This window comes from Sprattus sprattus (assembly GCF_963457725.1).
Source record: "Sprattus sprattus genome assembly, chromosome: 3".
NCBI lineage: Eukaryota > Metazoa > Chordata > Actinopteri > Clupeiformes > Clupeidae > Sprattus > Sprattus sprattus.
The window spans coordinates 10150860-10291797 of NC_137922.1; the positions used below are offsets into that span (position 1 = coordinate 10150860).

The 140938-nt window shown below is 42.5% G+C and overlaps 8 protein-coding genes across 9 annotated transcripts in view; 6 read left to right on the forward strand and 2 right to left on the reverse strand.

Annotated features, from left to right (window-relative positions):
* The window catches only part of usp40 (ubiquitin specific peptidase 40), a 17639-nt gene extending 16402 nt beyond the window's left edge, over positions 1-1237 (forward strand). The window contains exon 31 of the mRNA XM_080834026.1: positions 1-1237. This exon is cut by the window's left edge and continues 1085 nt beyond it. The gene's annotated coding sequence lies outside the window, so the exon portion shown is untranslated.
* A 6692-nt stretch (positions 1238-7929) lies between these two features.
* Positions 7930-11084, forward strand: meig1 (meiosis/spermiogenesis associated 1; the record flags this gene model as incomplete). The annotated part of the gene is made up of 2 exons (XM_080835949.1): positions 7930-8082; positions 10956-11084. The coding sequence occupies 2 exons, from the start codon at positions 7930-7932 to the stop codon at positions 11082-11084; spliced, it is 282 nt and encodes a 93-aa protein (XP_080692075.1).
* Positions 11085-59527: 48443 nt separating this feature from the next.
* retreg2 (reticulophagy regulator family member 2) lies at positions 59528-67183 on the forward strand. Its single transcript, XM_080834969.1, has 9 exons — positions 59528-59840; positions 60456-60559; positions 60875-60905; positions 61131-61260; positions 61606-61690; positions 62395-62532; positions 63357-63445; positions 63745-63880; positions 64309-67183. The coding sequence occupies exons 1-9, from the start codon at positions 59590-59592 to the stop codon at positions 65127-65129; spliced, it is 1785 nt and encodes a 594-aa protein (XP_080691095.1). The 5' UTR covers positions 59528-59589; the 3' UTR covers positions 65130-67183.
* A 149-nt stretch (positions 67184-67332) lies between these two features.
* Positions 67333-73307, reverse strand: LOC308362439 (tubulin beta-4 chain; the record flags this gene model as incomplete). Its single annotated transcript, XM_080835073.1, has 4 exons — positions 67333-68390; positions 70613-70723; positions 70840-70948; positions 73251-73307. The coding sequence occupies 4 exons, from the start codon at positions 73305-73307 to the stop codon at positions 67333-67335; spliced, it is 1335 nt and encodes a 444-aa protein (XP_080691199.1).
* A 9098-nt stretch (positions 73308-82405) lies between these two features.
* Positions 82406-85532, reverse strand: mdh1b (malate dehydrogenase 1B, NAD (soluble); the record flags this gene model as incomplete). The annotated part of the gene is made up of 9 exons (XM_080835351.1): positions 82406-82426; positions 82978-83117; positions 83370-83545; positions 83733-83874; positions 83974-84494; positions 84732-84874; positions 84997-85131; positions 85269-85381; positions 85511-85532. 9 exons carry the CDS (start codon positions 85530-85532, stop codon positions 82406-82408), a joined length of 1413 nt encoding a protein of 470 aa, XP_080691477.1.
* Positions 85533-85790: 258 nt separating this feature from the next.
* On the forward strand, positions 85791-93236 carry fastkd2 (FAST kinase domains 2). Its single transcript, XM_080834837.1, has 11 exons — positions 85791-87099; positions 87406-87509; positions 87671-87779; positions 88370-88493; positions 88936-89075; positions 89305-89477; positions 89707-89876; positions 91319-91546; positions 91849-91921; positions 92499-92613; positions 92728-93236. Exons 1-11 carry the CDS (start codon positions 86473-86475, stop codon positions 92854-92856), a joined length of 1992 nt encoding a protein of 663 aa, XP_080690963.1. The 5' UTR covers positions 85791-86472; the 3' UTR covers positions 92857-93236.
* Positions 93237-98387: 5151 nt separating this feature from the next.
* Positions 98388-111126, forward strand: gtf3c3 (general transcription factor IIIC, polypeptide 3). The gene is made up of 18 exons (XM_080834705.1): positions 98388-98548; positions 98784-98889; positions 99073-99323; positions 99636-99759; positions 99988-100179; positions 100304-100469; positions 101000-101147; positions 102202-102352; positions 102599-102699; positions 102878-103049; positions 103521-103723; positions 104072-104173; positions 104468-104591; positions 106406-106631; positions 108109-108299; positions 108890-109014; positions 110372-110524; positions 110870-111126. The coding sequence occupies exons 1-18, from the start codon at positions 98435-98437 to the stop codon at positions 110990-110992; spliced, it is 2772 nt and encodes a 923-aa protein (XP_080690831.1). The 5' UTR covers positions 98388-98434; the 3' UTR covers positions 110993-111126.
* A 20443-nt stretch (positions 111127-131569) lies between these two features.
* Positions 131570-140938, forward strand: part of hecw2b (HECT, C2 and WW domain containing E3 ubiquitin protein ligase 2b) — a gene marked incomplete at its 5' end in the record, with an annotated part of 39544 nt that continues 30175 nt past the window's right edge. For both annotated transcript variants that reach the window (XM_080835984.1, XM_080835985.1), the window contains one exon: positions 131570-131939. In XM_080835984.1, coding sequence (XP_080692110.1) covers positions 131570-131939 — 370 coding nt within the window. The remainder of the gene's footprint in view (positions 131940-140938) is intronic.

Genomic DNA, 140938 nt, shown 5'->3' on the forward strand with positions numbered 1-140938 from the left:
TGGTCGCGCTACATGACCCAGACCACACACACGCTAACGCTTGGGACCATTCAGGAACACATTAAAAAGAAGAATTAAAAACAGTTCCAGAACACAAAGGCCCAGTAGTTCCAGGGTACAGGTACCCATAAATGGCTTGTATTGAGTTGAGCGATCCAAATGAAAACACCGTAATAGAGCGTCTGTGGCATGCGACCAGTGTCTCCTTCTCTTCTGTGTTTGGCGTATGGGGCGTTAATCTGTGTTCCTGAGCTCTGTTGTATCCTGGGGTTCATCCACACCTCTGTGCCAGGTGCGTGTGAGCTGGCTGATGTGCGAAAGGCTGATATGAATGGAGCCTCGTGACACCTGGCTGATGTTGATGATGTTGAGGCTGATGCACCGGTTTACATTCACTGAAGCATCCCAGTCCTTTCAATCCCCTCAAGTAGTACCTCTAGTTTTGGCCAACAGAAAATAACCTCCTGTCATTCATGAAGATGGTGTTTTTGCCAGAGTAAACTTGGGTGCAATCAGCATTACTATAATTTTGCATCCATTGATATTGTGTGTCTGGTAAATGAAAACATTTTGAAACAAATTTGACCAGGTGAGAGATGCCTACACTGCCTTTGTGAGCTCCGTCTCACTGATCAACCCTCCTACCTCACCCCTCATGCCCCTTACCCAACCAGACGCACACGCGCTCACATACTCGCGCACACACACATGTATATCTGCCTCAATGGAGAACTATGCCATGAAACCACAGAAAGTTGCTTTCCCCCCTCCTTTTTTTGACTTTTTCTTTTTTGATGACCCTTAAATAAAGCCATTTTGAGGTTTGTCGATATTGTTTGTTAAGAACAAAAAGAAAGACATATTTTATCATGTTATCCAATTTCAGGAGTTTTCATTTGGTGTTTATGATTGAATCAGCATGTGATAGAGGATTTGACTCGGTCTGCATGTCTACATTCTCCCTTTCATCATGCAGGGAGCCTTAAATAATGGGACTTCAAGAGATGGACTGTTACACTCAGAGAAAATGAACAAGTCCCTTTTTATTGAGGAGAAACTGGCAGAAGTAAGAAAGGAAGAGATAAGAGAAGTGTTCCACTTTCACAGGCCTGTGTAATTACTGAAGATACACAAGTGATTTTGTTTTCTGTATTGAAGTATTTTACTCTGATAAAAGATGGTTATTTCCTTTGACTGCTATATCTTCCCTCTCCCTTGGGCTTTATATATAATATGGGCTATATACTGTATTTTTGGTTATGATTCAAATCATCAAGCAGATGATTTTCATGGTTTCACACATGGGTTTACAGGATTTTGCTTGAATTATTTTACTTTTGGTGTTTCATGGTCCTCCTACTTATGCTCTGTCGATTAAAAGTGTAAAAAAAAATAATGTATTCACTGCCATTGTCTCTCTGTAGTGTTCTGTGCCATTGTGTTGTGTAGGTTTAAGTACTCCTCATCTTTTAAGATACACTTTTTACCATAACAACTTAAATGGTGGAAATATTACATTTATTTTATTACATAACAGCACAAATCTCTCTAAAGTTTAGTGAGGTCATCACACATGCATCTCGCCTAAAGCGTCTTGCCCAATGTTTGGCAGGCTCCAAAGTTAAACGTTTTCAACCTGGGTCCAGATAAATAATCAAACCCTCTACCATGTGGACACCCCACTGTTGATGATGAATACGAAAAAAGCATAGTTTTGAGGTTAGGATAATGGTCAGAGTCAGTCTGGCTTAGATGATTATTTAAATTGAAAAGGAACTATTAAACTATGAAAAACACACTGACTGCCAGTATTTCACTATTTGATGTATGCTCTTTCTCTTAATGATGGTCAATACGTAGTAACTAAAGAAGCACTATTTCGATAGTTTATAGAGCTTCTCAGTATTTTCAAAGTGCACGAGCTGTGCAAGAAAGGTGCGCGTTTATCATAGACCCATGCACATGAATGACTGGCGATTTAACTAGCGAGATTCAAAGTAATGTAGAGGCAAATCTTTTTCACACACTTCACGTAGAGCATAAACCCTTGAATACTCCATGAAATTGGTTGCGAAATGTAAAAGGTTATCGTGATTTGTATCCAGATAAACCGCAGCTCCTGGCAACTTGCGGTTGTTTGACACGTTTGACAGACCTCTGGCGTCAGAGAGCTCCTGTAACAATATGGCGGCGACGCGTTTCGCCGAGGCAACGGGCTGAAGCAGTGGAGGCGGCGTCTACCTATACATGTCTATGGTTGTTACCCCTCATCTTTTTCTCGTGCGTGCGTGCGTGCGCAGGAGACAGTGCTCCAGTAAGTCCTCCTTTGCCTCCTGTTCACTTCCACTTCCATTTCAACTGTGAACACAGAGACCAGACAACTGGAGCCTTCCCTAAACCTGAAATGTCTTATCTATCAACATACAGTATATGTGCAAACACATACAATAGGTGTGTCTTTGTTACAGGACGGAGATGAAGATTAGGTGGTACACCCTAACCCCCCCCTGGCTTGGGCTTAGGCTTTTGGCCCAAATTCATAGGGGCAAGTGGTGGACCTTTTTGGCCACAGATGACATTGGGTCCCTCAGAGTGTGATCTACCTGCCTAGAGATGAAGGTGGTCAAAGAATCTGGTCATTTTTGTCATCATTTTTCTGATGGACCATAAGTCGATCTAAGTGGACGGTCACCTTTTTACCACAGCTTGTTCAAAGCCTGGGGACTCTTTACACATTGTTGGTCGGAGCCAGCAAACTCTCTCTGCTGGGTACTGGAGGAGCCCACCATCTTTCTGGCTCGCTTTGATGTGTGTGGGGAGGATATCCCAGTACTGGCAAATCTACTTTTAAGTGGTATTCGCCTACATCTACAGCAGATGGTTGAAAGGACAGGAGGTGATTTACAAAATACTGAGGCACTTTCCTCTTTCTTGGAAATAAGATCCTTGAGGGTTAGCAGTAGGCTCCTCGTCAAAATAAGTTGGCCCTTTACTGCCGAAGAGTAAAGTACAGGTATCATGCTTTTACCCGTTCCCAGACATTGACATTATGGATGGTTTCCAAGATGCCTCTTACACAAGTCCTCTGTTAATTTTGGGGATGCATGAACAATTAAATTTGTATTCAGATAATGGAAAGGCACTGTACAGTTATATTAAAGCTAATAAACAAATAAAAAGACAGAACTCACACAGTTTGGAGAAAAAAGGTTCTGTTACATATTTTTGTAATATTCCAAAAAAAAATCTCTCTCCACAATCTCTCTCGTCCTTTCTTCTTTCACCTGCCTCTCTTTCTCCTTTTCAAATGCTATGAGAAACTCTTTCAGTCTGTTTCTCAGTCTGTTTTCCTCTCTCTTTCTCTCTCTCTCGACCAATTTTTGTTTCTTTACTTCTTCCAACAGTCTGTCTTTCTTTTTCTCCAGCACCTCTTTCCTTTCCCTTAGCCGTGTTTCGGCTTCCTCCAGCTTTTCTGTCCTTTTCTTTTCTTCCATCAGTTTCTCTCTCTCTTCAGTCAGTCTATCCTCCTCTTTCTTTTTTCTCTTCTTTTCGTCTTCAATGAGTTTCTCTGTCTCTTGCCTTAGTGTTGTGGCCAATTCTCTTAGTGTGTCTTCTTCTCTCCGTCTCTCACTCAGCAGCGTTTCCATTCTCCATTGTTCTTCAAGCAGTATCTGTGTCTCTTTCTCAAGAACTTTGGCCAATTCATTCAGGCTGTTTCCCTCTCTCTTTCTCTCTATCTCCATGCTTTCTCTTTTCATTTCTTCTTCCACCTGTCTGTCCTTCTCTTCCTCAACCCCTTTGGGCAACCCTTCCAGGCTGTTTTCCTCTCTCTTTTTCTTTCTCTCTATCTCTATCCTTTCTCTCTTCATTTCTTCTTCAATTTCCACCAGTCTATCTTTCTCTTTTGCAATCTGTGCGCTGACCTCTCTCAGTGTGTCTTCCTTTCTGCTGACCTCTTCCTGCATCTCTCTTAGTCTCATTTGCTCTCTTAGTCTTTCTGTGTCTGTCATCGTTTTCGCCTTTTTCCAAAGCTCTTCCGCTTGTCTCTGATGGTCCATTTTCTCCCTTTCCAACTTTTCTCTCAGTGGCCTTTTCTCGTTCTCTGTCTGTCTCTCCTCCTCTTCTCTTTCTTCCTCCTTCTTCACAGAGAACTGAACATTATTACATAAACTAATTATCATTGAGCTTTGCATTTCTTGGCCATGGTTGTAACTATTTAGTTAGCGATGCCCAAACTAAATGAATGCTATTATTATATAATTATTTCTCATTCTCAGTATTGTTATTATTATCGTTATAATAATTATTGTTAGTAGAAGTAGTAATAGTAATACTAGTAGTACAACAAATAAACAATCAAATAAATGATTTTTGGGGGGGAATATGGTAGAACCTTAGAATTTAGCTGCAGACCCTCAGCCATAACCTTCCCGATAGGTTTTGCCACGGTACTCAGCTTGAGGAAAGCGTTATCAATTTTGGCATGGAACTCCAACTCCATGCATCGAAGCTTTGTGTCCAGCCTCTGTCTAAGGTCCGTCTTGCTGTCTGTTAAGAGGACCTCTGCTCCCTGTAAACTGGAGCCCAGGCTTCTCTCCTGGCCATCTTCGCTAAGACGCAAAGGCATCTGGGGAAAGAAAGAGTCGTTATTAAGCTAACATATATGTTCATTTGTGTCTGTTCATGAGTTATTCTGGAGTGACAAGATCTATCTCACTTGTGAGAATGGGTTAATAGCATGTGACAAAGGTGTGTACAGTATGTGTGTGTATATATATATTTTTTCCAATTATCTTTTAGATTGTTTTAATCATATTCATTTTTGTGCTATAGAATTTTGTCAATTCAATGATGTTTGGCTTAGTAGCAATATAGGTCTTTTTAAAATATAACTATGTGGATTTATTACATACGAAATTTTAATCTGAGATCATGATATAGAAATTTAACTTAAGTAAGGTATTACATTTGAATTAAAGACATTAATTAAATTAACAATTAATAAAGATAGCTTACCATAAGTTTGCATCCAGCATGTCTGGATGGTTGGCTGAAGTGTTTTAGAATGTTGAGTTTCTAAGTTGCCCAGCTACTGTGAAATCAGCAGGCTTGGAACACTGACATCAAATCATGACATCATAATACACACTTTTTTATACATTATCAGTACATACAATAGTAATAATAATAATAATAATTAATTTTATTTTGAACGCACTTTTTATTCAAAAGAATCTCAGAGTGCCTACATATTAGAAACTAACTATAATAATACAATAAAATAAAAAATTAGTTAACATATGCATAATAGGAAACGTAGTGGTGCTAGATTTAACACAAGGCCAGAAATGCCTTCCTGAATACAAATGTTTTAAGTCCAGCTTTAAAGGAGTCCAGCGTCTGCGTTGCCCTTAGGTGGTCAGGGAGGCTGTTCCATAAGTGTGGCGCTGCCGAGCAAAAGGCCCGGTCGCCCATGGTGCGGAGCTTGGTTTTGGGGATGTGGAGGAGCAAGCTGTTTGAAGACCTGAGGGTGCAGGTGGAGGTTTGGGGAGTAATTCATTATTGTAGGTAGGGAGGTGCATGCCCATTTATGCATGTATGGGTGAGTATAAGGACTTTGTAGTCAATCCGGAAAGAGACAGGGAGTAGTACCTACTCTTTCAATACAATACAATTAGTTTATTTGATCAAGAGGGACAGTGTACATTCATGAACATTAAGATGTAAATGCACCCAATTATATCCAAGAGGCTAGTTTCCATTGGCAGTCCCCCTGTCAGAGTGGAAAAGGCTGTACAACCTAAAGAAAAGGCATTAACGTAAATAGTATAGTTAGTTATAATAACGTATATAGAATGCATTGCTTCATGTGTTTTATAATAAATATTATAATAATACATTTATAAATAATGTCATATATGATAACTTCACCGAACCAAGTCATATTATTTGTAATTTATCTCTTATCAGACTCAGGCCAAATATTAAATATGCTATTGTGCACAGGCTTGTGCTCTATACCTTAGCTAGCCCCTATGTGAAAGAGGTTACAAACGGGCTTCTGTAAGGTCATTGTTAGGTGAAAATTCACACTCAAGTTATCTCAGGACTCCGGAGAGGTAGATCAGTATATTTATTCAATAACATTTGCAATCAGGCTCACTCACAGGACAAGGATGAAAGTGAAGCAATTTAACTCACATTGCACAAGGTTTATATACTTAAGATGTATCCTATTCTGAGGCTACGTATAATGTTTAACAGTCACGATAGCCACTCTTGACTAAAAGTCCACGACTGAGCTTCCTGTCTTCCAAGGATGTCAGTTTTACACAGTTGTTAGATTTAAGTAGATTCTGTCGTTTCCTGCATTGCTAGTTTACTGATACAAAGCTTGCACCAGGGTCTTTCATTTCGGCAAAACAATCACTTGTGGTCATAAATAGAAGGGAAATCTTTCTTGGCTGTGAGGCAGCTCTTGTGTCAGTTTCATACAGCATATGTCACAAAAAGGTTTTTAACTGGATTACAATTTCATGTATTAAGGAGGGAGTTGTAACAATTATTTGCAACTGCAAATGGATGAATGTCACAAAATGTTGAGAAGAGACATTGCTGAGGTATAAGCCTTATAAAAAAACAATAGCTTGTCTTTGTTGTATGCACAGTATGTGTGTGTGTGTGTGTCTGTGTGTGTGTGTGTGTGTTTGCTATTATGAAGCCTGTTAAAATGTGAATTATTCTAAGTTACCCAAAAGGGTCACTCGTCATGAAAATGTAGACAGATGGATATCTTTAACATTGTTCCTGTATATTGAAATCTGTTAAAAAAAAAATATTCTTCACATCTAATCAGTTAACTTTAAATTCAGAACGTATGCCCTGTTATCGTTTTTGAAGAAATAAAAACAATTGTGATTTGAGAAACTAAAGCCTTTATTTAACACTGTCTTTAGTGGGCGTCGTCAACCACATCTTCGACCAGGTCTATCGGTGTCTTACATTCTTGGGTGTGCAGCTCTGGCAACCCGCTATCGTTAACTCTGGCAAACAAAACATTAGAATTTACCACAATAACAACAGCTGCTACACGGTTCGCCACCCTGTGGTTCATGGAGTGGGACGGACTACAGATGGTTGAACTGAAGTAACCCTTTAAGCACAAGACGGACGCATTCACGCAAGGAATCCTGGGTAAGAAACACGGCATGGCGTTACATGTTGCTAGGAAACCGCAGTAAGTCTCCACCAAGCCCAAGTGGTTGTGACAGCTGTAAGTTTGGAAATTATTTTAAAACTGTTTTCTTAGCTTTGCAATCAAATACTCTCCGGCAACCTGATAGTCAGTAGTCAGTATACACTGTAAAAATGAATTGTTTGTCCGAAATCCTAGAAACACCTATCTAACTCCAGATAACCAGCTAACTCTTCATAGATGTTAACGTTATGCTACCTGTAAACCTAGCTAGTGGATAGTTGGTTAAGTTAGATGGTATATGATCGATATTGCTAGATGCCTTCGTAAATTGGCAAATTATCTTTGGTTTACTTTGTAATAAGCGAACTAGGATGGAATTGGCTATAGGCTTGTCGTAGGCAAAATCAACTGACGTTAACATATTGCTATACTAGTGTTATGCTGTATGCTGTATTATTCAATGTTTTATTCACTGTTGTAAGGCGACCTTGAGTTTCTTGAAAGGCGCCCTATAAATACAATGTATTATTATTATTATTAGTGCACTGGGAAGATTACTCTTATGTAAGAACTCTGAGGTTCACACCGATCACTTTTAAGGACAAGATAATTGCTTACCTCTTCAAGCAATCATTCCCTGCTGGATAACAGCCTGAATTAACCAAATCGAACGCTTAATGTTACCATTATGTGTTAGCATACGGCAGGAACGAAGCCCTCCTTCTCAAAAAATGTCCTGCGCAATGCTGCTTGATGGCAACTGCAAGCCCAAATCAATGAGCCGGGCGAGCTTCTGGACCGACGAGATCGAGAACCTGTACAGATTCCAGCAGGCAGGCTACCGAGATGAGAAGGAGTACCGGCAAGTTAAGCAGGTGGAACTGGTAAATACAACTTATGTTTTCTTATATTCTCCTACTGGTACTTAACATATGGTTGTGACAGTGGTGTAGTGGTCCCTGGAGAAGTGGGTATACTCTTAATTTTTTTTAAGCAGGATACAGCACAGGATAAACGCCCTGTTTTGAGAAGTGGGTAGCCTATACGCAATGCTGACTGAAAAATAAGCAGGTTTACTACGTATACCCTGGACTACACCACTGGGTTGTGAACTGGCTCAGAACATGTAGACTGACGCTGACATCTTGGGTTTCAAAATAGCTCCGTGTTCATAACCAGGTTTGCAGCTCTGAGACGTTCAAACACCTCCTTCAAATGCAGCAGATGATCAGAGAAGGTACACTAAGCATGGTCAAGGTACACTAAGCATGTTTTCCAAGACAGTCCCTGTAGTTCAAGCTACGTAAGATGTCGAAATGTTGGGGGTGAATTGACTTATCCCATTGGCATGACTTGATAGAGAGAGCAGCCAGGAGTAAACGCTGTTTTTTCTTGGTCTGGTTCGTCGAGTGGGACCTGCCATTAGCCTGATGACAAGTCCATGGTGCTGAACACAGCAGAGCCACCCAGTGCATCTAGTGTGTCATCGGTTCTGGGCAAAGGGTGCGCGTCTTTGACAGTAATTGAATGTAGTGCCCTGTAGTCAATACAGAAACGCCAATTTCCATCTTTTTTCCGCACCATAACAACTGCCGCAGCCTATGGGCTATGACTTACTTCAATTATGTCTTGTGTCAGCATGTCCTCCACAGACCGCATGTGTGGAGAGGTGCGGCAGGCACGCTTTCTTATTGGTGAATCTGAAGTTTTATTGATTTTGTGTTTGACTAAATTAGTTCTTCCAAAGTCATTTTGATTCTTGCTGAACAAATCAGTGTATGACAGTAACAGAGATTTAAGTTCAGAAAACTGAGAATCTGTAAGACTGCCACACCATGTCAAACGGCAAAGACTGCGGAGACAGTGGTAGGGGGGCTGATACCTGACAAACTGCGGAAGCAGCTGTACTCTGATTTTGTTGTCCGTAACAGGGGTGAACTGTCCCAGCTGCATACCTGGTTGTAGTACAATTGGGGTGTTTGTAGGATTCATGACACACACAACCTTTAAAACCTTTGTCGGCTCTGGCAAGTGTACGTGCCACTGCAACCCCGTCCATCTCTGTGTGGTACGGCTCCAAGAGACCATTGTATCCCGTCAGTGTACAGAGATGAGCAGCAACAGGCATCAGCTTCACTGCACAATGCATTTCACAGTGAGGAGGTATGGCGGTGCATTCAGTAATATGGGCAGAGCAGCTGTCTGGTGTCATTTCTGTGGTGCTCAGCAAAGGCAGATCTTGATTGTAAAGGTGACACAAACCTCTGCCTAAATCTAGCACAGCAAAATGTTGTTGCAAAAAGTCCCAGCCAGGTATAATAGTCTGACTAATATTCCTCATAACTTGGACTTCATGCATCAAATTTAGTGAGCCTAATCGTAGTGCAATGTTCACAGTGCCAAGTGTGTCCAAATGTTGCCCTGTCACCGATTTGGACGAGACAAAGTCCTTTTTGAGAGGCCCTTTGTTCAATGACGGCAGTGACGTTCTTTTATTCTCACTAATAAATGAAATGCTTGAACCAATGTCCAACATAATATGTATGTCAGAACCTTCTACTATTCCCCTGACGTAGGCAGTGAAAGTGTTGCAGTTGTCGTTGTCTGTAACAGCAGAATTATTATGCAGTGTATTTTGTTGGCCACAAGGTGGCACCATTGCACAATTAGAGGAAGGGGCTAGGTGAAGGCTAGATGATAGATGCCCCACTGCATCAGCTAGCGGAAGTTTCCCTGCCGACAGTCATCCTGATACCCATAGTCATGGTAGTCATGGTAGTTGATCACCACCCCTTTCATCTTGATAAGAGACACGCTTGTGTACTGGACTTGCGCTGTAGCGGCGGTTTCTGATGTTTCCATTGGTCTGCCATTATGAGGTCGTGGTATGTCCCCATTGGAGTAGTTTGGGTGACAGTTTTTGTAGTGGTGGTAATCTTTAGACACCTCATCAAAGAGGGCTTTCTTGTGATTTTTTTTGTCCAAAAAGCCAACTTATATTGACCATGACTGATTTATAAAAGCAATTAAAGGGTAAAACATCCAAGGGGGTGAATACTTGCAAGGCACTGTATTATGCACAGTATTTGGCTTTGTTATGTTACCAACTATATTTTATTAAATTACACATAGTCAAATTTCAAATGTTTAGAAAACCATGTAAATAGGCTGAAAGTGCAAGTAGTTTTTATTTTATATATTTTTGTTATTCTTTTTGTTATGTTAGCGTTCATCTTCGATGTCACAACAAATAAAACTATGCATATATGTCAGTTTCGTCAGTCAGTAATGTTTCTTTGGCTTCTGGCGGTTCTGTATCCTTCAGCTTGTCAACAAATACATGTGTACCTCTCCAGTAGGGGGTCTCACAGTGTGATTTGTACTTACGTCAGTGTTGTAAAAGTGAACTACGCTCTGCAACTTTATGGGGAACTCAGGAGCAAAAAATACCTATTTTCAATCATGGGGCTTCAATGGGGCTTCGATGTTTCACTATCGAAAAGAAAAAACATTGGTTAAAGTAGCCTATAGGCTCAGAAATGAAGTGTCTTCTAGCACTCGGAATGGCATTACAGTGACATTTTGTCTCAATTACTGAACCAGAGGTGTTCAGTAATCTAAGAAAGTACTTAACGCAGGTGGTATAGGCTTAAGGGTTGGGTCACCTAAGTAGGCTTAAGAGGAGACCTGCATGCCTGCTGTCTCAGGCTGTATACCTGATGACTATATTTTCTCACTGGCTGTGTGCTGTTGACAGGTGGACCGGTGGCCAGACACCGGCTTTGTGAAGAAGCTGCAGAGGCGAGATAACACCTTCTACTATTACAACAAGAAACGAGAGTGTGAAGACAAAGAAGTGCGCAAAGTAAAGGTTTATGCATACTGAACTGCACACAGCGACTTTCAGCACTTCTGGGTTTATTATTAGTTTGTTTGTTTTTTGTTCCTCATTTCTTTTTTTGTGTTCTTTGTAATTCTTTTTAAATGCAGATACCAACAAAGGAGCAGCAGCACTTACTGCATTTTAGTTCTGGATATTTCTTTTGTTCTCCAAATAAATGTGTTGCATTTCCTTAAACGTCAATAATTTATCATAAGTTGTGTTTGTCTGACCAGAAAAAGCCGCCATGCTCGTAGTTTTACAACTGCTTCCACCTGCCAAGATGTGGGAGAATAAGTAAATTCCGATAACAAGCATTGTTAAATGTACTGTGAAATTGGACATTTGTGTGTTTTGAAGTATGTGGGCAAATGGTAGATGCCATGATTTATAAATGCCAGTGTGATTTACAAAGGAACATGCCTCTAAGAAATTCAGCCAAATTCCTTCTTTTCCAGCTGAAGATTGCATACTGAATATTTTCTGTGCATGGTAATTTGTAAGCCTAATTATGGTGGTCACATACTGTCCTGGAAGCTTTAATTGGGTATTATATTGGGGTGCTCCAAAGGTCATGTATTTATCTCCACTGTCTTATGATGGAGTAGCCAAATATATATATATTGTGGTGTTTATTACCAAACTGATATTTTATAGCTGGAGTCAATAGCTGTCGAGGGTCTCACCAAAACAGAAGACCTCAGTCATCATCTCAGTGTGGAGTTTTATTCCGTAAAACAATGTGGCCTCACCCGTATGAGGTCATACTCTTAGGCGGCACCCGTATGAGGTCATACTCTTAGGCGCCACCTGTATGAGGTCATACTCTTAGGCGGCACCTGTATGAGGTCATACTCTTAGGCGGCACCTGTATGAGGTCATACTCTTAGGCGGCACTTGTATGAGGTCATACTCTTAGGCGGCACCTGTATGAGGTCATACTCTTAGGCGGCACTTGTATGAGGTCATACTCTTAGGCCTCACCTGTATGAGGTCATACTCTTAAGCATATGCACATTTCTTGTCAAAAATAAAGATCTGAGGTTTGTGTACACCAGTTGTTTGTCTCGTCAATTATTATTGATTCCTTTGATCTAATATTGACAAAACCATGGACAATGAATTGCAGCTATAAAACCTTTACCGCAACTCTTTCTACTTTAAGAAATTCCTGTGTGCTCCTAGAATGTTCAGGCAATTTACACATCTTCCTATTTGCTGGTTCTCTGACCGTAAAGTGAGTGCAATGAACAAAATACAATTTTACAATGTTAAATCCAATCCAAGGCAATGAAAGCAGATGCCACTGAAATGAGCAGTCACTGGCTGTGGCTGAAAAGAATAGATACGGTATGGGCTGTCAGTCAAGTCCTAGACCTAGAGACTAATCATGAGACATGCACCCAGGTCTGATCAGCCTGTGGTGGGCCTGCTGTGGCTGAGAGTGACTTGTGAAGAAAGGTCTTAACACTAATAGAATAATAATAGCACGCTAAAGTTAAAGAATAGACCAGAGGCAGAGTCAGTTTCAGTTGGCTTGTATTGCAGCATGGAGACCCCTCTCGCTGTTGGTTCAAGAACGGTCTAACCTGATGCAGTATGCTATCAGGTTTTATACAAAGAGAAGGGGGGGTGGGATACATTTGAGAGGGTCACCTATGGGGGGATGGGGATGCCAGGACACAAGGCCTCTAGCAGGAAGAGGGGGGGGGGGAGGGTCACATGTCATTTGCATTGGATCTCAGTGAGAGACAGACGTAGTATACGTTCAGAGTGAGTTGTAGATACAGAGAAGTACATCTTTACCTATAATAATAACAATAATTCCAGTTCCATCAGTCCCCCAATTGAGCATATATATGCTCACACAATAATAACCAGGCAACAGCCAATCAGGGCAGGACACATCGAAATATGTTACAGATGGGGATGATACAATTTAACAGTGGAATATCTATTTTGCAGTTCCATCAGTAGTTATCTTGTGAGCACACAGAGCCCACATGCAGAGTCCTTCTGCCATGTTTTCTGGGTGGGTAGTCTATCTCTATCATGGCAAGACGTGCTGAATCAGGTGCTGAAACACCAAGCACGTGGATGGCCAGTTGATGAGTTCAGGTTTCCTTTGTGGTCACAGGGTTGTCAAGAGTCCTTTTGTTTAGGCTGAGTGTGTATCTCTGAGGAGAGCTGAACAGTCCATGGCCATCTCAGGGTCCTGAGATTCTTGGCTGCGGGTACTTATGTCTCACATGAGAAGCCAACAAAAGCATGAGGTGTTTGGAGAACATTAAAGCATTTGCATTTGACTGTGATATGGGGGAGGGGTAGGGGTGTTTGGTAACAGGAAATGAAATGACTACTTCATGAGTGAAGGCACAGGCATGGTAAAATAAAATGGAAGGTTGGACCAAACAAAGACAAATAGCACAAGACATTGACAAAATAAAATAAAAAGGAATACAGGAAACAAAATAGCACAGTAGGGAGATCTCACATCAAACAAAAGACAACATAAAATAGTGCAGATAAGTCACAACAAGCCTTGTTTAGGCTGAGTGAGTATCTCTGAGGAGAGCTGGACAGTCCATGACCTCAGCCGGAGCCAAAAACACCCGGGACACAGGGAGGTGTTAGATAGGGTGTGTTGATGGCTGCAGATGGGCAGGGGAGGGGTAGTCTTCTCCTAAAGTGTTGTGTGTGATCTCAGGGTCCGCATGAGAAACCACAACAGTATGAGGGGTTTTAGAGCCATTCAAACATTTGCATTTGACTGTGATATGGGGGAGGGGGAGGGGTGCTTGGTAAAAGGATTCTGCAAGATTACTTAAGGGGTCAAGGCACATGGCTTGGAGTAAATAAAAATAAAGGTTGAAACAAACAAAGACAAATAGCACATGACTTTGACCAAATAAAAATAAAAAGGAATACAGTTGTGACAAACAAAAGACAACATAAAATAGTGCAGATAAGTCACAACAAGCCTTCAAATCCCCTATATGATAGCTTGGAAGCTATCACCTTTGAAAAGTAAATACAAGTTAAAGCAAGGCATTGTCAGACTTAAATCATACCAGACAATAAACAAAAACAGTCAAAAGTCATATACCAGACAATAAACAAAGCAGTCAAAAGTGGTCAAAAGTATGTCAGTCTATATTCTCACTCAGTCAGTGAGTGGCATTGAAGTCATTCATTGGCTAGGAGTCGTGTAAGTACATTCATTCATCGGCTGGCCAGCCCACACACACACACACACACACACACACACACACGCGCGCGCGCGCTTGCGCAGTTGTTCGCTCAGAACACGCGTTGTCTGACTCGCGGGGAAACACAGACAAGAGAGCGCTTGCGCAGTTGTTCGCTCAGAACACGCGTTGTCTGACTCGTGGGGAAACAAAGACAAGAGAAGTTAATAATCTGGTTACAACATGTAGGCAACACAGAACACAGAGAGTTAGCAGAAGTCTGCCTCCTCAACATTCACTGGCTTTGTGTGACTACCAGACAGATCACTTGAACAGCGAGCTCATTTGATTTTACTTAAAAGGGGCATTCCAACATATTGTGGGCCCCGCTAATGTGTCTATACATTTACGTATGTTTTTCCGTAAAGGCATCTTATTTCCATGTATCTTAAACATATACACCCAGGATGAAGGCTTTGTTAAAAGTCTTCACTCCTCTCCTTCTAACTGGCTAAGTTAGATCAATTTAGACAATGGGATAGATGGTGCTGTTTGAATCACTGATAGTCAAGCCTGGCCACTTTAAGAACAAAGACAACACAGATGGACGCACACAGGCTTACACAACGAACATGAAACACGGAACAGACAAACATATCACGCTGAAACAAACCAACCGAAACCGACCCGTCCTGGTCCTTATAATGAATAGTAAAAGTCAATTATAGCGAACGGGACTTTTTCTTTTATGTGCAAAGGTTTCTTTTGTTTGATGTGAGATCTCCCTACTTCTTCCGATTAAGGTTCTTCAGGGTTAGCACCCGGTTGGAGAGGCTTTACGATAGAGGACGTCTCTGTATGTACAGCGTTACACACAGAGTCCACCGGTACTCTCGGACTCACTGTTGTCCAGACACGTGGCCACAAGTACTACAAATCCGACGCCCGCGTCTGAGACTTTGTTTGAATATATATTGGGATTTAAACCTGAATACGATGCCTTTCACTGTGCTGCAGTGTCGGGTAAATATATATAAACTACTTTACTCAATGTGTGGAAAAGCAAGCGCTTTCCACAACTTTATCTCACTCACTCCAAACAAAAAAAACAATTTTGCACATAGAATGAAGCGTAAGTCGCTTACCGTTCCCGTTCAAAGTTTTTGAAGCGTTGGCTTGTATTCTTTTGCTGTTTCAGATAGATGTATATCTACCGGCATCGAAGGACCATCTAATAGAATATTAATAAAGCACGCTAAAGTTAAAGAATGGACAGGAGGCAGAGTCAGTTTCAGTTGGCTTGTATTGCAGCATGGAGACCCCTCTCGCTGTTGGTTCAAGAACGGTCTAACCTGATGCAGTATGCTATCAGGTTTTATACAAAGAGAAGGGGGGGTGGGATACATTTGAGAGGGTCACCTATGGGGGGATGGGGATGCCAGGACACAAGGCCTCTAGCAGGAAGAGGGGGGGGGGGAGGGTCACATGTCATTTGCATTGGATCTCAGTGAGAGACAGACGTAGTATACGTTCAGAGTGAGTTGTAGATACAGAGAAGTACATCTTTACCTATAATAATAACAATAATTCCAGTTCCATCAACACCCAGTGACGCCCAGGTATACAACTTAAGAAACAAGAACAACCCCACTCAAGTCAATCACAGTGCAGAAACCTCCACAGTTGTAACACCCATTCCTAGTAATCCTTGACAGACAATGAGACATTGCCAATTACATTGTGGCTCAATAGAAGAAAAAACATTTTTGTGTCCAAAAATTGTGTCCGTGTTGCTCAGAGAATGGCCATGGTGCTGCAATGTTTTGTTGACAAATGTAGAGGAAGGTGCCATGCTCTGAACATTCTGAACCGACAGGACAATGGTCAAATCAAGGAGTTGCTAGAGGAGATGGAGAATATGGTGGCAGGGAGCACTTGTGCTTGCTTTGAATTTGACAGAGGGATTTTGCATGAACTGGAGGAGCAGAAAAAGAAACATAAGAGAAGAGGAAGGATGAGGGTACAAGCTCGGAGAGAGAGCCTGAGAGCATCAGCATGTAAGATATCTTCTCAACTTGAAAACACTCTTGGACACACAGACCCAAACACCAGTTCTCTTTTACACCTTAATTAATTAACATCCGAAGGGAGTACTCCACATGGACAATCTTTAGGGTCTTGGGTAGGTAAGTAATGGGATAAGACCTTGACTTGGCAACAGGATAGCAGAGAGTATTCCGTGGGTATGGTGAGTGTTTCTGCCTATGCTTATCTGTGAGAGCGTAAGTACATAAATTAGTAACACTTTATTCATAAAGCATATAGTGAGAAAGCAATTTATATAGCATCTAGTGAGATCGCACTCATTAAATTGGTTCATTTGTTACCCTATTTTGTGAAGTGTAAAGATGTCCTTAATAAGTCTTGTCTTGTATAACAGGTCTTGATATAATTGATATAATTCATTCCGAAACACTGCCTTAAGAATGTATTAGTCAAGTATCTTGTATAAGCAGGGACATGGCTTTTCTGTGTTTCTGTGTGTGTGTGTGATTTGGATTTGGTGTTGACGCCACTTGGTCTGCGTATGTGTAAGAGCTTTATATGCGTAAGAGAAGGAACCTTTTGTTAATGTTTTGCTCCTTTCGACCTTGTGTAAAACTGACATCCTTGCATGACAGAAACAATAGTGGGATGACCTGGGACGTCAGAGACTCACCATTTGGTTATCCCTGCTGACAAAGTGTCTTGGCGTCAGAAAACGCTAACTTCTTTCTTAATAAACCTTGTGTGATGTGTTTAATTTCGCTTCTCCCTCGTCTGCATCAGTCTGAGAGTGAGCCCGGGCTTTATCTCCCTCTGAGAGTGGGCCCATGCCTCTCTCTGGCCTGCCAGGACGTGGGTGAGCCCAACAAGTATTCCTAGTCAATACTATTAGCCTCTCATTTAGAGAGGGACATAGCACAGCGGTCCAGGAACACTCTAGGCCTCTTGGAGAGGGCCTCTGCGGTCACAACCTGGTGTTGTTCACCAGAGGGGAGTGGCTGGGCGACACAACCATCGAACAGCACATTGAGAGCGGGAAGAGGCGTTGAAGTGGGTTGCGGAGAAATGTGAGAACAGGTGTCATATCCTCAACAATCTGAACCAGAGCCAGAGCTACTGGCGGGAAGGAGTTGGAAAAGGTGGCAGGAAACAATGACCTCCATTTCAGGTCTGAAGGTATGGGTTTCATATTACCTGGCAGCAAGTAATACACCAGATAGTAAGTAATAGAGCTTACTGCTTTTGGTCCTCTTATCAACCTCATCTATGCTTTAAGATATCCAATACACTGTAATCATTCTAAGGTGAACAATCATCAGGTGAATCATTCAAATCTAAAAAAACAAAACATGTCATGACTCATGACCCACATGTCCAATTTTCTCCTCCATCTCATTAATTTATCCTGACACAGTGTGAGAACAAAGACAGATTCAATTCAATTTTTATTTGTATAGCGCCATAACAATACAATTGCCTCTAGGCGCTTAACAGAGCCCAGAGCCTTAACCCCCTTAGTGCATGCACAATGGCAACAGGGGCAAGGAAAAACTCCCTGTTCAGGCAGGAAGAAACCTTAGGCAGAACCACGGCACATAAGGGGGGACCCATCTGCTTGAGGTCGGCCGGGTGGAGACAGGAAGGTGGGAAGGGGGGAAGGGGGAGGGTTGTGTGGCAGAAGGGGAAAGGAAGCAACAGGGGTTATACACAGCCAGCATTTGGTCACTGGACCTAGTATGTATACAGACATCCGGTGGTAAATACATGATACAGGCAAGACCAGATTACTGTACCAATAGGGAGAAACATTTCAGTGGTGGCAATAATGTATATTGTATATAAATGCTAGCATAGGATATTGGGTAGAGTAGGTGTACGGCAATACAGTGGCGGTGGTGCGATTGGCCAAGGGTTTCTCCAGGCAGACCAGGTGGAGAGACTACAGCAGCGTCCCATAGCGGAGATAGTCTTGTTTAGTAGGGAAAGAAAAGGAAAAAAGTAAGTGGGTAGAGTTCAGCTGTCCATGTGCGTAGATGCGGAGTGGTGGGGGTGAGGAGCAATAGTTCCACTTCCATCAGCGATTGGAACATGCTATAAGGGAGAGAGAACATTTATGTTAGTAGACATCAAGTTCAGAAACAGATAGGGAGATACATTTGGGTGGTAGATTTAACAGTAGGCAATATGGCTATTTTATCAGTGTTATTATAGGCATAAGCAATATGATATGGAAGGAGAGAGAGAAAGAGAAAGGGAGAAGATATGTTTAGTAATGCTGGCATTTGTTATTTAGTTTGGTAGTGTACTTATGGAGGTATCAGTCGTAAGTTTTCTTTTTTAGTTCTGGTGAGTGAGGACAGCTGCATGTCACACCCGAGATCTGTTATAGCACTCTTTCACAGTGCAACATACACTGCCTGGAACTTGCAACCTGCACACACACAAATGAGTAATGCTGGCATTTGTTATTTAGTTTGGTAGTGTACTTATGGAGATATCAGTCGTAAGTTTTTCTTTTTTAGTTCTGGTGAGTGAGGACAGCTGCATGTCACACCCAAGATCTGTTATAGCACTCTTTCACAGTGCAACATACACTGCCTGCAACTTGCAACCTGCACACACACAGATGAATTATTATTATTTTTTTTTTTATCAGAACTTTATTTGTGTTCGGATATGTCTGGGTGGCTAGCGCAGCAGGTGATGGGTTTGTCGACGCAATTACTTTTGGCTATAGGATGCACTAAAGAGGAATGTCTTTAGCTTTGATTTGAATATAGGTACGGTGTCTGCATCTCGGATGGAGGCAGGGAGATTATTCCAGAGGAGGGGGGCTCGGTAGCTAAAGGCTCTGCCTCCTATTGTGGTTTTTAATATTCTTGGAATTACCAGGAGGCTTGCACTCTGGGAACGGAGCAGCCTTGGAGGCAATAGGGGACGACTAATTCCTTGAGGTAGTTTGGAGCCAGGTCGTTTAGGGCTTTATATGTTAGCAGGAGTACTTTGAAATCGATTCTACTTTTGACGGGGAGCCAATGCAAAGAGGCGAGTACCGGTGAGATGTGTTCATAGTTTTTAGTTCTGGTGAGTGTACGAGCAGCAGCGTTCTGTATAAGTTGGAGGCTCTTTATTGTGTTGATGCTGCATCCGGACAGGAGAGCATTACAGTAATCGAGGCGGGAAGTAATAAATGCGTGGATTAGTTTTTTTCTGCATCTTGGAGGGATAGGACCTTTCTAATTTTGGCAATATTGCGTGAATGAAAAAATTATATCTTTGAGATCTGTTTTATGTGTGAGTCAAGTAGGAGGTCTTGGTTGACAGTTACACCAAGGTTTTTGATGTTAGTGTTGGGTGTTAGGAAGCCATTGAGTGTGGGTAGATAGTGTAGTTCTCAGTTGATCGGGGCCTACAAGCATAACCTCAGTTTTATCAGAGTTGAGGAGCAGGTTGTTAGCCATCCAAGATTTTACATCATGGAGGCAAGCTTCTATCTTGGGTAGATGTACAATTTCATCAGGTTTCATGGATAGGTAGAGTTGGGTGTCATCAGCATAGCAATGGAAGTTAATGCCATGTTTCCTTATGACAGCACCTAAGGGTAGCATATAAAGGGAAAAAAGCAGTGGTTCAAGGCCTTGTGGAACACCGTAGCTTACTCTGGTGTGATTTGACGACTTCTCATGGACATGAAGAAATTGATGGCGATCAGAAAGGTAAGATCTAAACCAAGATAGGGCACATCCTTTGATGCCAACGTGATGTTCAAGTCTCTGTAACAGGATATGATGATCTATAGCAGGGCTGCCCAATTTGGGGCCCGCGGGCCAAATGTGGCCCGCGCTGGATTTATTTTGGCCCGCGCTCCGGTCAGAATTATAGTTAGAACGTCATTTGTTAGACAGCATTTTAACCCATTTTTAACAGGGTCTCTGTTTCAACGTCATATTTAACTAGGACTGGTTGCAGTTCACTGCTTGGCCACAGTTTTAACATGGTTTCAGATGGGTCAAGGGGGGCGCTATTGACCTTTTGTCAATACAGATCCATATCTATGGTTATCTTGTTGCTATGCTAGCTAACTAGCTAGCTTTTACCTTAACCTTAAACGATTTAAATGGAAGAGCTCCGTTTGCATGAAATGATAGCTAGTTATCTAGCTGATGTTATAGTCTTCTCAACTTACATGTATAATGGGAAAAGGTAGAACAAGTTCATATTCATGTGTTCAAATTCACACATGTCAACACGAGTTTAGCAACTGCCAACTGTAAGTACCTTACTTATGTTTGTGTAAAGAATGTTGAAATGAAATATGAAATCAACCAGTAGTCAATGTGCAAGCTCTCTCTCTCTCTATCTGAGTTGGGGCAGTCTGTCCTTCAGTTGAGGTCAAGGCATGATGCTCTCTTGCTACAAGTTTCACCTGTTCGTGTTGGCTTAACAAATGTTTGTGGAGGTAGCCTTTGGAGTCAAGTGCTGTCACGGCGCTTGTTTCCACGGCACAGCTTACACGTAACTGTTATAACTTTCTCTTTTGACGGATACAAATAGAAAATAATGGGAGTATTTCCATCGAAACATCAGTAGTCACTCTTGTTGCCTGCAATCATGTTTATTAGCCTTTAACTTGCTGTTAGTTGATAGGCCATTATATAAGTATCCTACCTATCTTCCCTGTGTATACTAATAGATTACATTAAATTAGTATGATATGTTAATAAATGTTTCTTTTTTTAACCTGAAGCAAATGTTATCTTTCCCCATTATTTTCGTCTTGGAGTATACCAGAATGCTTAATTTACATGTTAAAATAACAAAAAAATCTGGGGGGGATACCCCCGGACCCACCTACAGGGGCTTGGTTTGTCACCTTTTTTAGCCCTTCTTAGTTTGCAGGTAAGAATATTAATGGTAATGTTAATTGGGTACACATATGCACTACATTTCAATATAATGGGACCTGCCATAACATGAAACTCTGGTTTTGGCCCGCGGCCCTCCACTCCGATTAATATTTGGCCCCTGACAAGAAAGAATTTGGGCACCCCTGATCTATAGTGTCGAAAGCAGCACTAAGGTCTAGAACTAGTATTGAGGTGCTGTTTCCCAGTGTGAGTGACGTCCAGCATGTACGTATATGTGAGCCATCATCAGCTTTACTTGCCACTGCCAACATAATTCCGTCATTAACTTATCTGGATCAACTCAAAGCTCAGGGGTATAGAGCCAGAACCTGAAGAGGACCACAGAAGACACAAGAATGATTAAATGGACAAAGGTGAGCATATAGTCATGTTGGTACTACTTAAACCATTAGATATTTGTTGTAACTTTAAGTGTTTTAGTTTAGATTTGATAGATTTTGGTTAATTATTTGAATACTGATTTAATTAAAGTTAAGTTAAGCTTAAAGGAATTTGTATTGGGATGTATTTTAATATGCATAATTGCCTTATCAATGTGATTGATTGATTGTTTTATAAATACTGTTGTTTTGATAATGCAGTAAGTTTGTATGTTACTACATTTCCCAAAGTGCACAGCGAGTTTCACGTCTGGTTAACGTTTTCAACGGTTCTAGCGTGTACTGTGTGTGATAGAGTGATAGTTTTCTGCTAGTAAAAGTTCTGTTTTTTACCCAGTTGTGGACCTTATTGGTGGTTTATTTCCTGCTGCCTAGTGAGATTAAATACAACATTGTTTGAGTCTTCATTATATTGTATTGACTCTAATGTCCATGTTAACACTAGCCTGGATACCAGCCTGAACTCCGCCCACAAAATTTTTGGTCTGGGAGATTCAGTCTGGAATCGAGTTAGTTGGGAGAGATTTAACGTTTCAAAAAGGTTGAAACGCAATCTAAACCAATCAAATTGTAAGGGCGGGCTTTATACGTTGATGGACAGATATAGATAGAATATACCGGAATATACATCGAACAAAGATGGCGCCGTCTCGGGAGCTTAGTGGGACATATTTTATATGATTTAAGCTATCTACACGACTTTTTTATGTCTACATTGACTCGGTTAGTTGTGTATACGCAAAACGAGTGTTGCCGAGGATTTTAGGTCCTAACTAAAGCACTCTAGACCATTATTGATCGGTTATGCTAACGCGTTGGCCAAAAAAATCATTGAAACTAATGGTAGCTTCTAGCCTTGAGTGCTAATTAAGTAACGTGAGCAGGCATATCTCAGCAGATATTGACAGCGCATTCATTTTGAAAGAGGAACAGAGAAACGCGATCAAGGCATTTGTCGATTGAAAAGATGTTTTTGCCGTCCTTCCTACGGGAGCAGGTCAAAGTTTAATCTGTCAGATGGTAGGCTAATACTACGTTGCGCTGATTGGTTCTAGGTATCCAATTCAGCGAAGAGGAATTTTCTTTCCTGGTTCGTTGAAACACGCCCCATAATCACAGCCCAATTGTCCGGTCTCAGACTCATATTCTGACTAGAATTATGAGTATGACATCGTCAGGCTATGTTAACACACCACTTATGTTCAAATTGTATTCAGCATCAAGCATTATCATTGATTAGATTGTTTACATCAATGATTTCTTGGATTATGGTCCATTTGGTTATTTTATTTCAAACCTCCATAACTAAATTGGTTTTGTGGATGCAAGCAAAATATCTGTATGCACTGAAAGCTACGTAGGACCAGTTTATATGATACTATATCAGGGTATTCCTCCTGCAATAAAGATAATGCAGGTTAGAGATGGATCCATGATTGGAAGATGCTTTATACTTACCTAACTACATATGATTTTGAAAATGTTATTTGCAGGTGCTTATCACACCCTTACATTGTACGGATGATGGCTGTTACTGGATAGAGAACTAGATCCAGAGTACATCCATGGAGCCAATCTACACCAGGTGTTATATTGAAAGACTACTATGAATGTACATGATCAACCTTAATAGTTATGATACCTCAATATTAATATCCAATGTAACAGGAAAGCAGGAGATGATGAATAGTAAGATTTCTTTTCTCAATTGGACACAGAGGACAAGCTGTTTGTGGCAATACGTAGATATACATTAATGAAAAAAACTACATTGACCATGACCTTATCCCTTATACAGATTGTATAGAGATTAAGGGGAAATATATGTGATTTAATCTAGGATACACAGAGAAGAAAATACTCATGTCCATGAATACTGTTATTAATGCAGAGCTCTTATTGTAGAGCTCTTTATGTGCAAAAGAAGCTGTAGATACCTGTCTATGCAATTATTTAGTCTTTTGTCACAACAATCCATCTTCCCTCCAAGGCATGTGAATGGAAAGAAAGCAATCTTTGACTTTATTTGGGAATGTGATAACACTTAAAACACTCAGCTATTTGTGAGAGCTTACACAGAAGCATGTTGAGAAATATTATACATATCTATGGAAAGTTATGAATCTTCCAATCACTAGAATGGATGAACATTTGGCCAGATTTTACATTAAACACATTTGAGAAGAGGTTCAGTGTTACCATTTATTAGGCCTAAACAAAACCCCAAAATATATTGTCTGATTTGTCACTGACATTGTGTTATTTGGAACAGATTCATTTTATTACAAAAACTATTTGGACTATTTATTTCCAGTCAAATAAAAAATGTGACCAGGTACATAAATCCATAAGCAAGTTATGTTGCAGTTCTCAGAGGCTAGCTTATATTGTCATGTTCTATTGGCTTACCAAATCAAGTCCAGCAGTTCTGCATTGTGATGTCAAGACCCGGTGTGACATCACAATAACAAACCTGCTGAGGTCATAGCAGCCAGGCAGCTAATTACCCCAGCATTCCATAACATTTCATTCAATCTGATAAAGGAACTGAATATAACAGAAGCAAGCCAATGGTAAGCCACATACAATTATATTTATTTTAACAGTTTATTTAGAGTTTTCAATGTAATTACTTAACATAAACTTTTACTTGATATAAAGTTGTATTCTTAATCCTACTAGTGCAGTGCCCGTAGGAATTATGCATTCTGTAGTGTTAGCAGACATAGGTGAAGCTGTTGGGTAGTGTAATAGCAAGACATATTTGCACTCCACATAGGTACAGGTTACACTGAAGTATTATTGTGATGCATGTTTCCTTTTCATTTAGAAATGTTTTAATGTTGTATAGCCTTTTTGGAGATACACCAACAAATAAAGTTTGAGATTATGTAGTGGGTGCAGCTGAATATAGATGTCAAAGTTGCCGTCTAAACTATAAACTAAATGTCATAAAGAAAGAAATAATTTAAAATGAAATTATGGTTGAAATAGGATCACTTCTTTATTGTAAGGGTAAGTTTACGGTAAGAATGGTCATGCAGTTGGACTCAGATGTAGGTTAATTTTAATGAATGTATGTACTGTACTGTATGTATGATGAACTTTTCAACAGTGGAAAATACATAGCTGCAAGCTAATGTAGCTAAATGATGAGTTAGTTTAGCCTGGTGGTCAACCTGTTGACATCGTATCTTGGTCGCATCGGGTTTAATACAGTTTGACACGTCTCTTACCTTGAACGTCTACTCCTCATGTCACGAAGTTGCTACACTAACTGTCCGTAACACTATGCACAATTTCAAAATATACACAAAACAATAAAGCACATCGATATACAACCTAGAAATGCTAAGCCCCCTGAACTATATGCTTTGTTATGTTATTGTAATCAGTTTGCGTGGGAAAATATGTCTGCAAAGAAAAGAGCAACCTTAAAGAAGCTTAAAAATAAACGAATAGATAAAATCAATCACTGTCTTTAAGATTACCTGAGCAAAAGTCTGTATTTGTTCACCAAGAAGAATTTCAATGTGGACCTCCTTATCGTATCCAACGCTATTCTGAACTTTGAGTGAAGGCAGGATAGTTTTAATACCGCTAATATTGTTTGTGACGTAATTTATGACGTCATTTCAGTGCTACGGGAAACGATAACCCATTAGTGCCTACGGGAAACGGTAAAATACAAATATCTCGCGAACTATGATTTCAGAAATCTTCAAAATCAAGGATGCACAGGTTCATGACATGCGTAAGCTACATGCGAAATCTCATAACTAACGTAACTACCATCAGGGAGATACGCCCTAGACTGACAGACACACAGAGATTTCTGGATTTATAGATAGATTAGTGAATTTATTGATAAAGATTTTATTCTTATAATAATCTCAACAATGTAATTTCTCAAGAGACAGTTACTGTAACATGTCTACTTGTATGGAAATGGCATGGGTGATGCCACTGTTACTGAACAGAATATTAACAAGGTCAATACAGTTGGTCAGTCCCTTTTTGAGTCAACATCTAAGCTTAAGTCAAATAATGTTGTCTTTGCCAATTTGATAACAGTAGTATTCGTTTATTAATTTTGGACCTTCAGCACAGGAAATTACTTTGCTTATTTCCATCAATTTCACAACATTAAATGTCATTTGAATGTATTAAGTCTTAGGTTTTTTGCCCCACATTCTACATGTAACATACAACCGTAGCATAGGCTGCATTATGAATAGTAACAGGCTACTTAAATTGAGTCTCAAAATCTATTTCATTACACAGGTATTGGACTTTTTCAAAGTCCTTTCATGTTTTTATGAAAAGGTTGTCGTGGTAACAGAATACTTAAGTAATTACTTCATTCATTCCGACTTCCTTCCCTTTGATTTGATGGGATTTATCTTGTGCCATATGACACACCTGCCATTGCTTTGATAATAGATGTTTGGCTGTACGCTGTTACTTTAGTTGAACATAGTACAGGTTGGGCAAGAAAGTTGCTACAAAAAGACATAGTTAGCTACAGTACTTAAGGCATGAATTTCCCTGCTCCCTTTTTGTGAAAGAATACTTAAAAAGGTGCGGTTTAAACCCTATAACGGTAAACAGTTTACTAGGCCTATGCTTATCCCTTATTCCATTCCAAATCCAAAAGTGTAAATAAACAGCCCAGTAGCATGTGGGGGCCCCCTGGGTTGCTACATGGCCCTAGGCCATCGCATAGTGCGCCTGTTTGCCTGGAAAGCAGATAACTGGGTGTTCTGCCTGGGAGTTGAGTAACAGGCCATAATGGCTGCACAGATGGTTTCTACCAGTAGCACATGTTATTTTGGATAAAATAAAGTAATAAGTAAAAAACAGATAGCCTAATGTTTGCTCTATTATATAATTAGGCCGCTAAAACAACCTACTCATCGATCTAAAAATGAACCTTAAGTCAGGACTTCTGGGGGAAGGGGGCCCACATGCACAACACGGGAGGCAGGAGTAAAGCAAAAGCGTGATTTACTTACTTAAGTAAGACTAACAGAAACGAAACAGGCAGGTAGAACACAGCACAGACCAAAACAAAAACCAGAACATGGGCAGGGAACAAAAAAAAACATAAAGAAAGTTTTTGTCTGTAGAACATATAGTAATACTAGAGACCAGAAACTAGAAACCTTAAGAAACAACAACACCTAAATGCAACATCTACATTTTCCCCCATAGTCCACTTTCTTAAATTCCAAGATGAGTGTGCAAGGTAGGAAAGAAGTGTGGGAGAAGTACATGGACTTCAGGTTGCAGAGAGAACTGAAGGATTTAGAAAACCACCGAAAGAATACCCGGCAGGAATTTGCTTCCAGGATTAAAAGGATGGAACTGGAATGTCATGACAACTTACAGACCATGTTCCACAATCTGTCCTTGATGAGAAGGCCTATCAGGAGGACTGCGTGGGAGAAGCAGCAGGTCAGACACCATGTCCTATCATATTGCAATGGTCACTGTGCCTAGAATTGAACTATTCTTTCCCTGAATTCAATGTCCTTCTCAGTATAAATCTGATTATCTGGTCTGAGGTAAAAATAACAGGCCTGGTGTTAATGTGACATATACATGTATGTATTTACTCAGTTCCCTGTGGAGACTGTTGAGCCACAAGGGGAAATTGTGATGATAGTGCCCGAAGATACCCTAATTCTCTGTGAGGATCAATTCCCAAAGAGAGGTGCCAAGCAAAGGGTGATGTCTTCCACAGAAATCACCATTACTACAGATGAGGAGGTGTGTGTGTGTGTGTGTGCGTGTGTGTGTGTGTGTGTGCGTGTGTGTGTGTGTGTGTGTGTGTGTGTGTGTGTGTGTGTGTGTGTGTGTGTGTGTGTGTGTGTGAGTGTGAGTGAGTGAGTGAGTGAGTGAGTGAGTGAGTGAGTGAGTGAGTGAGTGAGTGAGTGAGTGAGTGAGTGAGTGAGTGAGTGAGTGAGTGAGTGAGTGAGTGAGTGAGTGAGTGAGTGAGTGAGTGAGTGAGTGAGTGAGTGAGTGAGTGAGATGTGACGTCATGTGATAACCTTGACTCCTCTTTTGGATTATTCTACAGTATTCAGAGACTAAGGTATTCAGATAAATACAGGTTTTCATTGCCAATAGTAGTTTCACCATGGGCACACACCTTAATTTCCTGCGATAGAACATCATATCTGTTATTGTGGGAAACAAGGTATTTTCATGCTTCAGCGTTGCAGAGTGTGATTCAAATTTATCAGTGTTATTCATGCAATCTATTAGGTGAGCAAGGAAGACATGAGTAGACAGAGGAGGCAGGAGAGGATGAAAAAGAGGGAAAGGAACGAGAGGCTGCAAAGGGAGGCCAGGCAGAGACGGAAGCTGAATGTAAAGACTGAGCTGAAACACACCGGGCAAAAAGAGGAAGCTTGGTCACGAGAAGGAGAGAAAGTCAAAGCAGCTAATGTGAAGAGAGAATGTGAAACTCATAAAAAGGTAGAAAGAATAGTCCCTAACCTCGAGAGAGAGAGTCAGGGAGAAATAGAAGCAAGGATTGTAGAGTTAGAAAGATTGGAAAGAAGGGTTGATAGTGAACACATTAGGGAGCAAGACAGGGGAGGAAAACAACAAAGAGAGAACAGAATGTGTGGAGAGATGAATGACACGATGAGGCAATTGACACAAGAAGAGGAAGAAATGCTTAAGGAGGAGAACCAATGGGAGGGAAATATGAACAGGCAGGCTGAGAAAACTAGACACCAGTGGAAAGAAATAGTGAACGAGAAAAAGAAATTGACAGAAGATGTGATTAAAATGAGAGAAACTGATGAAAAAAGGAAACAAGAGGAAGATAGACTGATAGACCTCAAGAAAGAGAGAGAGAAAGAGAGAGGCCGGTTGAACAAGGATAAAAAGAAGAAATTAGAGACTGAGATAGAGGAGGGCCATCTGAGAGAGTCGATCAAAATACTTGAAAAAGAGAAAGAGAGATTGACGGAGGAAGAAGAGAGAAAAATACAAACGCAAAAGGAGAGAAAGACAGATGAGGGCCGATTGGGTGAGTTGGAGAGAGCAGAAGAGAAATGCAAAATGAAGGAAGACAAAAGGAGTACGAAATACATGGGGAGCGACAGAAGGCATGAAGATGAGAGACAGAATATTCTGGAAGTTGAAAAGATAGAAGAAAACAAGAGACTGGAAGATGAAAAAACAAGGGGACATGAAATGGAGAGAAAACAAGTAGAAGAGACAATACAGGATTTAGAGCTTAAAAAGCAAGATCCTGAGAAAACACTAGAAAAACAAGCGGAAGAGAGGAAAATAGAAAGCAAGAGAGAGGAAGAGAGGCTGAGAGAAGAGACAAAGACAATACAAATTGAAATCCTAAGAAATAAAGAAGAAATTAAGAGACTGGAAGAAGAAGAAAAAAGAAAGAAAAAAGAACTTGAGGTTTCAAGAAAAAGAGAAGAAAAAATACTGAAAGAACTGGCAAAAGAAAACAAGAAAGAGAAAATTAGACTTAAGGAAGAAGAAAAGAAGAGAGAGCTCCAGAAAGAAAGAGAGGAAGAGAGAGGCCGGTTGAACAAGGATAAAAAGAAGAAAATAGAGACTGAGACTGAGATAGAGGAGGGCCATCTGAGAGAGTTGTTCAAAATACTTGAAAAAGAGAAAGAGAAGTTGACGGAGGAAGAAAAGAAAAAAATACAAATACAAAAGGAGAGAAAGACAGAGGAGGGCAGATTGGGTGAGTTGGAGAGAGCAGAAGAGAAATGCAGAATGAAGGAAGACAAAAGGAGTACAAAATACATGGGGAGCGACAGAAGGCATGAAGATGAGAGACAGACTATTCTGGAAGTTGAAAAGATAGAAGAAAACAAGAGACTGGAAACTGAAAAAAGAGGTGAAACTCATAAAAAGGCAGAAAGAGTAGTCTCTAACCTCAAGAGAGAATGTCAGGGAGCAATAGAAGCAAGGATTGTAGAGTTAGAAAGATTGGAAAGAAGGGTTGATAGTGAACACATTAGGGAGCAAGACAGGGGAGGAAAACAACAAAGAGAAAACAGAATGTGTGGAGAGATGAATGACACGATGAGGCAATCGACACAAGAAGAGGAAGAAATGCTTAAGGAGGAGAACCAATGGGAGAGAAATATGAACAGGCAGGCTGAGAAAACTAGACACCAGTGGAAAGAAATAGTGAACGAGAAAAAGAAATTGACAGAAGATGTGATTAAAATGAGAGAAACTGATGGAAAAAGGAAACAAGAGGGCCATCTGAGAGAGTCTATCAATATACTTGAAAAAGAGAAAGAGAAATTGAATGAGGAAGAAACGAGAAAAATACAAATGCAAAGGGAGAGAAAAACAGAGGAGGGCCGATTGGGTGAGTTGGAGAGAGCAGAAGAGAAATGCAGAATGAAGGAAGACAAAAGGAGTACAAAATACATGGGGCGCGACAGAAGGCATGAAGATAAGAGACAGAGTATTCTGGAAGTTGAAAAGATAGAAGAAAACAAGAGACTGGAAGATGAGAAAAGAAGGGGACATGAAATGGAGAGAAAACAAGTAGAAGAGACGATACAGGATTTAGAGCTTAAAAAGCAAGATCCTGGGAAAACACTAAAAAATCGAGAAGAAGAGAGGAAAATAGAAAGCAAGAGAGAGGAAGAGAGGCTGGGAGAAGAGACCAAGACAATACAGATGAAAATCCTAAGAAGTAAAGAAGAAATGGAGAGACTGGAAGAAGAAGAAAAAAGAAAGAAAAAAGAACTTGAGGTTTCAAGAAAAAGAGAACAAAAAATACTGAAAGAACTGGCTATACGAAACAAGAAAGAGAAAATTAGACTTAAGGAAGAAGAAAAGAAGAGAGAGCTCCAGAAAGAAAGAGAGGAAGAGAGGGGCCGGTTGAACAAGGATAAAAAGAAGAAAATAGAGACTGAGACTGAGATAGAGGAGGGCCATCTGAGAGAGTCGATCAAAATACTTAAAAAAGAGAACGAGAAATTGACGAAGGAAGAAAAGAAAAAAATACAAATACAAAAGGAGAGAAAAACAGAGGAGGGCCGATTGGGAGAGTTGGAGAGAGCAGAAGAGAAATGCAGAATGAAGGAAGACAAAAGGAGTACGAAATACATGGGGAGCGACAGAAGGCATGAAGATGAGAGACAGAGTATTCTGGAAGTTGAAAAGATAGAAGAAAACAAGAGACTGGAAGATGAGAAAAGAAGGGGACATGAAATGGAGAGAAAACAAGTAGAAGAGACAATACAGGACTTAGAGCTTAAAAAGCAAGATCCTGAGAAAACACTAGAAAAACAAGCGGAAGAAAGGAAAATAGAAAGCAAGAGAGAGGAAGAGAGGCTGGGAAAAGAGAAAAAGACAATACAAATTGAAATCCTAAGAAATAAAGAAGAAATGAAGAGAATGGAAGAAAAAGAAAAAAGAAAGAAAAAAGAACTGGAGGTGTCAAGGAAAAGAGAAGAAGACAGACTGAAAGAACTGGCTATACAAAATAGGAAAGAGAAAGCTAGACTCAAGGAAGAAGAAATTAAGAGACTGGAAGATGAAGCAAAAAGTAAGAAAAAAGAGCTTGAGGTTACAAGAAAAAGAGAAGAAAAAAGACTGAAAGAACTGGCAAAAGAAAACAAGAAAGAGACAGTTAGACTTAAGGAAGAAGAAAAGAAGAGAGAGCTCCAGAAAGAAAGAGAGGAAGAGAGAGGCCGGTTGAACAAGGATAAAAAAAAAAAAAATGAAACTGAGACTGAGATAGAGGGCCATCTGAGAGAGTCGATCAAAATACTTGAAAAAGAGAAAGAGAAATTGACGAAGGAAGAAAAGAAAAAAATACAAATGCAAAAGGAGAGAAAGACAGAGGAGGGCAGATTGGGTGATTTGGAGAGAGCAGAAGAGAAATGCAGAATGAAGGAAGACAAAAGGAGTACAAAATACATGGGGCGCGACAGAAGGCATGAAGATGAGAGACAGAATATTCTGGAAGTTGAAAAGATAGAAGAAATGAAGAGACTGGAAGATGAAAAAAGAGGTGAAACTCATAAAAAGGTAGAAAGAATAGTCCCTCACCTCGAGAGAGAGAGTCAGGGAGAAATAGAAGCAAGGATTGTAGAGTTAGAAAGATTGGAAAGAAGGGTTGATAGTGAACACATTAGGGAGCAAGACAGGGGAGGAAAACAACAAAGAGAAAACAGAATGTGTGGAGAGATGAATGACACGATGAGGCAATCGACACAAGAAGAGGAAGAAATGCTTAAGGAGGAGAACCAATGGGAGAGAAATATGAACAGGCAGGCTGAGAAAACTAGACACCAGTGGAAAGAAATAGTGAACGAGAAAAAGAAATTGACAGAAGATGTGATTAAAATGAGAGAAACTGATGGAAAAAGGAAACAAGAGGAAGATAGACTGATAGAGCTCCAAAAAGAGAGAGAGAAAGAGAGAGGCCGGTTGAACAAGGATAAAAAGAAGAAACTAGAGACTGAGATAGAGGAGGGCCATCTGAGAGAGTCGATCAAAATACTTGAAAAAGAGAAAGAGAGATTGATGGAGGAAGAAAAGAAAAAAGAGCTGGAGGTGTCAAGAAATAGAGAAGAAAAAAGACTGAAAAAACTGGCAAAAGTAAAAAAGAATGAAGAAAATAAGAGACTGGAAGATGAAGCAAAAAGAAAGAAAAAAGAGCTTGAGGTGACAAGAAAAAGAGAGGAAGACAGAATAGAAAAACTGGCAAAAGAAGAAAAGAAGAGACTGGAAGATGAAGCAAAAAGAAAGAAAAAAGAGCTTGAGGTGACAAGAAAAAGAGAAGAAGACAGAATAGAAAAACTGGCAAAAGAAGAAAAGAAGAGACTGGAAGTTGAAGCAAAAAGAAAGAAAAAAGAGCATGAGGTGACAAGAAAAAGAGAGGAAGACAGAATAGAAAAACTGGCAAAAGAAGAAAAGAAGACACTGGAAGATGAAGCAAAAAGAATGAAAAAAGAGCTTGGGGTTACAAGAAAAAGAGAAGAAAAAATACTGAAAGAAAATAAGAAAGAGAAAATTAGACTTAAGGAAGAAGAAAAGAAGAGAGAAAAGGTGGAGAGGGAACAAAAGAAAAGGGAAGAAAGACTGAGAGAGATAGCCGCTGCCACTGAAAAAGTGAAGGAAATAGAAAGGAAGAGAAAGGAGACGGAGGAAGTAAGGGATAAAGAAAATTTGGAGATAAAAAGGCAAGAGATTAAGAAAGCACAGCACCAACTAGAGAAGGAATTGTTGGAAATGATGAAGAAGACTGACAAAGAGACACTGGAAAGAGGGAATATGAATAGGAAACATGAGGTAACAAAGACAGAGAAAGAAGAGGGTAGGCAATTCTCAACAAACGAAGAAAAGGTCCAACCTCTGAAGAATCCAAAAGGACTGACCAAAGAACAGCTGAAGAAGGCCAAAGAAGACGCTTATAAAAGGGCAAACGCATGCAAAGGTAAGCCAAATGCTCATAATAATCTTAATATATATATATATATATATATATATATATATATATATATATATATATATATATATATATATTATAATATTATATACTTATCATACCTCACTTCTACCTCAATTGCTGCTAGTCTCAATTCTATTTATATAACAATTCTGTGTCATATTCTAACTCTTACATACATATCATATTTATTCACTTATTCCACTTTACATTTGCACATACTCTGCACTTTTATTGCTATTTTTGCACTTCTGGTTGGATGCTAAACTGCATTTCGTTGCCTCAGTACTTCTACTCTGTGCAATGACAATAAAGTTGATTCTAATCTAATATTCTAATCTAAAAGGTTGTTGAGAGTTGTGGCTGTGTCTCATTGGAATTGATCTTATTCTAATGTTAGTGTGTTTTCTTCTGTTTTCTTTTAGACTATTACATCTTCTGTCGGGAGCAAAGATATCTGGATCGTCTAAAAAAACCTGAAATAAAATTATGAATTGCTCCAACTGCTCAATATAATGCCCTCCCTAAGAGTTCGCAAATGTCTGCTCCACCCAAAAAACCTGCAATAAAATAATTAATAAAATACCTTCAGGTTTTGTGCGATCTTCTCAGCTTAGATACTGACTGAAAAGGTGACTGTGTAATGCTAGTCAGTGGCTACAGTGCTGTGCAGTAAGTAAACTTCACTTCCCGTCGATTTAAGAGAGGTGCTAACAACATATACTACCTCCCATGGGTTTTAGCCCCCTTGCCACCACACCCGCCTCCCATGTCCAAGGCTCGGAGTTCGAGTCCCATTCGGCCCAGATAGGAGTGAGATTCAGTGGGGTGAGTGTAACTGTAGCCAGTGGGTACAGCGCTGTGGAGTGAATAAACCTCACTTCCTGACACCTTAAGAGACGTGCTAGCGACAGATGCTAGCACCCATGGGTTTTACCATGCTTCCTTGTTTGTCCGCCTCCCATGTCCAGGGTTATGCAGTTACACCTGGAAGTATTTTCTGTTATCCAAATACTGCACGTAATTCCACTTTTACCACGGTTACCACACTGTGTTATGTTATTTTGGAGATATAATTCCCACTTTGTGATTGCTTAGATAGGGTGACCATATCCATAATGTCCCTGCTAACGGTCCTCTGCCTTTAACTCTGGTGACCCGGAGGCTATGGGGAAGACCAGATGTGACTTACGGACGGCCATCAGAGATGGAAAGAGAGACTACAGGGACAAACTGGAGTCCACCTACCTCAGCTCTGACCCCCGACGCCTGTGGGGTGGCCTGCGACACATCAATGGCTATAAAGGGAGAAATAGCAGTGATGATCAGCCTGCTGCCTCTCTACCTGATGCCCTCAAAACTTTTTACGGAAGGTTTGAGGCAACCAACCCCCTTCCTTCCGTAAGACTGGCCGAGGACCAGGACGACTGCACTCTGTCCCTGACCGTGGCTGCCGTAAGGCGAGAGCTCCAAAGGGTGAACCCTCAGAAGTCATCCGGGCCCAATGGAGTTCCAGGCCGCGTCCACAGGGGGTGCACTGACCAGCTTGCGGAGGTATTCACCTCCAAATGCAACCTCTCACTACATCTGTCTGAAGTCCACACCTGCTTCAAGCAGACCACCATCATCCCCATACATAAGAAAACATCCATCACCTGCTTAAATGACTACTGCCCTGTAGCACTGACCTCCACTATTATGAAGTGCTTCAAGCGGCTGGTCAGAACCCACATCTGTACTACCCTTCCGAACACCATGGACCCCTTTCAGTTTGCATACCGCCCAAACAGATCAACAGATGATGCCATTGCCCTAACAACACACACCACCCTCTCACACCTCAGCACTGTGGATTACAGCTCAGCATTCAACACTATTGTGCCTGCCAAGCTTGTCCCGAAGTTTAGGAGCCTTAAAACACCCCTGTGCAACTGGATCCTGGACTTCCTGACGAGCAGACCCCAGGTGGTGAGAATGGGCAACCACACCTCCTTCTCACTGACCCTGAGTACCGGGGCCCCCCAGGGCTGTGTACTCTGTCCCCTCCTGTACTCCCTGTACACGCAGGACTGTGTGGCAACATAATCCTGAAGTTTGCAGACGACACTACCATCCTGGGTCTCATCTCTAACAACAATGAGACCGCCTATAGAGATGAGTTGAGGGGCTTAGCATGGTGCCAACACAACAACCTGTCTCTCAACGTCTGCAAAACCAAGGAGATGATCGTGGATTTCAGGAAGCTGCAGAAGGGGGGTCACAACCCCATACACATCGAGGGAGCTGCAGTGGAGAGAGTCTCCAACTTCAAATTCCTCGGTGTGTACATCAAGGATGACCTTACCATCCTCTCCGGCTGCATCACTGCCTGGTATGGTAGCTGCTACCCTGCCGACCGCAAGGCCCTGCAGAGGGTTGTGAAGACAGCGGAGCGTATCACCAGCAGCCATCTCCCCTCCGTGCAAGGCATCTAAACTCCTCAAAAAAAGTTCGGAAACATTTCTTCAGTCGATTATCCCTCCCCTTTAATAATACCAATTGGTATTGTATTGTATATCGTTGGAAAGCCTGACTAGTCACCTTTACAACGAGCTACAATTTGTAAGGATCGTGCATTCGTGGAATGAGCAACACAGCTAACCGTGTGGGTAGCGGCCAACATTTTTTTGCCCAAATCCTAAAAAAAAGTTTGGAAACGTTTCTTCAGTCGATTTTCCCTCCCCTTTAATAATACCAATTGATATTGTATTGTGTATCGTTGGAAAGCCTGATTAGTCACCTTTTACAACGAGGTACAACCTGTAAGGATCTTGCAATCGTGGAATGAGCAACACAGCTAACCGTGTGGGTAGTGGCCCAAAATGTTTTGCCAAAACCCCCTGCAATATTCTTCTGTTGGTATTCACTCTTGTTTTGAGTTGTGTAGGCCTGAAATTATCAAGTTTAAGTGAACCCAAGCAGCTCCTCTTTCTTTATTAATAAGTGTGGCTCTTGGGTGCTCCAGTGTACCTTAAATGGTAAAGCAGAGGTCAGAGTTCACTGTATTTTAGGCCTAACGGCTAGAGAGAGAGTTTTTTACTTACTGTAACTTAAGTGTAAATTTAGCAGAATGGCAGCTGTAGCCTACCTAGGCAGACACTCAGACTCTGGCTAAAAGGGGTTGTTTCCCTACTTGGGTAGTGTTAGAGACAATTCATATGTGAGGGTACAATTACATACTATTCTAGGATGCCTGGAGGGTATAAGAACAACTCGTAGTCTGTATTTGTTAGAACGATGACCGGTATCCTTCTCTTGTTGCCTTGGCAATAATAAAACCAGCTTTCCAGTGTTCTTCAAGCCTTGACTCTTGATTCCTGATTCGAAGATTAAGTAACAAGTATAGTTTAATTCTCTCCAATATATTTGGCGACCACGAAGGGACTGAAAGGACTTTGAGAAAGCCTCAGGAGGGCTGGTCATCACCTTGCTCTTGGTTAAGCCGCTAGAAAAACGCGTTAAAATTGGGTAAGGATGCATTTCTTTTGCTAAAATTATTGCGGATAACGAGAGCCAGGTTGAAGGACATGTCTTTCTGAGGTTAAAGTCCTCAGTCAAGAATTCTAAATTTAAGAGACTTAAGGTTGAAGAGCATTGGAATAGCTTGGGAATATATGTTTTTTGTTTAGCGTCTATGTTTTCGGTGTTTACGGAATTAATGGAACTCTCTGTTTTTAGGTATAGCCTAATGAATAGATTTAGAGGATTAACCGTGTGTAATGTATAGATATATGGAACTCTCCGTATATTAAGATATGTACGGATTTGGAGGAATGTATCGCGTCTAGTGAAGGTTACGGATGAGAAAATTGCGGTGAGCGGCCATCACATTTTTTGTAAAGGTTACGGATGAAAGATTTCATTCCGGGTGGCGGCAAGAGGATCTTGCATTTGTTTTTAAAACGGATGAGATGATTTCATGCCGTGTCACCGCAAGAGGATCTTGCATTTTTTAATTACGGATGAGATGATTTCATGCCGTGTGACTGCAAGAGGATCTTGCATTTTTTAATTACGGATGAGATGATTTCAGGCCGTGTGTTTATTGAGAGGATCTCAACAGTGATAAGGCTTGGGTGTGCAGAGTGAAGGTAACAGGACTTCTCTGCAAGTGAGAAAGTGTGCAAATTAGGAGAGGAACTCCTTGCAAACGTATGACTGTGTGTGGGCCTGGGAGAGTGAATGTACAGCCAGTGGAAATATATGCAGATTATATAAAGTGTAGCGCTATGAGTAATGCTCTCTTCGGTAAAGAGTGTGGTATTTATGTTATGTGTAGTTTCAAAGAATGACGATTCTGTGAAATATTGTAAGTTGAAGTATTAAGCATTTAAACTGAAAATAAGTTAAATACATCCAACACATAAGGTACAAAACACAAGGGTGCTGGGAGAACAAGATTGACACATTTCCTTAAGCAACAGACATACCGGTATAAACACCACACGCAGTTGTTCAGTTATGAATTGTCAATGAATCATAAATGAGAAATTGTCCTTGAAATGAGAAATTGTCATTGAATATTCCTTTAAAGGTAATTTCGTGACTAGTGGAGAAAGCAGATAAGAGACTGCATTGTGAGTATAGTGAATTAGTGAATAGTGAAGGTGTTTTTAAGTTTTTGGAAGAAACATAAAGATAAAAGAATACAGTAGGAAATTTAATTTAGGGTTTAATTGGGAAGACTTGTATGATGATAAGTAGTAGGCTACATTATAGGTTATTGTGAGTATTTTTAAATTGGCAAAAAGATTAGGTGATCGTAAGAAATTTAAATGTGGGGCAGCGAGATAACTAAATTGTTTGTTGAGAAAATTATATGTGGAAAAGACATTGTAATTAATGTTATTTGACAGAATTGTGAGTAGGGGAAAAAGGTTAGGGCCATATCATCCTGCCATACGGTTTATTTTCTGTCATAAAGGGAGAGAGACAGGGGGACAGCGCGTAGGAGAAGCAGAGAAAGGAGGGGTTAGCCCCTCCCGTACTGCTCCTTGTCACACAGAGGAAGAGGAAAATCCTTGAGTAAGCTTTAAGCAAAGAATTATTTTTCAAAGTACAGTAATATAGTTTAAAGTATACGGCTGTGGTCAGAAAAGAGAGAGAGGAATAATTATAATACATATATCTGTGGTAAAAATTTGAATTCAAAGGATGGCGTTGGAAGAAATAAGTAAATTGAATTTGTTGGAAGCAATTATAAATGAGAAACTAGGCATTAGCGCTGCATTTTGGTCTATGGCTGATGACACAATAATAGCGGGGGAAGATTATAGTCATACTACAAAGGAAGATTTGACAAAATTGAGACAAAAGATCAGCGCACCACCAGATAAGATTAGAGATAAATTTGGAAAATGGACAGAATCTGGGTGTATCTGTAAGGTAGTTTATGTGCTACGCCTCTAGGTAGGCTGGCAGCTGTGTTTATATTTTGTTCGCGCTGGGGTGTTTGTACCCCGGGGTGATTCGTACAGTTTGAGGAGCTCTGATGTCAGAGATGCGTTGAATGAATCGGTGAGTGTGTGTGTTAGATGAAGGAGATAGATGCTGTGTGGAATACAATAAATCTTGCCACCATTACGAAACCTCCTTTTCATCTCCTGTGTTAAATACTTTGAACGACGCCCAACCACCCGTTAACATAGATTACTAGAAAACAACGTAGAGTTTCAGTGGGCCGTTGACTAACTGGAGAGAGAGGGTTACATATAAGAATATGGCGTCATTAACAAATACTATGAGAAGTTTTGGGGTAAGATAGATGAAATAATTGTTGTCATTAATGGATTTGTGACGGAAACAATAAAGCAGGATTGCTCAAAGGCAGACATGGAGCACTTGATAAAGAAAATTGTGAAAGAAGAGACATTGATTTTTAATGCTTTAAGTCCAGGAAAATAGGATTAGGACAAAAGTTATTTGATATAATGATAAGGCAATTAAGAAGTTTGTGGAGAATGCAGGCTGAGGTGTGGGAATGTCTGAGTGTTGGAGACAGTCCAGAAAAGGGAACAAGATAAAAAGCATTATAACTTAAAGTAAACCGTAATTGATGGGGATCTGTAAATATAACTTTTGGATAACTTTAGTAGTGAGGTGGAAAAGGACAAATTTCCACAGCCAGATTTGTTAACACTAGTGCTCCCATTAAGGTCTTAAACAGGAGTAAAAGAGACAGCACATAGTCCATTAGGGAAAGTGTTGAGATAATTCAAGAATAGAGAAAACAGAGAAGGCAGTAATTAAGAATCAGAAATAGCAGGAAAATGCTTTATAACAGAGCTGAGTAGAAATACATTCTGAGGGGAGTGTAGATAGAAAGGAAAAAAAAAAAGAAAGGCCAACACATATAACCTATTGACTGTGGGGACATCAGGTTGTGGCTGGGCTGACCTCTACTACCCATATGTGCAAGAAAGTGCTCCAATACAACTCGTCTGGAAAGAGAGATGGAAAGAAAACATCTTGCTTGGATCTATGCCTAAGATCTGAATGCAAAACTAACTGGACTAGAAGGACAAAGATAGCTCAGGCCCTTGCATCTGGCCTGAGACTTCAACTCATGTCTGCTTGGCGTCTCACAGCAATCCCCTCCCAAAGAGTTTCATGGCACATCACGCTCAGCCAATGAACAATCCAACTGGACACAGCCATCTTGACAGTGGCAGCAGCCCTCAGAGGAAAGAGGGAGAAGGGGGTGAAGGGAGGTGGCAGGTGAATAGGCCTCCGACATGACCACCCACACAGCAAGGACTTCTCTCAAGTATATGCGCTATATGGTGGGACGAGGGTATGCTCAGCCATGAATTGGTGAACTCAGGGGGTCTAGTTTCCCTGTACTGGGGTGTGTAGTATTAATAAAAGGCCTAGAGAATTCTACAATTCCAGTATCAATTAATATGAGTGGGAAGGAAGTAAGGATGCCCATTTTAATTTAAAATCATACTCATATTAATTTATTAGAGAAATATGAGTTTTGCCATATGAGAATTTAAATTGAGTGTACCTAGGCTGGACTTTCTTTGACTAATCAGACACCATGCCTCACAATGGTTCTCCAAGCACTTCTTACGCCGCAAATGTAATCAAACCGAGCTGATAGAGAACTTCACTGCAGGTAACATGATGGTCCTTCAGACTTTTGTTACACCTACAAAAACACAGGTTTAGAGTAAATGATACTTATTGATAGTGAGTATAGCCATTATATGTCATATAAAGATAGGGTTAATAAGGGGTTTAAAAGATGAGATGATGCTCAACACTTAAAATAGATTTAACTAGATATGCATTGAATTTGAAAATTAGACATGGTAAACAGGAGAAAAATACGGAGAAAATAGAGACATGGAGAAAAAAGGAGTAGAGTATTTAAAGTTTCTCTTATCAGTATTCTTATTTATACAATGTGCGGGCGTCAGTGAAACTTAGAACTAGGCCATTAGGGGTATGGTGTTTTTTGGCTTATGTAAATGACAAAGAGGTTTGAAGGAGTTTTGGAATGGTTGGCTTGAGATTAAGGGGGTGTCAGGTGAGAACACATATTCCAATAAGGAATCACAGTTTAGGGTGTATATGGGGAGTTTCGGTAATATGAGTGGGACTGTATGGATGTGTGTAATTCAAAGATTTGTGGGTATGTTTGTGCGTGTTTGTAAGAAAGGCTTGTGTGTTTGTGTGATGAAGATAGGTATGTGTGGTTTTTGTTCAGATGTCGCACACTGGATAAGACATGCAGCAGTAGTCAAGTTGCTGTTCTTCTGAGTGACAGGAAGGGGCGTGTCTGTGAGTCCGTGAGGAAAAATGAGAATCTTCCAAACAGTGAAGGTGTGAGTGAGGAATTGTGTTGGTTTTATGTTAACACATAAAGGTATATTTGAATATATGTGGTTTTAAGTGTCTCTTACAGGCTTGGGTGTAATATTACACTAAGTGGTTTTTGTTGAAAAACAGAAATGGCATCAAGGGAAGGTATGCCACGGGTAATTGTACTTTCAGTGGGTGAGGGGCATGAGGAAGGAATGCCATGCCTGTGAAGTATTAGTTTACTAGTGATATATCTTGGTATTGAGTAGGGTTGATGTAGTATGCAGATTGTGAACATTAATGTAAGCCGTTTGGTTATTATTATATTACCAAGGGGGGTTAGCCATTATATATTTGATAAGCCATGTGGGCTTTGGTTGTTTGCCACACAGGATTCAATAATTACTTTGCAGTAAACTTAGTACTAAGAGAACATACTGAGAAATATGTGATGAAGCTTGATGGAATAAGACCATTGGATAAAAAAGGGGATTAACTGCGGGCATGATAAAATATGAATGTACTATGATGGCCACATGGTAACTTCATACATGTTATTAGCCCTGTTGTTTTGTACGCACTTTGATTTTAAGTGCATAAGGGGGGGTATATGAGAATAATTTTGAATTTGGGGTTATGGTCACCCTATTCATGGGAGGTTTGGGATTACAATTTGTATAATGCTATGTTTGTAGCATCTTTTATCAGAGAAAAGGAGTGCGGATAAAACTTTGGGGTAATACTTTACACTAAAAGGTGTAATGGTATAGGTAGTTACGTATTACATAGATATGAAAAGGTATTGGAGATATGGAGTGATTTATATGATTGATTGAGGAATGTCTAAGGACAGGACCAAAAGTAAGAGAGGGTAAGTATACTTCTTAAATATGTGATATTATTTAGTTTTTAGCATTACAGCAATGCTTTTAGTATAACAATAAGAATGTATAGGAAGCATGGACTACAAGTACTGCAAATCATCAATCATATTACACTTTTAGAGCATGTCTAGAGGGCATGTGGAAATTATGTGTACCTGTCATTTCTAATTTTTGGAGATTATATATACACAGGTGGATGCGGATGGACTGATCCAGTCAGGAGACTGGGTATAGGTGAAGCTTTTAAACAAAAAGAGCTTCCAGCCTATGGTGATATCAAGGTCCTAGTGTCTAATATTGTACTAACTTTTTGTACAATTTCAGGACCACAAGGTGATGGGACTACTACAATTTATTGTATCAGGGTTAGAATGGGAAGCATTCTGTTGCAGCAGCTCGACCTGGACGAGAGGCTGTGAAGGTCATGGAAATGCTGCAGTGAATGAATGTTTCTTGTCATTGCAGGAAAGAACTGTTGTATGATATACATGGGAAATCATTCACATATAAATAGGACATTTCATGTTGAAAAGGGTGTTGCATACACATTACGAGACCATTGTAAATTAGATGTACACAATTGGCCAGAAACTGATTTAGCGGAAATCCGTGAGTACACTGTAGAAGAATATTTCAATTACAAATGTTTTGACATGACTAATAAAGAGCATGTGGGTATTTTTGAAGGAAATTGTAATAGAACTTGGACACTGGTTACCAGTGGTCCTTTTAACACTTCAAATAAGAAATCCAAGTTATACAGGCAAGCATGGGAATTGCGAGGACTTGTTCCTATCAGATGTAAACCAGGCATGACTAACTGTACTAAAATGGATAGATTCCTAGACGGTCGAAGAACATTTATGTATGCATATCATTTCCCCCATTTTCCGCAGGATGCTCCATTAGCTGATATATGGTGGGCGTGTGGAAAAGAATTTGGATTAAGAAACACTCTACCTCATGATTGGACAGGGAAATGTGCTAGAGTAGCCATAATGCAACAAACAAAAGTTATTAACGTGGACACAGCACCTGGGGGGAATTTCACAATAGCAATGAATAAACTGTTTAATTTACGGACAGAGCTGAAGCAGAATGCAGGCCCCCTGAGATGGGTTCTGTATTAGCAGACTGGTTCAAGAGCATCTTCGGGGGAGGGGGGACCTGGTTTGCTTCAGTACTTGGTATCATTGCACTAATCGTATTGGTGTTCAGTCTAATTGTATGTTGTGTTATTCCTTGTTGCAGGTCACTTGCAGTCAGAGCAATAGCTTCTCAATTTACCCAGATGACAGTGTTGGTTGATAAAAGTGAAAGCCGAGTGGGGTTAACGATGTCTTATGGTAACGATGAAGCGCTTGAAATGTTACAGGTTATGAGCAACTAAGACATTATGGGTCAGGGAGGCAGTCCTGACTACAACGGTGGCATATGGGAACTAGGTGACTAGACCATATTAGCCCTGGAAAAAAAGAAACAAACAAAGTAGCAGGCCAAAATCAAGTGCTAGTCTGCCCTCGCCAGGCAGAGCGATAAGTGGTTTACCACTATCGCAACCTCTGATTCTACGGCAGACTCAAAGGAAGTTGAAGAATCACAACACCAGCAGTCATGTGTTATGTATTAAAAGTATAATGCAGTAGTTGATTTACTTATGAGTATAATGTAATAACTCAGGGAAAATGTAATAATATATGATGTAAACAAAGGGGCGTATTATTATTTGTTAGAGGATTTTCCCTCATATACAGAAAGCCTCTCAAGGAACTATACTTCCTAGAGAAGAATGTAAGCGTAATGTTAAAGTATAATGGGTAAAAAGAAATTGGATATCCATATTGACTTAACTTCTATATTAAAAATGTTTGCGTATCAGTTTATATAAACAGAGAGTGCCTTAGTAAAATGGACAAATGTGCTTGTAGCTTTTTAGACGAAGCTATATTTCCATACTTGTGTATTTTTTATTTTTCATATGACAGGCCATATGGGAATGTTCCATGGTCTGTGTGTGTGTAAAACTCTCCTAGGCGTACCCTAGGGAGGCATTATTGTTCTGTGATGTAAACTACTGGAAGTTGGTGACATAGCTGTATTGGATGTTTGGAGTAAGGTGATGTTTAGCATAAGGTTAGTTGTAGGCTTTACTGTATAAGTAAAACTGTGCTTGTTTGCTGTATAGTATAGTGATAAATGTTTGGGTTATAACATGTGCTAGGATAAGGTGTGGATTAATCCACAAAGGGGCGAATGTAGGCCTGAAATTATCAAGTTTAAGTGAACCCAAGCAGCTCCTCTTTCTTTATTAATAAGTGTGGCTCTTGGGTGCTCCAGTGTACCTTAAATGGTAAAGCAGAGGTCAGAGTTCACTGTATTTTAGGCCTAACGGCTAGAGAGAGAGTTTTTTACTTACTGTAACTTAAGTGTAAATTTAGCAGAATGGCAGCTGTAGCCTACCTAGGCAGACACTCAGACTCTGGCTAAAAGGGGTTGTTTCCCTACTTGGGTAGTGTTAGAGACAATTCATATGTGAGGGTACAATTACATACTATTCTAGGATGCCTGGAGGGTATAAGAACAACTCGTAGTCTGTATTTGTTAGAACGATGACCGGTATCCTTCTCTTGTTGCCTTGGCAATAATAAAACCAGCTTTCCAGTGTTCTTCAAGCCTTGACTCTTGATTCCTGATTCGAAGATTAAGTAACAAGTATAGTTTAATTCTCTCCAATAGTTGCTTGGTGGATTTGATGATTCTCCCACAGTATTAAGAAAAAAAAAAACATATTGACCATTTTTACACTTTATTCATTTTACACTGTCAGGGACCTCAGTGGCATGTGGATCGTGCATTCATGGAATGAGCAACACAGCTAACAGTGTGGGTAGCATCCCAAAAATGTTTGCCAAAACCCCCTGCAATATTCTTCTGTTGGAATTTAGTGAGATATCGGAATGAGATTCTGGAGCCAATGGCGACCCCATATCTCCAGAATCTGGGACCTAACTCCATCCTCCAGGATGACAACGCTCGCCCCCACAGAGGCAGGATCATCACAGAGTACCTCAAGAACTTGGGAGTGGAGAGGATGGAAAGGCCTGCCGTGAGTCCAGACCTAAACCAAATTGAATACTTGTGGGATCTGCTTGGGTGTGCAGAACGTGCCAGAGTGACCAACACAACCATGTTGGCTGACTTGCTACAAATTCTGGTTCAGGAATGGGATGCCATCCCACAGGAGGTGCCAAGCTGTTGTGGCTGCGTATGGATCTTCCACATGCTACTGAGGTCCCTGACAGTGTAAAATGAATAAAGTGTAAAAATGGTCAATATGTGTTGTTTTTTCCTTAATACTGTGGGAGAATCATCCAATCCACCAAACAACACAAAACAAGAGTGAATACCAACAGAAGAATATTGCAGGGGATTTTGGCAAAAAAATGTGGGCCGCTACCCACACGATTAGCTGTGTTGCTCATTCCACGAATGCACGATCCTTACAAGTTGTACCTCGTTGTAAAGGTGACTAATCAGGCTTTCCAACGATATACAATACAATACCAATTGGAATTATCAAAAGGGGAGGGATAATCGACTGAAGAAAAGTTTCCGAACTTTTTTTGAGGAGTTTATAACACTAGATGCCAGAGAAAAGCACAGAAGATTGTAAAGGACCACAGCCACCCAGGCTATGGAATATTCACATTGCTGCCGTCTGGTAGACGCTACCAGAGCATCTAAACACGGATGACCAGACTTACAAAGAGCTTTTTCCCCCTGGCTGTAAGGCTTCTGAATCAGCAACATTGATCCACTGAGCAGTCGCCATCACCATTTACTCTCTGCTCCCCCACTCATACAATACACTTCCTACATATATTTGCACAATTTTGAATTTTGTAATTAATTTAATATTCCTCACTTCTTCACACTTTAAACTGCTGCTAGCCCTTCTTGTACTTTAAACTGTTGTTACTTGTTAATGTTATATGTTATATTTTATACTGTATGTAGTGTTATATGTTATTTTTGGTATATGTTAATTTGTTATCTGTATGACGTCTACAGCGTAGATATTGCTAGCCAAGTCTTAAGAATTTCGCTGTGCCGAAGCAATTTGGTGCATGCGACAATGAACACTTTGACCTTGACTTTGACATATTTGAGTTTGAGGAAAAGAGGACACTTCGTCGCAGGGGAGGGGGCTTGGTAGTGTTGCATACAGATGACCCCGCCCCCTCCACCCAACGAGGTTTTGCCATCTATTCCACATGCAGATGTCATGTGCTGTTGTAAACAATGCAACTAGTGACTAAGAAAAGATACTAGTTACTAGTGGAAGCGGCAAGGTGCTCAGTGTTTCCAGATAGGAAATGGTAGAGTATCGTACCAAATGCACAAAATGATCGTTTTCCTAAAATAAAATAAAAACTAGTTTGTGAAAGACCCAGAGAAACACAAATATCCGACATATCTGACAAATATCCTTACCTGTTTGTAGAACTACTTAACCTATTGAGTAACTGCCATTACCAGTTGCTATGCCAATTGACCCTTCCGCGACCACTCCCCAAAACGGTAACTGATCAATCATAGCATAGCAACGGTTACTCAGCTCGGGACCTCAGTCAAGCGAGCCATTTTGATGAATGGAAGTCAATGAGAGAGACGTCTGCTCGAGAAAAGAAAATGAAACGTTGCGCTTATGGAGTGTGTAATTCTGACAGCCGATATCAAAAAAGGCTGGAGGGAGGGGTAACATTTGAGCCCTTCCCGAAACCCAAGACCCAGAGAGAGAAATGCCTGCTGTGGATCAAACAATGTGGACGACCCCCCCATCAGCTGAATGTCAGCAACGTAAACAGAAGCACCTACTTCCAAGAAGCTATGTCGCTAAAATCTGCCCACTGCATCGAAAACGTGAGAAAACCCTTGCTTAAAATACGATTCAGTTTTACCACCTTACATGTTTGCGTAGCGGCGACTGTGTAGATAATAGAACACATAAACATAGCTGGAATGAACCTGTTAGCCTTAGCATTTGTCTGTCTACAAACACGGCATGTAATGTCGTGTTTGTAGCCTATATAAGCATATTGCAGACCCTTTTGCCTGCTTCGATCTGAGATCTTGCCGTTTTTCCAAAAAATGCTTGTGATTTCTTTTGGTAGAGCTGAAATTGACACGGTTGAAAACATGTTGCCACGCCATTCATACCAATGCAGAGAACCTGGGAAACATGAATGCTTGACTGATATAGCAACCGTTGCTAAGGGGGGCGGAGTTTGCGGAAGGGTCCATTGATGAATGCACAGTCAAGTGAAACCCTTACAGATAGCCAATAACCTACAGACTCCCTTATGGGTCTGCACCCCTTTACTTGAACTCAATCATACAGGCTATCCTCTTATCCTCCCCCATGCTCAGGGGTGGACTGGCCATCGGGGATACCGGGGGAATCCCCGGTGGGCCGACGGCCCAAAACACCAGCCCATCATCACTAACCGGCCCACTCTTAGCTACTATCGGTGCAATTGATTTAAAACCGTATTTGACAGCTCAAGCATAGATTTCTCTATGGACTATAACATTTATAAGGCACTGACTGAGTTTTATATCTGTCTTCACACTTATGGTGCTTATTTTTCAATTTTTTTTTGAAGTGTCTTCTTAAATGTGTTTTACGGACTTCGGAAAAGATCTCCACCTTATTAATGAACACCTGAAAATTGGTTCTTACACAGCCGAAGTGTTCTCAGCTGTGCGGATTTAGGTAGAGGATTCTTAAAATTGGATTTGCATACATACACGCAACACGCCCCACCAGGGCACGCAACCGAGCACATCTCGTCGCTGCCTCTGTCAATCTCTTCCTGAGAGCCAAGATAAGAGCCAGGGTACAACGTACACCGTAAGTTACACTTTAATATACTTAGTACAAAAAAGTGTATTTCAATTGAGCACATGTATTAAAAAAAGTGCTGTCAGATAAACGCGTTATTAACGACGCTATTTCAAACCCATTTTAGCGACGTCAATGTTTTTCTCGCGAGATTAACGTTCTTTTTGGCCTCGCAAACTGTGTAGTTTTTTTTACATGCTGTTTCAAGTTGCAACCACTATTAACCTTAGAAGAACTACAGCACCACGCTGGATACAGCTAGACCAGAAGCAAAACAATAGGCGCGCCGTTTTGGCTTGTTTGTGTTGCGCAAATGAAGCGAGCTTCACTGCTGTCTGAAAATGTCAACAGGCTTGTCTGTAGCTGGCTGAAAGCAAAGAAGTAGTAGGCTTACCTTCTATTGGTAACCTAACTGTTACGGTTTATTGTTTCTTAAATAAGAGACCTGACTGCTATGCTCACAGCAAACTTGAAAAAAATCAAATTATTAAGCCATGTTTTGGCTGCACTATAGGCTGAGTCCTTGTTTACCTGAAATGTGCACTTTAGAATTGTATTTTATACCGCCCTGTTTGGCAATGTTGTTTTTCAATAAAATAAAACATTTGCATAAAGCAAGCCAATCCACTTTTCCATGTGGATAAGAGCATTCCAGTGGAAAAAAAATATGGATACAAAATAAATGAAGGGACATTTATAATAGATACAAATTTGCTATTAATTGTGTTTAAATATTGTAATAGTTTGACAGCACTAATTTCAGGTATATTTATCTAATACACTTTGAGTGTACTAACCAATAGGCTTTGTAGTTATACGTATAACCATCTGATACTAGCCCAGAGTTAAGCATATTCATCTAGCAAACTATACCTACCTTGTATTGTGCTTAGGGCCGGGACTCGATAAAAAAAAAAAAATCTAATTAATTAGAGGCTTTGTAATTAATTAATCGAAATTAATCGCATTTTAATCGCATATAAATATTTGATCTGAGAACAGTGAGAAGTAATTTTTTTCATATGGATTTTTAGTATACCATTGAATAATGACTGAATACATAGCTTAAGCAACAAAAATATTGTTTATTTTTGTTCAAGTCCAACCAGTGCAAGACCAGTGCAATTTTTGCCATTAAGTGTAGCAATACCATATTTAGAAATGTAGTACATTTCAGAAATGCAGGTAGCCTATAGATAGGTAGACCTTCTGTAAACTATAATACTTTGGGGTTTTTAGGTAAAACACAATACTTTCAAGTACATTCAGAACATTGGAAACCCTGACTGTTAGAAAACATCTCTGGTGGAGTGTGGGTTGTGTGTGGGTTGTACCCGGAGTAACTAAAGGCGGCTGCTTGCTTCAGCGTTGGGGTTAATTGTTGCACAAAATTTACTCAGTGCAGTTCATGCTCCCAAAGGTTGCGCGTGTTGTCAAGAGCCTGCCATTTGCTTGGCAGATAGAAAGCTGTTTCCCTAACAGAAAGTCTGAAGCTTGAAGTTCTTTTCAAACCTTTGCTTGGGTAGCACTGTTAAACTGAGCAGACGTGCAGACTACATTTTAGTAATCTCATCACGTAACATTCGTTTTCTAAAAACAATCACATAGTATTGCATGTTTTACTGTGGTAGAAAATACGTTAGCTTAATGCTAACGTATATGGGGAATCCTATAGAGACCGCGCTAGGTATTAGCATCAATTAATTCACGTTAATGTTTTTGTATGAGCCTGACATTTGCTCTGCAGATAGATAACAGGTTCCCTAACAGAAAGTCTGAAACTTGAAGTTCTTTACTTGGGAAGCACTGGACAACTTAGTAGACATGCATAATATTTTAGTAACCTCATCTCGTAACATTCGTTGATAGAATGCAGGCTGCGAGGTTCGCGTTAGACCTTACGTAAAAATTGACGCTAGTCTAGAAAAAGGGGCCGACGCACGCAAGACGTGAAAAGTCGCGCAAGGGTCACGCAAGGGGCTTGCGCGGCCTCTTGCGCTTGCGCTTACGCTTACGTCCCCGAGCATAAATCAGTACAGTGCCTTAACTGCTCCGTAGATGTAAGGGCCATGCCAATATTACCTGTACAGTGGTTTAACTGGTCCGTAGATGTAAGGGCCATGCCAATATTACCTGTACAATGCCTAAACTGGTCCGTTCATGTAAGGGCCATGCCAATATTACCTGTACGGTGCCTAAACTGCTCCGTACATGTAAAGGCCATGCCAATATTACCTGTATGGTGCTTTAACTGGTCCGTAGATGTAAGGGCCATGCCAATATTTTCTGTATAATGCCTAAACTGGTCCGTGTATGTAAGGGCCATGCCAATATTACCTATACAGTGCCTTAACTAATAATAATAAATAATAATTAATTGTATGGGACGGACAAATACCTAATACATAAATCTCTCACTATCAGCCGACAGTGGTGTAGGAGGTAGAGAAGCAGTTTAGGAAGGAGAAACAGTGTAGTGATGAGAAGATTGCAGGTTCGTCTCCCTGCTGAAGCGTCTGGCAAGACGTCTGACACTTCCCATCTCCCTGCTGATACGTCTCCTTAAAGAATAAATGTGAAAAACAATATATTTATTTCTTATTTTATCGACTGAAACCTAACCTCTAATTGTGTACCATTTTATCGAGTGAAACCTACTAATTTTGTTTCTTGACATGCAAGCGCTGAAAATGCGCATATTTTTTGGACCCGGAAGTCGAAATCGCAGATTGACCAATAGCAGCGTGGCCCTTGAGCGTGGCCAATGCCAATACCTGTACCTGTACAGTGCCTTAACGGCTCCGTAGATGTAAGGGCCATGCCAATATTACCTGTAAAGTGCCTTAACTGGTCGGTAGATATAAGGCCATGCCAATATTACCTGTAGAGTGCCTTAACTGGTCTGTAGATGTAAGGGCCATACCAATATGACCTGTTCGGTGCTTTAACTGCTCCGTAGATGTAAGGGCCATGCCAATATTACCTGTACAGTCAGTGCCTTAACTGGTCGGTAGATGTAAGGGCCATGCCAATATTACCTGAACCGTGCTTTCACTGGTCCGTAGATGTAAGGGCCATGCCAAGGGCTATGCCAATATTACCTGTACAGTCAGTGCCTTAACTGGTCGGTAGATGTAAGGGCCATGCCAATATTACCTGAACGGTGCTTTAACTGGTCCGTAGATGTAAGGGCCATGCCAATATTTCCTCTACAATGCCTAAACTGGTCCGTGTATGTAAGGGCCATGCCAATATTACCTGTCGAGTGCCTTAACTGGTCTGTAGATGTAAGGGCCATGCCAATATTACCTGTTCGGTGCTTTAACTGCTCCGTACATGTAAGGGCCATGCCAATATTACCTGTACAGTCAGTGCCTTAACTGGTCGGTAGATGTAAGGGCCATGCCAATATTACCTGAACCGTGCTTTCACTGGTCCGTAGATGTAAGGGCCATGCCAATATTTCCTCTACAATGCCTAAACTGGTCCGTGTATGTAAGGGCCATGCCAATATTACCTGTAGAGTGCCTTAACTAATACTAATAAATAATAATTAATTGTACGGGCCGCACAAATACCTAATAAATAAACCTTAGTAAGGAGAAGCAGTATAGTGATGAGAGGATTGTAGGTTCGTCCCCCTGCTGAAGCGTCTGGTAAGACGACTGACACTTCCCTGCGAAATGAATACACATGAAAAAAATAAACGTGAAAAAATATATTTATTTCTTATTTTATCGACTGCTACCTAACCTCTAATTGTGTAACCTCTAACTGTGTACCATTTTATCGAGTGAAACCTACTAATTTTTACGGAGCCCCTAAAGGGACATGAGAGAGAGAGAAAAAAAAAAAAGGTTCGGGTGCGCACCTGAAAGTTTCGCGTTCGCACCTGAAACTTTCAGGTGAGCACGCAAAACTTTTAGGTGCGCACCTGAAAATTTCAGGTGCGCACCAGAACGTTTTCTTGTGTGCATTCCCATATGAAAATGTCAGTACAGGAGTTAACTCGTTTGTATTTTGACCTGGGATTGCATTATAAAGACATAGCTACTTTGCTTGCAACTCGTCATGGTTATGTTGTGTCTGAAAGACACTTAAAAATAATTTTGAGGTCATGTAGTCTGTTTCGGCGCAGGGGATACACTGCTTTGGGTCGTGTTGTCAGTTTCATTGAAGAATGGCTGCAAACATCTGGCCAGCTCTGTGGGTATAGGTGGATGTACACAAAATGCAAGGAGAGTGGATTACGCGTCAAGAAAGAAGAGGTTCGTTTTATTCTAAAAGAACTTGACCCAAGGGGTGTGGAACTTAGAAGAAGAAGACGGCTCCATCGCCGTGACTATTTTGCAAAAGGGCCCAATTATATTTGGCACTTCGACTCCTATGAAAAACTGAAACCATTCGGTATCTGTATTAACGGCTGTATTGATGGCTTTTCTCGAAAGATTATCTGGATGAATGCATTCTCTACTAGTAGTGACCCAAAAATCATTGGAGGCTACTACATGGCGGCAGTACAGAAATTCGGTGGCTGTCCAAGGATTGTAAGAGGTGACCGTGGAACAGAGAATGTTAAAGTCAGAGACTTTCAACGTTTTCTCCGACGCAACATTCACGACACCTCTGGCATTGACAGCTACATCGAAGGGGCAAGCACAGCTAATCAGCGCATAGAGAGTTGGTGGGGCTTCCTCAGAAGGGAACCAATGGAATTCTTCATCGCTCTCTTTACTGACCTGAAGGACCGTGGTTTGTTCGGTGGTACATATTTGGACAGAAGTCTTATTCAGTTCAGCTTCATGGGTATCATTCAGGTAAGAAACAACAAAAAGCACGCACATCCCAAATTCGCAATGTCTCCAGACTAAAGAGTGAAAACATGAGAAAAAGGAAAAGTCTGCACACCAGCCACAGCTCCAGAGCAATAATGTTTTATATCAGCGAATAACGTTTCAGGTCGAAGACCCTTCTTTAGACTTGAGATAGGGGAAAGTACAACCTCTAATTATACCCACATGATGGGTCACCTGATTTACCATGTGACATGAAAAAGTGTAGGTAAATAAATAGTATTAAAGAAATAATAATAAATATCTAGATCATTATACACGTTACAATGCACACTATATAAAAAAGAGGAGAACAATATGCACAAGAATGTTAACACAATCACATGAAAACACATCAGGCATAAACAACCATCATACAGTCATGTAACCCTATGTATCAGGTAAGATCATAATGTTGGTAAACCTTAATCTTCAATGGTGGCCCACATTCTTTTTAAACATTCTCCAAGTAGCAGACACTGAATTGGTGTGAATACTGTTAAGGACTCATGTCTCTTTGTGTCCACTAGTCTTAATTACTGTCATCCATGTGGTGTCCTACAATAATCATTCATAATAGAAGCGAAAATGGCTTTAACTTTTTGTTCATGGAAGCGCACCGGTCTGCTGGTCCTTTTCACCAGACGTCAGGTCCAGAGCTGTCCACGGTGCTGACATGGCAAAATCTCTGCTCTTCGACATTTTGTTTATTTATTATACATTTTTTGTAACTTCATAAAAACACTTTTTTATTTCAAGTCATCTGTCCGACACGAGAACAACAAACTGCGTGTTATTTTCTACTTTCTAATATATCTACAATTTTTTCCAGGACGAATTAGATGAGACCATCCATGTGTGGGATTCACATGTCATCAGACCTTCAAAGAATGACAGGGTACCCAGTGGTCGACCCCGAATTATGTATATGTTTCCAGAACTCTACTCAGGTGATGACTGCATTTCCCCAGTGGACAGAGCTGATGTACAGTTGTGTCACAGTAACTGCACATTTCGACCAGCTGTGCCATGTGACACAGATATCTATGACCTCTGCAACATTCTGATGGTGGAGTCACAGCTTCATCTTCCAACTGATGCATATCAAGCAGTGGATTTGTACCTGCATTTGAGGAATGAGATAAGATCTGCTCTCTAATGTGAAATGAAACACATTTGTAGCCATGTAACTAAAGTGATCTGATGCTTTATTCACTGACCATTACAATGATCTAACAAAGCACAGACATGAAAGAGAAACATACTCTTTTTTGAACATTATTCTGTTAACAGTGACTGTCTGTATGAGGCACCAGCCATAAGTAGCCATTTAAAATGTTACTGTGTCATCCTTTTTGAAATAAACAATTGCATAAGATAAACAAATGCACAAAACATGAACATGTTAACAATATCAACATTGTATATGCCTGAAAAGTTAAGATTTGAATGAACAATAAAATGTTTTAACTGTAGATCTGTATAAACAGCTTGCTTCAGACAAATGGTACAACAACCTCAGGCCTTTCTGACTCATCAAAATTATTGAATTTAAACTGTCGTTTGGACTTAAGCTTCATTTTCAAAGTCTTAACAGTAAAGCAACAAAACCAAAAATGTCAAAACTGTTTGTCTCTGTTATGTGTTAATGAAGCACAATGTTTTTTGGGTTAAGATATGAATGAACAATACAATGTTTTAAATGTAGATCAACCTCAGAAGAAGAGGGACATGTGTAAGTCCCTTACATTCACTATACAATATCCATTGTAAAGCAGTCACCAGACAGGACATTGTCAAACTCCTTACGAAACTCAGGGTATGAGCTGTAGGTGCACGGTAACTCAAGAACTGCTCCACATGTGTGTGCTACAGGTCTGCGACTTAATCCACACAATCTATTAAAAGTTACTTCAATTGTGTCTTTGCAAAGCACAGTGGATCCTGTGCAGAAGCGCAAGAAGATCTCCAGCTTTCTTTGGTCAATGTTTCTCACGTACCGCAGCAGGTGGTTAAGAGCTGTCTGCTCTTGTGGATTTAGGCTTTCAGGTGATGGCTGTATCATCTGGACCACTTTTTTGTTAGTTGGCCTCTTCGATTCATAAAGCCCCATTATGCTGCCTTTGGTTATGAGTGTTGGCACATAACTGTGAATAATGTTGTGGAAACAGTCAATTATGAACTTCGGCTCTTGAAGAAGAGCTTTGTGGGCCATTGTCAAAATGGCTGCCCGTAAGCTGTCTTTAGAGGGCATGCAGTGTGAGCCCATTCTTGAGAAAACGTCAAGTAAGTCCTCCTCAACAGTTTCATCAATGTTGCCCTGCAGTGCTTTTTCAAGTGATGCACGCTCGTTCTCTGAAAGAAATCTGCCAAATGACAAAATCAACAGCTCGTCATCCACTGAAGTAAGTCCTTGACAACAGGCAAGAACAAAAGCGGGTGACAGTCTGACTGGTATGATTTTGTGGTCCAGGTATCCTTTCAACCACACTCTTCCAAGAGCTTCCCATTTCTTCTCAGAATAGTTTGGTTGTAGTCTGGGTACTCGTTCATCTTCCCCCTCACACTGTTCCAAGAAATTTTCCCAGAATGCGGAATATGCCTCTCTTGATACCCCATCACTGTCCACAGCTTTCTCATTTGTGAATTCCATTTTTAAATGAGCAGTGAGTACCTTTGGATCCATAAAGACATCGAGGACATCATCAACTATGTTTACCCGTCTCAATTTCACAAGTAGTTCTTTTTCAGATGGGTATTGTGATGCTGGAAGACTGCTTGATGATACAGGCCCATCATTCAATGTAGAGTGCTGCAATATAAGAAGAAAGAAAGAAAGAAAGAAATCAGGTGTGATTATAGATTGATTAATCCATTTGTGAGCAGAACATGACTCAACACCTTTGACAATCAATATATGAATTAGCATGCAAAATGCTGATTATGTTGTGGTTCTAGATTTGTTGCTTTTCTGTTTTATATGACATGGCATGGACTATCCGTGTTTTTTAATGTTTGGATGAAAACTTTCTCAAAGAGTTTTGGATGATAAAATATGTTTTTGTACGTTTGTAGACAGAATAACTGAGGAAAAAAAAGAATCAGTAATTGCAGAAATGTTTTGCTGCACTATAACTTAGACCTTTAATATACCTGCTGAGGGTCCAAGTCATCTGGATTCCAGGGAAGGGTGGAGTCTTGATCAGCATAATCATCACCAAAATTGGGTCCAAAATGTACTTCAGTGTCCTCAAGAGACGCTTCGATGGCAAAGGCAAGAGGGGAATCCAACTCATCACTTAACATCTGGTCTGTGTCTTGATTTGAAATAGGGATCAAATACTCAGCTTCAGATCCATGTCTGCTTGTTGATTGCTGAGTATGACTGTCAGGATCATCAGAAGATAGTTGATACAGCAACTCTGTGTCACTCATCTCAGGAGTTGCAGGTCTTGGTCTTGATTCAATGACTGGTTTGGTTCGCTGTAGATATGAAAAACAAACAAACAATCATATAATTATGACCTTATTTTTGCAGCTTTTTGGTATATGAGGAAATTAGGAGAGTACTACTGCTCCACAAAATGACCAGAGAGCATTTTAGACATGTCCATGTTCTGTTATGATCTTTTGGTTTTGATACCTCATGATATTTTAATAAATGAATGGTTTCATTTTGAAACAGTGGGCTTGATGCTTCCCATTGAATACGTTGTGCTATATCAACTGCCCCTTCAGTAACTTCATCCTATTTATTCTGTTTGCAGTCCACAGCTGGAGCAGCTGCAGCATCACAGGGCAGCTGATACATGCCTCCAAACTGAGAAACATGCTGATGTGTGCCTTAATGCATTCACGGTGCTGACTGACATAGCTTCATTAACAAGATCGGCCAGGATTTGATGATATTAATTATTTATTTATTAATATTCAGTTCTCCCTACATCTATACAGGTCAGTTGGTGCAGTTTCCAGATTTACAGTTAAATTATTTCAAGACAGACTTTATGGATCAATTTAGACCTGCATGCTAGTCCACAATCTCCAAATGATAGGCCTATCACAAATGTGTCAAAACAAAAATTGAAAGACAAATAAAAAATGACCTTGTTTGGCCTCTCAGTGGGCTCGGAGTCCGATGACTCGTCCGAGATGAGTGTTACATCTTTCGCCTTGGAGCTTGCGTAAACCCGTAACATTCTTAATTTAGTCTGGTCGTATAGCTCGCCCACTGTTACTTCAGGGGATACTATGACGTGACTATAATCACGAATGTCAAAGTCAAAGTCTTCCACCGGTCCTTTGGACGAATGACCATTTGGGAAAAAAAGGTCTTTGCCTGTCTGCAGCAGGTCACCCATAGTTATGGACTTTTGGACAGATAGATGCCGTGTTCCACCTCCATTTCTGGTCCGGATTTGGTGGTAAGTGCCACTCTCAAAGTTGAGCCATCCAATCTCAACCCGCCGGGTGACTTTGACGGCAAATGTATTGCCAGCACCGCGTTCGGTGCTGATTTTGCCAGCAGAGTTTTTCCGTCCTTCCTCTAACCTGTGTCTCAGGTTTCGCACGAGAGCAGACCTCACTGTCTCTGTTCCTGCTCGGTTTTGATTTGTTACAGCTTTCTGACTGCAAAATGCTTTTATTGCAAGTCGGTCCCCATATCTTGTAAAATATTGTCCCAATTCATCGTCTGTCATAACACCGATGACGTTGATATCGATCTGTAAAAAGACAGGCAAGCATTAAAAACGTTTGAAATAGCAAACAAGGTAGAGAGAACTAGGAATGCTGTAGCCTACAATACATGTATTTATATTGTTCTGGTGAACATTAACTAGTAAACTTGAGTTCAATATAAAGGGATGTGGCCGTCTAGGGGCATTGGTCAGAATGCTCACACCAAAGATGTTTTTTTTAGGAGATTTATTCCAAGCAGATGGGTAACATCAATAAAGAGTATATTCCCTGTGTGAGAGTGTGATAATGTGTGTGTGTGTGTGTGTGTGTGTGTGTGTGTGTGTGTGTGTGTGTGTGTGTGTGTGTGTGTGTGTGTGTGTGTGTGTGTGTGTGTGTGTGTGTGTGTGTGTGTGGATTTGTGTCAGAGGATATATATGTGTGGTAGGTGTGTGTGTGTGATTCTGCAGGAGAGAATGAAAAGATAGGCAAACATTATCCATGTGCTAAATACAGGAGCATCTTAATAAATTAGAATATCATCAAAAAGTTGATTTATTTCAGTAATTCGATTCAAAAAGTGAAACTCATATATCATATATTCATTACACACAGACTGAAATTTTTCAAGTGTTTATTTATTTTAATTCTGAGGATTATAACTGACAGCTAATGAAAACCTCAAATTCAGTATCTCAAAAAATTTGAATATTACCGAAGACCAATCAAAAACAGATATGTTGGACTATTGAAAAGTATGAACATGTACAGCACTCAATACTTGGTTGGGGCTGTTTTTTTTTTTTACTGAACAGGCGCCAGTACCTGGTTTTAGGACCATGGTATCCCTGTGCTTGATTGACGCCTGTCCTCAAGAAGAGGAAGATGCGAGACACCAGACTCAACAATGCAAACAATCTGAAGGCAATTATCAGTGCAACTTGGGCTTCCATAACACCTCAGCAGTGCCAGAGACTGATCGCCTCCAAGCCAAGCTGCATTGCTGCACAAATTCATGTAAAAGGAGCCCTGACCAAGTAGGCCTATGCTGTACATGTTCATACTTTTCAGTAGTCCAACATTTCTGTGTTTCGATTGGTCTTAGGTAATATTCAAATTTTCTGAGATACTGAATTTGGGGTTTTCATTAGCTGTCAGTTATAATCATCAAAATTAAAAGAAAGAAACACTTGAAATATATCAGTCTGTGTGAAATGAATCTACATAATATATGAGTTTTACTTTTTGAATAGAATTACTGAAATAAAACAACTTTTTGATGATATTCTAATTTATTGAGATGCACCTGTACAATTAGCAGGAGCTACCACATGGACATGAGCACAAGCCTACACATGTCTGCAGCATGTTACAATAGGAACTTAGCTTAGCTGAACATAGCATATCAATGCAATGCACATTAATATTAGCACTACTGTTGCATATTTGACAAGTGAGTACAGCATAATTCGGTACACCTTTCACGTAGGTATATACAGTGATAATAAAGGCACTACTTCACATTCACATTCAGAAGGAAATGTACCCTAACATCTCTAAGTGGCCAGGTCAACAATTAACCCATGATCATTTCAATCGCGGTAAAAAAGCCCCCGCGAATCGCGTGCCTCACGCTTACAAAGTTTCTGAATTATTTCAAAACACTACACAAACATAACACAGTTACTCACTTGTTACTGAACGCACACAAGGTTGGAAATACACACCAAACACGCTTGGACTCTAACAAACAATTAAACACAGTCACTTAACGGCAGCTCTCTCCAGAAAATGTCCACAGTACGCGGCAGTTCTGCGTGCTGGTTTGGAGGCAAGCAATATGACTAAACTAAAGTCGCCCTTTGTTACATCTATATTCATATCTAAAATGCACATTTATATTTACCTTATCGTCTTTTAATTGGTTGATTACATTATTTGGTATATTCCGGCCTTTTAGGAAAGTGGACAAGTCATCTTCCTCTGCCATATTGCCCGAGGCAGTCGCACGCAGATTCAGCTCCCGTGTCTATGGAAGTTTCAGGTGCGCACCTGAAAGTTTCGCGTGCTCACCTGAAAAGTTTCAGGTGCGCACCAGAAAAGTTTTGTGTCCTCACCTGAAAATTTTTTTTTTTTCATGTCCCTTTAGGGGCTCCGTAGGCAGCCTCTTTGTCCAGAAGAGGTCACTAAAATGCCTATGAGAACAGTACTTGCAGCTGTAAACAAGAGACACGTGACCTGGTGAGCCTGTAATATCGCTTCTCGCATTTTTTTCTAATCCATGACGGCCTTTGACGGATCCACCTTACCATACCCCGTGATCTACACAACAACATAACAAAGTGGGGAAAAGATGGCGAGCGTGGACGAGGCCAGACGCCCCTCTGTTTCCTCGTCTTCGATCGGTCTAGAGGCCTTGTTCCCAGCCGGGGGATCTGAACAACCTTGCGGAGATGGGAACCCGGAGCTAGTGCGACTTCGTGAACGGCTCCAGGACTGGCTGTCGCAGTACGAGCACTTGGTGCTGGGCGTGCAGAGGCTACTCGTATGGGAGAGGCCCCTGTACAGCATCATTGCCGCTCTCACGCTTAATACCTTGTTCTGGTAAGAACTGAACGGCAGATAAAGATAACAGATTTATTAATAGCCGTATTATTATTTAAAGGAAGAAACTGGGCCCAGCATGTGCCCATTAATCTGTGACAGTGGGCGAGAGATAATCCCTATAATATACCGAGAAGCTAATTATTGTTAGCTTGCCAACTAGCTAGCTACCTCCCAGTGTGAGCTCATCTGTTTCGTGAGCTACCGATAGCAGACTTTCAAGCGAGGGTTTTGACAAGCCAGTTCGAAGTTCTATCTCAACGCTAGTTTTTAGATGACAAAAAAGACTGCGTCTGTTTATTTGCTAGGCCTATTGCCAGAACTCTGGTCAAAACAGCCTTGCCAACATGTTGTCTGGCTTCGGTGTTTAAGTTCCGTGGCATTGATAATGAGAGGAAATGTCAGTGTGACAACTGTCAATCATAGACCATATGACTGCTTGTTTTGCTCCTTTTCAGTATTTAATATGTGACCAAACTTGTGCAAGTCGTTATCTGGGTTATTGAAAGCCTCGCGCCTGTCTGCCTTGCCAGACAATTTAGAATATTGGAACGTAATTGAAGTTCACATGATTGGGAATTGATTTTGGTTGTTTGTATCCGTATATCTTTGTAGGTTCTTATCGTCAACCTATTTGCGACCTCTATTTCTTTTGAGTGTCTCTCTCCTTGGTCTCATATTGCTGGAAAGATGGAAAGAAAAGCTTCCAAAAATAACCGGTATGTTTCCCCCTCCTCTCCTAATGTACACTGAAACTTACAATACACGTGATATGCCTCTTGATAGTAGTGTATTGTGAATGCAGTCTATGATCTAGTATATATGTGTAATAATACTGCATTTGCGCTAATCACACGTCACGTAGCCCTTGTAATGTCTTGAAATATTTAGCACTGCTCTTATGGCATGTCGTTTGATGTAATGTTATTTAATGTCAAAGTACAGTATTTATACACATCTACATCTATAAATGTTTGTTTGCCTATGCTTTGAATAATTCCCCTGTGCTTCTGTGTCCTTTTTTCCCCATATAGTCTGGAATCCTGAGGCTGCCACTGTTGATAGGTAATTATCTAAAGTAAACAGTCGGTGGCCATGCCAGTAGACTGGGTAATAAACCCTGGCACATACAATTCAGGACAACACTGCAGTGCAAAACGTTTTTGTGATCAATTGAAAATTATGTTGTTGCTGTGCTTGATTGAGTCCTGATGATTTTACATGTGTTATGAGATTATATGTGTTGAGGAGGTAATATGACTGGAGAAGTGGTTGTGTTGTGGTAACTAGGGAGACCATGACTGTGCAGCCTCGTCTCCTGAGTGTGGCTGAACTTAGCCATCACCTGGCAGACAGCTACCTGACATGGAGCCTATACATACAGGAGATGCTCCAGTTCAAACGGCAAAACCACGGCAAGGTAGAGTTCATGTACAAATACCACATGCCTGAATACACTTGTTTGACCCACAATAAACACTTTCAAACAAGTACTTGCAAATATATGCTCAAGTGGACACCTGTGCAAGCATGCAGATATTCACACACATTTATGCAGATGGTGGTTTATGAAAGCTAATGCTTACAGGCACTTTTATGACCAGCCTTGTGTACTGACTGACTATGTTGTCCGGCATGTTTAACTGAAAAGGTATAGTTTTAGTAACAGCAATAGTGTATAGTCATAGGTTTGTGAATTCACATAAAAGACCTACCCGGTGTTTGGTATATTGCAAATATTTTTTTTGCCGTTTTTGCCACTTAGTTCTGTGCCATGATGTGCGGCGGGTGTTTTGTGTTGGCTGCTGTTGGTCACTATGTGCCAGGAATTATGATTTCCTACATTATCGGTAAGTTTATCCTCCTTTTCCGATCAATCGTTTCAGACACAAAAAAGAAAGCACACAATTAAAACACTGAACAGAACAAGCATACCTTCACTCTTTTCTTGATAACTTAGTCTTAAAACATGATATAAGTCCTTATGTTGGAGTCACACATATGTTTGAACTTTGTAGTTGTGCCTCGGTTTCCTGATTCATTTCTTAGTTTGAACTGGAACTAGCCAGTCTTATCAGCTGACAGTGACCTTGCTTTGTCATTCTGGTTACAGCTGAAACGCACCTGACTTGAGTTTTACCCCACTGATCTGGGGCATTCCTCTATTGATTATGTTTATCAGTTGCATTGCGGCTTGGTTTACATGGAAACCTGTTTCCACGGTAACCGTGTAATGATAAGACTGCGAGGCGGACACACTTGTACAGCTGTGTGGGTCACTGTACCCTTGTTGACTCACTTCAAAGGGTACTCCTCTGACCATGATTGACCGTTAATGAATAACTGTGCCTCTTGCTGAATGAATTCAAATTGGTAATAGTAATGGCCATTACGCGTGCTCAGTATGCAAGAAGAACATACACCAATAAATGATAACTTTAGTGTACATTAAATTGCTTTTATTCAAAGTGCTGAATTCAAAGATATTTGTTAAAAGTTGGTTGTGTGTTTGTGTCTGTGTGTGTGTGTATCTGTGTGTGATGGTTGTGCCCAGTGTTGAGCGTGTTGCTTTGGCCACTGGTTGTGTATCACGAGCTGATCCAGAAGATGTACACTGGCCTGGAGCCCATCCTGATGAAGCTGGACTACAGCATGAAGGGGAACACCCAGCACCGCAAACACGACAAGCGGAGTGAGTCTCTTAAGCACAGCTGACACTTTCATTTCCTCCCATCCCGTTTTATTTTGTGCTCCGTAGCACCTCATACAGTCATACATCATAAACAGTCACAGGTCATCTGGCACATAAACAATGTATCTATATCCTGAAGTGCTAGATTTAATTATTTTATCAGCTCTGGGTCACTTAAGATATAATTCACAGGCTACGCACATTATGTTGTTCGGCAGGAGCCCTTGCGTAATACAATATTTTTGAATACAGTTTTGGCACTGGTGGCAGCACAGATACTGGCTCGTTTTTTATTGCTGTCTTGGTTAATATTTTGTATTAGCATTCAGTTTTGCTCTGGTTAGTGAGATTGCCATTTGTTAGTGAGATTGCCATTGGATGCCTCGTGTGGCATAGGCCCTCTGCCTCACCACAGCAGATCTTGACTGCCTCTCCTGATCTTGACTGTTGCTTAAATATTGTTGCTACGGAAACCAGCTCTCCACGCATTTCATGGCGTTAAGTTGACACGGCTGAGGCCAGTGAATTGGATTGAAATGGATTTAAATTGTTAAAGTTGTGCTACAGGTGTGTGTGTGTGTGTGTGTGTGTGTGTGTGTGTGTGTGTGTGTGTGTGTGTGTGTGTGTGTGTGTGACAGTGGTAAATGCTGATGGATGGATGGATGGATGTGTGCATTTTTAATGGCCATCCATGGATGGGTGTTCCTGTGCAGCTTGCATATGTTTGTGTTTATGTGTGAAACAGAGCCACGAATGTCTATGTAGTGTTCATGTACTGAAGTTCATATTTGTGTGTGTGTGTGTGTGTGTGTGTCTTTTCGCAGAGGTGAAGAAGGAGTCTGAGGAGGGCGATGAGCCGAGAGCGGAGACAGAGAGTGATAGCGAGGAGGAGCTCTCCTGCTTCGCTCCGACGGTGAGCGCTGCCTTTTCCCACACTGGGCCAGGGAGATGACATGAGATGTGATGAGATTAGCCAGGGGTCCGCATGACTGGAATGGTTGAAAGAGTCAGAGACTGAGTTAAATGCCCTCTTCGACTCCGCCTGCGTTATTGCCAAAGTATATGCACTTTTGCTCAAGCTGACTGGTTGGTATATAACAGAGTCTGCTAAACAGATTGGAGTGTTGTGGCCTTAAACTAACCTGTCTGCAGGAACTTGAGCTCAATGAAGTTGTATTCTTCTCTGATTGGATGCTGTCTCCTTTGATGTAGGTGGATGTAAAGACCACAGCGTTGGCCATGGCCATCACAGACTCGGAGCTCTCTGACGAGGAGGCGAGCATCCTGGAGAGCGGAGGGTTCTCCGTGTCCAGAGCCACCACCCCACAACTGCTGGATGTCTCTGAAGGTCTGAGATGCCTGCGAAACCATATCATGTCAGTAGTATAGATTCTAACTGTATAGTAGCTTTACAGCAGCTCCAACTAAGTACTGATGAATAAACATTCTCATCTGTTCATTGTGGGCACATGGGTTTGATGTGGTGACAACACATTGAGGTGACAGGAAACCACTGCAGTGTAGCTCATTGTGCTGTGCAGATTGAAATCCTTCAGACAAAAGCGTCATATTAGAAACATATTTAACTACTTTAAATAAAACATGCAGGTGTATTATACATGCGTATTAACTGCTTCATTGTGATATTGTGCCTTGGATCTAATTTGGACTAACAGTTGATAATCTCATTGAAATCATATAGAGTACTTAATGCTTTTGATGAGCATAGTAAGATTTAAGTGCGATGTGAAACATTTTTAATTCCCCCCCCCACAGACCTGGATCAGCAGAGCATGATCAGTGAACCGGAGGAAACATTCTCCAGAGATCTTCCCGAGTTCCCCTCCGTGGACGACTTCCCTTCCATGGAGCACGGTTTGTTCCACTTCCCCCTAGGTGCCTCAGCACCAGCACAGGGTTCCACAGGGGAACATCCAGAATCGAACTCCCAAAGCACAGCCAGCCTGCTCCTCCAGCACTTAGCGTCCCCTCTCCATTTCGTCAACACTCACTTCAACGGGCATAGCAGGCTCGCCAGTGCTAGTCAGGCAGCTGCAGTTGGAACGGGGAAAGAAGAAAAAGAAGAAGAAGAGACCCCAGGCGAGGTGACCCCAGAGGCGCTGGGCCCCAGCCGCTCCCTCGAGGAACTGAGCGAGGAGATCGTGAGCACAGCCATCTCAACCGTGGTCCAGAACACGCTGTCGGCCCTACTGCGCACCACTGAGGCCATGGAGGCGCCGTGCATGGAGGAATTCATGCCTACCGAAACGCCCCCGTGCCCCATGGAATCAACCTTGGAAGCCCCTGCCAGCACCACCACCACCACCACCTCTGCCCTCCACCACGCAGCCGGTCTCGGTGTGGACGAGGAGGAGGAGGAGGATGAGGATGTGACCAGGGAAGCCAGCATGGAAGAACTGCCGGACGTCACGCTCATGCCGGCCGAGGAAGAGGACTTTGAGCTTCTGGACCAAAGCGAACTGGAGATGATGGACGAAGGGTTGGGTTTGGGCCTTGACGGACAGGGGGTGGATACAACAGGCTCCACGACACCAGACACACCGGCCAGTGGCGATCAGCAACGTAACACGTCCTAGCTTCCCATCCCATCTTCCCTCTTTCACCCTTGCCTGTACTGAAATGCTCCTTTTATTTATAGTTTCATGTAGATATACCATATACCAACTTATACACTTACAGAGGGCGTATACACAGGCGCAGTCAGTTAGTCCTTTTTTTCTGTGTGTGTGTGTGTGTGTGCGTGCGTGCGTGCAAGTGTGTGTTTCTTTTGAAAGGGGGAAATCACTGTGACTGATCTGGGCCTGTTATCATGAAGACGTAAATAAATGTGGCCCATTTTACGTTTCGCGTCCTCCCAAGCTACCGCAGAGTCATTCAAGAAAATCAAAACAAGTTTTAGCTCTTTGGAGGTAGCATCGTGTTCATTTTTGTGTAGGGATGGAACCAGTAATTGGTGGTTGTCAAATGCAGCGTTCCAAAGCCTAATCAGAATTGACACCCATCATCTTTGCAGCCTTGTGTGACAGATTTTTAAAAACCCTGTGGCCTGATTCTCTCAGGTTGGAAGTTTGTGGCATTGAACCAGTCTTTTCTTGATATACCCTGACGGTTGTCCTTGGGCTTTTTTTTTTCTGGATATGATCCTAAACCGAATAAAGCGTTAATGAAGTCTAAACCAGGGAACAAAACAAGCAAGCTGAAGTGATCATGTGTAAGTGGTGAGGAGTGATCGTTACCCAAGGAGATAGGATTGGATCCCTGATGTTAATATGTTAACATTTTTGCTGTTATCTTTTTTTTTTAATAGAGTTGAAATAATATAAATATACCCAGAGAAATATATGAATATAAATATATACATATTTTATCCCTATGTTCAGTAAATTGGAATGGTTTTATTTAAAAGGTGTGGTCAGTGTACTTTACAAAAAGGAAGACGCCCCTCCCAAGCTTTGGCTGTTATTATTCAAAGTAGACATGCAGTTTGTACATACTCTTGTTTATTTTGCATGGAGGATAGTGGTGTGAAGTGACCGATCTGACAATCCCTCTAATGCCATCAACTGCCAAATGAAAGCAGATTGGGGGGACACACACACACACACAGAGACATACAGTTTATGTATTGTGTGCATCTCCTACAGCACTCTTAAACGAAGCAAGATAACTGTGTAGTGTTGCAGTATAATCTATTTTACTAACAAAAATACGGCCACAGTATGTTCAGTGTGTACCATTGACCCCTAACATCATAATTGTGTTCTCTGACACAAGCTTCTTGCTAATGGCAACAGTTGGAAAGAACATTTGATACAATCAGGAGGTCTCAGTCATAATCACATCAAATAAGAGGCAAATTTGCCAACCTTTGGCCCACCTCTGCAGAGGTGGAATATTACAATATGGACTGAAGCATAATAATCACTTCTACTGGTGTTTGGTTTTAACTATTCATCATGAACTAACAAAGTGCTTCGTAATTTTATGTCCTGTATCCTGCATCCTCCCGTGCAGGTCCATGGTGCATGAACTTGTAAAAAGCATTTACGCACACCACTGTGGTTTGTGTTCAGCTGTTTTGAGGAAGGCCTTTTGAGTCAAGCATAGTATGGTTAGGCCTAATAGTAGATATTTTCACTGAATATACCTGTTCATTCCTAAATCATTTGATCTGAAAGGCATTTTCTACAACCCACGTGTTGGAAATCAGCTTCGGTTTGCCTTCAACAAATGATGTATCATTTTAATATATATCTTGCAAGCTATGAATTATTTTAACAGTGGTTGAATGACGACCTCTCAAATGGTCCTATATTGGAGTCACTGACTGCGAATAACACCGGACTTTTATAATGTTCATACATTCAACATGCCATCCTTCACTGAAAAGGTGTCACATGTTCCTGAGGTGAGCTTTGAGACTGCAAGTTGGACATTCTACATGGGTGATGCTTTGGTTTATATTCGTATTCAAGAGAATGTTGTAACTACTTAATGTAAATGAGTATGTAAAGTCAACTGAGACAACTACAGTATGTTTTTCAAAAGAAGTTTTCAACCGTCATGTTCTGTACTATAGAAATGTATGTATTTGCTCATGCTTTTACTGCTTCTTGACCTATAAAGGCACTTAAACTTCCGATGAATGGAAAATCTCTTCTTTGAATTTGAACTCTGAGACAAGAAACGATTAATTACATTTATTTTTAATATAAAGTCACCACCTCACATACACAAAAAAGAAAACAGTCAGAGGAATGACGATATCTTTTTCGGTCTTCAACCCATTTCCTCCTCACCCTCTTCGAACTCGCCCTCTTCTTCTGCGGTGGCATCCTGGTACTGCTGGTATTCAGATACCAAGTCGTTCATGTTGCTCTCCGCCTCGGTGAACTCCATCTCATCCATGCCCTCTCCAGTGTACCAGTGCAAGAAGGCCTTGCGGCGGAACATGGCAGTGAACTGCTCCGAGATGCGCTTGAACAGCTCCTGAATGGCGGTGCTGTTACCGATGAAGGTGCCCGACATCTTGAGGCCCCGAGGCGGAATATCACAGACAGCCGTCTTCACGTTATTTGGGATCCACTCCACAAAGTAGCTGCTGTTCTTGTTCTGAACGTTCAGCATCTGCTCATCCACCTCCTTCATTGACATGCGGCCACGGAAGATGGCAGCAACTGTTAGGTAGCGTCCGTGGCGAGGGTCGCAAGCAGCCATCATGTTCTTGGCATCAAACATCTGCTGGGTGAGTTCAGGCACAGTGAGGGCACGGTACTGCTGGCTACCCCTGCTGGTGAGGGGGGCAAAACCGGGCATGAAGAAGTGCAGACGGGGGAAGGGTACCATGTTTACTGCCAGCTTGCGGAGGTCGGCATTCAGCTGGCCTGGGAAACGAAGGCAGGTGGTGACTCCACTCATAGTGGCAGACACCAAATGGTTGAGGTCACCATACGTAGGAGTGGTTAGCTTCAGTGTGCGGAAACAAATGTCATAGAGGGCTTCATTGTCAATACAGTAGGTCTCATCTGTGTTCTCAACCAACTGATGGACCGACAAGGTTGCATTGTAAGGCTCCACTACTGTATCTGACACTTTAGGAGAAGGGACTACACTAAAGGTGTTCATGATGCGGTCTGGGTACTCTTCACGAATCTTGCTAATCAACAAAGTTCCCATGCCAGATCCTGTGCCTCCACCCAAAGAATGAGTAAGCTGGAATCCCTGTAGACAGTCACAGCTCTCTGCTTCCTTCCTGACAACATCTAACACAGAATCCACTAGCTCCGCTCCCTCCGTGTAATGACCTTTTGCCCAGTTATTTCCAGCACCGCTCTGACCTGGAAAAATAAAGTGGCATAATAGACATTCATTGAAAACACTGAAGGATAAGAATTACAATATTGATTTTACACATACAGCCGCGGAAAAAATTAAGAGACCACTTCAAAATTATCAGTTTCTCTGGTTTTACTATTTATTGGTAGCCTGGCCATTACCAGCCTGTGACTCCATTTCATTCCGTCTTTCAGTCTGGGCCAACCCAATGCATTTTGGTTTCCGAGATCGGCGGGTGCTTATCTTGAGGTTTAAAATCATTGGAGTTCCCTTAACCAATCAGCAACGTTTAGTAAGCATTCGGTAGATTAAACTCTTCCCAAAGCCAGTTGGGAGAAGAGCTACGACGTCCTTTCCAATCATAAAACTTACAAGAAAATACTCTTGTTCTCCTTTTAATTTTCTGATGTTCTCGAGAGTTGAGACAACTTTTCCGATAGCTTTTCGTGTCTTTTCCTCCAAGGCGAGTTTTGCGTCACAGCTCTGAACTGTTCGCTGATTGGTCCTGCAAAATTTTGAGTTCTGGAGACGAATGTCAATGGGGTTGGGCCAGACTGAGTATGAGCTTGAAATCAATTCAGGCGGAAATACGTAGGCTGGTGTCACCAGGCTAATTTATTGGTATGTGTTAAAGTAAAATGTACATTTTTGTTTTATTCTATAACCTACTGGCAACATTCCTACCAAATTTCAAATAAAAATATTGTCATTTAGATCATTTATTTGCAGAAAAATGACAATTGGTCAAAATAGCAAAAAAGATGCAGTGTCTTCAGATCTCGAATAATGCAAAGAAAACAAGCTCATATTCATTTTTAAACTACACAATACTAATGCTTTAACTTAGGAAGAGTTCAGAAATCAATATTTGGTGGAATAACCTTGATTTAAAATCACAACTTTCATGTGTCTTGGCATGCTCTCCACCAGTCTTTCACATTGCCGTTGGGTGACTTTATGCTACTCCTGGCGCAAGAATTCAAGCAGCTCGGCTTCTTTTCATGGCTTGTGACCATCCATCTTCCTCTTGATCACATTTCAGAGGTTTTGTATGGGATTCAGGTCTCGAAATTGGGCTGGCCATGACAGGGTCCTGATCTGGTGGTACTCCATCCATACCTTTACTGGCCTGGCTGGGTGGCATGGAGCATTGCCCTGCTGGAAAAAACACTTCTCAGAGTTGGGGAACATTGTCAGAGCAAAAGGAAGCAAGTTTTTCTTCCGGGACAACGTTGTATTTTGCCTGGCTGAGGTTTGTAAAAGACCATAAGGATTGAACCAAAGCGGACTGGAGGGTCGTCTTGTTCGTCTTCTCTGATGAGTCCAATTTCACAGTAGGTGCAAGACTCTGTGGCTTGTAGGCCTCTCCAGGTCTCCGTCTAACCATCAGACGACCATGTGTTGGGCAAAGCTGAAAATTGGACTCATCAGAGAAGACGAACTAGAAGACCCTTCAGTCCGCTTTGGTTCAATCCTTATGGTCTTTTACAAACCTCAGCCAGGCAAAGTACAACGTTGTCCCGGAAGAAAAACTTGCTTCCTTTTGCTCTGACAATGTTCCCCAACTCTGAGAAGTGTTTTTTCCAGCAGGGCAATGCTCCATGCCACCCAGCCAGGCCAGTATAGGTGTGGATGGAGTACCACCAGATCAGGACCCTGTCATGGCCAGCCCAATTTCGAGACCTGAATCCCATACAAAACCTCTGAAATGTGATCAAGAGGAAGATGGATGGTCACAAGCCATGAAAAGAAGCCGAGCTGCTTGAATTCTTGCGCCAGGAGTAGCATAAAGTCACCCAACGGCAATGTGAAAGACTGGTGGAGAGCATGCCAAGACACATGAAAGTTGTGATTTTAAATCAAGGTTATTCCACCAAATATTGATTTCTGAACTCTTCCTAAGTTAAAGCAATAGTATTGTGTAGTTTAAAAATGAATATGAGCTTGTTTTCTTTGCATTATTCGAGATCTGAAGACACTGCATCTTTTTTGCTATTTTGACCAATTGTCATTTTTCTGCAAATAAATGATCTAAATGACAATATTTTTATTTGAAATTTGGTAGGAATGTTGCCAGTAGGTTATAGAATAATACAAAAATGTACATTTTACTTTAACACATACCAATAAATAGTAAAACCAGAGAAACTGATAATTTTGAAGTGGTCTCTTAATTTTTTCCGCGGCTGTATTGTTGACAGGTGTGAGCAGTGATCTGACATACCAAACACAAAGTTGTCGGGTCTGAAGATTTGACCAAATGGCCCTGACCGGACAGAATCCATTGTTCCGGGTTCCAAATCCACAAGAATTGCCCTAGGGACATACTTTCCACCTAGGAAAACAAAATGCAATGGCTACATTATATTCAGTCATCCATGTTTATAGATTATATAATATGTCATTCTGATCACAAATTTGAATGCTTCCATAACTTCTGTTCTGTCTTACCTGTTGCCTCATTGTAGTAGACATTTATTCTTTCCAATTGTAGGTCACTGTCTCCATGGTAGGTACCAGTAGGGTCAATACCATGTTCATCACTTATCACCTCCCAAAACTGAAATGAAACAATGAGTTGGCACTCAGTACTCAGAGGGACACATGGCCCAGAATGCTACATTAGTTATAATACTCACTTAATTTGGCTGCTGGCATTGTACGTAGGCCTACCAGAAGATAGGCAGAGCAAGATACTTCATGGCAGTGAATGTCTATAGTGCAAAAGGGGGACGGTTCTGGTTTGCATAAAGGGCGTGTCGCGAGAATTCTATGCCTGAGCCCATAGTTGGTAAAGGTCAAATGATTTGGAATATAAAAATTAAACTCACCCAAAGCTTCTCTACGGATCAATAGATTATCGGACAAATATTAAACATGTACACATTTTTTGCCAATTCGTTATGCTAGCAAGATCACGTTTGCTCTATTAGTTATGGAGGTCACAATTGTAGCAACATAGTGCTTGGCTATCTTAAGAGTTTCACTAAATTAATGTTGCAATCATTTTTAAGTGTAATTTCACCCCCAGCTCTGAGCCTAACTCCATTCACGGCATAATTTGGTTAAATAGTTCAAAGTGGGCAAGGGGCGGAGTGGGGCTAAGTAGGTAGGGCGTAAACTGCTGTAAATAATGAGTGTAGATAAAAAAATTAAATAAAATGAGACTCTAAATCTCATCGACTCTACATCAGCATCCGCCTTGCAAGGTTCAGGATGATTATAAACAGTAGATGGTGTGTTGAGCCATTTTCAACCCATAAAATGCAAATATCTATATTTAGTTTCATCACAGTACAGCCACATTATTTAGTTTACAGCTCGAAAAATAAATGTAAGTGTGCAGTAGCTCTGTCATATTTCATACACAGCAAGTCTTTCTGAGCTTCGGATGCTAGCTTCTTGTTCTGATAGACTGGTTATTTGTCTAGCAAGCGGGTATGTAGCAACCAGCCAGCAGACTTTAGAAAGCTAGGTGGACACCTGAAAAAACTTTAATTCCGTTTAATATTTATCCCTGCACTTCTTTGCATTATGTGTTGTGTTGTGCTTACAATTCACAGCTCCTCCTGTATATAGCCATTCCTCCTTGTAAATACTTTCTTAGACCGTTGCACTGTTGTGTCGAAATGTATATTTTGTGTAAGTACACTGAGAGCCTTGTTTGTGGAATTTCACTTGGCAAATAAACGTGATTCTGATTCTTCAAAGTAGAAATTCCATAAATGTCGAAATTTGTCTCAATAGGTCAGACGGGATTTGGTGATCATGACAACGAGGGCTAAGAGGTTATCACATTTGATTAAATTGGAATATTATTGGGAATATTGGAACATTATTGGAACCGTGGATTCCTCTGATCTGCATAAAAGGGATAAACGGGGATTTGTAGTCGCCCATCTGGCTTCCAGGAAATTGATTGGCATGAATGATCTTGCTCCGCCTTAAATCTCTGATTATATTGCCTCGTGTGTAAAGGTCACCAAGTGCAAGTTAGCTGGCTAACCACCCTAGCTAACTGTAAGATAAACGCGATCTCATGTAATGCAACAGAAAATGGCACTCATCCATCATACCGTCACTTTCCCTTGTTCACAAAGTTAACTTTAACCTCAATGGCCAGAAAAGCAAATATAAAGAGCACTAACGTTCAGTGGCTAATGTTCACATTTTGAAAAATGACTACAGCAATCTATCGTAGCCCGACCTATTACCCCGCACGACCTATTATCCCGCAAGCGCTGGTACACGTTACTTAATATTGATTTCGGTGTCATCCAGGATCGCAGATTTCGGAAAACTTAAGTCCCTGCCCAAAAAGGGTATTTCAATTAGCTTTGTAGCAAAAATGCCACATATACAGCGTATTGAAGTGAATAAGAAAGTGTTGTAATACTGCGTGTACAAACCAGCCTGATACAAATAGTAGAATTTTGATTTCGCGACGTTCGGTGTAAATTCTTTTTCTTGTTGAGCTTGATTCCCAACGGCATTTTACATCAATGCGGGATAATAGGTCGTCGCCAACTTTGTTGCCATTTCGCGACTGTACAAAACAAATCGGAAAATACGTTAAGAAATGTTCCTGCTGAGAGTCAAACAAGACTTCGTGCATGTTCTACACACCTGTCACTTCTGAAATATGTAAGGTTGATTCATTAAACCATATTTATATTGATAAAAACATATTTGTTAAGCGGAGTTTTTGGTGGCCCGCGGGATAATAGGTAGCGTTACTATATCATAGCTAGCTAGCATGCTAACAAGGACACTAACATTAGATTAAGATAATGTTAACCACACCATCAATTTAAGTCACATTCATGATAGCTGATGCAATTATACAGAAATCATATACAGACCTTCGCGCCAATTTGATTTCCACATTGCCCAGCTTGCAAATGAACAATCTCCCTCATTGTGGATAGTGTAAAATTGGTGTTATAAGGGGAGCGCTTAATTCAACTGCCAAACGTCCGTTGAAAAGTTTGAAAAGAACATCGAACGCTGTGTGCATCGGGCGCGTTGATTTCAGTGACCAGGTCAGTTACGTCACAAAAGCAATAGGCTACTTACTACACAAATGGAATGGACCGAACATTTTTGAAGACTGCCTATTTTTATATAACAGAAAATAGCCTAACATATTGCGAAACTCATACATCTACAGTCATGATCATCAGAGTCATCATCACACTATGCTTTGCCTGGTAATTCTAACCGATTCGAATAATTCTATTAGCAGTAGCACCGCTGCAATCAGGGCCAGTCCTTCCTACAGGCGACATAGGCGGTTGCATTTTTTTTTCTGGGCAGAGTTTCTAAATCTCCAACCAATATTTAGACATTACAAAAAGAAATATAACACCAGGGGAAAATAAGCCAAGAATCGAAAAAGAAAGATGCACGGACCTCCTTGGTGTTGTCAGAACGTGCATTGGGGGGTATGGTTTGAGTGTGTGTCGACGAAAGAAACTATGCAGAGGCAAAAGCCACAATTCAAAAAGAAAAGAAAGAAGAAGAGAAATTGCAAGGGATTAAATCCTTAAATCCTGTTCTTAGCCAAGAATGAATCCTAGATAAGAAAACTTTAGTGGAGTTATATATATATATATATATATTTTCTTCTCAGCTGCTCATGTAGACAAACTGATTTGGCGAGACACTGGCTATTATAAAATATGTTGTTCCCTTCCAACTGTAATGGTAGGCCCTTACATTACTGTGAACCACTCAAATGCTGCACCACAACACACTCCTTTATGTAGCCCACTCAGTTACACACTGAGTAGCCAATGTCACGATCAGTGGGGTTTTGATGTATCAATGTGTGTATAAATATTAAGTGATGTAATTGTTAAGTGTGTAATGTATTTGTGGTTTGGGTTCATGTCGGCATAATGGACAATTGCCTTGTGCTGGATGATTCCCAGAGATGAAGGGAATACTGATTGGGTGATGGACTGATTGGACTAATTGGACTGTGATTCATGGGGAGTTGTGATTGGGGACATTGGGAGGAAAAACCCTTTTTATAGAGAACGTAAAGTTCGCTGGAGAGAGAGAACCCCGGGTCGGCCTGATGACGTGATCTCGGAGAAACAGCTGATGGAAGGCAGACGGCACACCACTAGCGGCTGGAGGATTGAGAGAACGCAACAAACCAACTCAGTGAAGGAAAGTATCCACTGTTTAGCTCAACTTACTGTGTGTGTGCGGGCCAGCGAGTGTCCGTTTCATTCTGAGTAGCCTATGCTTTCTCTCCGAGGGGTGCCGTCTATGAAGAGCTGGGCCGCAGGACCGAGGAGAGAGAGGACGGCTGATATGCGCGATTACACGTCTGCTAAAGGAAAGTAATTGTACTGTGCTATTGCTATTGGCATGGATGGGCCATCGCTAGGGTTTTGCTTGTCACTAAAGCTGTCTATTTCTCTCCTGAGGGCGATCACGGTGCAGGGATATGTCTAGAGTCACGGCTGCAAACACGGAAGCTCGAGCTGCAAAGACTGAGTGTGAATCAACGCCATTGGCCACAGCCAGACCGGACCAGTGACGGGTTTACGTGGTGCATTGTGGGACTTGTTGTTTCTTGGTCGGCGAGGAGGGAGCCGCCGACCAACGTATTCTTTTCTGAAACCCAGCAGCGCGCGGCAGTGGAGGGGGCGTGGACTCTGTCGGGGTGAGCCTCCTCTCCTTATGAACGTCAGGCCCATGGACATGGCGATGCACGATTGCCTACTGGAGTCAGTGAGGAACTGAAGTGATTGTGTGAAGTATCCTGGTGTGCGGTGAATCATTCTGCATTTGTAGTGGTTTTATTATCTGTGTGCATTATTGTATTGCTGTGTGGGGTAATTGAAATGGGGATTTAATCAGGACAGTTCTGTGCTGCTCCAATCTTGGCTCTTAGTGGCTTATGTGGGAACTGTGTGGGGGGTTAGCCTGAACCTTAATTGAGAGTGTCTTTGCCTGACATTGTGACCATAGAAAGCTGCTACCTTCCTGTATGTGCTTGCTGGTGTTTCCTTGTTAATAAACCTGTTAAAATACATTCAGTTTGGTGTTTGTCTCAGAGAGGTTCAGACCTGCATTACTGTGGCACGACAAATTGGCGTAAGTCGGCAGGACCTCTCTTAAGACACAGCACCATGGGTGATGATGAGCAGGCCGATGGAGCAGCAGCACCTATAATACATAACGTGATGATGGTACCATGGTTTTTAGGGGGTCCTTGGGTGCCCAAGTACGGGGAAAAGAATGGGCCCCAGTTAGCAGAATGGCGTAGCCAAATGGAGATTTACTTGAGAGCCCAGACATTATCACCAGCACAGGAAGTTGATTTTGTTCTGAGTGCCCTTCAGGGCGATGCTAAAAGGGAGGTGTTATTGTTGGCTGCCACTGAAAGAAATACAGCTGCCAGTATCTTTGATGCCTTAGTTGGGATATATGGGGGTAATGTGACAGTCAGCCAGTTGAGGGCGCTGTTCTTTAAATGCCAACAACAAATAGGGGAAGGGGTGGGGCCTTTCATACTGCGTCTCCGCGAGTCTCATTCCAGGTGGCGTAAGAGGGAGCCGGCGGTGGAGTCTGACGACGAGATGCTTCGAAGCCAGTTGGTGCTTGGACTACAGCCTGGCTCGGTACAAATGGAACTGCAGAGACGAGCACGCAGGGAACCCACATTAACCTTTGAAGAGGTATGTAAAGAAGCGAAGGCCATGGAGAAGGAAACTGAACAGGCTCACCCACCGGTGGATGTAGAGACCCGCCGCACATATAGCAGTCAACCTAAAACCCAGCCCAGCGACACCCCAAGGTCCTCAAAGGACCCATTGCAAGACTGGAGTAGCCTCAAGGAGGCGTTACGCACGGAACTGGTGGACGAGTTACGTGCGCAAGTGAATGATGTGAAGGCCTCTCTCTTAGCTGAACTGCGCAGCCAACGAACAGCCCCTGCACTGACACCGCGCCAACCTGACTCCGCTAACTCTAGCTACCCACAAGGGACCCGCCCCCGCCGGCAAGAAAGAACACCTCAATGGGATGACCAAGGACGGCCCATATGCCTTCGGTGTGGCCAAGCTGGCCACATGCAGCGGAATTGTGCCCCTCGGGGTCCAGCCGATCATCGCAGACTTGCGTCCTCTGCAGATGGCAGCAGCACTGCAGAGGTTCCAATGAAGACTGCACTGGTAGGGCAGTGCCCAGAGGTCGAGGTCTTGGTGCAAGGTAAGCGTTTTCCATGCATCCTTGACACCGGGTCCCAAGTGACCTTATTCAGTAGGGGTCTACTCAAACAGTATCTGGGGGATATTGAAATGAAGGATGCTAAAGATGTACCATGGTTAACCCTTAAAGCAGCTAATGGGCTAGCCCTCCCTTATGTGGGCTATGCATTGTTAGACTTCGAGGTGGGTGGCATTTCAGTTCCGGGGAAGGGGGTGATAGTGGTAGAAGATCATTATTTACCGCCCACGTACGGGGTGCTGGGCATGAACGTCATTCAGTACTGCTGGGAGGGCCTTCAACGTCAAGGGGGGCATCAATTAACTTTGTTTAAGTCAACTCTCCCTAGGGCAGCAACGGTAGCATGGGACCGGGCATTCGCAGCTTGTCGCCGGGTACAGGCAGAAGAACGCCGAGGTCCAAGCCTAGGTGTAGCCCGCCTCCGCACCGCAGAACCAGTTCGACTGGCCCCGCAGACGGAGACCGCAGTGTGGGCCCATGTCCCGGAGGTGCCGAGAAGCAACCAGGATTGTGTGCTCATCGAAGACTGCTACCATGGGGCACAGGAATGGTGCGTAGCCCGTGCTGTGGCGAACATTCAGGATGGGCGTGTCCTCCTGCGAGTGTGCAACCCCCACCTATACCCGGTCGAACTGCCTCCTCGACGTCCTCTGGCACGGGTCCTGAGGTTGGCTCCGGGTGACATCCAGGTGCCCAACCAGCGGGTGCTCCGGAGGGAGGGTGAGACGGTGGTGGAAGTAGATGTTCGTCCTGTGAGCAGTGCCCTCCCCGACCACTTAGCCTCGCTGGTCCATCAGGTGGAAGGTTTAACTCCTCTGCAGCTGCAACGCCTTGAGGGTCTACTGGGACAATGGCAAAGCGTATTTGCCCAGAGTGAGGAGGACCATGGCTGTACTGACGCAGTGTACCACACCATCCCGACGGGAGATGCTGCCCCCATACGTCAGCGCTACCGGCCCGTGCCACCAAACCTCTATGCTGAGTTGAGGACTCTACTACAGGGGATGCTAGAAGGGGGTGTCATTCGGGAAAGCTCCTCCCCCTGGGCATCGCCAGTAGTACTCGTTAGGAAGAAGGACCAGTCCTGGCGGTTTTGCGTCGATTATCGCAAGTTGAACGAAGTTACACACAAGGATGCTTTTCCTCTTCCCCGAGTAGAGGAGACGTTGACAAGCCTGAAGCAAGCCGAGTGGTATTCCACCCTAGACCTGGCCAGTGGCTACTGGCAGGTCGAAGTTCACCCAGCAGACAAAGAGAAGACTGCATTTGCCACGCCTGTGGGCCTGTATGAATTTGAGAGAATGCCGTTTGGGCTATGCAATGCCCCTGCTACGTTTCAGCGGTTAATGCAGCGGTGTTTAGGAGGTCAGGTTCATGACTTTTTGCTCATCTATTTAGATGATGTCATTATATACTCACCTGATTTTGATTCCCATTTAGACCACCTGGGACAAGTTTTCATGAAGCTGCAAGACCATGGGCTGAAGCTGCAGCCTTCCAAATGTCGTCTCCTCCAGAAGTCAGTGCAGTATTTGGGCCATGTGGTTGGTGGGGGTGGTGTGGCGACGGATCCCAGCAAGACCCAAGCTGTGCAGCAATGGCCGGTTCCAACAACTGTGCGTGAGGTCCGTTCATTTCTGGGGTTCGTTGGATATTATCGCCGGTTTATCCCTGCCTTTGCTCGGAAGGCTGCTCCACTGCACTCCTTGCTGCGGGGTACCGGGGGACATAAGACTCGTTCTATCCAGTGGGCTGCTGATTGCGAGCAGGCCTTTAACCAGCTGAAGCAGGCACTCGTGGAAGCTCCTGTGTTGGCGTACGCAGACTTCACTCTGCCCTTCCGACTTTATACTGACGCTAGTCTACGCGGGTTGGGGGCAGTACTAGCGCAGGTCCAAGGGGGAAGGGAGCGTGTTATAGCATACGCGAGTCGTAGCTTGCACGATACTGAGAAGCACGACCAGAATTACAGCGCATTTAAATTGGAACTCCTCGCTCTTAAGTGGGCAGTGACCGACAAATTTAAAGACTACCTGTGGGGGGCAACATTCCAAGTGTTTACCGACCATCGACCTCTGCTCCACTTGCGTACTGCGAAGTTGGGGGCCGTGGAGCAGAGGTGGGTGGCCCAACTGGATAACTTTGATTTTTCTATGCGTCATAAACCAGGGTCAGAACACCTGAATGCAGACGCACTATCCAGGCTCCCGGAGGCCATGCTTGCAGGACATGTCGCAGCCTCGTCACATGGGGACCCGCAGGAGGAGGCATGGGCGGAGCGGCAGTCCAGGGATCCGGAGCTGGTGCGTATACGTCAGTGGCAGCAACAGGGGCACGAACCATCTGCAGAGGAGCGCCAGGCCCTCCAGAATACTGGTCGACAGCTGTTGGGAGAGTGGGCAAACCTAACAGTGAAGGAAGGGGTTTTGCTTTGTAAAAGACCAGCTTCTGGTTCGCCAGGAGGGGTGACTGTGGTGGTGGTTCCTGTGGCGGACAGAAGGCAGGTTTGGACTCGCTACCACGAGGCCCTGGGACATGCTAAGGGGTACAGACTACTGCTGGCACTGCGGGAGAGGGTGTTTTGGAATGGCATGAACAGGGACAACCGCAAGTGGGCAAAGGAATGTACCCAGTGCTGCCTCAATACCAGCATGGCGGGGCCAAGGGCACCTCTTTGCTCGATTGAAAGCAGCTACCCATGGGAAACGCTAGCCCTGGACTACCTGTCACTGAACCGAGCCGGTGACCGGTACCCATACATATTGGTCATTGTAGATCTTTTCTCTAGATATGCCTTCGCAGTGCCTACAAGGGACCAGACAGCATCGACTACAGCTAGAGTCTTGTGGACTACGGTTTTCCAACCCTTCGGGTGTCCAGAGAGAATCCTGAGTGACCAGGGACCTGCGTTTGAGGCGGAGTTGACCCAACAGTTGTGCGCACTCTACCGCTGTCACAAGGTGAGGACCACGCCATATCACCCACAGGGCAATGGAGCCTGTGAGCGTATGAATCAAACCCTCCTGGGGCTGCTCAACACCCTCAGCCCAGGTGAACAAGGCCGCTGGCCAGAGCATATAGGTGAGCTGACACACGCTTACAATAACACACCCCACAGTGCTACTGGGTTGGCCCCCTTCTTTGTTGTTTTTGGTAGGCATGCACGGCTGCCGGTCGACCAGCTGATGGGAATACAGCAAGCAGGGTGGAGAGGCAACACCCTTGAGTGGGTCCGAGAGCATCAGGCCCGCCTAACCTCGGCATATCAGTTAGTGCGGCAGGGAACTCAACAGCGGCAGCAGCAGGACCAGAAGCGCCACAATCAGGGGCAGAAGGCCCTGCCAATTCTTCCGGGAGAGCGGGTTCTGGTCCGGGATTTCCGCCGCCGCGGCCGGGGAAAATTAGGGTACCACTGGGATCCTCGACCCTATGTAGTGCTGTATCAGCCCTCTACTGACCGTCCTGTCTACACCCTGCGCCCAGAAGGCCGGGAGGGGCCCACCCGTACAATTCACCGGAACCACCTGCGCATCCCGCCTGCTAACTGGGAGGACCAGAGGGGGACTCGTGGAGATGTAGGTGAGGAGGCAGGGGAGGGTAGTATCGAGCGACCAGGGCTGGGGTGGTGGCCAGTAGGCTTACCTGTCCAGGGAGGGCATCCAGGTCCAGGGGGAGCCGTAGTAGTAGCCGATGGAACGGGCCCTGGGCAGGAAGGTGAAGCGCAGCCGAATGAGGAGGTAGCCCCTGTCCCTGTAGCCCGGCGGTCGCAGCGACCCAACCTGGGAGTTCGGCCAGCTAGGTACCAATAGCCGGGACGACTATTGATTTAGTGGGGGGGAATGTCACGATCAGTGGGGTTTTGATGTATCAATGTGTGTATAAATATTAAGTGATGTAATTGTTAAGTGTGTAATGTATTTGTGGTTTGGGTTCATGTCGGCATAATGGACAATTGCCTTGTGCTGGATGATTCCCAGAGATGAAGGGAATACTGATTGGGTGATGGACTGATTGGACTAATTGGACTGTGATTCATGGGGAGTTGTGATTGGGGACATTGGGAGGAAAAACCCTTTTTATAGAGAACGTAAAGTTCGCTGGAGAGAGAGAACCCCGGGTCGGCCTGATGACGTGATCTCGGAGAAACAGCTGATGGAAGGCAGACGGCACACCACTAGCGGCTGGAGGATTGAGAGAACGCAACAAACCAACTCAGTGAAGGAAAGTATCCACTGTTTAGCTCAACTTACTGTGTGTGTGCGGGCCAGCGAGTGTCCGTTTCATTCTGAGTAGCCTATGCTTTCTCTCCGAGGGGTGCCGTCTATGAAGAGCTGGGCCGCAGGACCGAGGAGAGAGAGGACGGCTGATATGCGCGATTACACGTCTGCTAAAGGAAAGTAATTGTACTGTGCTATTGCTATTGGCATGGATGGGCCATCGCTAGGGTTTTGCTTGTCACTAAAGCTGTCTATTTCTCTCCTGAGGGCGATCACGGTGCAGGGATATGTCTAGAGTCACGGCTGCAAACACGGAAGCTCGAGCTGCAAAGACTGAGTGTGAATCAACGCCATTGGCCACAGCCAGACCGGACCAGTGACGGGTTTACGTGGTGCATTGTGGGACTTGTTGTTTCTTGGTCGGCGAGGAGGGAGCCGCCGACCAACGTATTCTTTTCTGAAACCCAGCAGCGCGTGGCAGTGGAGGGGGCGTGGACTCTGTCGGGGTGAGCCTCCTCTCCTTATGAACGTCAGGCCCATGGACATGGCGATGCACGATTGCCTACTGGAGTCAGTGAGGAACTGAAGTGATTGTGTGAAGTATCCTGGTGTGCGGTGAATCATTCTGCATTTGTAGTGGTTTTATTATCTGTGTGCATTATTGTATTGCTGTGTGGGGTAATTGAAATGGGGATTTAATCAGGACAGTTCTGTGCTGCTCCAATCTTGGCTCTTAGTGGCTTATGTGGGAACTGTGTGGGGGGTTAGCCTGAACCTTAATTGAGAGTGTCTTTGCCTGACATTGTGACCATAGAAAGCTGCTACCTTCCTGTATGTGCTTGCTGGTGTTTCCTTGTTAATAAACCTGTTAAAATACATTCAGTTTGGTGTTTGTGTCTCAGAGAGGTTCAGACCTGCATTACTGTGGCACGACATAGCCTAATAGAGGCAAAGGTCCAGTATTGAGCAGACGTTTTTACCAACTTGCATTGGCATCTTCCGGTTGCTGGGAATCAAGCTTGGGCCGGCCAATCACCACTTTGGGACCAAGTTAACCACTTTACCACTCAAACCCCCATGTAATAGCCCATACAGAGTTAAAGCCAAAATGAACCATCTGAAATATTCCACAAATATTTAATCCCAGAGGACTGAGCGTATAACCTCTGCTGTATGCAAATGGAATGTCAGCAAAGAACTAAAGTTATGTGAAGGGCAATCAGCAGCTCAATATCTGCAGTTTGTTGTACAACACACGTGTAGCTGTTTTTGTTTGACAGGCTTTAGGTATGACCTGTTTGAGCACAGCAAAGGTGATTGTGTAACCAGTAACATTAAAAAAAAAAGTTAGGTTATCTTGTTTACATCGTAGCCTTTTGCTAAATTTCTTGTTTACTGGTTGACTGCAGTGCCAGGCATGTGGCAGGAAAATGTGATGCCATATGGACACATGATTCAGTTCAACTTTAATCTGATAAGTTTGTTTAATAAAAACATTAAACAGCTAGGTCAGGTTTTCAAGGCCTCTTCAACCAGATGTCCCAAGACAGTGCCTATACAGCGATTTCTTTCTCCTGAAAAATGAAAACACAAATTATACGTTAAAGCAGCAATACGGAGTTCTGTTCCAAAACTAGTAAGTAAACTACCTAAAAGGCAGGCAAAAACCTTGCAAACACCAGCTGACAGTGATAGAAGCTTACCAACACACTAACTGGTGTTTTTTTGGCAGTTTAACTGGCAATGTCATGCTGTTAAAGCTTTTATTCCATTTTTGCAGGGTGTACCAGCCCGTTACACAGAACTACATAGGGCATAACCTGGTTGGCTAGTGGGGAAGACACAGGTGTTTATCTGTCCTTCATATGACCATATGCAATCAAAATGAATTTGAGGATGGTACCTAAACTTGTTGCCTATAAAACCATATCTCAAAAAGTGTCAAATTGTTGCATAGTGTTACTTAAATATACACAGTGTTAAAAGTGAAAGAATGATGCAAGAACAACTTAAACATTGAAATAATAACTTCATCATTTAAAAGCACAGAAGAACAAGTAAGCCATTTTAGTCACCAAGATGAAAGAACAACTTAATGATTTCTTCATCAATCGATCCTACTTACTGTTTTGAGCTGGCTGATTGAGTCCTTAATTCTGATCCTCAATTCATCATTAATAGCCAAATTAGGTAGTACAGACCACTCTCCGCAATTGAAAATGACAGGCATTGAGACCACAAGGCCTTTGGGAATATTGTACTCTCCTTAAAAAAAAAAACACACACACACAACAGGGATACTGTGAACTTGTGCCCTTTGTTTTTACATTGATAGACTCACTCATGTAAGTAATACAGAGCATATATGCCTAAGCAAATTGAATGTACTTGCATATTTAATGCATACTGCAGAGTAAGAAAAGCCTTCCTAAATTATGCATTACATGGTATGAATACACTGCATTGCAGCTCATGTATTCCACTAATGACAGCTAGCATGAGGTGATTGGCCTTTACCTCTGCTGATTACTCCCAATGAGAAAACCTCTTCAGGAGAGGAATTACTGTTCCAAGCCTTTAGAATGGTGGATATTCCATTTGTTGCTGACATGGCTGCAGCTCTTTTGGTCTTTGAGGTTACTGTGGAACGTTGCGAACTCACCACGCTCATAATGTCAGTCTCAAAACATTCTCTTCAGTGTCAAATAAACATAAAAAACCTTGGTGTGATTTATGCAAAGAAACATACTAGTGAACACATTGGTGCTTTACTGTGAAAATGTAATGTTATTCACCTTTATCTTTATCATGAATGTTATTTTTCAGTCATTTATTTTTCTGCAACTCTACACACCCCAAAACCCCCTGTACAATGGTTACCTGTTAAATGCCATCTCCAGAAGTGGCTGAGAAAAATTGGAAGGTCCACAAATGGCACCTTCATATCGGAATACCCTTGCTCGCTGAAGATCCACGTGGAAACTGCCACTTATATTTCCCCAAATGATGACATCAGTCACATCTAGCAGGAATAAAATCGTAACTTTATACCTGAATTGACCTGCAGTATTACTTACTGTGGAGAATATCATGGTAAGCATTAAGCAAAAAGATATGATACCTGCTGACGTGACACTAAGCTTCTTCGCAATCTGTGCCCTTGCTTCATACTGTAGCTGAGTTCCCATGGCAACGAAGTGGCCAGAGTCCACAGAAGGGGCATTCTCCAGCAGTAAAGAACACTTCAGGTTGATGAAAGAGTCCCCAGCAACTATCACTCGCACATTCTTGTGCGCCCTTGAGTCAATGAGTTTACCAAAGTGCTGGTAATTTTTGGCCACTTTTCTCTTCACTGCTTCATAATCATCTTCTGTTTGCCCCTCTTTTTCCTGCCCGTGTTGCCAATCATCAAGGAGGATGATGAAATGAGCCTGGTGAAAGATATTGTCGTCCAGGAGATTGTGGACAGTGACTTCGTGTAACAGTGGAGAGGCCAAGTCCTCGGCCTCCATCCTGATTCCATGCAGGCCCTCCTTGCTTCCCCCAACATCTAGGAGGTGTAGGCTAATGAGAGGGGCACTGGGAAATACTTCAGAGTCAAATAGCAGAGGGATCAACCTGTAGCATGTTTGGTGCAGGGCACTGCAGGTGAAAGGTAAATTGTGAAAGATTATGTCCATGTGTTATGTTCATTAGGGTATTTATTAAGTGTATCTAAGTTATCTCTCTCTCTCTCTCTCTCTCTCTCTCTCTCTCTCTCTCTCTCTCTTCAAGTCTCTAATGCACACTGTGTGTGTCTTCCTGATTGACTAGGACACGTACACAGATAATTATGCAAAGAAACTTTACCTGGAATGCCCTGCTTGTTGTGGTGCTCACCTGCTTATCCAAATGTGTAGAGGCTGAATCAGGCTGCGCCGGTTTGCTTCCTCCTTCACACATAGCTCCTTTGTCTGAAGGTTTTCTTTTGCAATCTTCAGCACCAAGTCTGACGTCATGTCTGATGTAATTCCATAATAACCCTGGGAATTTAGCAAAACAAAAGTGTTGGGAAAAAATGCAGTTGACAAAATGTGCTAATGGTATTGTGAAATTGACAATTAAACATAAACTAATAGGCTACTCCTGGAATAAGGGTCTGTACCTGTATATGCTCCATGAAGTCACTGAAACCACCCACTAGCATTCCTTTACCCCCTCGGTCAATAAGTTCTCTCCACACCAGAGGAGAGTGCTCATGTTTCCAGCCATTACTTAGGCAAGTGTTTTCAAGCCATTGCTGTGAACAGAGGAATAAAGGGAATACTTTCAGTGGGCAGTGGTGCAGCCTTGCTCTAAAACGTAGTCACCATGCTACCTCACTGTAATATAAGTGTGTGAAATTAAATAAAGATATGCATATATATCTCAATTTACCTTCCATTCATTTGGGTGTATACAAATATTGTGGATACGAAAGTCGGGTAATTTTCTCTGAAGTAAGCCTGCAAGAAGCTCTGCTTTGGCATAATGAGGGCAATCTGCCTTGCCTTAGAAAAGGAAGGGGGCAAAGAATATTGCTAGATACAATGGCAGATAAAAAAAACTAGAAGTATTAGTTTAATTGTACACTCCGTCGGCTGCGGATGTGCTAAAATATATTATCTTGAAAATATTACCTGCAAGAACAAACGATGCCATGCTTCCTGTAGTGGTGTCAGTTCCTAGGTAACCAAAGGGCCTTCTTGTGTTGGAATTGTAAATTAATGATTTAATTTCTTTAGCAATGTATGTTGAAGTTAACATAAATATTTCAAGTTGTTTATATAGCTGTATAATATACACACATTTTCACACAATAGAATTGTTTTTATGGAGTTTTGGAAATCATCTTTTAATTTATTTTGGTCTTTGCGGACCTTCTGACGTAACTCGTCTGTCATGGCGGCGCACTGATGACATGTGAATTCAAATGTGTCGAAGAACTGTCAAGGGTAAATGTTTACCGAACGCACCTTGTTGATAATTTTGAACGCTACTCATATAACAAATGTTGAGTTTGGAAAAGACTAGAGCAGTCATTGTGTTAGTATATCATAAATAACAGCGTCAAATGGACGTTCTGTAGTTGTAGCTAGTGGTAGCTAGTAAGCTAACTATAGCCATCCTAACTTCAGTTTGGCCGGGTCAACATCTTCTTCCAAGCTATTTTGATTGTAGGGCTTTTATTGATTGAACCGTCTGTCAGTAATACATTTAACATTAACATTATTATTCTCGATTGGTTAGTTTGCTTGTTAAATAACGTTGATTCCGTTATACATTCTAGCGTTGGAATGAACAACAGGGACTATCGCACTAGATTAGGTAGCTAACAATAAGTTGTGTCTATCCTTGTTTACCATGCTTCTAACGTTTGAGATGTTGATTCCCACACTTCAGGTAGCACAACTTACGTGAAAAACATATGTAGGCTGTCCTTTTCACACCAGTGAACTTGTGGCTGAATCGTCCAAATGATAATGTAGCCTAGATAGTACATCGGTTTGGTATGACTTGGTTAGATCACAGTTTCAGTCATTTATGCTCTGTGAGAATCTAGTTCCACATTTCCCTACTTGGCCAGATCGCTGTAGACATAATGAATATGTATAAGACAGGTGAGGAGGTGTTAAAGAAAGCCTTGCTTTTTAGCAGGCGCAGGCGTCCCTTGGCGCAACTGGGGTATGTACTCCAGAGGGAGCAGACCCATATTAAAACGCCAGAGTTCAGACCAGCGTCTTCCTGGAGCTGGATTCCTGTAGTAGGACATGCTGTTAGCGCAGTGAGGTACTACTCTCAGGATGGCCACTTCAGTACACCTGTAGGGCAATCTTTGGACTTGCGAAATCCCTCAGACCCTCAATCACTGACAGAGCAACCAAACCCCAACCCGTCGAAGAAGAACCTATTTTTCCGGCAGCTGGACGGATGCTCCTCTCCTAGTGACGTGCTGGACTTCGTCACTAACAAAACACAGACGCAGCGGCGTGTCAGCAATAGCCTAACACGCATTTGGACCACCACCAAGAAAATGTCTGATGACCAGCGGCGCTACGAGCTGAAGCTGATGTTTGAACACCAGGGCTTTGAGAAACTCTGTCAGGGGGTGATCAAGGAGGCTGCAAAGATGAAGCCTGAGGATACGGCTCACAGCCTGCTGGCTCTGGTCAGGCTGGGTGTGCCTCAACGCAGCAGAGTGGTACAGACCCTCCTAAGAGTCATTCAGGTAACTAGTTAGCTTTGGTTTCACCACCTTTGAAGCCACAGTACTTATGAATAAACATGCCCAGTTAGCATGTGTTTGCTACAGTGTGCTTACTCAGTCCTATGCTTCGGTTGCCCATGATCTTGGAATGACCTGCCATAGACAGGTGTGACTGTGCTGTCATCATTTGTTTGTTCAACTGTCATGTAAGGATTTAATGTCGAAGAATGCTGTGTGTAAAATGTAAGAAAATGTGTCTGCTTAAAGTGCACTAACATCTGTATTTCTTGTTTAGATCGTCTAACTTTTGTCTGTTTCCCTACACAGGAAAACTTGAACCATTTTGATGAGCGGTCTCTTTCGGTTCTTGCTGGAGCTTTAGAAGGAATGGACTCACTGCAGAATGTTGAGGCACTTAAGCAAGGAATCAGGTAATGTGGTTGCTCCTCAGAATGTATATCCCTAAGTCTGTTGTTTTATAGATAATAAATTGGAATGAATTGTGTTTCTTATTTAATATCTTTCTCTTTTCTTACTCACTAATATTAGTGTTGTGTGTTATTAATGGTCAGTTGTTGTGTTTTTCCTCCAGGTTGAGGCTGGAGAATGATATCTCCCTGATCCAGAACATACTTCCACTTCAGTCAATTATGCGAGCAGTAGGGAAAGACAGCTCAGATAAACTGAAAAAGAAATTAGAGGCAAGATTTAAGAATTGACATTCTTTTCTCATAACTAATACTTGGAAATGTTTAGGGTCATTTCACATGAAATCACCTAGAGCCTTAGAGTTCATGTCATGAATTTGAATGAAAAATTCAGTTGAATGTGTCAAAATTTAACGGAGCTTTGCAAAATCTTAAAAGTATTTACCCAATCGTTTTTGTGTTAAAAATATTTAAAGATGTTGCCCCAAGCCTGAATCCTCATATGTTTAACCTCACCAATGACTCAAATCGGATTTAGCTGGTATTTATACTGGATATGCCAAACATCCTCCAGATAATGGTCACTGAATTTCAACTTGATCTGTGTTCCAGAATTTATATAGCTATGAAATAAAGTAGAACAGGACATTTTAATGAACATTATATATACTTATTATACTGTATACTATAATATATAACTTTATATATACTCATAACTTATATTTTCTCTATTTACTTTTTCACAAGCAAGAACCAGTAACCAATGTAGATTCCAGACTTTTCACGCCACCCGCCGTAGGGACCTGTGTCATTATATACAACCCTTTGACACTGTGTTTCTATTGTTTGTTTATTTTTTACAGAAAAAGGCCCTGGACATGTCAAATGATTTCACACTTCCCAATGCAGAGTACATGCTTGCCTCAATGGCCACCATGGGACTTCACTCAAGGCCGCTGTTGGAAATTTGCTGTCAAAAGATAGAGGGTAAGAAAAACCTTTGAAGAAAACAAACCATGCTGAATAGAATTAAAACAATGCATCATGTCCGTTTGTGGCTCTCTCCTATCACTAGTTTGATTGTAAGGTAACTGCAAATGGCAAGTAAGAAACTATCAGGGGATATGATGTAATGATACGATTTTTATGCTGGTTGCCTGGGAACTCGCATTACAACATACACCAAACAACCCCATCTAATGACATTATGTCTTGGGATGTGTTGCCTTAAAAATATAGATTTTTTTTTTATGGTCATTGTTTGCTAGGTGCATTGTCTAGGTGCATTGCTGCTGTTTTTAAACTGTTGTTGTTTTGAACTTTTCTGTTGTTATTCTGCACATACCCTTGGTCTTCAGTAAAAGAGATTGGTTTCTAATTATTTTTACATCATGAAACTTTACAACATTTGAAACAACTTGCGTCCTAGAAAATCTTCAAGGGATTCCATTCTCCAAACTCATGATGACACTGAAGGCATGTCACGATCTGCGCTACAGAAACGATGCACTGCTATTATCCATGGCTGAGTTTATCACCACAAGCTGTGCCATGTGGTCCAGTAAACAGGTAACGTGTTCTGAAAAAAAAGAGTTAAGTACTTCATTAACTGATTGGATTGTATTGCATCAAAGTCATAATTATTAGCGTTTGTTGTCAGCCAACAGTATTATGTATTGCCTTATGTATGGTCTCCGTACCGGTTTTACATATAAAAAGGGGATGTGTTCTTGTTTCATAATTGCTCGGTGAACTTCATCATTTGGTGATAACTTCCGATGTTCTGTTTTGATTTCAGGTTATTCTGCTCCTTTTGGAATTTGAGAAGATGCATTTTCACCCCGTCAACTTAATGGATCTGTTTGCTGAGCGTGTCATTCAGAATCCCAACGCCCTCACGCTTCCAGATGTCCTCAGTATCTTGAAAGTCTACTCTGTCCTGAACCACGACCTGGGGGAGCAGAGACAACAGTGAGTTGTGCCTTTCCCCTCCCATCCCCCTTTAAGTAACCCCCCTCTTCAGGGGTTGGTTCACTCCAAGATGAAAATTCTATTACTCACCCTATACTATCCATTATCTACTATCTATTATCTGGTTGTCTTTTCTTCACTGTCACTGTCCAGAAAAAAATGGCTGTTGTTAATTTCCTTTGGGTTTTTGCATACAAAATGTTAACATGGCTATATGGTAACCCCACAGGTTCCTGGATGGCATCACACATGCTGTGGAGGCCTATCTAGACAGGCTTCACCCAGGCAATCTTCTGAGGGCTGTACACTGCTTGTGCATGATTGAGCACTTCCCTGTTCTCCCAATGGAGAGACTCCTGCAGAAGGTCACACTGGATCAGCTCTTCAGTCAGAGCACTGGTATGGAAAGACTTCTGGAAGGGAAATATTTCACATTTTAAAGTTGTTCAGAATTCAACTTTATCGTCAATTCTTCCATATGTAAAGGACATATAGAAGATCAGACCCTGCTGTTCGCATATACTAAAAAAACAAACGAAAAAGGCTGTAATAATAATAAATATAAATACATCAATTATAACAACAATAATAAATATAGTGCATAAATGTGTGAAGGTAATGCGTAATTAGCAGCAGTTTGAAGGTTTCTGTACAAAGTGGCTAATGTTGAGTGTAGGTGTGTGTGTGTGTGTGTGTGTGTGTGTGTGTGTGTGTGTGTGTGTGTGTGTGTGTGTGTGTGTGTGTGTGTGTGTGTGTGTAAGCAAAAAGTGCTTATGGCTTGCATCTGCAGGGGGATGAATTACAGTCCAGATTTTTTGGAGGCAGTGGGCAGGGTGTTCAGCAAGAGACCCTATAAGGGAGGAGACAAATCACTGACCGGGAGATTAATGGAGAATCGGGGGAAAGCCAGGTTTGTAACTGGAAGTTCTGCCCTGTATTATAAAAAGCATTGTTGGAAACGACATAACCTGAAAGTTCTTTTTTAGTTCTACCGTAACCATAGTAATACTCACAACATTCGGTTCATGCACAGGAAGTCAACACGAAGAATAAAGTATTTGGGAGATGCTGGGGAAAATCTGTTCACACCTTTTCTGTCGGATTTACACGCAGATTCACGTGATGTACTTTAAATGTCTTGTTTGCCTGAAATAGCTGCCCAGAGGCCTTGCCAAGATGGCTGCTCAGTGGTGAGACTGGCCTATAAGGATATTAATACAGCATCCTGAAAGCCTAATAGGGTAAAGCTGCTTCCCAGTCTGGTGGTGTAGGCTTTAGAGGCACCGGATTCTTCTCCCAGATGGGAGGAGACTGCAGAGGCTGGGGTGGGTAGGGTCACTCTCCATGCAGTGTTGTAAATGTCCAGGAGGGAGGGGAGGGAGGTACCAGTGAAATGATTTTTCTTCTTCTCCCAGCCACGTTCAGTAGGTGTTGCAGGGTCTTGTGGTAAGAGGCAGCGCAGCTACCAATACCACACAGTTATGCAGCTGGTCAGGATGCAGTCGATGATGCCGTGGTGAAAGGAGCTCATGATGGGTGCCGGGGGGGTCTGGCTCTCTTTAGCTTCCAGAGGAAGTAGAGATTCTGCTGCGCATTCTTGGCTAGTGATGCGCTGTTATCGGTACAGGAAGAGGTCCCTGGTGATGCACACACCCAGAAATGTGATACTGTTCACTTGCCCTACGGTAGTAGCGACGATGGTCAGTAGGGGGAGCTGGGTGTGGGATGTCCCCGAAGTCAATAATAATAGCAATCGGTATTCCTCGTCCTTCATCTGTTATTTCAAATTAGGCTTGGTAGATTTTGACCTTTGATGGAGCCTGCCTTGTCTCTGTTTATAGACAAACAGCCAATCAGAGGTCTGGAACAGCTGCTCCATACTGTGGACGTCTGCCTACGACTGGACCAAACTGCTCTTCCTCGTCCCCTGTCTGTCCCTCCCATCCTGGGTGACCTGCCCCCCCCACAACACCAGCCCACGCCCCTGGGGCTGCTCAGCATGTTGAAAAGCATAGTGGGAGTGGAAACCATAGAAGAGGACATGGTGGTAGAGAAGATCTATCATATAGGTAAGCTTTTGTCCTGTGATTGTGCTGTGTTTGTCCTCTGTCAGCACTTGAACCGGCTGGAAAAAAACCTTGGCCCCCGAAAGCCAAATTATGCAAACAATGTCCTACCTGGGGAAATAATGTTGAGATTGACATTATGCATTATATATAACATTGTGATTGAAGTCAAGATTCATAAAGAAGTATGAACTTTATAATTATGTCATTTAATTGTGTAAACTACCATTCTCAGAGAATGGATTGTCATGAGAAAATACAATTTTGAAGGTCTCTTTCTCTCCCTCTGCTGCTCATATTTACAGATTTTGTGATCACTTTCTCACCTGAATCTTCTGAAGGAGATAAACCTCTTCAGGACAAGACCCCTCCCCAAAGGTAAGGCCAATGAAAATGCATCCTTTTTTCCATTCGGACTCACAATTGTATTCACAAATACATTTCACAAATAAATGTCACACGATTCACAAATGTATTTCCTGACTTTCATATAAATGTCACACGATTCACAAATGTAAACCCTGTTACATTTATTTACAGACTAACACACATGCATTCACAAACCCCTTGCCATCTGTGAAGCTCTGTATTTATTTGTGGATTTCTGACACTTTCCTGAAACTGATTTGATTCACCAATGCATTTAAAAAAAAAAGGATGTTCTCTGTAACCTGTCAGATGTCTGTTACAGGTTTCAGCCAATCACATGCATGTAAATTGGAGGGCATGCTTGAATGTAAACACACTGTGTTGCATCTACGCAGTGTCCAGTTATGTGGACCACTTAACATAACAGACATCTGCATACAACTGATTACACTGAAATACATTATTGTATTTCTATAAAAAAAGACTGTTCTATCACATATCATAATACCTCAATATCAGCTATTCAAAAATATCCTTGTTGCCTTCACAAATCATTTTGGACGATCTCATTCCCTCTCTGTACCAGGATGGCAGTGATCTGTGCCCCTTCCTCTGCTTTCTGTTTTGGAAGCACCCATCCGCGTGGCAGACTGGCCATGCAGTTACGCCACCTGAGAATCCTGGGCTACTCCCCTGTGCTGGTAAACATGCACACATCTCTCTCTCTCTCTCTCTGTTTTTTTTGTTCCGTCCCACCCCCCACCATCCATCTGTTACTTTTTTCCCCTCACTGTGTTTTTTTTTCTTTCTCCAAGGTGCCTGTGCAAGAGTTGGTCTCGCTACCAGAGGAGGAGAGGGCTGAGATGCTGAAGAGGCTGCTGTGGCCGGAGCGTGACGGGGCGGGAGTGGAGAACACTGCCGCTGCACGTACAGGGGAGGAGTGAGGTGACCAGGGGGGTTTAATGAGAGCAAGACTTGGTTCTGTGAGACTCGGCTAGGACGCGTTATACAGGGACCTGGCTCATCTTCTCCTGCACACGCGGCGCTTTCTGATGAAGCCGCATCATCTTGGAGATCTTAAAGATGACGACACATACTTGTATCTCAAAATATCTGTGTTGCCTTAAGAAACAGCCATTAGCAGCGAACACATCTCTCTATGTTCTGGAAGAGAACTCTCTTAAGATCTACAGATGAATTGCTCTTTTAAAACCTAAATAGTGTATGGTGAAGTGTTGCTTGGAATTGTGATGGCAAGTTATTATACACTTTGTTATTGAGACATACACTTGCACACTATTGGGTATACAACACAAATGATTGCACACTGAAAACAAACCAGATTTTCTGGATTAAAGGGTGATTAAACCATTTCATAAGATGTGTTTTTGTGTGTTCTGTTGTGATAACAATGCAGACATATCCAGCCTTACAAAATGGATTGCCAGTTAGGAAACTTGAGTTAAACAACTTAATATGCTTGTAAGCCTTTAGCTCTACACCCCTGGTTCCTGCAGAAGGCGCACATTAGACGAAGCGTAAGCCAGTTCCTCTGCTCATACATGGTAGTGTCCCATCAGGTATCACAAGGAAACACTGCACCACCATGGGGTCAGATGGATACGACCTTTGGTTATAGAGTGGCATTGTACAAAGTCAAGTGTGTGAGGAGCTAGAGAGATGGGTGAAGTATAGATGGCTTATGTAATGCCTTAAGACAATAACTACTTTTGCAGAGGTTGTCCTGTCACTGTAATAATCAATAATTATATATTATGGTTATGAATAGGATTACTGAAGCCTGTTGGATCGTTTTTATACAATTGTAGCTGTAGCAATATACAGTTGCTTTAGCAAACTGACCATATTCTGAAGTGGGGGGGGGATCTCATATGTTCCTTCAGCCCAGTTCTCTTGACCCACCTCCTATGTTCCCTCAGTGATATGCTCATTCAGTAAGATATGTATGGAACTTAGAGTTGGACCACAGTGGTTACAGATCAGTAGAAGCAATACCTCCCAACCTGAAACCTAAGGTTGTTTTCTAAAGGTCAGGATCACATCACACAAGTGGTGAATAATTCCTTATAACTATAGATCCAACTTCCAACTTATATTCATTGATTAGATATACATTTAGAGACTTTCTATGGGTTACCCACTTTTTAATATGTCCTAACCCTCTGGAGTCTGAAGCATTTGAGGTAGTTTGAAATGCCTTGACATTTACAATTTTTTGATGTAGCACTTATACATATGCTATTATTTTATACAAACACAGCAACAGGAATCTAAGAGCATTCAACCATTTTGGGTTAAATAAACAGTAAAAACAACGTTGTCAAAACTTTCAGAGGTGAGATATTGAAATAGAAAGTAGGAAATCTTTTTATAACCAAGGTACATCCAATCCAAATTTCCCCCTCCGGTAGCAACCCCATTTCTAACATCAGTGCACTAGGTGGCGGTATGAACTGCGTATGTTATTGTCTGGCATTTTGATTGCTCAATCCCAGAATAAGAAAGGAGTGAGACACGGTGGCTTGTGGCGCTAGCGGCAATATGGCAGCAAAAAAGCGTCAAAATAAAAGTACGCTTAGAATGTTTCAACGTTTTACACGGCATAATGCCTGTTGTGCTGCTAATTATTATAGATACATAGCAGACTCATCTTGCAAATAACATGTAATGGGATGGGAGCCTTTTAGGTATAGGCTACAAAACATTTATATTTTGGTTGTTAAGTATCATTCCTTTCTCCATTAAATCTATTATAAATAACCACATTCAAAAAGCTGCATTTCACACCAAGGGCCACATAGCTGTTAAAAACATTCTTTTTTTTCAGGATACAGCTCCACAATTGGTAGTAAAGAGAAGCAAACACTCTTCTGCGTTTCTGTCACTGTACATGCCCTCGTAACAACAAAAGCGATACCGAATCTGAATCATTATTGCCTGTTAGGTTTCCACAAGTAATTTATCTTGTATGTGCTGCACAAATAGGTTAAGAATTCACATTGTTTTCCCACAAAAGAAACATAAATATAGACAATAACAATCTGAATTCAAATTGACATAGCCTAAGCTAAATACGTATCAATATGAATTTGAAAGGAGAATCTTGGAAAGGTTGCATCAATATGACGCACTTAACCCTCTGTACCCCGTAACGGCCGTGAACGGCCGCTCTCTATTCTCCTGTAGCGGCCGTGGCCGGCCAGCATGTTATAATGACCAAACACAAGCGAACAAGTTATTTCTGAATGTTACCTTCAAGCCTAATACACACTTTTGACTCTTGACAACATATATTCATGATTTTAACCATATGTTTGTATTGAGCGATTTTGGGATAATTTCGTTTTCTTATGAGTTATGTCAGTGTCCACCACGGAGGGAGCCGGAGTTCGCCTGAAGTCACTGGCTATCTTATATCTACCTACCCAATGAAAGTCATTTGTTCCAGCTAATTCTTTGAAACACAAGCTATATTATTTGTTACATATGACTCACTTTCCCGCTGCAAAGAATGTAACTTTGTAGCCTCTGATATCATTACCTCAGCTCAAGACTTCATCACATAATAAGTCATTTCGTCAATATGTCAGCACCAAAAAGATCGCGAATTTTCAGCCTTGAAGAAACCATAATGATGTGTACCACCAACGATAACTCACATGAGTTAGGACATGGATTGGATGACATAGATGTATGTGCCTGGTAAACTAATCATTTTCAATAAATACACACTGAACAAATACATCGCTGTTCTCAGAGGCTGTCACCAACGAAAGTTGATAGGTTTAGCTATTTGTGCTAACTATCGAGCACAGCTTATAATTGTCAAGCAGTAGGCTACGATGGGGTGGGCTATAGCTAGCGGTGTATCGTACCTGTTCGCAATTGATGACTCAAAGATAACTTGTTAACTGTATTTATACTGTAATCACATCCTCTGTTATCCATATACGATATTGGAATGAGTGTAGGGGCATTTGTCCAGGTGTATAGCCAACTTGTAGCACTGGGTCAGTTGTAGCACTGGGTTATCCAGTTGGGGCGACTAGCTCATAAAAAAATGCGACGGTCTCACGATAACTCGGATTTGTTTAAACTTTTATTGGTCAACCGATGGGTACAGAAATATAAACTTTACATTTTTGGTCAACAACCTGACAGTCATACAGGCCTTGGCTATATTATCAACGGGTTACCTGATATCCTCCATCCGTCTGCCTGAATCACTGCGAGTCAACTAATGAGGCATGTTGTAGTGAACTCGGTGGCTACGGCCGAACACCACCCTTACCTATTTATTATCCCTTACCTACCCCACTCGTGCTATATTGCTTAAATATAATGTATAAATAAATGATTGTTATTATTATTTCAATTACAGTTATAGTTGTTGTTACTTTTTAGTTGTTGCACAGTATTTATTTTATACTCTGATTCAGTGTGAATGTGATATAATTGACTAACAATTAAAATCTCATATTATTCTACAATAAGACAAATAAATATTATTATTGTTCTCCTATCTCAGTGTTGTATTTAATGACATGGTAATTCACACTGACTGATGGCGCAAGTGAAAGTGTCAAACCTTTGTGCCATATGCCATGCTTTGCCGTGCTATGCGAACTGAACACAATTAGAAGTTAAAACAAACACCTCAATCACCTGAGATGTTGATATGTTATCCAAAACAATACCTCTATATGCCTAAAGTACATTTTGTATTTTAACTTACTACTTTAACTATTTTTATCAGGTTAAAAAGCAGAGTGAATACTTGTTTTGTCACAAAATATTCTTTTTGATACAATTCAATGGTCATCTATGGAAAACATGATGGTAGAATTCTTAATGGATCACATATCATTTGAAAGAGTTATTTCCAATCTTTAAATAGAAAGAAACTTACAATGGACACTTTTCATTAGTTTTTAAGTTATTCTTGGTTATTTGAAATGTTTCTCAAATTGCCTTTTTCTTTCGGAATTCCCAGGAATCAGGAGCATTGTTGTAAAATTCTATTGGGGTATAGAGGGTTAATAGATGTCCTTTGGCTGAAACAGAAGATAATGGGTATGTTGATAAGACTGACCGCTGTTGGAAAGAAACTGTTATTATGGTATGAGGTTTTGGTCCTGATGGACCGCAGTTTCTTACCAGAGATGAGTTTTTTTCAAATAATCTGACCAGAGTGGGAGGGGTCAACCATAATCTTCCCTGCTCATTTCAGGGGCCTGGAGTCGCTCAGGTCCTGGAGTGATGGCAAATTGCAGCCAATCACCCTCTCAGTAGAACCAATGATATGCAGCCGTCTGCTCTTGTCTTTGGCAGTGGAGGCAGAGTACCAGATGGTGATGGAGCAGGTTAGGATGGACTCAATGATGGCAGTGGAAAAGTGTACCATCATGGCCTTTGGTTGAACATCGTCAGCAGCCTCAGGAGGTTCATACTCTGCTGAGCCATCTTTCTCAGGCTTAATTCAGGCCTCAATGTCTTTATATTCTCTTAAGATAAAAATACATTTCTATAGACCTACTGTATGTGACTCGGCTGGGGTTTTCACACCCTGGTACCAACAAATGCGATTCAGATATCAATATTAATGCACAGTATTTCTATTTTCTAAAAACACCTGTTGACATCTTTACACAACTAACTGCAAAGAGTTAGATAGAGCTATTATTGTGTTCCCTATTGTAAATATACTGTATACGTATAAACAATACATACACAAACATATACATACAGCACAAAAGATATTTATATACACTCTTGTATGCACTTTTGCACATATCACTTAGCCAGTCAGGAAAGGCAGCAGTATATGAATGTAATGACATTCACATGTAAAAAAAACACAATGAAATGCTCAAAGATAAAGAGAAATCAAAATCCAACAGATAACTTTGTTCCCTACCAAGGCAATTCATGCGTTGTATTTCCTTAAAGTGCTTGTCATTTTAGGATTTAATTTCACCCCCTTATCAAGGATGGAAAATGGGATGTTTTCTCAGCCACACAATTTTATCAGTAGGCAATTATTGTGGGCCAATTCCATGCATCTTACCACATTAACACCATCTCAGTCTCAGGCAGGTGGAATGACTCATGTAGATGTTCAAACACCTTTCATCTTGTAGATACACTTTTGGAATTTGTCATTTCCCTGAATTTGTTTTAGAAAGTTTTTTCTGCTGAAAAACACTAGACTTTTTGTAGTGTTTATTTATTTCTATGCTTTTTTCCATGTTGGTTTGTATTTTCCCACCTTTACGTTTATTGTACCTTTGGTAGAACATACACTCTATCAAATGAGCGTTTTTTTCGTCATTCTTCGTCCTTATAATTTAAAACTAATAAATACGTTTCGACTTGTATTTTGAAACAAATACGAATGGCGGCCATATTGACATTTTTGTTATTGTCGCTGGCTACACGCTGCTAGAAACTTGAATTCACACACACACAATTTGAATATAAGAATGATACCATTCTGCCTATATGATGTCGGAATTTAGCCCTGAACTAATCGATTATTTAGACGGAAGGATCTCATTCGAGGAATTTGAGAAAAGAAGAGCTGAGCGAAAAGGGAAGGAGAAGGAAAGCAAAAAGGTAGGGATTTGATGCTCTCACGTTACAAGTCAGCTGTCAACATAACTGACTGTTTTCAGCTAGCTAAGAATCTCCAAAAATGTTCCTCGAACAGAAAGTGCCTTTGAATAGCATAACTAGTGTATTAGTTCACCAATAGACAGTGATTGCTGTCTGTCGTTATCTTACAGCTTGCATTTTGAAGTATGGGTCTCAAAGTTTGGGGCAGTCATTGTGCTGATGATTGGGGTTACAGGGGAGTCAGGAGTTCGGTTCCGGTGAAGATGCAACAGGCGAGGATGGAGAGGATGCTTCACCGAGCACATCGTGTACTGCTCGAAAAACACGGAGACAACGAACCGGTAAGTCACGGCTAATAATATTTTCTTCTGGATTTGAAATGCTATTTTACAGTTTGTAGAGATTACATTACATGTAACGTTAGTGAATGTCATGATAGTTATTGTTGTGCAACCGATAGCATGCATTCTACTCCTAGAACGGCTTTCACAGTGCTGTGTAATCTAGCCTACTTTCCCCAACAGGTGAGACCGAGGAGGGAATAAGTCCCTCTGTACACCAGGCCTTTGCCTCCATGCTTGGTGAAGGGGGTGACGATGAGGAAGAGGACGATGACGAGGAAAACGATGATGATGATGACGATGAAGACGATGACTTTAACAAAGACAAGGACGATAACGAAGGGGAGGAGGATGCTGAGAATGAGGGCATCACGGCAGGGGACGTGTTTGCTCTGGAGATGGAACTCAATCGTGAGAATAAGAAAATGATGAGGGTATGAGTTCTATTTTCACCATTCACTTCTAAAGGCTTTCTCCCTCTTGCCTTGCCAGATTTTAAGCCTAACTCAATTTGAGGAAACTTTCATCTATGAGTTTGCATCACCTTAACATATTATGACTTCTGTTTAATGGCTGTGATATGTCACTGATTTGTCCTTATCATTTTACACCATTGATATCAACCAATTAGAACCATGTTGTGAAGCTTTATTCATGAAGTAAATGTTTGTTAAAGGCACACGAATATCGTTATGTACATATAAAAGACGCAAAGTTTTATATTTGGTTGCACATGTGTTCTAAAGGAGAAGCGCACTCGGAGCAAACTGCCGCGGGCTCTTAGAGGACTCATGGGCGAGGCCAACATCCGCTATGCCCGCGGGGACAAGGAAGATGCCATCCTTATGTGCATGGAGATTATTCGGCAAGGTGGGCACAAGAAGCTTGAGCGTTAAATCAGGGGCTTCTTTTTCTCTCTGTATTTCCTCTCCTCTAATCTGGTCATTTTCTCCAAAGAAAAAAGAAAACAATCATTACTGACTGTAAGTTTGCAGTTTGCAATTGTCTGTTTGTGCTGCATCTCCTTGAGAATGAGTAGGTGTTATCATTACAGCTTAGAGCTCACAGACCTCCCACTGCATGTGTTTCTAACTGTAGCTCCCCTTGCCTACGAGCCCTTCTCCACCATGGCTATGATCTATGAGGACCAGGGGGACATGGAGAAGGCCCTTCAGTTTGGCCTGATCGCCGCACACCTCAACCCCAGCGATTGTGAGGAGTGGGTCAAGTTAGCTGACATGTCCTTGGAGCAGGACAACATCAAGCAAGCCATCATCTGCTACTCTAAAGGTCAGTGGTCAGAGCCTATGACACCTCCGTGCGACACGCGGTTCTGGTGAAGGGAGTGTGTGTGTGCCTGTCGCAGTCTAGGTAAACTGTAATACTGTAATGATGGCCGATTTTGACCTTGCAGCCATCAAGTACGACCCGACGAACGTTCGTTTCCTGTGGGAGCGTTCCAGCCTGTATGAGCAGGTGGGCGAGCACAAGCAGGCCATGGATGGCTACCGCCGCATCCTCAACCTGCTGCCTCCCCACGACGGAGAGCACTTCATGCAGCTGTCACGGGACATGGCCAAGTGAGGGATTATGCACAGCACTCTGCTATCTAACACACAGGGAATTCCATAGCTGTCAGTGCATAGTTACATATCATAAGTTGTCAGGGTCTGGGATTTTTTCGGTAAATGCCGTAGAGCAGGGGTCTCAAACTCAGGCCCGTGGGCCAATTCCGCCCCCCAAGTGATTTTATCCGGGCCGCAAAGTTCCTTTACTTAAAAAGTTCCATTGATTTAAACAGGACACCCCAACGTTTACTGTAAAAATCTGGCCCCCCAATGACCAGACTGGACGCTCATCGCCCCCGAGTAATTTGAGTTTGAGACCCCTGGCGTAGAGACACGTGTCTGTAGTTTCATTAAGATATAATTCATTCAAGGTATACACAGATATCACTTGCAATTAGGTAGAACATTTGTTTTATTGTACTGCAAATTTAGTTTCTGTCAGTCCTAGTTCACTCACAAATAATACTTTTGTTTGTGTGTATGTTATCGTGAATGTACCATGAGCCAGTTTAGCTGACTGTGTGTTTGTGACTGTCCTCCAGGAGCTATTATGAGAGCAGTGAGCTGATGTCTGCCATTGGCGTGATGGAGGAGGCGCTGAAGCGCCACCCGGAGCTGGTCACTCCCGAGTGCATCAACATGGCTGCCGAGCTCTACATCGCCAACCACCAGCACAACAAAGCCCTGCAGGTCAGGAAAGGGGATCAAAGAGATGGATGGAGGGAGAGAGAGAGAGAGAGGGAGGTCTAAGATAAGGAGAAGGAGGGACAGACTGAGTAATGGAGTGAAGAAGAACAGTAATTGTTGGTTTACCTCATTGTAACGTGAGAGAGTGTTATGGAAATATGCGTCAGTGTTTCACATTGCTGGGACGTGAGCATTTCTTTCTTTGGCATTAGTCATGCTAGTTTGGGGAAGGAACTGAAAATTGGGGCAGAGAGAGTGAGATGACATGGGAGGCGGGGCAGTATGTTGTTTGTTTGGGTGCATGGGCAGGTTATAATTAGTGTTGCACCGATACCGATACCAGTATCGGATAGGGCCCCGATACAGCACTAAAATGGTGGTATCGGTATCGGCGAGTACCAACAAATAGTGCAGATACTTTTTTTTTTTTTTTTTATTTATTTTTTTTTTTATCAATGGTTTGGTCCACAAACAAAACAAACACACAAAGAAACAATACAGGGAAAGAAAAAAAAAAGAACTGACCAAACTTTAACTCTATTGTGTTCAAAATCAGAAAAGCCACTGTGCTGCTCAGTAAGGTAAACCATCAATTATAGAGGACTAGTCCTCAGTTATGTCTGAAGTGCTGAAACTGTCAAGAAATGTAATTTGACTTTCTTACTGTTACACTAGTATTATACATGGGACCAAACCATTGATAAAAAATAAATAAAAAATAAATTAAAAAAAAATATATATATATTTTTCAAATTTCAAACAGAGTGGTATCGGTATGGTATCGGTATCGGCCGATACTGCACAGCCAGGTATCGGTATCGGTATCGGAGCCAAAAAATGGCATCGGTGCAACACTAGTTATAATAAATGATTTACATCTTTAGATTTGACAGTTGTTTTTACATCTTTGCCAAACTTATGACTTGAATATAAATATAATAAATGATAAATGAACTTGAATATAAATTATGCAGAATTATGTGATGTGTGTGTTAGTGTTTGTTGTTTATGAGGATGTCTGTGTGCTGTATTAATGTGTGAGTTGTATGTTTTACAGGCCTTGGTGAAGTTCTGTAAGATTGAGCTGAGGAAAGAGGAGCAGCAGAAGACCGAGCCAGAGGAGCAGCAGGTAGAACATGAGGAAAAGATGGAGGAGGGGGAGGAGAAAGAGGAGAAGGAAGAAGAAAAAGAGATCGAAGAACCACTTGGTACGTGGTATAGATGTCTGATGTATGCATGGAGTCCTCTCTTACGACATGTTTGACTGTCTCGTTATTTAATTCTATCTTTCTCTTTATCTACCACACCCTCTTGATCGCACAGTTTTTTCTCTTTCACTGCCCTCTCCTACTTGTCTTTGAGGCCATTTCTCTTCTCTCTTTTGTGGTTTGTTTATCTTTCTCTCTTTGCCATTGCCCCACTGTGAGTGTCACTATCTCTCTGTTTTCCTACAGGTGTGGTGTTGGAGGTCATTGTCCCAGACGAAGTGCCTGTAGACATCAGAGTGAAGTTGATGGTGTGCTTTATACATCAGCATGTGTACAAGCCTCTGGATGTAAGTTTACACACACACACACACACACACACACACACATTATAGGCCCCACTATTTAGTATTAATAATTATTATCCAATAATCCAACAAGCGAGCTGGAAATTGGAAACATGTTTGTGATAATCTCTATTTCTTCTCCTCCTCCTCTCTCCTGGCCTGGCCCCCCCTTCTTCTGTAGCCCATGTTGACCTCTCTGATGGAGCAGAGCCCTGAGGAGCTGGGGGATCTATATCTGGACGTGGCAGAGGCCTTCCTGGACGAGGGCCAGTACAACTCGGCTCTCCCGCTGCTCTCAGCGCTCGTCTGCTCCGAGAGGTACAACCTGGCCGTGGTGTGGCTCAGGCATGCAGGTGGGTACGGCCAGGGGTGTGTGTGTGTGTGTGTGTGTGTGTGTGTGTGTGTGGCTGTGTGTGGCTGTGGGGGTTTTGACGGGGTCTAATAGCCTTTTCATGATTGCTTAGCAAAATGAAAAAGGTCTTAATGTACTTCAAGGTAGCACAAGCACAGCAGTGTGATGGAGATATAGCACTGCCTTGTGTGTGTGTGTGTGTGTGTGTGTGTGTGTGTGTGTGTGTGTGTGTGTGTGTGTGTGTGTGTGTGTGTGTGTGTGTGTGTGTGTGTGTGTGTGTGTGTGTGTGTGTGTGTGTGTGTGTGTGTGTGTGTGTGTGTGTGTGTGTGTGTGTTGTTTAGAAGACACCCGGACATTGAGACACCCCAGTAATAACTGATTGTGTGTGTGTGTGTGTGTGTGTGTGTGTTGTTTAGAAGACACCCGGACATTGAGACACCCCAGTAATAACTGATTGTATGTGTCTGTGTAGAGTGTCTTAAAGCTCTGGGACACATGGATGTGGCCGTGAGGAGCTACAAGAAGGTGGTGGAGATGGCTCCTCTGCACCTGGAGGCGCGCCTCTCCCTCTCCACCTTGCAGCAGCAGCTGGGCCGGCCTGAGCGCGCCCTCGAGGCCCTGGAGTCTATGTACGACCCCGAAACACTCGCCCAAGACTCCAGCGCTGCTCAACAGGTGTGCATGTGTGTGTGGTTGGGGTGGAAGGAAAGCCTAGATGTAATCAAAATTGTGTTTTTTTTTTTATCGCGTTGATTAGCAATTTCCACACAGTTAAAAGGCCTCTGGACTGTTTTTTGGTAAGTGTGTGTGTGTGTGTGTACGTGTGTGTGTAGTACGTGTGTGTTCGTGTGTGTGCGGTGTGCACACAGGTACATAAGTGTGTCATCCTTGTGAGTGTATGTAGAAATGCAACATTTGGTTTATTGTCTTGGTGTGAGTGCCATTGGATTCTTTTTTTTTTTCAGTGTATGTCAGTGAGTGTATTGTTGTGTTGCTAATCTGTTTTTTTGTTCTGTTTGACAGGAACTGAAGTTGCTGCTACATCGCTCCACACTTCTCCTCTCCCAGGGCAAACAGGCTGACTACTTAGACACTCTTTTGACCATGCTGGCCATGCTACTGAAGGTCTCCATCTCCTCATCTTAACCCTTCTTTACTTACTTCTTTACTATCTACGTCCACTTGTTGTTCCCTATGGCGTAAGAGCCCAAAGGTTTTTCTAATCATGGTTTTGTAATGTTTTGGCATTGAATTGAATTGAATTGAATTGAATTGAATTGAATTGAATTGAAATTAATTGTCTATACCTCATTGTTATTTTGAAAAAAAGTCACATCTTATTCTGATTGTGCCTTGCCTTTGTTGCTGGTGTGTACAGGCGGAAACACGTGTGTTTTTATGTGTGTCTGTTCTTTGTAGATGGCCATGATACGCGCCAGGGTGTGTTTGATCTCTGATTCTGGTCACCTGCACCTGACCAGAGCCTCTGGGCGTAAGATGGCTGAAGTCGCTGACCAGGAAACAGCCTATCAGGACATCGTAGGTAAGCTCAGAATAGTTAAAGCTAGAGGAGGAGCTTCAAGCAAGCACCCGCAGAATCCAAAAAAAGGGTTTGGTGAAGAACCTGTGAGGTTTGCAGGCCCATGAACTGTTAAAGGTTCTTGAGTTCTCCATTCTCTGGAGTTTGTCTAACTGTCTAGTCCTGTTATCCTACTGCGTTTTTTTTTTTTTATCCCAAAGAAGACCCTAGTGCACTAAACTATTCTTTTTGTGACACGCTGTGTATTTTTAGTAATTTGTAAGAAAACATTGGATTAATTGATATGCCTGATTAGCCCTTTTAGTCTTGACAAAACAGACTTTAATGATGCAATTTGGGCTCTCTCTCTCCTTATCTCTTTGTTTCTATATTCTCATTATTCTAACCAAATACTCTGCTTGGCTGATTGGCAAATGCTTAGAACATTAGTATTCAGTGGTGCAACATACCCTGTCAATGGTTCAGTAAATAATTAATTTAAAGATCCCCTGGTTCATTCTTATACTCCTCTTTGCCATTCCCTCTTTTTTGCCATTCCTGTTGAAATAATAGTTTTATAATAATTGTAGATTGAGAATTTAAGATTGAATGATAGTTATGAGAACTAAGAAGAAATTGTTTTGCATGTGTAATGTAGAAATGGAAATATTGATAGTTGACCAGTGATGCTAAGAATAACGTCATTTGATTGGCTGTTTGATTTGATATGAAGGAACAAGAAACACTGCAAAGCAGTCAGAAGCAATTGGACCTTGGAGCAACACAGTCTTTTTTACCTATACCTAATGCCAGTTAACTTGTTAGAAAAGTACTATCCTGAATTTTATACTGTATTATTTAAATAATTTGAAGTAAATATACAAAAGAAGAATTACGGATTCATTTTGTTTCTGAACTTTTGTGTCGAATACGAAAGAACTGGCTGCACCCACACCACCCATCTCTTTCTTTCTCCCTTTTTTTCATTTTTGATCTACCCTCCCCACTAGGGGTGTAAATCACACCCATCATGGCGATTCGATTCAGTATCGATTTCCTGACCCAACGATTCGATTATTTTCGATACTCATGAATACACCACGATACGATACGATTCGATTCGATTCGATTCGATTAATTTGTTCTTTTTTTTACCTTACAGGCTAGACAATGTTTCAGATTTGAAATAAATCAATGAAAGCTGTTATATCGTTATGCATTTGAGAAACAACAGCCAATAACAGAAGTAGAAAAGTTGTACTCCACCTAGGCCTATGACAACCTCATTCACTGAAAAATAATAATGCCCCTGTTATAGATTCTGAAAGGCCTTGCATCAAAAAGTACTGTACAAAGTACAAAGTGTTAAGTAACAAAATAGGCCTATACCACATTCACTATAGAATAACAATACTCAACAAAATCAGTGCAAAAGTGCACTAGCAGCAAACGGTAACAAAAAATAGGCCTGTAGTTAACTCAAATTTAAAATGACAATGCTCCACAAAATCAGTGCAATGAGTGCAGCAAATGGTAACAAAAAATACCCCTGTAGGCCTACTTCATTCACTATAAAATAGAAATACTCATCAAAGTGCACTAGCAACAAAAAGTAAAAAAAAAAAATATATATATATTTTTTTTTTTTTAAACCGATACTCTTGCGGACGTGTCGATGCATCGTATCGTCGGCTGTTGGATCGATGCATCGATGCAAAACGATTATTTTTTATACCCCTACTCCCCACCCCATTCCTCTCACTCACTCTTCCTTTCCCCCCCAAAATATTGTCTCTTTCTGATGCCCCCCCCTCTCTCCCATCCCTGTCCCTCTTTAGGAAAGACGAGTGTGTTGTCGAGGGAGGACTGGTGGCAGCTGCTGCTGCGCTGCGTGAACATCCTCTGTGACAGCCAGCGCTTCGGCGAGGCTGAGCTCATGGTGGACACCGCGCTGCAGTACGACACCTTCTACGATGAACGGGTCAAGCGCAAGGAGCTGGGCTACCTGGGCCTGTCCACCGCCTTCCTGGACCGCAACTTCTGCAAGGCCTACAACTACATAAGGTGAGGGAATTGACTGAAGTGGGTATGAATATTACTTTCAGGATGTGAAAGAAGAGGACCACGTTTTGGGATGTGAGATTCAAAGATATTGAATAATACATTTACAAGAGGAACCCTCAGAAGATCCAACAATGCAAAACAAATAGGAATCCAGAAACCCAAACTTTTCAAACTTGTAAAAACCAGTAATACAATTCACAAAACACATACTCAGCCTCGTAATAAGCAAGCACTCCTTCTCTGTTGCCCTCTTCCTCAGGAATGAGGCCTATTTTAAGTAAGTTGGACCATCAGCCCAAACTGGTCCAATCAAACCTAGTTGGGTTGAACCGTTTAAATGGGGGAAGACCTTAGACTGTAGCCTGATGCTTCCTCAAATATGTGATTTCACGTCGCAGACTGCAACAACTGTGGATAGTTTGCTTGCCAGACGAGGGACATTATAGTGGGCCACTGTTTAGCTTTGCTAGGAAGCTGTCTACTTTCTGGGTAGTTAGTTTGCTTATGTAAAGTAATGCTAACATTAGATAGTTGGCTGGCAGATGCCTCGGAAATCACCTCAAATATTTAAAAAATTTTGTTACGATAAGGTAACAAAGGTTTTTGTTACAATGCAGATTGTACAGTGTCTCTTTCTCTGTGCTCTACGTAGAGCCTAGGTGCAACCATAAATCAGTGTTTTCTGGGGGGGCGTGCATCAGGCAATGGCGGTACTTTCATCTGCGGTGGATTGAAGTGTGAGTGAATGTAGTTTATTATGCCTATTGAAAATGAAGATCAATAAGTGAAAATTAAGGAACAGTGTTTCTCGTATTTGTTATAGGTAATGGTCAGGTATTTAGCAAAGGTGATGCATTTGCTGGGAATCAAATCCTGTTCAACTGCTTAAAAGGCAGCAGTGCTTACCACTGTACCAGCAACACCACATACGTCACTTACTAAAGTATTAGTTGTTCTGCTCTTTCTGGGCTGAGTCGGCTTCTTTTTTGCCTGGTAAAAAATGCGTTCACATGAAAAACTTGTTGCTAGCATACAGGTTTTGTTTTGCCGTTATATAATGGTGTGCATTTACAGCCCATCGCTCCTGCCGGTAAACCAGGGGATCATGTGTCAATCTCTCTCCTTTCACACAAACACTTGAAGTTTAGATTTGTTTGCATGATGGTGATCGATGCACCAAAGTTTAATTGAGGCATGGTCACGTGACATGGGTATTTTGACCACACTTCGGCGCAATGTTTCGGAATAATATCTGCGCTTCGGATGCTCGACACGTCAGTATCAATAGGGCCGTTTTTGTGTATGGGTTTGGGAACTGTTACCAGCTTTTTGCACACACACACATATGCAATCTATCTCTCTGTCTTTTTGTTCACTTTCTCTTTCGATTTCTCGTGTATCTCTGTGTGTGTGTGTGTGTGTGTGTGTGTGTGTGTGTGTGTGTGTGTGTGTGTGTGTGTGTGTGTGTGTGTGGCAGGCTGATGCTGATGGACTCCGTGGAGCGGACGCAGCTGTGGAACGTGTTCAACCAGGTGACGCTGCACTCGCAGGATGTGCGCCACCACCGCTTCTGCCTGCGCCTCATGCTCAAGAACCCTGAGAACCTGGCGCTATGTGTGCTCAACGGCCATGCCTCGCTCGTCTCCGGCAGCTTCAAGCACGCCCTTGGTACATGCCACACACACCCCAGATCACCCCTGAGTGTCCACCCACGTCACTCTAGTTCTCACTCTCACTCCACTCTCACACAATCAGCAGGACCTTCATTTAGTTTGTTCAGAATTGTGTTGCAGTACAACCTTAAAGATAAGTGTACGTCTAGTGAAAACGTGTCTAGTAAATGCATAAAGTTTTCATGAGTAATTTTGTTTATGTAATTCCACATTTATGTTATAAATCTCATGCATGACTCAGACATATATATAATGATATATATATATTTGTGTGTATGTGTGTGTGTGTGTGTGTGTGTGTGTGTGTGTGTGTGTGTGTGTGTGTGTGTGTGTGTGTGTGTGTGTGTGTGTGTGTGTGTGTGAGGGTGGATGAATTAAAAGACCACGTTACCAAATACCATATTCAGTTGACCTGATCTCATGACCTCAGGGAAACAAAAGAATACAAATCTAAATTATCACTGCAGCATTAAATGGATCATGGAATTCCAGCTCCATTGAGACCTGCTATTGGTCTAATCTTCTCTTCTCTTTCTTTCTTTCTTCCCTTCTTTTTTGACTTTCTCATCTGGTATTGCCTCGTAGGCCAGTATGTTCAGGCCTTCCGTATGCAGCCGGATCACCCACTCCACAGCCTGTGTGTAGGCCTCACCTTCTTCCACATGGCCTCACAGAAGTTTGTCATCAAGCGCCACTCTCTGGTCATGCAGGTTTGTGCTCCTTGACCTCTTGACCTCAGCAGTCATTTCATCTTCTTGTAAGACCTATGTCTTTGGGAAGTGCACATGGACTTCTACTTAGCAAGAGTCATTCTACACTGTTTTCTTTTGTATAAATAGCAATGTGAATTAATTTCCAGTTTTAAATCAGTCCTCTTCGTTTCTAAATATTACCTCAGGAAAAGTAATATGTAAGATATAAGTAGAAAGCTAGTGAAATTAAATTGATGTGTCAACATTTCAATTAATTCATTTATTCAATCATTCTAAGAAGTAAGCATTAAAAGACAGTTTTTTTTTTTTAAAGAATACTACAACACAGTGATGATAGGCTATGAGGATGGTTTAAAAAGACAAAGGGTCAAGACTAAAAATATTAAGAGCATTATCACTAGGGATGCACGATAATATCGGCAAGACATCGGTATCGGCAGATATCGGCTTCAAAATTTAATTATCGGTATCTGCAGATATGAAAGATTTCTGCCGATATACCTGGCCGATAAGGTGACGTGTAAATTATGCGCACGCGAAGCAAATGTTTATGAGCGTCGGCTGTGTGGCAGTAGCCTACTTCACAGTATCAGAGGATGATGACAAAATGCCTATTTGTCCGAAAACTTTTCAGGAGAAGGAGGAGGAGATGCAGCTTGGCCATAACGTAGGTTGCATGCATAGATGCAGACTACCCGCGTGCCACGCTTTACAACATTACCTGTCGCGCTAATAGACGTTAATAAGTTACGGTGTTAGCTAGACAACACTAGCTTGCTAGCTTGCATGCTACGTGACACCAGAGAAGTTGATGATACCTCCTTTCACGGGATGTGAAACGTTATTTCACGAGCCCACGCTATCTGTACATGGCTTACTTTTCCATATATGGAATTTATACAGCTAACTTGGCAATAGTTTAGTCTAGAAATCCTAGAAGGGACGTTATTAAACTGTAAGTCAGTTAACCAACGTTAGCTTGCCAAGTAAGCCAAGCTGCATTTCCAGAGTGTAGTTGTTCAAGTTCAAGGATGTACTGTTCAAGTATGAAAATTGTGACGTGAAAATATAAATAAATCTTTCATATTTTAAACCATTTCAGTTTCATGAGTGAATGTCTATTTCTAAAATTATACAAATCAAGTCTGTAATGTCCTGTATTTACAGCAATACCCTAGCATAATAACAAATTAATTCTAGTACAGGAGAGACTTTTCAATAATTAAAAAGCTGAGGTGTATATATCGGTATCGGCATCGGCAATCGGCCAAAATGAGCTTGTAAATATCGGCATATCGGATATCGGCTAAAATTCAATATCGTGCATCCCTAATTATCACCTTTTTCCCTTTAGGGTTTCTCATTCTTGTGGCGCTATGTGGAGCGCCGGGGCCACTGCCAGGAGAGCATGTACAACTTGGGCCGCGCACTGCACCAGCTGGGGCTCATGCACCTGGCCATTCACTACTACCAGAAAGCCCTGAGCCTCCCCCCGCCCTCTCTGGAGGTACACCTACAGTCACATTTAGACTTTTACCGAGACAACTTTATCCAAAGTGAACTTACTGGCTTGTACAGTTCTATATTTATGTCAGTATGGGTGCCCTCTGGGTGTCGAACTCATGAAGACAGAGAGGCTAACGTATGAATAAATGAGTGAAATAAATAAAAGACTAAAGAAGTAAAAAATTACTTAATTTCCAGTCAGTGTGAGTGTAAATTTGGATTTAAAAAATGTATAAAGTTTTCCCCAAAGACTTTTGTACGTTGTTGTCTGGCATAGAGTTAAGGCAGACAATGAGATTAATGTAAATGTTGTATTGAGCATCTCTTCTTTTCTCTCCTTTTAAAGGGAATTGATGATGACCAGGTGGATCTACGCAGAGAGATTGCCTATAACATGTCACTCATCTATCAGTCAAGTGGTAACATTGAAATGGCCAGGCACTTGTTATACACCCACTGCACTGTCTAGATCATCATGAAAAGGCACTGTGCTATGCATGCATGTCATCATAGGAGTGGACTGCAGTTTTGCAGTTGTGTAAATGTTGTAAAATATTGAGGTTTATTTTTTTTCTTTTTTAATAAAGGGATTTGATACTCTGAGCCGACCCAGTTTCTACAGTACTTGAACTCATACAAACATTGGGAAAAAATCCTCCTTAATCTCGTCAAATCATAGCGCTATAGACTTAAGTTTAAGTAGGTGCTTTAAAATGTTTTCAGATGACCTGTGACTTCACAATCCATCAGACATCTGCTTTTACAGAGCGTGACCACATGGAGTCAGTGTAGTATACTCAGAAGATGGTAGATGGTGATACTCATAATGGCATTGACTGACGCCAAGAAATGTACCTAAACAAACAAATGTGTATGTTTCCTACAGTTCGCGAAAATACATCGGCTACTTGTGTACACGAGTGCTGTACCTGGCATTACAGCTATATTTTGGCCATTTATTTGGCCTTGTGCAGGGCGTTGAAGGTTCTATTGAATAATTAAGTGTAAGTGATTATTTATTTATTTAATATAGAAGTAGCGAAATGAATAATACATATAATAGAGATTAATTCAGTTCTACTTCCATGCTTTCTTTGATCAAAACGCGCTTTATGCCAAGTGTGTAACAAAGGCTAAAACTTGAGTGGAAATATCTGATTTGTATCTGTACATTTGTTCCACAATGTTTTCAGCATGAGATAAAAGATGACAAGATTTGTCCCTAAAATTGTTTTCCGCCCTCTCGTCCCACTTCTCTGCCTCTCAAGCTAACGCCATTCCGACAGGGCTCTGGTTCCCATAAACACTGCGAAAGTAGCCTAGGCTACTACTGATGCTTACGCTCAAAACAAGGTTAGCAGATAGAGCTGTGAAAGTATAGCATGTGCTTTCTTCGACGTATACTTAAGGGCTTCAAACATAACGGAAGAGCTGAATATTTGGATGCTTGGCTTATTTTTTTGCCGTTTGATGTTTTCACCCGTACGTTTAGTAACACAGAGTCAGCGCGAGCTGGTGAGAGGAGAAAAAAGTGCACCAGACGAGGAGCTGCTGTTGTCACAGGCGGAAACAATCTGGCGTATTTGGGGTCTTCTGAATAAATAAGAGATGAGTTCTCCATCCAGACTGGCACGGCAAATGGCAGGAAGCAATTCAACGACACGAAGAAAACGTCGCAGTTTATATATATAACGGTCAAATTATTATCAACCAAAGGGAACGTCTGTTGTTATAGTGTCAAGAAGGGGAAGCATTCTTTGGCGGAGGCGTGAGGAATACGAGCTACCGCTGAAGAGAGCTGAATCTCGGCCGGATTCTACGGACTCGCAGGCCTTGGCCCTCTTCGTTCCCGTGCATATAACAAAACATAAAGGATTTGGAAGACAAAGTCCTCGGGAGATGGACCCTGAATAGTCCTTAATCAAGGTATGACATTAGCTCCTTTGTTTTTTTTTTTTTTTTTTTTTTTTTTTAAATCTCCTTACCATTGTGTGCTTAACTCGTGTAGTCTGTTCCACATGCATATTCTTGTTTATTTAGATTGTGTAGAGTCGTGTCGAGGCCAGTAGTTGAGGTGAAATAAAGATTGTACAATTAATAATGTGTCGGTCATACCGCGAAGGATGTTCTTGACAACATGATGAAATGGCATGAACAGTGTCAAGAAAGCAAGAACAGTCAAACGTAAGGCACCCCAGAGTTACTATTTGCGCTGCGCTAGTTACATTTGCATTGAATTTAATATATGTTAGGCCTGAAGGGAGAGGGAATTCCCTTGGAAGGCTACAGGTTATCGTCGACCGACACCTCGAATGCTGCTGCCTGTCTGTCAAATGTGTCAAGTTCATGAACGCCGAGAAGAGAGTAACGCTATATGCTGCAGCGAGGAACCTGCGTTTCAAAACAATGTCTCTTCTAGTATAGGTGAGTGGTGGACGCGTAGCCTATTGGTTCACCAAGGTAGGCTACTCTTAATGGAAGAAAACAATACCTATGGCAAACATCTGATTTTATTGCTAATTGTCATCTCAAACAAAAAGTGGGTGGGAATAGATTAACAAAGAGCTGTGCAACGGGCGACAGTGACAAAATGTTAGGAGATTAATCCCTTGTCAGCATGATCTGCTGTGATCTTGCGAGACAAAGGCTCTGGACGTGACTGGTCCATCCATCGATGACAAATTGAACTCGGACGATGTGAGACCCTTGGCGTAGCCTAACCTCTCTTCATACTTCGATAGGCCTATATCAAGAAAATGCTTTGTTTTGTAAATTGTAGCCTAACCTTTTTCGTTGCTTACAACCAATATAGTCCAAATATATAGTTATACAGTGAAAGGCTCATTAGTTCTCTAATTCTTCCCTACTATTCAGGCATTCCTCTTAGCCAGTAGCAACGTCCCTTCGCTGCCACACCTCAGAAAGAGTGAAAGCCTAGCCTACATCAAGTTTTCATGTGACCCCTGCTTGAAGCAGTAGGTCCTTTCAGGGTAACTGTTTTAGGGAAATAAAAACATACCTTTTAACAGAGTGTGATAAGGATAAACCGAGTTTAGATGGGGAAAAATGTAAATCTAAATGTACTTTTCCCTCAGACTTAATGCTCAGAGATGCAGTCCATTCAAGATGCCTTCTAAGGACAGAGTAAAAAAAAGAAAAAAGTCCTGCATGGCCTTCAATCCCCATGGAGATCTGACACAATATTTGGCAAAGTAGAAATTCTGTGCTCTTGGGGTCAAATTTTTTTTTTGTTGTTGTTGTACATATTCTTCAAATCCTAGTAACTTAGAGAAATAATGTTTGGTTTCTCTCCACACAGTCTGCTTGACAAGGTCTAGAGAACTCATGGGACAATCTCATTGTGTTGTAGATGTGACCTTGTGTGTATCGCCATAGCAATGGTTAAGGAATGCCTAACTCTGGACGAGTGGGTGACCCCGTGGCATTTCCCCCTGAAGTTCCACAGAAAGAGATGACCTCTGTTTAGACCCTCAGGCAAAGACTTAAAAAACAGCGGCAGGGACTTCACAATTTCAATTTTTAGGATTTACAATCCCAGATAGAAGTGTCATTCTGGCATGGAGGGCCCCCTTTTGAAAAGCCTGACTGTTTTATGTATTTGTGTGCCGCTGGATGGAGCTGGTTAGGGTTCCTCCGTCAGGGTCTGGAGGCCAGTGTTTGCAATAGATCATTGCCGGTGACCTGGGGGGCTGTCATATGCATCAAATCCTGAAATAACGGCATGTATTTGTCCTGGAAATGAGATCATCTCCTGTTTTGTAATACCAGGAAAGGCAAAGAGAAAGATGTGATAGCAAGATACACGTCAACAATGCGAATATAGTTACCATATGGTTGCAAAGATGCAAAATTGTAAGGATACGAATAAGCAGCATTGGCACTACATTTTAAGCTATACCACCACTCCTCTATCAGTCTATACCACCACTCCTCTGTCCGTCTATACCACCTCTCCTCTATCAGTCTATACCACCACTCCTCTGTCCGTCTATACCACCACTCCTCTATCAGTCTATACCACCACTCCTCTGTCCGTCTATACCACCACTCCTCTATCAGTCTATACCACCACTCCTCTGTCCGTCTATACCACCTCTCCTCTATCCGTCTATACCACCACTCCTCTGTCCGTCTATACCACCTCTCCTCTATCCGTCTATACCACCACTCCTCTGTCCGTCTATACCACCTCTCCTCTATCCGTCTATACCACCACTCCTCTGTCCGTCTATACCACCACTCCTCTGTCCGTCTATACCACCACTTCCTCTGTCCGTCTATACCACCACTTCTTTCTTCCCTTCCACCCCTCCATCTCTGCTCGTCCCCTCTCCACTGGCCTCCACGGAGCTTGGAATCTTTGGACAGCCTGATTAGGGGATGTAAACCCTGGCTGAGATTTAGGCATGGAGGAGAGAGAGTATCCATGAATCCCCTGCTGTAAACTTGCCCCAATTCCTCCAGCATTAGCCGACTGGACTTAAAGGAAGTGATAGGCGGAGAAAACACAAGAGTCAGCCACACAGAGTGGAATGGAGAATAGTTTGTGTGAACACACACATACACACACACACACACACACACAACAGGTGGTATTGTAAATGGTGTGTTAAGCATTTGGTGCGAAAAGATCAGTGCTTAGGTCAGCACCAGGCTGCTGGACTCCCAGACAGCCCCACTTGTGCGCGAGACACCATTTTAAATGTTTCCAGCTGATGGTGGCATTTGTTAAGGCCGTCTCTGCCCATTGTTTACAGATTCTCTGACTGGTATCATGCTACTTTGTTTGGCATTGTCTTCATGCTCTGCTAAGTCCTGTCAAAATCTTTATCTCTCAACTACATTCGTTGTAAATACATTTAGTAATCAGTGGGATGTCAACATTCTCTGGTTGGTTCTTCTGATATTCAGTGCTTTACCCCACCACATCTTCAACACACACTGTCTGCAAGGATGTCACTGTCACCTATTTATAGGAAAACATCCGCTCTGCTTTATATCTCATCAGAGGAGTGGGTGAACCGACCCGCTGACTGGTATATGTAAGAGTGTTTTTATTGAGGCTCGACCTCTGAATATTTCTCTCACAGTTTCGGATGGTTCTTGGAGAAACTCAGGAGGAAAAACAGTCCTGGTGCCAGTTGTTTACACATACCAGATGCACACATCAAGCTGACCTACTTCAGATAGTTTCCACTTAAATACCTTCTGGAATAGTGTGGGTTGGGTCGTTACTTTTTTGATTTCACCACTTTTTAAAACAGCAGGTTGTGTTTCTTTTCACTGCAGTTCAGTCATTTGTGTCAGTGACACTGTGATTGGAGAGAATTGTGACGGGTAAAGATACTTTGAAGTGTTTTCCCGTTTTCAAGTTTATGGTGGATAAAAGAAAAGTCTGTATCCTCTCAAACCTGTCTGTGTCTTTTAAATTCAGCCTGGAAATGCTATAAATACATTTCTCTGCTGTAGTGTACACTGTACACCTTCTCACTGTACATCACAGTCCGACATCAAAATGGCGCCTGAGGAGTTGAAGGTGTGGATCTGATGCGATAAAGGTTACCGTGAGGGACTGAGATCAGAAGAGTCTGTGTGTAACGGTTAGCATTAAACCATTGGTGAGAAGGTTACCGTGAGAGACTTGTTAGGTTTGATAATAACACGGCAGTGAGTTTGTTTAATTCACATCAAGGATTCTAAGAGGTATTCTACATTAACTCCAACAGAAATAAACATTCATCATCACTCTTTTTTTTTCTGTTGCCACACCAGATGCCATTAATGGGAACATTGTAATGAAGCTTCGCCTGCATACAGCCTAATGTAACCATGCAACCACCAGCCAAGACAAAGCTCCGCTGATGAGTTGATTCTATTACTGGGCACGCGCCCAGGAACTCTGCTGCTGTTCACTTTATTCAGACTGAACATTGCTTACAGTTTGGTAATGCACAAGTTAAACCAAGGTCTTTTTCAGGATTGCTAAGGTGACATGTTTACTGATGTTTCAGCTGAACAATTCTGTGTGTAAAACAGTACAAGTCTAGAATCACTGTCTCTGGGTTTGCTTCGGGTCAATATTAACACAGTGTCAACGCAAGCACTCAGCTTTTCACAGTACACCAAGGTGGCCCATGATGCATTGCAGTCTCAGCATCTTCAGCATGGACCCTATGCCTGTTTCTGATAGATTGTAGTGTGGTTGCTTTTACTGAGCAAAAGCTGTCAATTCAGGTGTGGTTGACCTTGAAGATACACTTGACCTGTGTTGCTGTGGTGAACATTTGATTGTATCACGTACACGTACAGATAGAAACTTCAAGTTATTCTTGTGTCTGCTCTGTGTCTGATGGCCTGCTCAGCAGAGGAATAGCAGTCAATGTCATATCATCTACTTAGTCAATGATAAAGTCTCATAATTTCATTCAGAGGCTAATTCCATTTGGAAAATTCAGTTAGCAGACCTTTCATTTGGTGGCCCCTGAATCTAAATGTTATCATTATGGTAATGATATGGTCTGCGGCGATATGGCGTTCTGTCATGCCAGGGAAGTTATGGTCTCCTCGTGTGCAGAGGATCTGGCCTCTGAAGTCACTCCCTTTCCTTTTTTCACCTTCATTTTGAGGTAAATCTTAGTGTCAGTTTAAGGACATCTCATGTCTTGAAGACTATGTTTTTGAGGCTATTTACAGTATATATCTCTGTGTCATAAAATGACGGTGATAGGGGGGTAGATGGATAAGTAGAGGGACCGTGACAATGAGGAGAGAGGTGAGTGTGAGGACTTAGAGATTACATTACCATGGGGCATCTGCCCACATTGTGTCTTGGGTGTGTAATGCCGCATAATTGCATGTGTGTTTTTCGGACACGTAATCACAGGAAGGGGTCAAGGCCAATGCCGGTGCATCCTGGAATGGAAGAGTGAGTAATGTTTGTGAGGTCTGACCCTCCGTGACAAAGACTGATGACAGAGATGGCCCAGGTCATGTCAGGATATCCCACTGGGTCTGTTTAACCACCATCGACCATTAAGCCTCGCCCTTTCAAAAGCAGCCCTTCCTCTGATGGGCAGATAGGCTCTCTGGCCAGCCCCATTTCTGCACCATGTTGTTTTTCTACCAGCAGGTCTGTATTCCGACTGTGTATGTGTGCTTGTTTTCCCTCACACTTGCTGTGGTTGTTTGACGTTGCTGTCGCAGCTGTGACTTTTGTGAAACCCGTTTGAAGGGAGAGAAACCATACAAATGATCTATTTCTAACACCCTTAGAATGGAGAGGTGTTCTGTCTCACATCAAATCCCAGCCCTCTCTGTTTGAAACGTTTCAAACAGCTTGTGAACATAAATTTCCCGCCACTGGTATGATTGAATGAGCCCATGTATTTATCTTCTAACCACATGTATTCCCCCCATGTATATACGTATATATCTTTTAACCACATGTATTCCCCCCATGTATATACGTATATATCTTTTAACCACATGTATTTCTCCCATGTATATCTTCTACCCACACCTTGAATGAGTCGAACCCGTACAGTGTGTCACCATATAGAATCGCACTAGATTCATTTGATATCTATTGTTTTACTATTGGAGTCTGTTGGTACATACTGGAGAGAAACAGAGGTCCCGCCTGCAGTGGTTGGTATGTACACACTAACAAGGTTGTGATATGGGTCAGAGCTTGGGGTTTTCAGCTCCGGAGATGTGTTCGGCTTGATATAAATAGCGCGCCCCTCAACTGTGTATAAATAGACAGCAGGGAGATACAGGCCGTGAAAGGGCCAGGGAGCGGGGCCTTTTGAGGAGGGGCGATGTTTTGTTTTCCTTTTTTGGGAACGCGCAATACCTCCGAGACTCCTAAGGGTACGGAGAAGTCACCTTAACTGCCTACACCGTCTCAAACCCAAACACTACATCCAGCCCCAGATTCCACAATCCCAAGTGTGCGTCGCAGACACCACCACAAACTCCGCTCAGCTGCCCCTTAAACTAGAACTTTTTCAGTTTATTACAACTCTGGCTGACTGACTTTAGACAGGTTATGGCAACCAAGGTGGCTGCCGGTGTTGGCTCAGATCTGGCCCTGATCGGGCACGGATCCAGTCATTATTTCTTCCAGAGTCAGCTGCTCCATGGGCAGCCACTGAAACATAACTGCTGCAGTTGGCAGTTTGTGTCAAAGGCACCCATGAAGTACTGTCCTAGATTTCAACTGCCGCACTATTCAGCAAGAGGGTGGTCCTTTCAACTGTTGTCCTTAGGGTATCATCTGGAGTAGGTAAAGAGATAATAAAGCCGTCACTAAATCACAGCTTAATATATCATTACACACACAGCACAAAAGGGATAATTCTGTGAGCTTGAAAATGTCATTATATTCCACGTTAATTCATTACTGTGTTATCCAGTGTGATTACATTATTCCTGGAAAGCTATTACATTCTCCTGAGCCTTTGATATGCAGTTATTAGGTTTCAGCCGGCTTTGAGGTTTCTTTTCTCTTGTATTGTTCGACTCATTCGCATAAGTGAGGACTTAAGAGTTCTACTTAGAATACTCCGGAGTGCTGTTTAGAACATTTTATGGGTTCTCCTATGAAAGCAAGCAAAAGCCCTGATAAGGTGGGTTGATGGCACCTTTTTCTTGGTATAGTTGTACAGTATTTCAACATGTGAGGCCCTCACATTCTGTCAGCTTTTGGGAATTTCGTCTGCAAATTGTTTTCATTGCACATCCTTTGAATTCATAATTTCAGAATCTTTCTTTTCCTCTATAACTTCAGGCTTCAGTGGTTGTGACCTGTCTCTTCAACTCTTGGATTGTGATGACAGACTTCAGAGGAGAGTCCTGTTGGTCTGAGGTTCCTCCTGCCTGGCATAGTTCTTTTACACTCTTACCCATCGACGTACAGTACACTAGTGAATGGAGCCTGGCAGTAGTAGCAGCTTGGGGTTGCTGATTCAGCATTTCCCCTGCCTCTGTGTTGTCATGCTAAAGAGCCTCAGGATGGATGGCTGGATGTAAGATCATTAAGTGACGGTATTAAGTGTGCTGAAGGCTTCCTGGCAGGATGACATAGTGGGATTGACACAACTGCACTGAAGCTCAAAATCACAGCAGAGAGGTCAACAGTTTGTGTCTGCATCAATGACAAACACACACACACACACACACATACACACACACACACACACACACACACACACACACACACACACACACACACACACACACACACACACACATACACAATAAAACACAAACAAAAAGAAATGTACTTTTAGTTATTAGATATTTGATTATTTTGTAAATATATCACAGCTTCGATAAAATGCCTGCTGTTTGGTTAATGTTATAGCAATTTTATTTGAAGTATGTTTTGAACAAGCAACTACTGATGGAATATCAAATGGTCTTGTCAAGGATATACAAACACTCCTGGCATTCCCACTAGACGTCCAGGCTATGCACTATGTAGTTCTGTGGTTTGGGTCGGAACACCCTGCAAAACTTTACTAAAAGCCTTCACAGCATGACATTGCCAAAAGACGCCAGTTGGCATGTTTGCAAGCTTTTATCAGTGCTAGCTGGGCTCTTCGGCCGGGCTGGTGATGTTTGCAAGGTTTTTGAACGCTTTTTAGGGTAAGTAGCTGACTGTTCTTACACTAAAACTCCATCATGCATCTTTAATGTCCCTGTTACCTTTTACACTTTGGCAGTCTTTGCAGCCTTTTTCATAGCAGTTTGGGTGGTATTAACATAAAAAAAAGCTTTCATACGAAAATAGACTAATACACAGTAGACATGAACTGGAGAGAGTGCTGTATCCCTTACTATCAAGCCTGGCCATCGCGGATCCATCAGTCAGTTTGTTTTGGAGGTGGGGGTGGGGATGGGTTGGTAGAGGTGGGGATGTGGGATTTGCTAATGTTTACTCACATGGATTTGTTTATGTGTTGTCGGACATTCAAAGCTTAAATAGTTGGAGCCATTCCACTGGTGTGCGTGTGGGGGTGTGTGTGTATATGTGTGTGTTTGTATGTGATAGTGTGTGCATATGGAGGATAAGCAATGAACAGGCATTTGGCAGTGGTGCTGCAGAGGTCAGGTGACCTCACTGTCCTGTAAATTGGCTGATTTCCACCCTCAGCTGCAGCCACTAATGGTATCCTGTATATCACTCCCCAGTGGGCTCTGAAGGGTCAGCTAGGCTGGCAGTAAGGACTGTGATGACGAGATTGCATCATCTTGTAACAAAGGAAAAGGCCTGGATTTCCAACGAGGTGTTTCAGGCAGCGGAGAAAAGTGGTTTCTGTGGGAGAGAGCACATCATCATGCAATGCTGTCATGTTCTTCGTTGTGAAATAATTGTTAATCAGTTAATTAATTTACCATTTGCAGTGTTTATACTCGACAATCAGCCTGGTTTAAGTTTAAATGAAGCCTCCTTTTGTAAAGACAGGAAAGGAGATGTAGAAAGCTGAGCATACACCAAGGGTTGGAGGAATTAACTGCAGCAGTGGAGGACATAGGCTGTGGGAAAAGATCAAATGCACAGAGATCACAGAGATGAAGAGATAAAGAAGAGAGAGGGAGAGAACACAGATACAGGAACTATGTATGTAAGCAGAAGAGAGATGTTGTACAGAAGAGAGAGAGAGAGAGAGAGAGAGAGAGAGAGAGAGAGAGAGAGAGAGAGAGCTAGTCAGGGAGTGAACCAGCCTAAATGGATAATGGCGTGTCTATGATGTGCAGGGTGGAGATGGTGGCCTCCCTGTAGAATGTGAGGGAGAGAGAGAGAGCTGAAGCACAGAGAGAAAGGCATGGCGCTGTGCCGATGAGAGGGAAAGCTTGAGAGAATTGAGACAGAAGGGAAAGAAAGTGATATGAGGAAACAGTAGAGCAGAGAGAGAGAGAGAGAGAGAGAGAGATGAGGAAACAGTAGAGCAGAGAGAGAGAGAGAGAGAGACAGAGAGAGAGACAGAGAGAGAGACAGAGAGAGAGAGCGCACATGTGCTGGGAGGAGGGCAGTGGCGACGCGGAATCAGATGAAGAGCATGTAGTAATACTGGGATTAATGGAGCCATTCTGTACAGACTAAATCCATCCATTCTCCTCTAATCCCGGCCCAGGGATCAAGGACATTTACCTCCAGTGTGTGTGTGTGTGGTAGCCAACAGCACTCCCCATGCTAATGAATAGCTTGATGTGTTCATATTTAAAGAGATGTTTGTCTGTAAGATTATTCGCGTGTGTATTCGTGCGCGGTCTGTGTCACGTGTGGCATTTGGTGATGATAACAGGCTTTTCTCCCTTCTTGTGGCTTGGTGTGAGCGTGTGTGTGTGTGTGCGTGCGTGTGTGTGTGTGTGTGTGTGTGTGTGTGTTGCGTTGTTAATCAGTTTATTTGGGTTGTGATCCTAGTAATGAGCTTGTTTTCATCTCCGAAACATGTGCATGCATTCATATTCTTATGAAGTCAATTTACCATGCAGCAATTAGATTCATAATGAGTTACTCCCACTTGATGATTATGTATCTTGTGTAGACTGATGCAAGAGCTTTGCCCTTAGACAGCATACTGGCTCAGCATACTGGCTGAAAACATATTCACCAATTTGTGCATTTGTCAAAGATTTCCCTCTAGGATGGGGGATTGGTGGTTGGGGGGGAAGTTATGGATTATGGAGTATGTTACGAACATGGGCTAGATGATTTCATTATTTCTCGACCTTAAAGATGACCCGCAGGATTGGTGTCTCTATCTTTCCAACCAGAGACAAAACAGCTGACTACACTGCAGCAGAACTAAACCCAGTGACATAGTGTCATCATGATATCATCATACACTTCTGTGTACTGACAACGGACACGCGCATGCTATCAGTGGAACGAAGAGGGCTGAGTGCAGATTCACTGATTAATGGAAAATGGATATTTGTTGCCAAATATTCGCCGAGCCGTATCTTGTTTTTCCATTTGAATGCATTGACAAACAAATGGGCAAACATCAACAACGACAGCAACATTTGTTTAGGGACTAAGTCCAGACTGCACTCATTAAGGAAATATCCCTTTCTCTGCAATGATAGTGTGCTGAATTGCTCGAGGGCTCGAGAAGACTGCTAGGCGTGGCACTTTTGTATCCAGTGTCTGTGTCTGCTGTGAAATAGAATGCCAGCACACTAGGTCTGTTTACTCCACTATTTGGACAGATGAATTGAGAAATGGAGGTTATGGTATCACCATGATGACTACATGTAATGCACACACGAATGGTGAATAATTAATACATCGTGTCTTGTCTCCGCTCTCTGCCTCTGACAGGAAGCCTCCATCTCACCGCCCTTGCAGCCCACTGTGCAGTTTCGCTTCACTCGCTCCCACTGACTGCTTTCACCTGCCCAGGAAAATGAGCTAAGATGGTGTGTGTATAGAGAGAGAGAGGTAGAGAGAGAGAGAGAGAGAGAGAGAGTTAGAGGGAGAGAGAGAGTCGGAGGGAGAGAGAGAGTTAGAGAGAGAGAGAGAGAGAGAGACCGTTCAATCACTCCGTTCAATTCTGCCTCCCTGTCTCTTTGGCTGAAGTAGACTCATCAGGAAATTCTGTCCTCTTGGGATGTCCAGTTTGAAGAAATGTCACGACGACTGACAGGTGTCAGTCAAGTTCTAACTGGACCTGGCACCATTTCTGATGAGTTTCTTTCAAATGCTGCAAGGAATTGGCTGTCTTCCTGACCATTCTCCGCTCTATAAAATAACCAACGTGACCCAAAACGAAAAGACTGTTTTGCCAGTACTGGAATGTAGCCACGTTGACTGTTTGGGCACTTTCTTCTGGGACTATGGAAGCTGCTAGTATGCTCATTGTCAGACAGTTTTGCAGGCTTAAATTCTTTCATGTACTATTCTCCAGGCTCACCCCTCCTTTCTTTAACCCTCCTATGCCATTCTGTCTGTGGGGTAGTCTGACAGTGACATTCCTCAGAAAGCGCTGCCGTGTCAGCTTTTCAAACAGAGCCCGGCAGAGCTGTGTAGGAGAGGCTAAGCAGAAGGCATGCTGCTTATATAAGGCTCCGCTGGTCCAGGGAGGCCCTCTGCTAAGCACCGCTTGGGTCTACTACAGTCTTGTGCGCTGCTGATATCCATTTTCATTTTACTCTCAAGTCTTTATTTCTGTTGTTAATTCTATCTATCTTTTGTTCTTTCTTGTTCCTTATTTCTTACTAGCCTGGTCCGTGCATGTGTGTGTGTGTGTGTGTGTGTGTGTGTGTGTGTGTGTGTGTGGTGGTATGTGCATGTGTGTGTGTGTGTGTGTGTGTGTGTGTATGAATGTGTTTCTGCAGGAAAGAAAAATACAGAGAGAATGGGTGTAAGAAATTAGCCTGGGTGCCATCTGTTTGTACGCGTTCCACTGATTGCTGCCTTCTTGCTGAACAAACGTTGTTCAGCTTGATCAGTGGAACGCGTACAAACGGATGGCACCCAGGCTAATTTCTTACACCCATTCTCTCTGTATTTTTCTTTCCTGCAGAAACACATTCATACACACGCACACACACACACACACACACACACACACACACACACACACACACATGCACATATCTACTCTCTCCATCCTTTCTGGTGTGGTTATGTAAGTTGCATTCCTCCGTCTGTTCCCCCTCACACTCTCCTCTACCTCCTTCTCTCCTCTTCTCTTCTGCTCCATCTGCTTCAATTGGGTTCTTTGTAGCACACTGTCTGTGTGTGTGTGTGTGTGTGTGTGTGTGTGTGTGTGTGTGTGTGTGTGTGTGTGTGTGTGTGTGTGTGTGTGTGTGTGTGTGTGTGTGTGTGTGTGTGTGTGTGTGTGTGTGTGTGTGTGTGTGTACACATGTACATGATTGAGTGAGAGAGAGACTGTGCCAGGCTCTGTCCATCAGGAGAAGTCCATGTTGGCCGTCTAACTCTCTAATCACTGACCCTGGATCAGTGTTCCCGCTCACCTAATCTTTAATCCTCAAGCAGCAATGAGAGTCCATCTGATGTCAAATTCCAAATCTGCACTTTGAATCAACCAACAACAGCAACACATACTGCAGTGTCTCTCCACATAGGTCTCTACACCTGAGTTTTTTGTAAAGTGTTAACTAAAAGATTCTGTGGTGGCCATGTTTTGGGTCCCTTTGTCAATGGTAGGATATGAGTCACTTGAGAAGAGAGGGTCAGAGTGAGCAGGAAGGAGATAAGAATGCAATGGAGGATGTGGGGAGGGTTAGGAGAAAGAATGTCAGAACAATCTGTCCATCATTTTTGAGTTAGTTTGTGAGCACTTTAGTAAGTATTAGTAAGTACAATTTTGTAAATATCATATGGGTGTATTATTAAGTATACATTATTGAGTATTATATGTTTTTTTTTAGTTATAAACAGGAAGATATGTTACATTTCTTGTGCTGTTGGTTTGGGACTTCCCACAGCAGCCAAACCTCTCACAGTCACATGAACTCATACCCAACTCATGCTAAGTCAAAATAACAACAGGATGCACTACAACTGTAAGGCAAAATTCACGAGAATTATTAAATCCAGAAAATTGAAATTTGTGGTATATATACACTACCAGTCAAAAGTTTGGACACACCTTCTCATTTTTTGAGAAGTTTTTTCTTTACTTTTATTATATCTACATGGTAGATAACACTTTATTTGTTCAGTACATCATTGGATATGTGTTCTTTCGTAGTTCAAATTTCTTCAGTATAAATCTATAATGTAGAAAATAATAAAAGTAAAGAAAACACTTCTCATAAAAATGAAAGGTGTGTCCAAACTTTTGACTGGTACTGTATATACCACATATATATACCACAGCTTCTCAACCTGGACTTCGTATTCACAGCAAGCCCTATGCTTTGGGTGCTATCAGGCATGCCATAGCCTGGTCACAGTTGAACGAATTACCACATCCTACATTCCTTTAGTATCTGGTTGCTTGCTTCAGCTTTACTCCCTTTGTCACAGAGAGAGAGCCACAGGATGTTTGTGATTTCCAAGTGCAAATGTACAACCCCATATCAGAAAAAGTTGGGACTTGTATGTTGCATTTCAATTAAAACTGAAAACAGTGATTTGTAAATTCTCTTTTACCTGTATTACATTGAAAACAATACAACATAATTTTATGAATTTCATAGTTTTTTCAAAATAATCACTAAATTCAATTTTGAATGACTCTTGCAACATATTTAAAAAAAAGTTGGCACAGTAAGGCATTTATCACTTTGTAATATTGCCATTCCTTTCCATAACACTTAAAAAGGAATGAAGGGGATGACGTTTAAAGGGCTAACGTTTAGGGACTGAAGACGCCAAGTGAGTTTGTATTTCAGGTGTCTCTTTGTCCCATTCTTCCTGCAAAAAAGTCTAATGGTGCCATCACAGAAGTGTAATTTACCTTTGCCAAGGGCACTGACACAACCCCATACCATGACAGAACCTGGCTTTTGGACTAGTTGCTGGTAACATTCTGGATGGTTCTTTTCTTCTTCGGTCCGGAGCACACGAGTGCATTTCGTCAAAAAAAGACTTGAAATACTGATTCGTCTGACCCCAATACACGTTTCCATTGTGTGCTGGTCCATCCCAGATGCTTCCGAGCCCAGCGCTTCGACGGCACTTCTGGACATGGTTAACATAAGGCTTCCTTTTGGCACAGTAAAGATTGAACTGGCATTTGTGGATGTCACAAGGGTTCCATATTGTCGTGCTTGATAAGGTTTGCCAAAGTAATCCTGAGCCCATGTGGTTATAATCGCGTATAGATGAATGACTGTTCTTGATGAAGTGTCGTCTGAGATATCAGAGATCATGGCTATTCAGCTTAGGCTTGCGCCCTTGCCCTTTAAGCACTGAGATTCCTCCAGATTCCTTGAATCTTTTAATTATGTCATACACCGTGGAAGGTAAAATATCCAAATCCCCTCCTATCTTTCTTTTAGAAACATTGTTTTTAAACATTTCAATTATTTGCTTCACCCACCCACTTAGAGTTGGGAAGACATCATAAGTGATCCATTGGTGAACCTATCTCTCCAACTGGAGGAATGTCTGCCAGTAACACAAGTTCCACATGCCTCTGTCAACATGTACATGTACGAATGAATGTTGGAATGAATGTTGGTGGTGGTCGGAGGGGCCGTTGGCGCTCATTGGATGCCACGCTTCCGTCAGTCTGCCCCAGGGCAGCTGTGGCTACTGATGTAGCTTACCACCACTGGTATGGCTGTCTGAATGAATGGACTGGACCGGACTACTCTGTAAAGCGTCTTCGGGTATATAGAGAAGCGCTATATAAAATTGAAATTGATTGATTGATTGATACCTGTTGAAGATGCTACTCAAGGTCCTTTCTTTTTAACTCTCAAACATCCTGTTTTCTCTTGAGTGAATTAAGACTTGACAACCTTAAATGGATCCATGTACAATGCAGCCCTTGCTTGTTCTCCTTCTTTCTTCGACTGAAGAGCTCCACTCTCTTCTACTCCATCTACTTTTCATTTCCGCCTGCAGTACACTTTGTGACGTGGCTCCGCCTCGAGTGGCAGCCTGTCTTAGCAGCTCTCCGTTTCTCTACTCCCCCACCCCCCCCCTATTTTAGCGACTTTTTCGTGACAAATTTGTCTACTTTTCTTTGTTTGTATTTGGGAATCGGCTGCTCTACTTAAGTCTGGATAATTTTTCGTTCCGTGCAAGTGTGCCAGGTCCTCCCTCAACTGTAGTAAGGAAATTGATATCCTGGAATATCCTGGAAATTGATATGCTACTGCTGGACTTCAACCAACTGTCTTAAAGTACTTTTGAACAAGTAGTGTTCAATGTGGGACCTTTTAGTTTCCTTCATCTATTCACTATACAAACCTGAAGAAGTTTCCCCCTTTGGCTGTGTATTGTTCACCACACAATAATGTTAAACAGATACTTCAATGAACTTTATTTAATGAAGAGGACATTAGGTGGGTTTCCATTAAGCTCATTCGCATTAGCTATGTGCATTCATGGTGATTCGCACAAACCAAATGCGCATCAGCGACCGTTTCCAATCACCTGAGTCCTCAGTCGAATTTGGAGGAAGAGTTTTTTGGTAGGCTATAATGTACGCCCTCCTCTCCGCAGTCAGAATTATCAATGGTGTAGCTATTGAGCTATTTACTTTAATAGCTGCAAGAAGGAGGCATAGAATGATGTTACATATTTTACGCACTCCGATAGCAGCGAATTCCATACCCATACAGACCGTCGTACATCTGGGAGCGAGGGGGGTTTAGGGAGTTTTTTAATTTGGTGAAGGCCCACTTCACTAATCAGCTGTGGGTGGAAAACTTCAGACTTTTTAGGAAGGCTAAAGGGGTTGGAACCATTTGTTTCATTTGATATGAAAGTAGTAGTAATAATAATAATGATAGCCTAATAATTAAAGTAGGCTACAGTTAAACAATAGGCCTATAGCTTCAAAGTTTGCACGTAAATCAAGTTCATCGGTTAGCCTACAATAAACTAGGTGTCATGGGCAATGAGGGGAAACAACACACAGAAACCATAGCTATATTATACTAGTATATAACAGCAACTGCATATGCTGCATGAGGTGTGGTGTATTAGCTGGCAGTCTGAGAAGCAGTAGAGCAGACCTGGGCAAAGTTGGCCCGGGGCCTTTTGCGGCCCACGGAGGTCAATGGTAAATTAGGAATCAAACGTAAATACCTGTATTTATTATATAAGCAATGTCATATGTGTTTTTACTATGCCTGCACCACATTTTCATACCAGTAGCAGTAAATCAAAACCATACAATGTAATGCTTTTTTATAAAGAGCTAACATTAATGTTGAGCAGAATTGAGTTCAGCCTATTGGTCCGGCCTTCCACAACAGTCCCACTTTCTCATGTGGCCCGTTGGGAAAATGAATTGCCCACCCCAGCAGTAGAGAACATCACATTCGGTGCAGGACGGTTGTCTCACTGCAACAGTCTACAGTCCAAATCCGAATATAAATATAAACACTAATGACAAGAATGGCTCGAATAAACTGTTTTCATTTACGTTAAGCACATTAAATCAATTCGAATAACGAATATTTAATCCTGGTTGGAAACGCGTGCAATGCGCATAAACTTCCCCTATGCGCATATAAATTCGATTCGCCAGAGGGAGGTGGTTTAATTAGTATAGAGAAAATGCGCATTTAAACAAGGGATGGAAGGGATGACTCAGACTTGGACTCAGGTAATGGGGACCCAACCTTTTTTATTTTTGTATTCACTTATTTTATTTTTAGATTTTTTTTGTCAATGTTATGTTTGATATATAAGTTAATGCCTTTTACTAGGTTGTTTAGCCTTTTTCACTGTGGCAGGGGGACTGCCAATGGAAACTAGCCTTTTGGCTATAATTGGGTGCATTTACATTTAATGTTTATTAATGTATGCTGTCCCCCTTAATCAAATAAACAAACTGAAAACTCTGACTCTTCTTTGGTCACTTAAACATTGGGGACTCGAGACTTGACTCGGACTGGAGGTTTAGTGACTCGACTATAACACTGGCAATGCTTAACAGCAACAACAACGTTATATACTGAATATCATTGACAGCTATAGCACCTTTGCTATATTTGATTTGGCCATATGCCTTTGCTGTTGTCTCTGTCCTGATAATTCAATTATATTCCAGACATACATGTATAAACATAGTTGGGAAATCTCAGTGTAGTGAGGATTATTCTTGTACTGTTTCTATTCTAGTGCTGTTGTGTATGGTGTGTGTGTGGGTGTGTGTGTGGGTGTTTGTTTGGGGGTCTGAGCAGGTCATTAGCCTGGCAGCACTTGACGTGATTCTCCCCCATCCTGATATGGCGCCGACAGCTACAGTGTGATCTAATTCAAGATTCTCTTGGGAGACACCGATATCTGTTTTTGGGAAAGCAGGACTGAGGGAAGGGTGGAGAAAGAAGACACACAGATAAATGGATAGATACGATACTGGATGGAGGGATAGGTAAATGGACTGATGATGCCTGTGTAGATCGATAGATAGATAAATACATAGATAGATAGATGAATGGATAGATGAATCACTGGATGAGGGTGCTATACATACTGTGCTACGTGTGAAAGCGATCTCTCAGGGCGAGGGAAATTAAAGGGAAGAGAGACAGTGTGTGTGTGTGTGTGTGTGTGTGTGTGTGTGTGTGTGTGTGTGTGTGTGTGTGTGTGTGTGCGTGTGCGTGTGTGTGTGTGTGTGTGAGGGGTTGTTTACAGCTGGAGTAGGCAGCAAGCCTAGCCCCCTCGTGATTAAGAGCAGTAATACCAAAGCTCCCCTCCTCCCTCCCTTCTCTCCCTCTGCCCGTCCCTCCCTCCAATGAGATTAAAATTCCTCCACAACAGGAAATGGAGGCGAGTCAGAGCTGTGTTGTCATTTCCTCTCTGTCCACCTCACGCTGCAACTGCAACTGACATCTCACAGATCTATGAGGTTTAACTGTTCAAATGTAATTCTTATCTTCTTTGTGAACTATCATTGGGTATGAGGAAGGTGTTATACATATAAAGGTTGTCACCGTACACCACCAGTGCTGCTTATATAGCTGTATAGTTTACACCAAATGGTGCCTGTCTGTGTAATTATCCTCACTACAAAAAATAAAATGAGATGAGGATGTGTGGAGGACACCCAAGCAGTTGGAGATCTTGAACCGAGCCCTCATTTCACAGCCTGATTAGACAGCCTGATGGAGGTCATGTTATACTGCTGCCGCCATCTGGTTTAACTAAGCATGGTCACTTCAAGTTGACTTTAAGGCTTCAGTGAATTGTCTTTGTCCATCACGACGACCCTGTCTGCCTGTCTGATTGATTCCCATTGTTCTTTGTTATTGCCAGTAGTATTGATGACTCCCACCCCGGAACTCCCTGTGTCACCCACTCACTCACCCCCTTTCTTCTCTCTCTTTCTTTCTTTCTCCCTCTCTCTGCAGGTGTCAGTCCTTCCCTCTGCTTCTCCACTGACTGCCACCCACCCCAACCGGAGTGTAGTCCCAGCGTCGAAGTCCAACCATCCCATACACCAAACACCCATTGGGAAACCTCCCCTCTTACCGCCTCAGGATCTTACCAGAGAAGACACTCTCACTTTTTTTTCCACACATTCTTTCGTTCCCTTCATCTCTCTTCTCCCTGATGAATGTGAGAAGACACTAAGGGTATTCTCTAGCTTGTTTCCTAGCTCCAGGACACGAGCATGATGGTTTTGTATTGGTTTAGTCGACGCTGGCTTTCAGTGTACAGCTATGGCACCACGGGGCTGTAGTGGTGCGGTTGGTGCGTGAAGAGAAGATCGGGAACGCCAAGGATTTTCGCCTCAGTGCGTGGCAAGGTGTTGTTGGCGGCCCACCTGTCTTAGAGGAGAAACTGGCGAGGAGGAACCACCTTCAGAGAATGTGTGCGCTGTGAACACAACTCAAACTCAAACAGGAAATACATCATCACAGTTTCCTGGGGAAGGTGCAGGAGGACCGGCGCCCGTCCCTCACTGGGATTGGATGATTCCCATCAGCTTGGACACCTCGGAAGGACGTGATTAGGTGGGGGGCGGAGGGAGCGGTAAATGCCAGAGGTGGTCCGGAGGGACGGGAGAGGAGGAGGACCCTCTGACAGGCCAGCAACACCCATTTCCTGAAAAGGAGGCAGGAGGCTCTACTTCCCCCTCTACCCCCCTCCCCTTAACCCCTAACCCCCCCCCCCCCCCCCTCCCTTTTTCATTACCTTCCTCCTTGTCTGTTATCCCACCCGGCCTCCACCATTCGCCCCTCCCTCGCCACGGCTGTCCTCCCCCCCCGCCCCCGCCCCCACCCCACCTCCTCCCACCCCCACTCCACCTCCTCCCACCCCCACTCCACCTCCTCCCACCCCCACTCCCCTCACCATTCCCACTCTCACCCTCACCCGCACCACACGACGCACCATCCCCCTCCTCCTGCCATGACCACCACCGCCCGAGAGCACCTGCTGGTGGTGCGCCGGCGCAGCCCCCACATGCGCTACACGCTCAGCCCCGAGAACCTCCGCACCCTCTCCGTCCAGGGTGGAGGCAGTGGTGGTGGTGGAGTAGGAGGGGGGCTGGGAGGCGGGGGGGCTGGAGGTTCCCGCTCGGGCACAGGTGACACCGCACCCGCACCCCTGGGTCTGCAGCGGGCCAACAGTGACACGGACCTGGTGACGTCGGAGAGCCGCTCCTCGCTGACGGCATCCACCTTCCAGTTCACGCTGGGCCGAGGCCAGAACCTGGTCATCTCCTGGGACATCAAGGAGGAAGTGGACGCCACCGACTGGATCGGGCTGTACCAAATCGGTGGGTGGGGGAGACAGCAGCAGCAACCCTGTGTGTTTCAGATCCAATGTTACAGTGAACAGTAACCAGATCACCGATTTACCATTTTGAGGTTGGGGGGACTGTAATGCTTGTGTCGTGGAGTGTGACTTCAGTGTCCATATTTTAGTCGAGGGGGCACTTATAGCTGATTATCATTACAGTATTATTATTATAATTACAGTATAATTTCCCTGGCCACTGCTCTATAAGATAGAGTACAAAATACAATTATCAGCTGAAAGACCAATTTGCTTTCACTGACTAAAACGCCAAGTGTCATTCTTGGTAATTATCTAAGACCAGAGGCTTTGATTGACAGCCTGTTAGGGGCTGTCAGGAGATGGTTGGATGGGGAGGAAGCTGCCCAGTTGGGAGGACATAAGTGAGAGTGATATAATGGGACAGGTGTTTTAAATGAGGAGAGACTTGTTAATGGGCTCTTCATTTACACTGATATTTCTGGACCAAGGTCCATTTTGTTACCGCCCAGAGTGCTTAAAAGGGGCGCGGGGGGAGAGGTAGAGGGGGTTAGAGATGGATCTCCATTTTGACGCTTGGTGGAGCTGAAAACAGCCAGGCTGTGACCTATGAAGCTGTCAGCGTGTGTGTGTGTGTGTGTGTGCGCGCGCGTGTGTGTGTGTGTGTGTGTGGGGGGGGGGGGTGTGTGGGGGGGGAGGTGTCTGGGTGAAAGAGAAAGAGGGAAAGAGGGAACAAGAGGGACAGAGAGAAGGAGAGAGAAGTGAAAGAAAGAAAAAGAGCTGAGTCAGCTGTGCATTGGTGCGGAGACACTGTGTCATTGGCTGCCTTTTATCTCTCTCTCCCTCTCTTTACTCAATCCCTCTCTTTCACTCTCACACTGTCCCCACTCCCTCCCTCGCTATTGCTCTCATTCACTCACTCACTCACTCACTCACTCACTCACAGTGAAGGTCATCCCTAATTACTTAGCCCTGTTGCTAGGCCCTGAGTACTTACGATTCCCATAGCCACAATGAAAGGCGTGTGTGTGTGTGTGTGTGTGTGTGTGTGTGTGTCTGTGTCTGTGTGTGTGTGTGTGTCTGTGTGTGTGTCTGTGTCTGTGTGTGTCTGTGTGTGTGTGTGTGTGAGTGAGTGAGAGAGGGATACAGAGAGAGTAAAGTTGGGAATAGGAGGAGTCAAGCAGGGCTACAAACAATAACAAATCTGATTTATGTTACCGTTAGTTTATGTTTCCGTTGTCCTGCAGGGCTGACTAGGCAGGATGCAGTGGAGTAGCCATGGTAAAAATAGTCCCTCAAACCGGACTCTGAGACACAGAGCCAGCTGTCTCGCTCATATTTTACCTTCACTTAGCCAAGAATCTATGACTTTGGATGTGAGCCTACTGACTGGCATGCAACAAACAAACCACAGAGTGTCAAATTTCCGTGACGGGAATGTGCTTTCTATGGCAGCGAAACTTGTGTAATGTAACTTGACTTTGTTTGTTTATTTGGTGTACTGATAAACACCAATTTAATCCTAGAAGAAGCGTAGGTGGTGTACTTTGCCACCAGCCCAGTCTTTCCAGTGTTACTTTACTAAATTGAAGAAAGTCTGAGGTTTCTGGCTTCTATCGCCACATTTTTTTGTATGTTGGAGGTAGAACAGTGCTTTTGCTTGACAACATCAGGATTTCTTGTGTTGAACTCTACAAAGTAGGCCTTCAGCTCAAGTAGAGTGGATCGGATGGGGATGTTTTTTTTTTGTGTGAAATGCGAGGATGTACAGTAAGAGGATGGATCCAATAACACGGCAGTCATGTAGCCAACCACCATCACTTAAACTACTAGTACTACTACCCCTGCTATTATTGGTATCTGAAGGTTCCTCTAGTAGTGGGGCCTTTAGCCAAACAGGGCAGTGACACGCTGCCTATGGAGAGTGATTTCCACAGAAAGCCAATCCATCCTCATACTTGAGGCAGCTCCTCATTGATCCCGGCAGGGAGGGGTAAGTCCTGAGACAGGCTCTCCAGAGACCGTTCACCTCCACCCACCCTGCTATAATCCAAAGCCTGCGTTCCTAGCCCCTTATTGATCCCTGAGGTCGGACTGGGATTCCTTTACTGGCAGCTGGGCTCCATCTGTCCCGTGAGGCTTTCTGGAGGCGCTGATAGATGACCCCTTATGGCTGATGACTTGCCATTCAGCACGTGGGCCAGAAATGCTCTCCACCGCTGGTTGTTAATTAATTAAAGTAAGCTTATATGATGGGACCTGATGGATGTGTGTGTGTGTGTGTGTGTGTGTGTGAGTGTGGGAGTGTGTGTGTGTGGTGGTGTGTGTGGTTGTGTGTGAGTGAGGTGGATGGTTACATTGAAGAGGTAACTTACACTTGGAATTATTGTCTGCCGGGTAATGTTGGTATGTGTGTGTATGTAAGTGTGTGTGAGCTGCTTGTGTGTGTGTGGGAGGCTTGTGTTTTTGTCTGTATTCAGTTGGTGTTGGCATGATCCTGGAAGCCAAAAAGATGATTATTTAGGTGCCTGCTTGTGTGTGTGTGTGTGTGTGTGTGTGTGTGTGTGTGAGAGAGAGAGAGAAATAGTGATGGAGAGAAAGTAAGTGTTACGGTCCTAGGTTGGCATTTTCTAAGTTTCATGATTTGGGATGTTTGTTTACTTTGCTTGGTTAGCTATGTGCTCCTACTGTTTATTAACTGAACCATGCGCTTTTGTTGCCCTATCTCTACCGCCGCCACTGTTTCTTGTGTAACACATCCCCTTTGTTACTCACTGGCTCTTTATTTTATGCTATCACTGGTCCCAACTGCCTCTTCTTGCCTTGTGGTCTGTGTATTTTCTTTAGTTCATTGTTTGTCAGTGTTCATGTTTTGGTTTCACGCAGTCTTGCTGCACCATTCCTGTTGGTACCTACCAGGCAGTAAGTAAAGATTCCCCCTTTGTGTTTAAATGTTTGTCTACATGTCATGCATTTGGGTCCAGCTCTTCTACAGCAGCATGACAGATTGACAGACCATAAATCATGGACCCAGCCGAGAAGCTAATGGACCATCTGCCTGTTTCAGGGACTCATTTTGGCAGTGGGCAGAGAGAAACGTTTCTTGGCAAGGAACATGCCTTTTTAAAAATGTACTTGCCACCATTTAGAGGCGAGACCCCACGTTCACCCAGGAGATTGCCTTTGCCTGGTGGGAGCTGTTTTCCCACCATGTTATATCCAGGTCGGTTACTCCTGCCCCGTCTTCCTCAGCCGCTCTTCCTGTCCTGCCTGTCCCCAGTCGGCTAGCACCTGGCCTGCTAGCCCCCTGCATAGTAGAGCTCCTGAGTCGGCTAGCACCTGGCCTGCTAGCCCCCTGCATAGTAGAGCTCCTGAGTCGGCTAGCCCCTGGTCTGTTAGCTCCTTGACGGATCCAGTTCCCGAGTTGGCTAGCCTCCGGCCGGCACCCCAGGTGGTTAGCCTGGGCCAGCTTCGCCTTCAGCCAGCTTCTCAGTCTGCTAGCCTAATGCCTACTGAGACCCAGTCAACCTCCCAGACTGCAAGTGGCCAGCCAGACAGCTTTTAGCCTGATACATCAGTGCTCCAGGTTACCACTCTCTCAAGCCCAGCAGATCCTGACACAGGGACGTCAGCTCTGGATCAGGATGCCGTGGGTCTCACTACACCGGAGAATTTTTGCAGCAGGGCTCCCAGCCTTAGTTTTCAGTCACTAGTGCCTGCCCCTCTTTTTCCATTTCCATTTCCATTTCGGGGGAACTCAGCTAGCTTTCAGAAGGTTCCCCAGAAGAAAGCGTGGCTCTAAACAATGTTGTGCCCCTCAGTGGCCTAGCACTCTGGGCCATCAGCAGCCGAGTATTTTGGAGGTCCCGCTGCCCAGCGTTTTGGAGGCCCCGCTCTCGATGTCTTGCCTGTACCAGAGTTGGCCGACACCCTCACTGTTTATGAGTCTGTTTGTTTGCAAATCAACTGACGCACTGTCCCTGAGATGGTTCCTGTTTTCATGTTGGTTCCTGATCCTGAGTTGGCCTGTTTCAGAGTTGGTTCCAGATTTTGCCGATGCCATGTATGTTCCTGGGTCGGCTGATGCCCAGCTTGTTCCTGAGTCTGTTCATCCGTCGATCCTGCCTTGGTTCCCGAGGGTCTCTGCATTCGTCTGTCAGTCCTGCCTCCTGGTCGTCGTCCTGTCTGGCTCCCGGAGGAGTTTTGTCTTCAGCATCTGCTCCACATGTCTGCCCTGCCTCCAGGCCATCCTCTTAAGCATCCCCGGCCCCGCCTGTCTGCTCTTCTTCCAGGGTGTCCCTCTAAGTGGCCCCCTCTGTCATTCCTTCCTCTGAGTCATCCTCCTGAGCAGCCCTGTCTGTCAGTGCCACTGGGTCGTCCTCCTGAACACCCTACCCCACCCCACTCGCCTACCTTTTGTTTCTTGTGTCACTGTTCACAACCTCTTTGTGTTACTTCCTGTTTCCTTAATTTATTGAACTATGGTCCTACTTTTCTATTGTTAGTATGGTGTATTTAAGCCCTTGTGTTCTTTTTCATCTGTCAATGCTCTTAGGTTAGGTTTGCGCTGTCTCACTGCACTTGCCCCGTTTGTACCTGCCTGTGAAAAAGAAAAGCTGACCCCCTTTGTTTCAAAGTTTGCCTATGTGTTGTAAATTTGGGTCCAGCTCTACTGCAGCAGTGTGTTTGTGTGTTTGTGTGTGTGTGTGTGTGCGCGCCTTGGGAAATGCTGGTCCCCAGGGCCCCACTGTCCTGATTGATTTGGCTACTCTGTCCTGTGACATGCCGCGGTGAGTTGTGGCTTGTTGCTGCGGCGTCCGTACAGATGAGCGTTGTCACTCTTTTACGTAGGGTTAAATCAGGGGCTGTGAATCACAGAGGACAAGGCTCGTGACAATCACAATATCAACAGAAAAATCCCCTTTTCATCTCTCACCCCAACCAAGGTTGGGAGAAACCTGGGCGTGATGATTGATGACCAGCTATCCTTCTCTGACCATGTTGTGTTTGTGTCTAGGTTGTGCTGCTTTGCACTGTACAACATATAAAACAATCGTGCCCTTCCTGACTCAGTATGTCACCCATCGTTTGGCACAGGCCATGGCTTTGTCTCGCCTTGACCACTGCAATGCCCCTCTTGCGGGTTTCCCAGCATGCACAGTTCAAATCTTTATCCAGAATATGGCGGCGCGTCTTGTTTTTCGATCAACCCAAAAGGGCACGTCACTCCACTGTTCATCGACCTCCACTAGCTGCCCATGGCCGCTCGGATCGAATTCAGGGCACCATTGCTTGCCTACAGAGTGACTTCTAGGTCTGCACCCATCTGCTTGAACTCAGTCATACAGGCTTATGCTCCTTCTTGTCCACTGTGATCATCCGTGTTTACATCCCTACACACAAGGCATTCTCAGTCCAGACTGTTGTCATTTGCAGTGACCTGATGGTGAAACGATTTACTAAATTCTATCTGGGCAGGGGAGTCCCTCTCTGATAGAGAAATGCGAATGTGAACGTGTCTTCAAAAATCTCCTGAAGGCTCATCTGTTCTGAGATCACCTCCTCTCCTAACACCTCTAACACACCCTGACATGCCTAACTTACTCACACCTACTGTGCACTTCTTTATCTGATCTCCTTACACATTGTCTTATTGAATAGATTTAGGACTTTTCATACAGGAAATGAAGCTCAAAGTGCTTTACATACCAACAAAAAATACAAAATAAGAAATAATAAACCACACAACAATTAACATAGATAAACCACTCAATCCAAGGGCCATAAATAGGGAAGATCACATAAGTTAAACTATTTAGCTAACAAGAGCAATCCGAGATTTCTGACCTCCAGCAAGGGTTGACGTTGATAGTAAAGCAAGATCAATCCGGATCATCCTGAAATTGTAATGGGGATGTCCCAGGACCAAGATCCACCTCTTGTGAAAATTTCAGAAAGATCCGCCCAGTAGTTTCTGAGAAATCTTGTCCACAGACAGACGGACAAATAAATAAATTAACGGACCCGATCGCATAACCTCCTTGCTGGAGGTAATAATATGTTTTAAGTTGCAGTTTAAAAATACCCTCTGAGCTCACCTCTAATGCTTTTTAGGTACAGTGTCCCAAAGTTTAAATGCGTACTGGATGAAAGCTGCTACCTTCTTGACTTTCGGAATGTTTAACATATTTGCTGTAGAGGACCTAAGGGGCGCGTGAAGGGACATAAAACAACAGGGACTCAGTGATGGAAGTGATGTGACACGCAGAAGGACTTTAAAGTCTATTCTAAGCGATGCAAAGAGCCAGTGCAGTTTAGCTAGAACAGAAGCAACTTGCCCACTCTTCTGTATTGTTTTCATTAAAAGTCTAGCAGCTGACTTCTGCATTAGCTGTAGTTTCCTATTTTACTTTTATGGAAGGCAAGTAAACAGAGCACTACAGTAGTCCATTCTTCTTATACGGCAATATTGTTTAGATCAGCTTGCTTATGTGTGATTTGAGACTTAAATCAGGGTCTAAATGAATTACACTCAAACTTGTTACTTCCACTTTATTTTGATGACCCAGATTTCTTAGCCTCTTAGAAAGTGCATCTTATTAAGCTTTAGGGACAACTTAGACTATTTCTGTCTAGTCTTCATTGAATTAAAAAAAAAAATGAAATGCATTTATTAATTTTGGAAAAATAAGTGGCCGGGGAGCTCAAGGCATGCATGTTATTTGACTCATGCATCATCATCAGCAGAGCTATATGGAAGGTATTATTGTGTTTTCTAATGATATTAATTACAGTAACAGACTGTATATAATAAGAAAATAAGGCTACCAAAACCGCTTTCTTGTGCAACAACACAAGCTACGACATATTTCATGTTCTCAAAGGATAATATAAATGGTGTATGCAGTAGGTGCGTCTTCTGTATCATTCGTGACAAAAACAGAAAAAGACAACTTTTTGAAGTCTGGTAGTGAGTGTTTAGCACACCTGGACAGGAAGACTGGTGTTGTCATGCACTTATTGCCAAGGTCTCTTTTATCAGCCCCTTGCAGTGCCATCTAGTTGTTGCCGTGCAGTTTATTCAAAATGATATCTATGCAAAGGTTCCTCTGCATATACTTAGACAGGCTTAAAACAGAGTGTTAATTGCAGGATAAAATAATGTAAAGCTCTTCGTATTGTTAATGCTGAGGAATGTATAATTCACAAGATGCCTTTCTCAGTTTAGCACAGGCTCGTTGGAGCTTGTTAACACTCACCTCGATCATCTCACGGGACTTCTTCAGACGTTCTTTCTGTAGCTGTTAATGCTCTGCAACTTCATAGTAGTTAGGAACGAACATTCAGACTCAGGCTAGTCCTGTAAGAAAGTCAAAATGCATCTTTAGTTATGAACAACATTTTCAGACTCCGTCTAGTCCTCTAAGAAAGTCAAAATGCATCTTTCGTTGAATAATAATAATAAAGCTTTATTTGTATAGCACCTTTCATACAAAAAATGCAGCTCAAAGGCCCTCTCAGAACGCTCTGATGGATTGGGTTCAACAGCCACTTATTTGGATGAGGTCCTGGCAGGGGGGTGAAGGAAGTCAAGCGGTCTTGGCTTCAGGCCTTTCTCTTGATCGACCCGTGGACTGTAAAACAGAGGGCGCCTGTTTGGCACTGCCAGAAAGCCAATATTTACCACCTTGAGAAAAATAGATGAGGTGCCATGGCATTTCCTTTAGCCCTGATTTGTTGGCTTCAGTTGCAGGTGGGGTTTGTGCGAGGTTTCTCTGGTTTTCTGACTGAAATTGTCTCCTTTATAGCAGACATGTATTTAAGCAGTAGGATGACAGACCATTTGTAGCATGTCACTATAGAATAAAACTAATAAAATACTTAGTAACTTATTACAGAGGTTGTGGTCAAAGTGTGTTTAGTAAGTGAAATTATTTTCCCAGGCACCAAAGTAAGCACTTAGCATTTGTTCTAATGTAGAACAAGGTGTTCCATAAAATGCCTTAGTAGGGCTATCTAGTTATTATGCAGACTAGCATGACTCTAGTTGCATTCTCCTGCAGGGAAGAGCCTTTCATTATTCAACCCAAGGGCTCAGCAGCCAGATGTTTTAACATGGTTTACTGACATTCTCGACACGCAGTGAGTGCTCCATTGCCCGCTTATTTAAAAAAAAAAACAATGTAATTACCTGTTTCCAACGTGGGTGGCTCCCTTGGCATAATGTAAAGAGGCTGAATACCCACAGATTTGCAGGGACTTCCTATAGTGTGTGAGTGTAATGTGTTGACGATCAGTTTTTCATCATGTATTGCATTACTGGATCATGTTTTCATGTTAAGTGAATCATTTTTGTCTGAGTTCTTTTGGGGGTATACATTCTCTGTCTTCCATAGTGTGCCATGATCAGTAGCATATTATTGTTCTTGTTGCTATAGCGAAGGCCTTAAAGCAACCTGTCAGCAACTCCCCACGCCCAGCCTTACATGACCATCAAGAGAGCTAATTCACTTATCATCCCATGATATGGAACACTTGTTGGCTAAAATCTGGCTTTGTCATGATTTTAAGGCTACCTCCTGTTGGTGCACCAATGCTATATCATGTTACCTAGGAGCTTAAGTGTTCTCACTTATTGTGTGTATAAATTATGCATTCAAATGACTAATGCAGGCCCCATCCTCAGTGCTCTCCTGCCATAATGGCTTATTTGCTGGATTCAGTTTCCTTTATAGAGCTTTATAGAAACATATCAGAGGAAGGTGGAGGCAGTCTCTCTCTCTCTCGCTCTCTCTCTCTCTCTCTCTCTCTGACTGTCTCTGTCTGTCTCTCTCGCTATCTCTCTCATGTGTGTTTGTGTGTGTGTGTGTGTGTGTGTGTGTGGGGGTGGGTGAGTGTGTGTGTGGGTGAGAGAGATAAACCTGAGTGGAGTTAATGGACTGATCAAAGTGGAACACACAATTACCCCCCCCCCCCCCCCCCACACACACACACACACAC

Excerpts from the sequence above, each read along its gene's own strand:
- retreg2 (XM_080834969.1), top strand. The coding sequence starts at position 59,590 with ATGGCGAGCGTGGACGAGGCCAGACGCCCCTCTGTTTCCTCGTCTTCG. Across the intron at positions 61,691-62,394 it reads TATGATTTCCTACATTATCG|TGTTGAGCGTGTTGCTTTGG; the intron begins GTAAGTTTATCC and ends GGTTGTGCCCAG. Across the intron at positions 63,446-63,744 it reads TCTCCTGCTTCGCTCCGACG|GTGGATGTAAAGACCACAGC; the intron begins GTGAGCGCTGCC and ends CCTTTGATGTAG.
- fastkd2 (XM_080834837.1), top strand. The coding sequence starts at position 86,473 with ATGAATATGTATAAGACAGGTGAGGAGGTGTTAAAGAAAGCCTTGCTT. Across the intron at positions 87,780-88,369 it reads AACTGAAAAAGAAATTAGAG|AAAAAGGCCCTGGACATGTC; the intron begins GCAAGATTTAAG and ends TATTTTTTACAG. Across the intron at positions 91,547-91,848 it reads AGAGAAGATCTATCATATAG|ATTTTGTGATCACTTTCTCA; the intron begins GTAAGCTTTTGT and ends TCATATTTACAG.
- gtf3c3 (XM_080834705.1), top strand. The coding sequence starts at position 98,435 with ATGATGTCGGAATTTAGCCCTGAACTAATCGATTATTTAGACGGAAGG. Across the intron at positions 99,760-99,987 it reads CATGGAGATTATTCGGCAAG|CTCCCCTTGCCTACGAGCCC; the intron begins GTGGGCACAAGA and ends TTCTAACTGTAG. Across the intron at positions 108,300-108,889 it reads CAGCTTCAAGCACGCCCTTG|GCCAGTATGTTCAGGCCTTC; the intron begins GTACATGCCACA and ends ATTGCCTCGTAG.